The following is a 144,179-nucleotide window of genomic DNA, read 5'->3' as shown; positions in this document are numbered from 1 at the left end:
CGACTTCGCTGATGCTGCTCCGGACTAGGACCTTGCGTCGCGTCCTGGTGACGTCAGCGTCGCTCTCTCTCCCTTCCAGGACCTTGCACAGCGTCGGTGCGTGGGGCGGAGCTTCGGGTCTCGTGCGGTTTGGACGTCCACGCCCCTCTTCTTCCCGCGCGGCGTCCTGAAGATGGCGTCCGATGGCGGGAAAACGGCTGAAGACGGCGGGAACCGACGGAAGATGGCGGGAGACGGCTGGAAATGGCGGGAAACGGCTCTGGATGGCGGGAAACCTCTCTTTCAGGTACGTGTACAGTCTCTTTCAGGCACGCAATACCCGTTTGTGGCGGGTTGGTTACAATCCTGCCGACTACGCCAAAGCTGACTCGCCCCCTGGGCCGTGGGGCACGCGGATCCGGGCAATAGGGAAACGATGGGGGTAGTAGTGGCAGCCCGGTCCCGCGGCACAGGGTGGTCAGACCAGTGGTAGTCTGCTATGCGCTGTTGGTATGTCCGACTACGCCACCCGTGGATTGCGGTCAGTGTGAACCGCCGCTGCCAGGCAGACCGCTGGGGCTGATGATGTATGCAGCTGGGATAGTGACTTCCCACGGGAGAAGTGCGGCCCCAGGGCAGTGTAATGGAAGATGGGGGTGATGGTGTAGGGCGTCCCAGTACCGTTAGTGCTGGAGGAGCAAGGAGCACACAGTCAACAGGTTGCAGTCCAGGGTCTTTACTAGAACAGGTGAACTTACCCACAAACAGTCCCGGCTAGGAGGGGACCTGGATGTCTGAGAGCAAATGGGAAGTTGGCCCTGATCAGGGTGAGGGTGTAGGCCTACCGTGCTCTCTGCGCTCCTTCTGGCTATCTCCTCCTTATAGGGTAACAGCACACGTTCCCGAGCTCACCGTGTCTTCTCGCCCGTATGGTTTGCAACGTGGGTCCCTTTCTACTCTTGGCCTGGTACGGCTTTGCTGGTCCCTTCTGCTGTGGCGGAGCCTCCGGGCTTCTTAGGCCAAGGAACATACAGTCCCCTGCGGACTGGTTATCTGCTGTAGGACGTGGAATCCTCACAGCCTCAGACACCAAAGTCTGGTAAATTTGGTTCTTTGTCTGCCAGGACAGGCGTACTTCACCTCTTGTCCCTGACTTGCAGCTCTCCTACTGCCACACGTCCTCTTAGGCTGCAACACAACTGTTTCTCTCTGCTCTGGGACACCTCTCAGTCCTGAGACAGGTCGTCCAGTTCTCTCTAACCCTGCCCCCAGTTCCAGCTTTTATAGGGGCAGCCTGCTCCCCCTACTGGCCTGAGACAGGAGGTATTGCATGCTAATGTTCCCCTGACTAGAGAACCTCCCCCTTGCTCTCAGACACAGCTTTATTATATTTGTGGCATCCAGGCCAGGGTGACACATAACCTGTTTGAAGTTATAATGTTATTTTTATGTTTACCATGTTTCCTTCCGGTTTCTAGAGACATTTGTCCCTGCGGACTTGCAGTAGGCAGACTCTTGCACTGTATATAGTTTGCATCTCTTTAGGTGCTCCTTATTGGTTTTATGTAAAACCGCGGCTATTTCTACCTCAGACCTCGGAAGAAAAACCTGTATGGAGTGGCTCTCCTGGACGTCCAACTTGGGATCTTCATGCCCTGCAGCCACCCCAGGGCCTACGTTGGGGGTTTGGGACAGGTCCCTTGCGCTTCTGAACTGACTCTTCTTCCTTGCACTTTAACCAGTCTGTCTATGCATAATGTCTCTTGATGGTTTTATATTTTTATACTTTTATAATATGTGCAGTTTGTAACGTTAAAGGAGAAGTGCCTCCCATATTGGGAAGATTGTTAACTGTTATCAAAAATATAAAAAAAGGCTGTACCAGGTTTTACTCTCTTTGCAGCCTGCGGACGTGCTGTGTTTCACTAGGGGGGAATGTGGCGCCCCTGAAGGTCCGACCGCCACAGGGATGCTGAACCTCTTTAATGGGGTGTGGTATCTCTCCTTCGAGGTAAGAACGGTGCAATGGTCAGGACCCCACCTCTACATCCAACACCACACTTCTCCCACCAATGGGGGGGGCTAATAGGCACCAGTGTGCTGCCCCTCCCGGGATAATGGGAGACTGGGGAACCAAAAGATGGGGGGAACCATGTAGAGGGTGAAGGTGGAGGATGCACATTTAGGTTACACTTAATAATTCATATTTAATAAACAGCCATCTTGGGCTCATGGTCTTTTGATTGTGATCTTCATCATCGAACGTGGCTTTCTGTGTGAACCTGCAGTTGATAGAGACACGGTCCTCGCACTCTGGCCTTGAGTCGAGGAGCGGGTTTGAGTTAACGGCTGTCTCATCCCGGTCAAGGTCCCTGCCCAAGAAGGCCTGGAGCTTAGGAGTGTAGCTCCATCGCAAAAGGATCCCACGGGGATGCAGACGGAGCGGTATACGCCACCTGTCCTCGCTATTCTGGCCTAGTCAGAGGGATTCCGGCTGCAAGAGGGGTACCGGCCCCCGAAACCTGACTTTGCTACTCTACGTCCTAGTCAGGGAAGCCCGGCAGGCACAGAGGATCCCACCGGGTAACGGAAGGAGCGGAGTCGCCACCCGTACCCTTGTTCTGAGCGTAGTCCAGAGGGAGACCCGGCCTTTCTACACACACAGACAGGAGAGGACTCAGTCTGAAGTCTAGGAACACTCTGGTGCGGGGTCCTGATTAAGCACTTGAATTACTCGGAGGTTGTCAGACCCCCGTTCCTGGTGACCGCAGAACTCTGTGAGGAGCAGGGAGAAGCCTTGCAGCTGCATGCTTTACCGTGAGTAAAAAACCCTGGAAGTCAACCCCTATGGCCTCTGGACTCTCTATTTCTGCACCGCACCACACAGCACCAGACCTCCTCCACTACGACTCCCTCCATCCTCGTCTCTGCCCTGAGGCCCTGCTCCGCCTACGTCGGCTGCCACAACATCCCGCCTCAGTGGACTGCAGCAGTGCTGGTGGCCTTCACCAGGTACCACAGGTGGCATAGTCGATAGCAACCACTCAACCCTGATAGCCCATACACCCTTTTTAATGTGACGGCCCTGGGCACGGAACGGGTCCAGGCCACGGCTACAACCCCACCAGACATCTGACCCAGCTCCGAGTAACCCCCCCATCTTCCCAGGGTAGGGCTGCGAGCGTCACACATCTTCACCGCAGTTTCTGCCGTCAGATCCTTGACAGGGGTGACCACCAGGAACCAGGAGTAGTGATCCACCATGGTCAGGGCATGGGAATATCCTGACCTGCTGGGTGACAGCTTGACATGATCCAGGGCCACGATCTCCAAACGTCAAGTTGTCTTGATGGGTTGCAGGGGTGCCTTCTGGCTGCTGTAGTCTTTTCTTCTGAGACTACAGGGTCCACAATTCCGGCACCACCTCTCAATGGAACTGCGCATTCCTACCCAATAAAACCGACACTTCAGCAGGGTTTCTAGATTCTTCCAGCCAAAGTGCCCTGCCTGATCGTGGTAGGCCTCCAACACCATCTGGATGTCTGTCTTTGGCACCACTATATGCCATACCATCTCATGGGTTTTGGGATTGACGTTCCTCCGGCACAGCTTCTCTCTATAGATGAACAGCCGTCTTCTCTCATTCCACAGTTGTTTGGCTTGTAGAGACTCTTCCTTCTCTAGGGAGGAACCTTCCTGGGTTATCAGTTCTTTGATATGGCTGACAACTGGGTCGCTGTCCTGGGTCTCCTTCCAGCTGTAGTGAGGCAGGGGGCTTAATGTCTTACCACGTTGCCTCCTGGAGGCTCGTTGCTCGTGGACCACTCCATTCCGATGAAAGGCAGGTAGTTCAATCTCCTCCAGGTCATCCACTTCTTCTTCAGTGTCCGACTGGTGAGGCTTCCTGGACAGGGCATCGGAGTTGGCGTTCTTGCGGTCCGCCCAGTACTTAAAAAAGTGAATGGGTAGTTTGACAGCCTAGCCATCCATCGTTGTTCCATGGCTCCTAACTTGGCTGTTTCTAGATGAGTCAAGGGGTTGTTATCAGTGAAGGCAGTGAATTTAATGGAGGCCAGGTAGTGCTTGAGCCGCTCGGTGATGGCCCAGACTAGGGTCAGGAACTCCAACTTGAAGCTGCTATAGTTCTCTGGGTTCCTCTCAGTCTGGCGGAGCTTCCGGCTTGCATAGGCGATCACCTTCTCTCGGCCATTCTGCTTCTGACTCAGTACAGCTCCTAATCCTTCGTTGCTGGCTTCTGTGTACAGCAGGAACGGTTGGCTGTAGTCAGGGTAGGCTAGGATCTCTTCGCCAGTCAAGATCTCCTTCATCACCTTAAAGGATTCGGCTTGCTCAGTACCCCACTGGAACGGGGGGTTTCTGCCTCTGGGGGACTGTGCTACCAGGAGGTCTTGCAGAGGTGCCTCTTTCTTGGTATAGTCCTTCACAAACCTCCGGTAATACCCGACTAGTCCCAGGAACTGACGTACCTCCTTGAGGCTCTTTGGCTCCGGCCATTTCCGGATGGCAGTGACCTTCTCCGCGTCTGGTGCTACTCCTTCTGGACTAACGATGTGCCCCAGGTACTGTACCTTCTTCTTGAGCAGGTGGCACTTTGAGGGCTTCAGCTTCATCCCATACTGGGACAGCGACTCAAATACCTCTGCCAGATGCTTCAAGTGGTCCTCATACATTTTGGAGTACACTATCACGTCATCCAGGTATAGTAGTACAGTCTCGAAGTTGCGGTGTCCCAGGCAGCACTCCATCAATCTCTGGAACGTTCCGGGGGCGTTGCAGAGTCCAAACGGCATACTATTGAACTCGCAGAGTCCCTTCGGGGTGGTGAAGGCCGTCTTCTCCCGATCCGCCTCAGCAACAGCTACTTGCCAATACCCACTAGTGAGGTCAAGGGTGGAGAAGTAATTTGCAGACTTTAAGGCAGCCAGGGATTCCTCTATACGTGGTAAAGGGTATGCATCTTTATGTGTAATGCGATTCACTTGTCTGTAATCTACACACATTCTCATGCTTCCATCCTTTTTCCTGACTACAACTAGGGGATCTGCCCAGGGACTACAACTATCCCTTACTACCCCTGCCTTCTTCATGTCGTGCAACATCTCCTTCGCCTTCTGGTAGTGTGCTGGTGGTATAGGCCTGTAACGTTCTTCGATGGGTGGCTGGTCACCTGTGGGGATATGGTGTTGAACCCCCTTAATCCTCCCAAAGTCAAGTGGGTGCTTACTGAATACCTGCTCGTATTCCTGAACCACCCAGTGTACACCCTGTCTCTGATGGGCAGGAGTGGTGTCTGTCCCAACATGGAGCTGTTGACACCAATCCTCCACCTGGGTTGCCGGGTCATTATCCTCCACTTCGTCTGGTGAGGTTAAGGACTCCGCCGTGTGTATGGAGTTGTTATTTACTGTGTACAGTTTGGCAACAGTGGCGCAGCGTGGTAATCTAACCTCGTTCTCCCCATAGTTTAGGAGTCGTATGGGCACCCTCCCATTGCGTACATCCACTACCCCTCTGGCAGTCAAGAGTGTAGGCCTATGTTCCGAGCTAAGGGGCTCTACTACTGCTTGGTTGCTCCGTCCTTTGAGACCTATTGCTGCTCTACACCAAATCAGCATTTCACTCATCGGGGGAATCACAATGGGTACCGGGTCTGTCACCCGTATGATACCAATTTCACCGCCTGTTAGCTTTACCTGTTGCTGGTACCTAAGGGCTCGGATTTCTTTCTGCAACGCCCTTCTCTGCCCTGGTCTGGCAGTGTCAGCTTTGTGTTGAAGCAAGAACAACACTTCTCCCAAACAGTTACTAACAATATTAGTGAAAAGTACCATATACAGTACAAGTTTGTATCATCAGGATTAGTCTCTACTACAATTAGTCCCTGGTCCTTCAGTTCCACTCTTCCCACCTTTACTGCCACATCCTTAACCCCGACTAGGTTAAGGGGGAGGCCGCTTGAGGCATAGACGGAAAGATTTGGATCTGGTGGGTGAAGTTCGTCTATAGACCAGAACCTTTTGTAGAGGACATCAGGCATGAAGGTTACCTGAGATCCTATGTCCAGCAGAGCGGGTGTCGCGATGCCGTCCAGCACGATGGACAGGAAATGTCTTCCTCCCACGAACCTGCGGTACCAGTTTGATGGGCCTGGGGGGTCTTCTCCTGGGTGTCGGCCCTCGGCCCCAGGGTTTTCTCGTTTAAAGGACAGCTCCGGACGGCGTGACCAGTCTTGTGGCAGCAGTGCCAGACAGGGTCTTTCGGCGGGCGGCGTTGGTCTCTGGTCCTCCCAGGGGGTGGCGTTGTCCTCCTCTTCCTTCTCAGGCTGCAGGGCACTCAGTACAGTGGTCAGGGCGTTGCTTAACTAACGCACTTCAGAGCGCAGGCTGTCCAGCTCACTAGGGGACGTTGCTGAAACCTTGGCTTCCGTAGCCACCGGGGAAAAGGTGGACGCTGCAGGCACTGGGGTGGCCCCACCCTGGTAACATTGGATAGCAGTTGTTTCCAGGGGCTTCAGTCGTTTTATAGCCATGTCCTTAAGGGTGTCAACGGTGGCATCTGGATGATCCAGGGACCACCAACGCACAGTCCTGCTCTCCTCTTGAGACCTCAGTCTCCCGGGTTAAACTGTTCCTTCAGCATTTTATTTTCATCATTGATGCTGGTTGGACTAACCTGTTTCAGAGCTCGCAGGGCCCCTTGTAAACATCAGGCATAGTCCCGAACACTGTCCTCCGGGTGCTGAGAGCAGTTGTAGAACCTCATCCGGAGGCCTGTCTCAGTACGATTTTCAAAGACAGTCTGTAACTTTTTAAAGATTGCGGACACTGACTCTTGGTCTGCCGCTGACAAGGTTTCTACTTCTCGCTCCGCAGCACCAGCCAATTGTTCCAATACAACAGTGGCTCTTTGCTTGCGTGTCATAGAGTACATATCCAGTATACCGCATATTTTCCTTTTGAATCCAGACAGGGTATCTGGTTTGCCGCTGTACTGGGGGAGCCACTTCGCTTCAGGAATGTACGGTAGGGCCATGGGTATGACAGGGGTTACAAGCCCTGCTAGTGGGGAAGCTGCTTCGGCCTTCGGTTGATCATCAGAGCCGGTAACCGGTACTCCGGCGTTGTGCTGTTCTTCGGACATTCTGGCGCCCCAATAGCGAACCGTGGCCTACCTTCTTTTCTTTTCTTCCTGTAGGCCGCAGCACCGCAGGTGACGGTCTTCCTTCAGGACCTTGCGTCGCTTGCGTCCTACGTCAGAGCGCTCACCGGGGCTCTTTCCAGGACCTGGCGCTTCCTGGTTTGACGTCGAGGCATGGGGCGTGTCCGGGGCTTCACGCGCTTCAGCAGGTACGCCTCTCAGTTTCCCGTGGTTACGCCCTTCTTCCCGCTCGGCGGCACAACAATGGCGGCAATCTTCGCCACAGTCAAATTCACAGCTCTGATTAAAGGCGCACAGTACCCGGTGGCAACGGGCACAACACTCCATCATTGCAGCAGGCACGGAATCCTGTTCGTGACGCCAGGAAGAGATGACGCGCCCAGGGGAAGGGGAACGACTCGGTGCCCGGGCCTTGTTGTTAGATCTGGGGGATGTCGCGGTGGTCAGCTCCCGGGTCCGTACCCTGGGGTCACTCTTAAAAGAAAGTGGGAAAGATATATGAGATAGGGAATGTTCGTGACGCCACCCGTGGTGTCTGGTGAGGACCACCAGCGCTGCTACAATCCTCTGAGGCCGGTGGTCAGGCAGTTTAGTTGATGCGGCTCCCGACAGGGATGCAGGACAGAGGGGACCCAGCCGGGTCAGAAGAAGAATAGGCACACTCACAACAGTTCACTTCAGTACCTTTACTGGTGGTGTTTCAGGCACGATCCAGGGTACGATCAGGGTGAAGGGTGCATTTCAGGACTCTCCCCCAATGAGCGGGTGTGGCGCCTCCTGTTTCTTGCCTTTTCCTGATAATAATAATAATCTTTATTTTTATATAGTGCTAAAATATTCCGCAGCGCTTTACATACATTATCGTCGCTGTCCCCATCGGGGCTCACAATCTAGATTCCCTATCAGTATGTCTTTAAAGTGTGGGAGGAAACCAGAGAACCTGGAGGAAACCCATGCAAACATGGGGAGAACATACAAACTCCTTGCAGGTGTTGTCCTTGGTGGGATTTGAACCCAGGACCCCAGCACTACTAGGCTGCAGTGCTAACCACAGCGCCACTGTGCCGCAAGTTTATGACCTTCCTGAAGCTAGCCCTAACTTGGTCTCTGTCCTGCACCGGCAGACCTGGTGGTAGGGCCTTCTGATGGAGATCACACTCTCTGGTCTCTTGGGCCTCTGTGATTCCTGACCCTGGGATATCGGTCAGCTTCTGGTGTTCCTGGGACATATAGTTCGCCAGGGGTTCCGGTTGTTTCTGCTGGTCCTAGAGATCCTTGCAGACACGGACCCAGTGTCAGGTAAATGTTTTTTGGGGTGAGCCGGTTAAGCTCCTCTGCCCCCTATGTAGCTCGCTTACTCCACTTGCCTTCGGCCGCGCTCGGGGCCCTCACTAGGCTTCACACTGGCAGTAGGCCTCGCTACTCTTCACCGCTCTTATGGCAGTCGGCACGCCGTTGGCTCACTAGTCTAAGCTCACTGAGTCTGGACTGACCTGACAACCTCTCTGGCTGCAGCAGACTGTAGACTGCACACTCCAGGCTGTAGATTCCAGACTGAACTGCCTAGCTCCACCTTCCCTTTCTATATCCCTAACGGGCTCCCTCTGGTGGTCTGAGGTGGAAGGTGGAGGTGTGTGAATGCTATGAGGGCCTCTTGTGGAGGAATCCGTCCATTCACCCCTCAGGGATCTGTGGCACCAATGCACAGCAGGGCGCCACACATGCTTGACAATGCTCGGTACTCACCCGAGCATCTCACTACTCGGGATGTTCAGCGAGCACCGAGCATTTTCGGGTTACTCGGGCGGGAGCTTGGGTCTCCGGCCTGCATGTTTGGCGCTCTTTACAGAGCCAATGAACATGCAGGGATTGCCAGCCAGTCACTGTAATGCCGCAGCCATGTTGGTTGTGGGCATTACAGTGATTGACTGGCCACACAGCGTCACCTCGAGTATTTAAAACCAGGCGCCGCCATCTTGGACACAGTCGCTCCGGATCAGACAGTGTAGCGAGAGTCCTGCTGAGCTAGGGAGAGATTTATACTGCGAAATAGGTAGTGTAGGGTCTCTAAAGCCTGCAAAATCAAACAAACAGTCCTTCTCAGGACTAATAACCATCCCAGATATCAGGCAGGCAGGCAGGCTGTATAGGAGACACAGTGGTTATACCAGCAAACACTGCATTACAGGCCTGTGTGCTGCTGCTGCTCAAATTGCTAGACTTAGCCCCAGGTCTCAGGGGCCAGGAAAAATCCTTTTTTTTCATCTAAATCCTCTTTTTTTTTTGTCCTCATTCAAACTGTACAAATACTTGTCTTATTAACCTTTTGGTATTCCCCCCCCCCCAAAAAATAAAAAAATATTGAGTGTGTCTGTGAATGTTCAGACACAAATATATCTGTTTAAAAGAGTCTGGTTTCGGCCAGATAACTAGAACTGTGGTTTTGCAGTTCCACGGTTCAAATCTCTGTATTATCCACTTTTTTGCATTTTTTCCATAAAAAAAACAGTTTGAGTGTCTCGCTGACTGTTCAGACACAAATATATCTTTTTAAAAGATTCTGGTGTAGGCCAGAGGACTATAACTGTGGTTTTCCTCTTCCACGGTTCAAATCTGGGTGTAATCCACCATTTTGCCTTTTTTACATAAAAAAAAAACAGTTTGAGTGTCTCGCTGACTGTTCAGACTCAAATATATCTGTTTAAAAGATTCTGGTGTAGGCCAGAGAAATAGAACTGTGGTTTTCCTCTTCCACGGTTCAAATCTGGGTGTTATCCACCTTTTTGCCTTTTTTCCATAAAAAAACAGTTTGAGTGTCTCGCTGACTGTTCAGACACAAATATATCTGTTTAAAAGATTCTGGTGCAGGCCAGAGGACTATAACTGTGGTTTTCCTCTTCCACAGTTCAAATCTGGGTGTAATCCACCTATTTGCCTTTTTTACATAAAAAAAACAGTTTGAGCGTCTCGCTGACTGTTCAGACACAAACATAGGCAGATTATAATGAGGGCAATCCGGGCGACCGCCCGGGGCCCCGAGCCTGCAGGGGGCCCGCGGCTCCGGGCGGGGTGTCTAATGCCGGATTGCCCTCATTATATGTGCGGGCCGCCGCGGCACATACCGGTAGCAGTGGCGAGAGGGGGAGCCCCGGACCGCTCCCCCAGCAGCGGCCGCCGCTACTTCTTCATCGGCCGGGCCAGCACTGCAGCAGTTAACTTCCCTGTGCTGGCCCGGCCGCGTCACTACTAGGAGACACGGCCCTGTGCGCGGCCGTGTCTCCTAGCTGTGAAGTCACGCAGTGCGCGCCTGGCCTTTACTGCTACTTACCACCGGAGAGGAGAGAGAGCAGGCAGGAGGAATGGAGCCGGGGGATGCTGAGTGTGTGTGTGTGGGCAGATGTGTGTGTGTGGGCAGATGTGTGTGTGTGGGCAGATGTGTGTGTGTGTGGGCAGATGTGTGTGTGGGCAGATGTGGGCAGGTGTGTCTGTGTGGGCAGGTGTGTGTATGTGTGTGTGGGCAGGTGTGTGTATGTGTGTGTGGGCAGGTGTGTGTATGTGTGTGTGGGCAGATGTGTGTGTGTGTGGGCAGATGTGTGTGTGTGTGGGCAGATGTGTGTGTGTGTGTGTGTGTGTGGGCAGGTGTGTGTGTGTGTGTGTGTGGGCAGGTGTGTGTGGGCAGGTGTGTGTGTGTGAGCAGGTGTGTGTGTGTGTGGAGGCAGGTGTGTGTGTGTGTGTGTGTGTGGGCAGGTGTGTGTGTGTGTGTGTGGGGGCAGGTGTGTGTGTGTGTGGGCAGGTGTGTGTGTGTGTGTGGGCAGATGTGTGTGTGTGTGTGTGTGTGTGGGCAGGTTAGAAAGTCTTGCCCTGTTGAACACTACACCTGACTTGAGGCCACCACCTCTTGGTTGTCCAATGTTCTTGCTTCTCTAGGGCTCTTCTCAGATATTCATTATACCAGCTCCCCAGAATACCAAAGCTAGGGTGGGTGACCGCGAGCCCTGGTGGTGGTCATAACTGCGGCCACCCAGGGGCAATACTCCATAACAACAATACCCTGTGGTGGTGTAGGATGTAAGGACCTATTCACACTACATCCAGCGCTGCATTCAGGTCTTTACACAAGGCTTACAACTGAATCCCTGAAATTCAGGATTGTGCTGTCTGAAATTAGACATCTGAAAGCAGAGCAAATGGAGCCTAAAGATTCAGACTTTAGCCTCGGTTTGCCTTTGTTCAAATCAATGGCTATGTCAAGGCCCATCTGAATGCCATTTTTTAGGGATTTAGATAGAAGCCTGGAAAGAGGAGATGAATGCATTGCAAAATTCAGTGTGAATAGGCCCTTATATCTGGAGTCTTGATATTGATGCCACATGCATTTTACTTGTTTTTAACTTAAAAAAAATACACACACACAATTATACACACACACATACACACACTATACATACACACACACACACACACACACACACACTATACATACACACACACAGATGTGTGTGTGTGTGTGGGGGGGGGGGGCAGGTGTCATTGTGTGATTGTATGTATTTTTGTGTTTCAAATGTGTTTATGCGTGTCTGTATATGTTTGTGTGTGTGCATGACTGCATGCGGCCTCCTGCTGTGTATAGTTGGTGCCGTGCGGCCTCCTGATGTCTCGGCGGGGCGCCGTGCGGCCCCCCGCTGTGTATAGATGGCTACGTGCGGCCCCCACTGTGTATAGATGGCTACATGCGGCCCCCCGCTGTGTATAGACGGTGCCGTGCGGCCCCCCGCTGTGTATAGATGGCTACGTGCGCCCCTCGCTGTGTATAGATGGCTACGTGCGGCCCCCCGCTGAGTATAGATGTCGCCGTGCGGCCTCCCGCTGAATATAGATGGCGCTGTGCGGCCTCCTGCTGTCTCTGGGGGGAACGCCGTGCGGCATCTATTCTCAGCAGGAGGCCGCACGTAGCCATCTATACACGTATACTCAGCAGGAGGCCGCACATAGCCATCTATACGGTGCCATCTATACACAGCGGGAGGCCGCACGGCACCATCTATACACAGCGGGAGTCTCAGTGCTTTGCAAGAGCAGTCAATACATTCTGCGTGACTAATTCTGAGCACCATAAAGTCTGGTTCGCTTCTAACCTGCTGTCTTCATTTTCAGCTTGCTGAATTCTAACTCATTTACTGTCATTCGAGACGATGCCTTTGCTGGTCTCTTTCACCTTGATTACCTGTAAGTGCTCCACTTAATGTCATATTTTTGATTCTGTTCTTCTTCATCTTATGGCATGTGCAATTGTATGAGCATGTATTCATATGAATTTATGACCTACTTAAACCTTCGAGGACCTTAAATTTTATTCAATCAAATTTTTTTCCAGTTTAAAACTATGGGACATATATGTGCCTTGTCCTCAAAGGGTTTTTAACCCCTTCAGGACCCAGCCTATTTTGACCCTAAAGACCTTGGCATTTTTGTCAATTCTGACCAGTGTCCCTTTACAAAGTAAAAACTCTGGAACACTTCAACGGATCCTAGCGATTCTGAGACTGTTTTTTCGTGACATATTGGGCTTCATGTTAGTATTAAATTTAGGTCGATAATATTTGCGTTTATTTGTGAAAAAATCAAAATATGGGAAAAATTTTGAAAATTTTGCAATTTTCAAATTTTGAATTTTTATTCTGCTAAACTAGAGAGTGATGTGACACAAAATAGTTAATAAATAACATTTCCCACATGTCTACTTTACATCAGAACAATTTTGGAAGAAAAAAAATTTTTGGTAGGAAGTTAGAAGGGTTCAAAGTTCATCAGCAAATTTTCATTTTTCCAGCAAAATTTGCAAAGCCATTTTTTTTAGTGACCACATCACATTTGAAGTCCCTTTGAGGGGTGTACATGACAGAAAACACCCAAAAGTGACACCATTCCAAAAACTTCACCCCTCAAGCTACTCAAAACTACATTCAAGAAGATTATTAACCCTTCAGGTGCATCACAGGAACTAAAGCCACATGGAAGAAAAAAATGAACATTTTTATTTTTCTAACAAAAATTTTCTTTTAGCCTAAATTTTTTAATTTTCACATGGGTAACAGGATAAAATGCATCCTAAAATTTGTTGGTCAATTTCTCCTGAGTACACTGATACCTCATATGTGGTCATAAACCACTGTTTGGGCACACGGCAGGGCTCAGAAGGGAAGGAGCGCCATTTTACTTTTTGAATGGAAAATTAGCTCCAAAAGTCAAATTGCGCTCCTTCTCTTCTGAGCCCTGCCATGCGCCCAAACAGTGGTTTATGACCACATATGAGGTATCAGTGTACTCAGGAGAAATTGACCAACACATTTTAGGATGCATTTTATCCTGTTACCCATGTGAAAATTAAAAAATTTAGGCTAAAAGAAAATTTTTGTGAAAAAAAAAGTACTTTTTTGTTTTCACAGATCATTTTGTGAAGCACCTGGGGGTTCCAAGTGCTCACTATGCATCTAGATAGGTGCCTTGGGGGGTCGAGTTTCCAAAATGGGGTCACTTGTGGGGGAGCTCCACTTTTTAGGCACATTAGGGGCTCTCCAAACGCAACATGGTGTCCGCTAACAATTTGAGCCGATTTTCCATTCAATTTGTTTGCGGACACCATGTCCCGTTTGGAGAGCCGCTGTGTGCCCAAACATTGGAGCTCACCTACAAGTGACCCCATTTTGGAAACTATACCCCCCAAGGCACCTATCTAGATGCATAGTGAGCACTTGGAACCCCCAGATCCTTCACAAATTAATCCGTAAAAATCAAAAAAGTGTTTTTTTTTCCACTTTTTCATTTTTATGAATCAATTTGTGAAGCACCTGGGGGTTCCAAGTGCTCACTATGCATCTAGATAAGTGCCTTGGGGGGTCTAGTTTCCAAAATGGGGTCACTTGTGGGGGAGATCCAATGTTTGGGCACACAGCGGCTCTCCAAAAGCAACATGGTGTCCGCTAACAAATTGTCGACTCAAATTGTTAGAAGACACCATGTTGCGTTTGGAGAGCCGCTGTGTGGCCAAACATTGGAGCTCCCCCCCAAGTGACCCCATTTTGGAAACTAGACCCCCCCAAGGCACTTACCTAGATGCATAGTGAGCACTTGAAACCCCCAGGTCCTTCACAAATTAATCCGTAAAAATAAAAAAGTGTTTTTTTTTTCACTTTTTCATTTTTATCAATCAATTTGTGAAGCACCTGGGGGTTCCAAGTGCTCACTATGCATCTATATAGGTGCCTTGGGGGGTCTAGTTTCCAAAATGGGGTCACTTGTGGGGGAGCTCCAATGTTTGGGCACACAGCGGCTCTCCAAACGCAACATGGTGTCTTCTAACAATTTGAGCCGACAATTTGTTAGCGGACACCATGTTGCATTTGGAGAGCCGCTGTGTGCCCAAACATTGGAGCTCCCGCACAATTGACCCCATTTTGGAAACTAGACCCCCCAAGGCACCTATCTAGATGCATAGTGAGCACTTGGGACCCCAAGGTCCTTAGGAAATTAATCCGTAAAAATAAAAAAGTGTTTTTTTTTTCACTTTTTCATTTTTATCAATCAATTTGTGAAGCACCTGGGGGTTCCAAGTGCTCACTATGCATCTATATAGGTGCCTTGGGGGGTCTAGTTTCCAAAATGGGGTCACTTGTTGGTGAGCTCCAATGTTTGGGCACACAGGGACTCTCCAAACGCAAAGGGTTCCAATTTGTTAGCGGACACCATTGTGTAGTGCATGTCAGGTTGGTGTGCGGTGTGGTATATTGTAGTGCATACACCACACACACACACACACACACAATCTCATACACTACAACACACACACACCAACCTGACATAGCCTCCTCAGCTGAGTACGCCCTAGACTGGGATGAGCGGGACGGGCGGGACATTTTGTGTGCTTTGTGCGTGTGTAAAAAAAAAAAAAAAAAAATCAAAACTTTATTATAGTGTGAGTGTACGTGTGTGTGCTTGGTGTAACCTTCTGCAGTCTCGTGTGGGGGCGGTCAGGCGTAGGGGGCGGTCAGGCTTAGGGGGCGGTCAGGCGTAGGGGGCGGTCAGGAGTAGGGGGCGGTCAGGCGTAGGGGGGGTCAGGCGTAGGGGGCGGTCAGGCGTAGGGGGGGGCAGGCGTAGGGGCGGTCAGGCGTAGGGGGTGGTCAGGCGTAGGGGGCGGTCAGACGTAGGGGGCGGTCAGACGTAGGGGGCGGTCAGACGTAGGGGGCGGTCAGACGTAGGAGGGGGCTGAGGAGATGGAGGAGCCAGAAGCAGCAGCAAGGGGGGTGATCACTGGGGCAGGAGCCGGCAGCAGCAAGGGGGGGTAGGAGGCCGGCAGCATCGGGGGGTGATTACTGGGGCAGAAAGGGGAGCAGGAGCTGGCAGGAGCAGGGGGCTGATTACTGGGTTTTCGGGGGGGGGTGATCACTGGGAACAGGGGGGGTGAACACTGGGAACAGGGGGGGTGAACACTGGGGGGGTGAACACTGGGGACAGGGGGGGTGAACACTGGGGGAGGGGGTGATTATTGGGAGGTGGGGGGTGATATCACTGGGACTGGGGGATGGTGGGTTTGATCACAGGAGCAGGGCATTTACACTGAGCCTGTTGCTGCTGTGATCACAGTCCACCGGCTGTCAGAAGGAGAGCAGCAGCCGGTGGATGAAGACGTGGGAGAGGGAGCGGAGGTCGGGGTGCAGGTATGAAAGTGAAGGGGGGGTGGAGAGGGGGGCGGGGGGGTCACGGGGGGGGGAGTGGCGGCAATACTTACCGCTGATCAGCGGTGGCGGCGGCAGACGCGATCCACAGGGTCCACAGCAGGGGGTCCGCAGCAGGGGGTCCGCAGCAGGGGGTCCACAGCAGGGGGTCCACAGCAGGGGGTCCACAGCAGGGGGTCCACAGCAGATGATCTAGGGTTGGGAAGGTGCTGGGAGGTTTCAGCCATCCCTCCATATCTGATTGGGGCTAGTATCCATGTGACGCTAGCCCCCCAATCAGATCTGGGGGGAGGGGGGGAACAGAGGTGACACTCCCCCCAGCCAATGGCTGATGCTGTAAGCATCAGGCAATGCCCAGATTTAAATATTACACCAATTTTCATTGGTGAAATATTTAATTCATACCGATTGGCAGTTTCACTAAAAGTGAAAATGAGACAGCCAATCGGAGGGGTCCCAGGCACGGGGGGGTTAATCCACCCCCCGGGGGGTCGACTTCAGGATGTCCAGTTGCAGTAGCAACTGTGACACCTGAGCGACCCCGCTCGCAGGCGCTGCAGGGGCTCTTTCCCTCCATGTCACAGATGCTGTGACATGGGTCGGGAACGAACTGTTTTCCATGTCACAAACGGTGTGACACGGGTCGGGAAGGGGTTAAAGGGGCTGCAAACATAAATACAAAAAAAATAATTCAATTAGTGCTTTTTGTGTTCATTTAATTTTTATTTGAAGTCCATTTTTTTATATACCTTGAAATTAAGCCCTACCCCATGGAATGAAGCCCTACCTACATGACATCTGGGAGCTACATGGATCCCGCTTGTGAGGTGCCTGTCCGTCACTACTATTCAGTTTTAGGGTCCACTCACTAAGCCATATATTCTCTCATGCAAGAGAATAGGGCCAATTATGCTAATGACACTCGGCTCAAACTCTGTCAGAGCTTCAACTGAGTGTGATCCGATTCTCTCACAGCACAGATATGGAGAAGATGGAGAACTTAATTTCTCCATCTTCTCCATAGTCTCTGTGAGTGTTCATTGGACTGCACTTGGATGACATCCGAGTGCAGTCCAATGTTTTACTTGCACCCATAGACTTGTATGGGTGCACATGGTCCGAATATCGAATGAGATTATTTTCTCATGCCAATAATAGCAGATCTGCACTGTCCCATAGTTTAACATAGGGCCGAGTCCTATCCGATAAAACATCACATAGCATTCGGCCGTGTTATACGACAGTGTGAGCGAGCCCTTAGAGTCAAGGAATATTTACATGCAGATGATGATATTACTCTCCAAGTATATATTTTTTTAAGCGACTTCATAGTAAATGCTTTGCCTTTTTGACATGTGATCAACTAAAGAACAAGAAAGATTTAGGACCTCCCCTATAGAGAAACGGAAAATAGTTTGGAGGACTTGCATGTCCTTTATTATTTATTATGAGAAAATCATAAAAGATCCCGTTTTTTAACCATGCTGTGACTTTCTGCTGAGGGAGAGGGAGAGAGCTGCCCTATTCAGAGTCTGTAATAAGACCTGCTGACAAAAGTGTTGAAGATACAGTCTAATGTGAATTAACAATGAAAAAAAGTTAATTTAACAAATGGCTTGTATTTTTTTAATACAAACTTTTTTTGTGTTTACAGCTCCTTTAAAGGGAATCTGTCTTCAGGTTTTTGCCACCTAATCTGAGAGCAGCATAATGTAGGGTTAGAGGCACTGATTCCAGTAATGTGTCACTTACTGGGCTGCTTAGTGTTGTTTTGATAAAATCATTGATTTGTCAGAAGGTAATTATCACTAGATGATTAGTAAGTTCTGTAGGACCCCACCCCCATCACTGATCAGTAGATTTGTGTACACTGAGCATGGGCAGAAAGCTGCCAATCAGTGATGTGGGTGGGGCTATACAGAGCGCAGCATTCAGAGAGCTGCTAGATCTGCAGCAGATAAAACGGTGATTTTCTCAAAATGACAACAAGCAGCTGAAAAAGTGACACATCGCTGGAATCAGGGTATCTGCCCCAATATTGTGCTGCTCTCAGATGGGGCAGCACAATTAATATTGTGCCAAATTAATTTCCCGTGAACTATCACATGATCTATCACAGGGGATCATGTGACATGTCATGTGATAAATCAGGTGGGGGGGGGGGCCCCCACCTTCTAAACTGCCCGGGGCCCTTCCTACTCTTAATCCACCCCTGGACACAAATATATCTGTTTAAAAGATTCTGGTGTAGGCCAGAGAACTAGAAATGTGGTTTTCCTCTTCCACGGTTCAAATCTGGGTGTAATCCACCTTTTTGCCTTTTTTACATAAAAAAAAGCAGTAAAAGTGTCTCGCTGACTGTTCAGACACAAATATATCTGTTTAAAAGATTCTGGTGTAGGCCAGAGAAATAGAACTGTGGATTTCCTCTTCCACGGTTCTAATCTCCTTTTGGTTACCCTTTTGCCATTGATAGTGCGAGTGTAAGCTATTTTACTCCATTTACAATGGGCAAGGTGCGTGGCAAGGAAAGTGGAACTGTTCTGGTGATGGTGCATGCAAAGGACGGGGCCGTGGCCAAGGTGAAAATGTGCCACAACCAACAGCCACATCTTCTCGCTCCCAGTTCTTGACCGAATTACTAGGGAAGCACACAACAACACCACTATTGGGAACTGATCAGTGTGAACAGGTTATTAATTGGATAGCAGATAATACTTCCAGTCACCTGGGCACCACCACCTTCGGTCTGTCTTCCACACGGTCAAGTCTTAGTAGCCGTGAGTCTCGACCGCATACTCCTCCTCACCCTGATGCTCCTTCCTCCCACCATGCCGAGTGTCGTCAGACAGCAACTGATCCCACAGTTGGACACTCTGAAGAGCTGTTCACTGGTCCATTTCCATATTTGGGCCCCTCGCCTGCTCCGCTTGAAGTGGTGGAAGAGGAGATACCATGTAGCGATGGCCAAATATTTGAACAGCCACGGCCACAGGAAGGCGACGCTGGCAATTTGTCACAGGAGGTGGACGATGAGGAGACACAATTGCCACGAAGTGAGGAGGAGGACCGTGGTGCGGAAGTGGAAGAGGAGGAGGTGGTGGATGATTTAGTAACTGACCCAACGTGGCAGGAGGACACGCAGAGCGAGGCCAGCAGCACACAGGGGGAGGGAGGCAGAGTACCCCAACAGGCAGGAAGAAGCAGTGTGGTGGCCGCAGACAGTAGGTGGGCAACGGTTCCCCAAAACACCAACACGAGGGAAGTTGGCAGTACAATCGGTAGGTCTTCCAGAGTCTGGAATTTTTTAAAGACTCAGCTGATAACCCCAAAAAGGCCACTTGTACCACCTGCCAGGCCAGCATCAGCAGGGGTGACAAAACTACCAGCCTGACTCCACCAGCATGATCAGGCACATGTCAGCAAAGCACCCGACTTTGTGGGGCGAACCCCAGGGTCCACGACCAGTGTCAGCGGGTGTCACCACTGCTTCTTCCGCTGTTGTGCGTGTAAGAGAACCCCCTGTTGTGCGTGCAAGGCAATCCCCTGTCCATACTGCATGCAAAGATGCCCCCTCCTCTCAGTCTTCACTTGTTATGGCAGTTTCTCAAGAAACAGCATCAACGTCCACGTCCACGTCCCACCGCAGCGTTCAATTGTCCATATACCAGACGTTTGAACGAAAGCGCAAATTCGCAGCCAACACCCTACAGGCCACAGTCCTAAATTCGCACATTTCACGACTACTTGCATTGGAAATGCTGCCTTTTACGCTGGTGGAGATGGAATCCTTCCGCAACCTTATGACGGTGGCCGTCCCTCGGTACTCGGTCCCCAGCCAACACTATTTTGCCCCATGTGCCACCCCGCACTACACAAGCACGTGTCCCAAAACATCTGCCATGCCCTCAACAACGCAGTTACTGGGAGAGTCTACCTGACAACGGACACGTGGACAAGTCCTATGTCAGTCAGAGTTGCCCCCACAGTGTACAGCTCCTGCACATCATCCTCCTCCTCCTCCTCATGTTCAGCCTCCATATCAGATATCACCACATCAGTTACAAGCTGGAAGCACAGCAGTACTGCCTCCGCCAAGCGGCAACAGGCTGTGCTGAAACTCATAATCTTAGGTGAGAAACCTCACACTGCTTGTGAGTTGTGGACAGCTGTGAAAGAGCAGGCAGATATGTGGCTGAGACCGCTGAACCAACATCCAGGCATGGTCGTGTGTGACAATGGCCGTAACCTGGTGGCGGCTCTGAGGCGAGGCGAGATCACACACGTACCATGCCTGGCTCATGTGCTAACCTCGCGGTTCAGTGGCTTCTTAAATCGTACCCCGAGTTGCCAGATCTGCTCGTCAAAGTACGCTGCCTGTCAGCTCATTTTCGGAAGTCGGCTACAGCTTCCGCCGCCCTTGCTGTGTTGCAGCAGCATTTGCAGCTTCCGGCACACCGACTGGTGTGTGATGTCCCCACACGTTGTAGCTCTACCATCCATATGTTGCAAAGGATTTGTGTGCAGAAGAGAGCAGTTGTGGAGTACCAGCTGCAACAAGGCCGTCGATATTCAGGTCAGACTCCACACATAAGACCTCAGGAGTGGACCTGGATGTCTGACATATGTACCATCCTGACAAACTTTGAGGAGTCCGCCAAGATGGTGAGTGGCGATGACGCCATTATAAGCGTCAGCATCCCACTTGTCTGTCTTTTGCAACGCTCTCTTTCCACAAGGAGTGGAAAGTTTCAAAAGATGGTGAGGGAGTACCTTGCCGACCGTACCAGCATCCTCTGTGATTCCTTTGTGCCTTTTAATTATTGGGTATCCAAGCTGGACACTTGGAATGAACTCGTTCTGTACGCCTTGGAGGTCCTGCCCTGCTGCTAGCGTGTTATCGGATCGTGTTTTTAGTGCCGCTGGGGGAATTATAACTGATAAGCGCACTCGCCTGTCAACTGACAATGCTGACAAGCTGACCCTTATCAAAATGAACAAGGGCTGGATTGGGCCAGACTTCTCATCACCACCAAATGACAGCAGAGTAACAAAAAGTCAAATCCACTGTGTTATTTCGGGAGGTGTATTCCCATGCACCGCTTCACACCCACACATGGGTATACGCTTCCTCATTTCGGCTGTTTTTTGCTCTTCTCCTTATCCTCAGCCTCCACCACCACTATACCACCAGGGTGACCGTGGTCCGTGTTGCCAGCATTGCAAGTTCCTCCGTCCTAATTTTTGGCAGCTTTTGCTTGGAAGGCATAGGCAAAGACTAGGGGAGACCCACTCCCCAATAATGGGAATAATGTTTTTAATATGCTGTACTGCATGGCTCTTGGAAGGGGCATTGCAAGTTCCTCCATCCTAATTTTTGGCAGCTTTTGCTTGGAAGGCATAGGCAAAGACTATGGGAGACCCACTCCCCAATAATGGGAATAATGTTTTTAATATGCTGTACTGCATGGCTCTTTTAAGGGGCATTGCAAGTTCCTCCGTCCTAATTTTTGGCAGCTTTTGCTTGGAAGGCATAAGCAAAGACTATAGGAGACCCACTTCCCAATAATGGGAATAATGTTTTTAATATGCTGTACTGCATGGCTCTTGTAAGGGGCATTAAAATCGTCTTGTTAAGCTATTGTGACCTCCACGTCTCTTCCACAGGTCATTGATATTGTCTTTTTATTGCACTGGAACCTCCACGTCTCTTCCAAGGGGCATTGATATTGTCTTTTTATTCCACTGTGACCTCCACGTCTCTTCCAAGGGGCATTAAAACAGTTTTGTTAAGCTACTGTGACCTCCAGGTCTCTTCCAAGGGGCATTAAAACCGTCTTGTTAAACCACTCTGAACTCCACGTCTCTTCCAAGGGGCATTACAATCGTCTTGTTAAGCTACTGTGACCTCCACGTCTCTTCCAAGGGTCATTGATATTGTCTTTTTATTCCACAGGGACCTCCACCACTCTTCCAAGGGGCATTGATATTGTCTTTTTATTCCACTGCGACCTCCACCACTCTTCTAAGGGGCATTGATATTGTCTTTTTATTCCACTGTAACCTCCACCACTCTTTCAAGGGGCATTGATATTGTCTTTTTATTCCACTGGGACCTCTACCACTCTTCCAAGCGGCATTGATATTGTCTTTTTATTCCACTGGGACCTCCACGTCTCTTCCAAGGGGCATTAAAACCGTCTTGTTAAACCACTCTGAACTCCACGTCTCTTCCAAGGGGCATTAAAACCGTCTTGTTAAGCTACTGTGACCTCCACGTCTCTTCCAAGGGGCATTAAAACCATCTTGTTAAACCACTCTGAACTCCACAGCTCTTCCAAGGGGCATTGAAATGTTGTTTTTAATTACCACTAACCTCCACGACTCTTCCAACGGGCATTGCATTGCATAGGCGAACACTAAGGGAGACCCAATCCCCAATAATGAGTAGAAGGTTTTTAGTATGCTGTAATCCACGTCTGTTTCAAGGGGCATCGCAGTTCCTCATAATTTTTGGAAAGCCTTCCATTCACTGGTTAGGCCAACAGTGTACAGGAGATCCAGTTGCTATAAATGGAAAAAAAGGTTTAGTTAAGGCCCTCTGACCTCCATGTCACTTCCAAGGGGCATTGGAGTGCCTCAAAATTTTTGGTAGGCATTGCACTCACTGTATGCCCTATAACTGTGTAGCCGAACCACTCCTTTTGGTACAGAAACATATCTTACAAGACGTGTGGTTAACTGGCCTGATATTGATGTGAATGGTCCCTGTTCCTCCTGCTCTTTCTCCTTTGCCACCACCTCATCCATCATTCATCACCTGAAGCTTTGTGTAGCGCCGGCGTCCCTGCCCTCTGCTAGGCAGGGACGCTGTTCCCCTCACCTCCCTGCTCCGTGCCCGGCGTCCTCCTCCCGCTCTGCTGGCAGCGCGCGCTCCTTCCCGGCCACTGTGCTTAGGGCGCGCGCGCGCGCTCTCCCTCCCTCTTAAAGGGGCCGCGCGCCGTCCTAAGGAGTCCCCGGCCAATGGCCGGAGGACTTCACCATATATAAGGCACCTCCTCCAAAATGGAGGTGCCCGAGCAATGTTGTTGCACTGTTTACTACTCTGCTTCAGCCCTCAGGTCCCGTTGCCAGTTACCTGCCAGTTACCTGCCAGTTACCTGCCAGATTCCTGCCTGATTATCTGCTACCTGCCTGCTAGTCTGAGGTCCGACGGTCTGCCTTACTACTCCTGTCAGTCTGTCTAAGGACCAGTCTGCCCGCTCACCTGGGAGCGCACATCAGCCACCTGCCTGCTTGCCCGAGGTCCGACGGTCTGCCTTACTACTCCTGTCAGTCTGTCTAAGGACCAGTCTGCCTGCTCACCTGGGAGCGCACATCAGCCACCTGCCTGCTTGCCCGAGGTCCGACGGTCTGCCTTCCAACTCCTGTCAGTCTGTCTATGGACCAGCTTGCCCGCTCACCTGGGAGCACACACCTGCTACCTGCCTGCTAGTCTACCTGGAGGCTCCGCTGTCACGTGCTGTGACCACCTGCCTGTCCAGTGACTCCTGCTCGCTCACCTGGGAGCGCTCATCTGCTGCCTGTCTGCTAGCCTACCTGGAGGCTCTGCCGTCACGTGCTGTGACCACCCGCCTGTCCAGAGACTTCTGCCCGCTCACCTGGGAGCGCTCATCTGCCGCCTGTCTGTTGGTCTTCCTGGAGGCTCCGCCGTCACATGCTTCATCCAGAGACTCTCGCCTGCTCACCTGGGAGCTCACGTCTATCATCAGCCGCCACAGGTCGTACCAACCCTTTACCTAGAGACTGCCCCGGTCACTTGCCGTGACCATCTGCCCGTTCATTCAGAGACTGCCCCGGTCACTTGCCGTGACCATCAGCCCGTTCATCCAGAGACTGCCCCGGTCACTTGCCGTGACCTCCAGCCCGTTCACTCAGAGACTGTCCCGGTCACCTGCTGTGACCTCCTGCCCGTCTTCCCTGGTCGCCACCCGCTCCCTTACAAGGACTGCCCCCTTGTATAGTAGCTCAGAGGTTCCGCCTCCCAGACCCGTTACAGTTTGCTCGGGCCATGGAACCCGGTGGCACCCAAGCTCCCTCGCTCTCGGACCTGTGTCATGAACTGTCCCGTCAAAGGTCCCAACAGGAGTCCATCCTGGGTCACCTGCGGAATGTCAATACTCGCCTGGACACTCTGACTGCTCCACCAGCAACCTCCGCCAGTGCCATGTCTCGCAATCCGGCAGCTCCGCTGCCCACTAATACCATGGTATCCTACCCCGGACCCCGGCTTTCTGCACCTCCTCGCTTCGGAGGCGACTCCGCCCAGGCTCGGGGCTTCATAAATCAGTGCACCCTGCACTTTGAACTATTGTCCCACCAGTTTAACTCCGACCGGGCCAAAATCGCATTCATCATGTCCCATCTCACCGGGGAGGCCCTGGCCTGGCTAAATCCTCTATGGGAGAGAGGAGACCCCCTGGTGTCCAACTTGCCTGCTTTTCTCACGGCTTTCCGGAAAGTCTTCGACGAACCCGGACGGAAGACCTCATCCGCATCATCACTGCTACGCCTCCGTCAGGGAAGTCTCACCGTGGGCCAATATGCCATACGGTTCCGTACCCTTGCCTCGCAGCTGGCCTGGGATAACGACGCTCTGGTATCCGTCTTCTGGGAGGGTCTGTCCGGCCGTATTAAAGATGTACTTGCCGGTCGGGACATTCCTACCACTCTCGATGACCTAATAACTCTTGCCACCCGGATTGACCTACGGTTCCAGGAGCGTGCCAAAGAGGTCACCCGTGAGAGGAGGTTACCATGTCTAGCTCCTACTTTTCAGAAACCCGTCACTCCCTCCGTCTCTACCCAGGTACACTCTCCTGAGTCTATGCAGGTCGACCAGACCAAGATGGTCAAAACCCGTCAGGACTTACGCCGTGCCGAGGGGAGCTGCTTCTACTGTGGCAGTAAGGAGCACCGGATCCGTGCCTGCCCGGAGAGGTCGGGAAACGCCTGTGTCTAGGTTCGCTCAGAGAGGTCAACCTAGACAAGAATAAATCCTCTCCATCTCTGCTGCTGTCAGTCTCAATCGTCTGCGGGGAGAACCGTTATTTCGAACTAGCCCAACTTGACTCTGGAGCAGCCGGGAATCTTATTTCACAGTCCCTGGTAGAGAAATACCGCATCCCCACCAAACCTCTGGCTGTACCCTTGTCTGTTGCTGCCGTGGATGGGGGCCTCTTACCACGCCCCATCCAACTCATCACCGAATCCATTACTCTGCAGGTGGGAATGCTGCATTCTGAGAGTATCTCCTTTCATGTTCTGCCTGGACTCTCTCACGCCCTCTTGCTAGGCCTACCTTGGCTCCAGAGACATGCACCCGTGCTTGACTGGCAGACCGGAGAAGTCCTTCGCTGGGGACAGGACTGCCATAAGACCTGTCTGGTTCCCGTCCATCCCGTCCGTCCTTCTCCTACCCAAGCTAATCTACCTGGACTTCCGATTCCTTATTGGTCTTATGCTGATGTCTTTAATAAAAAGGAAGCAGAGACACTACCTCCTCATAGACCATACGACTGCCCTATCGACCTGTTACCTGGTACTACTCCTCCCCGTGGGCGTATTTATCCTTTATCCGCTGCTGAGACCCGGTCGATGTCCGAATATATTGAGGAGAATCTGGCCAGGGGATTCATCCGGAAACCTACCTCCCCGGCGGGAGCAGGCTTCTTTTTCGTCAAAAAGAAGGACGGCTCTCTCCGTCCCTGTATAGACTATAGAGGCCTTAACCAGATCACGGTGAAGAATAAGTACCCCCTTCCGCTCATTCCGGAGTTATTTGATCGTCTGAGGGGGGCTAGAATCTTCACCAAACTGGACCTCCGTGGGGCGTACAACCTGGTTCGTATCCGTCAGGGGGATGAATGGAAGACGGCATTCAACACCCGGGACGGCCACTATGAATATCTGGTAATGCCCTTTGGTCTCTGTAACGCTCCTGCCGTCTTTCAAGAGTTGGTCAATGACATCTTCCGGGACCTTCTCTACTCCTGCGTAGTGGTGTACCTGGATGACATCTTGGTCTTCTCTCCGGATCTCCAGACTCACCGGAGGGACGTTCGTCAGGTCCTGCTCAGGCTCAGGCAGAATCACCTCTTCGCTAAATACGAGAAGTGCCTCTTTGAGCAGACCTCGCTTCCGTTTTTGGACTACATTATTTCTCAGACCGGCCTACGAATGGATCCAGAGAAACTGTCTGCCATCGAGAAATGGCCTCGACCGGAGGGGTTGAAGGCCATTCAGCGATTCCTGGGCTTCGCCAACTACTACCGCCTCTTCATACCGCACTTCTCTTCCCGGACTGCCCCAATTTCCGCGCTCACCCGTAAGGGTACTAATCCCAAAGAGTGGCCGCCCGAAGCAGAGGAGGCCTTTCTTTCCCTAAAACAGGCCTTCTCTTCCGCCCCGGTGCTGCATCGCCCGGACGGCAACAAGCAGTTCTTCCTGGAAGTTGATGCCTCCTCCTCTGGAGCCGGAGCGGTACTTACTCAAAAATCATCTTCCGGGAGAATGGTAACTTGTGGCTTCTTCTCCAAACTCTTCTCCTCTTCTGAGCGCAACTATTCCATAGGAGACCGAGAGTTATTGGCCATCAAACTGGCATTGGAGGAGTGGCGTTACCTACTCGAGGGGGCTCTTCACCCGGTAATAATTTACACTGACCACAAGAACTTGGCTTACCTCCAGCATGCCCAGAGACTTAACCCGCGCCAAGCCCGGTGGTCCTTGTTTTTTGCTCGCTTTGATTTTGTTCTTCATTTTCGCCCGGCTGACAAAAACGTCAAAGCAGATGCCTTGTCCCGATCCTTTCTGGTGTCCGATCTCGAGGAAGAACCTAAACATATCATCGATCCCGCCAGAGTAATGCAGGTGGCTCCCGTGAGCCTAAATCGTCTCCCTCCCGGTAAGACGTTCGTATCAGTACCTGATCGGGAGAAGATCCTACACTGGGGTCACTCGTCTAAACTAGCTGGCCATGCCGGTCAGAAAAAGACCCTCCAGATTATTGCCCGGCACTACTGGTGGCCTACCCTGCACAAGGACGTAATAGACTTTGTTTCTGCCTGTGTGTCCTGCGCCCGCAACAAAGTCCCGAGACACCTGCCAGCCGGTCGCCTTCTTCCGCTTCCTGTGCCTGCTGCCCCCTGGCAGCATATTGCTATGGACTTCATAACTGATCTCCCCGTCTCTGCCGGTTGTACGGTCATTTGGGTGGTCGCTGACCGCTTTTCCAAGATGGATCACTTTATTCCCCTGCCTGGCCTCCCGTCTGCACCCGAGCTGGCTAAAGACTTTATCCGCCACATCTTCCGTCTTCATGGCCTGCCCCTCCACATCGTGTCGGATCGTGGGGTACAGTTCACCTCACGTTTCTGGAGAGCCACTTGTAAACTGCTAGACGTCACCCTGGACTTCTCTTCCGCTTACCACCCACAGTCCAATGGTCAAGTGGAGCGGATCAATCAGAACCTGACCAGTTACCTCCGGCACTTCGTTAATGCCCATCATTCTGACTGGGTGGATCTCCTACCATGGGCCGAGTTCTCCTATAACAATCACGAGAGCGAATCCTCCTCCAAATCCACGTTTTTTGTAGTCTTCGGTCAGCATCCTCAGATTCCTTTTCCTGTCTCCACCTCTGTGGACAACCCGGCTGCGGAATCTCTCGTTAGCAAATTTTCCTCCATTTGGGAGAGTACACGATCCGCACTCCTTCAGTCGTCCGAACGGATGAAAAGACACGCTGACAAAAAACGCCTGGATCCTCCACAATTTCGTCCTGGAGATAAAGTCTGGCTCTCGTCTAAATATGTCCGACTCAAGATACCTTCTTACAAGTTAGGGCCTCGGTTCATCGGTCCTCTGGAGGTCATCAGTCAGATCAACCCGGTGGCCTATAAATTAAAACTCCCGGCCAACTTACGGATCCCTAACTCCTTCCATGTATCTCTCCTCAAACCTGTGGTACTTAACTCTTTTTCCAAGTCTACAGGTACGCCTCCTGCTCCGGTTTCTGCTGAGGACGAGTTTGAGGTAGAGAACATTCTTGCCACCAAAAGGGTAAGAGGAAAGACCTTTTTTCTAGTAGATTGGAGGGGGTTTGGTCCTGAGGAGAGAACGTGGGAGCCCCGGGAGAACATCCATGCCCCTCTTATCCTAGCTAAATTTCTGTCTGGCCTAAAAAAGGGGGGGCCTAAAGGGGGGGGTACTGTAGCGCCGGCGTCCCTGCCCTCTGCTAGGCAGGGACGCTGTTCCCCTCACCTCCCTGCTCCGTGCCCGGCGTCCTCCTCCCGCTCTGCTGGCAGCGCGTGCTCCTTCCCGGCCACTGTGCTTAGGGCGCGCGCGCGCGCTCTCCCTCCCTCTTAAAGGGGCCGCGCGCGCCGTCCTAAGGAGTCCCCGGCCAATGGCCGGAGGACTTCACCATATATAAGGCACCTCCTCCAAAATGGAGGTGCCCGAGCAATGTTGTTGCACTGTTTACTACTCTGCTTCAGCCCTCAGGTCCCGTTGCCAGTTACCTGCCAGTTACCTGCCAGTTACCTGCCAGATTCCTGCCTGATTATCTGCTACCTGCCTGCTAGTCTGAGGTCCGACGGTCTGCCTTACTACTCCTGTCAGTCTGTCTAAGGACCAGTCTGCCCGCTCACCTGGGAGCGCACATCAGCCACCTGCCTGCTTGCCCGAGGTCCGACGGTCTGCCTTCCAACTCCTGTCAGTCTGTCTATGGACCAGCTTGCCCGCTCACCTGGGAGCACACACCTGCTACCTGCCTGCTAGTCTACCTGGAGGCTCCGCTGTCACGTGCTGTGACCACCTGCCTGTCCAGTGACTCCTGCTCGCTCACCTGGGAGCGCTCATCTGCTGCCTGTCTGCTAGTGACGCGCCCCTGGGCCTGTGTCGCGCTGCGTTGCGCACGCGGGAGCTTACCCGGAGCCGGATCTCTTGAGGGTTGTAGTCTCGTGGCGGTGACCCGGTCCGTGCCCAGGGAGTCAAACTGAGCGGCGATGTAACAGCGGTAGATGCAGGACGACTACGCCACCCGTTGAATGCAGCTATGGAGCTGCCGCTGCAGGACAGTCCGCTGAGGCCGGTGGATGGATGGTGCAGCGTAGATGGTATAACCCCCAATGGGAGGGGTATGGCCTCAGGGCAGCAGATGTGGATGATAGGGGTAGCAGGAACCACTCAGAGACGGTGCGGTGTAATTCAGGGTCTTTACTGGTAACAACGATAGACCCTCCCGGAGTACTTGCTAGTGAACGGGGCCTGGTCAGTCCTTGAGCAGATGGGATCTCCCCTGGCCAGGCGGAGTTGTAGGCCTCCCAAACTGACTGTACTCTTCTGGCTACCTTGCTAGAAGCGGATATAAGTAGCCCACGTCCCTGAGTGTACCGTGTGGTGCTCACCCGTATGGCCGGTGACTCGGGGCCTTCTAATGGCTTCCGCTCCACGATGGCGGTGCTGGTCCCACGCGTGTGACCGTGCCTTCGGGTTTCTGGGCCTGAGGACCTGAAATCCCCTGCTGGTCGGCTTCTGCTGCTGGGTAGGAGTTAGTCCCCACAGCCTCGGACGCCGGGTCCGGTAAGAAAGCTTCTCAGTCAGGGCGAGCTCTGCAGCTGCCAGCCCCTGACTCGTAGTAGTATTGCTTCTGCTGTTTCTTGTCTCTACTCTCCTTGACTGACTAACCCTGCTTCAGCCCCGGGTTTATATAGGGGAAGGTCTTCCCCTCCCAAGACTGGGCAGGAGGTGTGGCATGCACAGGATCCCTGACCAAAGGACCTCCCACCTGCTCTCAGACATAACATTACATTACTGTGGGAAACCAGACCCCTGGGGTGCCACATTCCCCCCTAGTGAAATTTAGTACTCCGGGACTAAACATATTTTAGAAAAAACATAACAAGATATAACAACAATAATAGTACAATAAGAAGAAACACATAAAGTTGGTCACGGCATGTCCGTAACCGGGTGTAGTCTTTGAAGAAAAGCAAGGTGTCCATTTCACCAAAACAGGGAGACGTAACCAGGTAGGGGTCTGTCCTACCCCGAGTCCTTAACAGTCTCTAGTCCATCCTGGGTTACGCTCCAACTATGTACAAGGATTCCCGGTAAATCCACCAAGGATTCCTAAAAATAACTGGAAACACAAAATTATACACAAGCACCAATACACAGATAAACATAAATAAAACAATTTATACACTTCAAATCTTCCAGCGTGCGGGTAACTGGCCTCTAGTGGCCCTAGTGGACCTACGGAGCTGACTGTCTGGCCCTGAACTACAGGGTGTAGGAGCTGTCAAGGGTAAACTGGGCAGCTGTCTACCGGCTTTTTGTCTCACTAGGGGTACGGCAGGCTCACTATAAGCAGAGGGTTGATCCTCCTGTTCTGCTTGTGTGGAGTCTTCTGCCTCCTGGACCGGCTGTTCTTCCAGCTCTACCTGTTGCTCCGTAGGTGCTTGGGATGCTGGTTGGAGGAAGGTGAGTACGGGTACCACAACTGCACCATTGACTTGAGTCCAAGACCGAGGGAAGTCCCCGAGCACAGTACTAACCATATCTTCCCTTTCCTCTACGGGTCGATGGTCTTCTTGTTCCTCTTCAGGGTTCCTCAGTTGTTCGGGACACTTCTTCAGGTGGTCCCGGGATACAATGGCTGTGGTTTCCCCTCCGTCTTTACTGATGGTACAAACCTTCGGGTTCTCGTGGCTTGAGGGCAGTACGGTGTATGGGTCCTTCTCCCACTGGTCATCCAACTTGTGGAGCCGTCTCTTCCTCTTCAAGACCTGCTCTCCGGGTACCAGGGGAACAGCGGGAGCATACTGGTTGTAAGTTTTCTCTTGTCTTTCCCTAGCCTGACAGAGACTTCGCTCCACGCTCTCCTGTACTCTCCGGTACTGCTGCTGCCTCTCTGTGTCCCAGTCTGTTTCTGGTGAAGTGTCCTCGGGTGTCAGGACTCCCATTTCCAGGTCAACAGGTAACTTACCAGGTCTTGCCCTCATTAGGTAAGCCGGGGTACAGTTGGTGGAACCTACCGGGATGTGGTTGTATAGGTCCACCAGATCGGGCAACTTCTCAGGCCACAGACTGCGTTCTTCCAGGGGCAACGTTTTTAGAAGATCCATTACCACCTGGTTCATTTTCTCACAAAGTCCATTAGTTTGCGGATGGTAGGGTGTCGTCCTTATCTTCCGGCAGCCATACAGATTGCAGAATTCCTGGAAGACCTCCGCTTCAAAGGCAGGTCCCTGGTCCGTCAGCACTTGGTCCGGGTACCCGTGTGGACGGCAAAAGTGCTGCTGGAAGGCTCTAGCTGCTGTTTGAGCCGTTAAGTCCTTGACGGGGACGACAACCAGAAACCGGGAGTAATGATCCACGATGGTTAACGCGTAGACGTAGCCACTTCTGCTTGGGGTCAGTTTTACATGATCCAAGGCTACCAGTTCCAACGGTTGCCGGGTGACGATGGACTGCAGGGGAGTCTTCTGGCTGGCACGGTCCTTCCTTCTCAGGTTGCACGGGCCACAGTCTCTGCACCACTTCTCGATGGTTCCCCTCATGCCTACCCAGTGGAACCGCTCGCGCAGCAGGAACTCCAGCTTCTTCCACCCGAAGTGTCCAGCTCCGTCGTGGTATGCCTCCATCACCATGGCTGCGTCTCTTCGTGGCACCACTACTTGCCAGAGTAATTCATGCATCCGGGAGTTAACCATTCTGCGGCACAACTTCCCTTTGTAAAGGAACAGTCGACTCTTCTCTGCCCATAGTTGTTTGGCTTCCTCCGGAGCGTCTGGTTCAAGGCGAGCCTCCGGCCGAGTCAGCATCTCCTTCACCAGTCGGACGGCAGGGTCGCTGTCTTGCGTTTCCGCCCAGTTGTAGTGGGGTAAGGGGTTCAACGTAGCAGCCTGCTTACTCCTTACCCGGTGGGAATACTGGATAGTCCCATGACGGTGGAATGCAGGGAGTTCAACTTCTTCCAGTCCCTCCGGATCTTCTCCTCCGTCCGGCAGGTTGGGCATCCTGGACAGGGCGTCCGCGTTGGTATTGGAGCGTCCTGCCCGGTATTTGATTGTGAACTCGTAGTTGGACAGACGGGCCATCCACCTCTGCTCCAGGGCACCGAGTCTTGCCGTGTCCAGGTGTGTCAACGGGTTGTTATCCGTGTACACGGTGAACCGGGAAGAAGCGAGGTAATGCTTAAAGCGCTCGGTGACTGCCCAGACTACGGCCAGGAACTCTAACTTAAATGAGCTGTAATTCTCGGGGTTCCTTTCGGTGGGTCGCAGTTTTCGGCTGGCGTAGGCAATTACTCGTTCCTTCCCCTGCTGGATCTGGGACAGTACGGCTCCTAGCCCGATGTTACTGGCGTCGGTGTAGAGGATAAAGGGCTGGCTATAATCCGGGTACGCCAGGATTTCGTCCCCCGTGAGGGCCATCTTCAGCTGGCGGAAGGACTCTTCTTCCAGCTCCTCCCATTTGAAGGGCGGCTTCTGGTTCTTGGCCTTCCGGGACTGGCCTATCAGGAGGTCCTGCATAGGTGCTGCCTTTTTGGTGAAACCGGGAATAAACCTTCGGTAGTAGCCTACCAACCCGAGGAACTGCCGCACTTCTTTTACGCTGGAGGGGCTTGGCCATTCCTTAATTGCGGTGATCTTATCAGGGTCGGGAGCCACTCCGTCAGCGCTTACCACGTGTCCCAGGTACTGCACCTTTGGTTTCAGGAGGTGACACTTGGAGGGTTTCACCTTTAGGCCGTAACTTGCCAGAGCTTCGAACACTTCCGCCAGGTGTTTCAGGTGGTCCTCATACGTCTTGGAATATACGATGACATCGTCCAGGTACAACAGGACCGTCTCGAAGTTTCTGTGGCCCAGACAACACTCCATTAGTCGTTGGAAGGTTCCCGGTGCGTTGCAGAGTCCGAACGGCATGCAGGTGAACTCGCTAAGTCCCATCGGGGTGGTGAATGCGGTCTTCTCCCGGTCCGCCTCTGCTACAGGAACCTGCCAGTACCCGCTAGTGAGATCCAAGGTAGAGAAGAAGTTAGCAGATCTTAAAGCAGCCAATGACTCCTCTATCCTTGGTAAGGGATACGCATCCTTGTGTGTGATACGATTGATTTTCCGGTAATCTACACACATCCTCATGGTGTTGTCTTTCTTTCGGACTAAGACTAGTGGAGCTGCCCAGGGGCTACAGCTATCCCTGATCACCCCAGCCTCCTTCATGTCTCTAAGCATCCCCTTGGCGTGTTGGTAGTGGGCAGGGGGTACGGGTCGATACCTCTCTTTTATAGGAGGATGGTCTCCCGTGGGGATGTGGTGTTCTACCCCCTTGACTCGCCCGAAGTCTAACGGGTGTTTACTGAACACTCTCTCGTACTCCTGAACCACTGACTCCTTGTTTCTGGTGTGCGGGAGTGGAGTCAGTACCCAGATGTAGTTGCTGACACCAGTCCTCCATGTTTTTCTTAGAGCCGTTACCTTCCTCCGGGTGAGATGGAGGCAAGGGTTCCACAGATTGTATAGAATTTTGGTTAATGGTATATAATTTGGCTAGCGTGGCATACCGGGGCAGGTACACTTCCCTCTCCCCGATATTTATTATGCGAACGGGCACCCTCCCATGGCGTACATCAACCACCCCCCGTGCTGTCAAAATGGTGGGCCTACTGTCCGAGTAAACTGGTTCTACCATTGCCTGGTAATCTCTACCTCTCAGACCAATAGCTGCCCGGCACCAAATCATCATTTCACTTTTTGGGGGCATGGCAATAGGAAAAGGGTCACACATTCTTACGCTACCAATCTCATCGCCGGAGAGTTCCACCTGTTGCCGTCGCATCAGTGCCCGGATCTCTTTCTGGAGCACCCGCTGCTCGCCGGAGCTGGCGTTCTTGGCAACCTGCTGTAAAAGGAAAATCACCTCTGCAAGACAATTTTCAATTACATTAGTTCCTAGAGTTATTTTTGGGTGACTCTCATGTTTGTCAATATCTACAATGATCAGTCCCTGTGCTGCCAGTTCGACTCTACCGATTTTGATGGTCACCTCTTTAAATCCGATCTGTGGCACGGGCTGGCCATTGCTGGCGATGATACTCAAGTCGTCGTCAGGGTAGCGGGTAATATCCGAGTCATTCCAGTACTGCTTAAAGAGCACGTACGGGATGGTGGTGACCTGTGACCCGGTGTCCAGTAGGGCACTCATGGGAATGCCATCCAGTACCACAGGCAAGACTGGACGTCCTCCCACATATCTGTCGTGCCAGTTCGATGGGCCTGGTGATCTTTTTCCTGGGGGTTGGCCCTCTACCCCAGGTTGTGCCCGTTTAAAGAACAGTACCTTGCCATATGTCCAGGTTGATTGCAGCGGCGGCAGATGGGTCGTCCGTCCTCGCTGTATCGGTCACTGGGTCTTCCTCTGGCCGGTGGGGTCCTCCTTGGTCGACGCCACGGGATGTCCTCCGGTCCGGATGCCAGCTGGATCTTCCCTGGGGTGGAAGCCTGTAAAGACTGCACAGTTCGGGTTAGCGCAGCAACGCTCTTAGCTAGCTCTTGGACCTGATGGTGTAGGTCTGGAGCCGGGTCATTGTCCAAAGCCTGCGCATCAGCTCCCACAGGCCCTGCCGACAAGGGCGCCGCCTCCTGGTGGTAAGTGATAGCAGGGCGCTTGTGGGTCACAACGCCACCCGGTGCCGGTTCTCGGAGCACCCGGATGGCTCTGTCCTTGAACTGTGCAAAGCCCAGATGGGGATCCTGTAAGGCCATTGCCCGCAACTGGGTTCGGTGGGTATTACAATACAGTCCCTCTATAAACTGTTCGGTCAACAGCCTGTCCTCGTTTCCCACTCCATCAGGGTCGGTCTGCTTAATGGCCCTCAGGGCCTCTTGTAGGTTTAGTGCATAGTCCCTTATACTCTCATGCGCTCGCTGCTTGCACCCGTAGAATCTAAGCTTAATCTCGGCTGAGGTGCGGGTATCAAAGGTGTCCTTCAGCCGGGTTAGTATCCCTGCGACAGTCTTCCTCCCAGGTGGCCAGGATTTTACTTCCCTTTTGGCTGCCCCGGTTAGTTGGGCCACCAGGATGCTCACTTTTTGCTCTTCTGTGAGGGGGTACACCTGGAAGAGGCTATCCAGCTTTTCTCTAAAGTCATGCAGGGTATGTGACTCCCCTGAGTACTGGGGTAGCCAAGCTGCTCCCGGGATATAGGGCATGGTGAAGGGCATAACTGCAGCAGCGGTAGCGCTGGCGGGGGTTGAGGCAGTGAAGCTCTCCTCCGTATCCGACATCTTCCTCCCCCCTAGTGGACTACCTTGCGATGATCCTGTTCCGTAGGCCGCGGCTCCGCAGTAGATCGTCAGGGTTGAGGACCTTCCGTCGCGCTCCGGTGACGTCGGCGTCTGCTGGGCTCCTTCCAGGACCTTACGCAACGTCCGGACGTGAGGCGGGGCTTCAGTTCTCGTGCGCTTTCGGAGTCCACGCCCCTCTTCTTCCCGCGCGGCGTCCTCAAGATGGCGTCCAACGGCGGGAAAACTCCACGGATGGCGGGAAGAAGGCTGAAGATGGCGCTGGATGGCGGGAATCTTCACAGATGGCGGGAAGAAGGCTGAAAATGGCGCCGGATGGCGGGAATCTTCACCGATGGCGGGAAAACTTCACGGATGGTAAGTTTTAAAAGTCTCTTTTTCAGGCACGCAGTACCCGGTGGTTGCGGGCACGAAATCCTGCCGACTACGCCAAAGCTGACGCGCCCCTGGGCCTGTGTCGCGCTGCGTTGCGCACGCGGGAGCTTACCCGGAGCCGGATCTCTTGAGGGTTGTAGTCTCGTGGCGGTGACCCGGTCCGTGCCCAGGGAGTCAAACTGAGCGGCGATGTAACAGCGGTAGATGCAGGACGACTACGCCACCCGTTGAATGCAGCTATGGAGCTGCCGCTGCAGGACAGTCTGCTGAGGCCGGTGGATGGATGGTGCAGCGTAGATGGTATAACCCCCAACGGGAGGGGTATGGCCTCAGGGCAGCAGATGTGGATGATGGGGGTAGCAGGAACCACTCAGAGACGGTGCGGTGTAATTCAGGGTCTTTACTGGTAACAACGATAGACCCTCCCGGAGTACTTGCTAGTGAACGGGGCCTGGTCAGTCCTTGAGCAGATGGGATCTCCCCTGGCCAGGCGGAGTTGTAGGCCTCCCAAACTGACTGTACTCTTCTGGCTACCTTGCTAGAAGCGGATATAAGTAGCCCACGTCCCTGAGTGTACCGTGTGGTGCTCACCCGTATGGCCGGTGACTCGGGGCCTTCTAATGGCTTCCGCTCCACGATGGCGGTGCTGGTCCCACGCGTGTGACCGTGCCTTCGGGTTTCTGGGCCTGAGGACCTGAAATCCCCTGCCGGTCGGCTTCTGCTGCTGGGTAGGAGTTAGTCCCCACAGCCTCGGACGCCGGGTCCGGTAAGAAAGCTTCTCAGTGAGGGCGAGCTCTGCAGCTGCCAGCCCCTGACTCGTAGTAGTATTGCTTCTGCTGTTTCTTGTCTCTACTCTCCTTGACTGACTAACCCTGCTTCAGCCCCGGGTTTATATAGGGGAAGGTCTTCCCCTCCCAAGACTGGGCAGGAGGTGTGGCATGCACAGGATCCCTGACCAAAGGACCTCCCACCTGCTCTCAGACATAACATTACATTACTGTGGGAAACCAGACCCCTGGGGTGCCACATTAGCCTACCTGGAGGCTCTGCCGTCACGTGCTGTGACCACCCGCCTGTCCAGAGACTTCTGCCCGCTCACCTGGGAGCGCTCATCTGCCGCCTGTCTGTTGGTCTTCCTGGAGGCTCCGCCGTCACATGCTGTGACCACCCGTTCATCCAGAGACTCTCGCCTGCTCACCTGGGAGCTCACGTCTATCATCAGCCGCCACAGGTCGTACCAACCCTTTACCTAGAGACTGCCCCGGTCACTTGCCGTGACCATCTGCCCGTTCATCCAGAGACTGCCCCGGTCACTTGCCGTGACCATCAGCCCGTTCATCCAGAGACTGCCCCGGTCACTTGCCGTGACCTCCAGCCCGTTCACTCAGAGACTGTCCCGGTCACCTGCTGTGACCTCCTGCCCGTCTTCCCTGGTCGCCACCCGCTCCCTTACAAGGACTGCCCCCTTGTATAGTAGCTCAGAGGTTCCGCCTCCCAGACCCGTTACACTTTGTTTTAACGGGAGTCATAGAACCGGAATAGTAGCAGGAAAACATCCAGCAATCCTCGGAGGAGGTAGGATATGCGCCAAAACGCTGACCACCTCAGGCCTAGCCGCTACTACATACATGCGCTTGCATTCCAAGGAACAGAAAGCTAGGGAGATGGATAGCCTCAAGATCATGAATAATTTACTCGTTGTGTAGGAGGCCGACCACTGCTGCTGTCTACCTTCTGAACTTTGTGTTGAAGCCTGATTGACCCAGGACCCTCAATCCTCTATGTCTGGAGGACGTGTTGCATCCCAGTGTCCAACTGTGTCCCAGCTTCCACAATATTAACCCAGTGTGAAAGCGTCAGTGAGATGGACTATCCCTGGCCACATTCACTTGTCCACGTGTTTGTGGTTAGGCTGTTCTTCCAACTAAATGCACTGGGGAGGGTACAGGTAATGTTTTGGTATGCACGCTTGTGTATAAGGCGCACTGGGACAAATAGGTGTGGCTGGGGACCGTTTATGGACACCTAGCAACCCCCAGGCGGCTGGGGACCAAGCATGGACACCCGCCCTCCGGGCGGCTGGGTTCTGAGTCTGGATACCAGGCCGCCGACGCAGCCATGACGTGGTGGCCAGATTCCGCCTCCACATGCCTGAAAGGCCTAATTTCAAGTGCAAGCAAGCAAGCAGTATGGTATTGCAGCCTGGGGGTGGGTGGCAGGCTGCATACTTGTGCTTGCATTGCAAGGAATGGGGGAGGTACAATTGAACACTGCCCTGGGACAAGGACTTGAACGGGGATAGTTGCAAGTCTGCAATGACAGGTGCAGGGCGGGAGGCATCTTCGCATGTGCCATGAACAGGGGGTTGGCGTGCACGCACTACAGCGGAATAGGCTTTCCTTCCCACTAAATGTGTGTCACCCTGGCCTGGATGCCACAAAATGTAATAAAGCTGTGTCTGAGAGCAAGGGGGAGGTTCTCTAGTCAGGGGAACATTAGCATGCAGTACCTCCTGTCTCAGGCCAGTAGGGGGAGCAGGCTGCCCCTATAAAAGCTGGTGCTGGGGGCAGGGTTAGGGAGAACTGGATGACCTGTCTCAGCACTGAGACGTGTCCCGGAGCAGAGCAGGGACAGAAAGTTGTATTGCACCTAAGAGGAAGTGTGGCAGGAGAAGAGCCACAAGCCAGAGACAAGAGGCAAAGTAAGCCTGTCTTGGCAGATAAAGGACTTAATTTACCAGACTTTGGTGTCTGAGGCTGGGAGGATTCCACATCCTACAGCAGATAACCAGTCCACAGGGGACTGTATATTCCTTGGCCTAAGAAGCCTGGAGGCTCTGCCACAACAGAAGGGACCAGTAAAGCCGTACCAGGCCGGGAGCAGAAAGGAACCCACGTCGATAGCCATACAGGCAAGAGTACACGGAAAGCTCGGAAACGTGGGCTGTTACCCTATCAGGAGGAGATAGCCAGAAGGAGCGCAGAAAGCACGGTAGGCCTACACCCTCACCCTGACCAGGGCCAATTTCCCCATTGCTCTCAGACATCCAGGTCCCCTCCTAGCCGGCACTGTTTATGGGTCAGTTTACCTGTTTTAGTAAAGACCCAGGACTGCAACCTGCTGTCTGTGTGCTCCTTCGCGCCTCCAGCACTACCGGTACTGGGACTCTCACCACCATCACTCCCACCATCCATTATACTGACCTGGGGCCGCACTCTTCCCGTGGGGAGTCGCACCATCCCAGCTGCATACATCATCAGCCCCAGTGGTCTGCCTTGCAGCGGCGGTTCCTAATAACCGCAATCCACGGGTGGCGTAGTCGGACATCACTTAAAATTTATAAAGAGACAACCACTGGTCTGACCACCCTGAGCCACGGAACCGGGTTGCCACTACTACTCCCATCGTTCCCCTATTGCCCGGATCCGAGTGCCCCACGGCCCAGGGGCCGAGTCAGCTTTGGTGTAGTCGGCAGGATTTCGTGCCCGCAACCACCAGGTACTGCGTGCCTTCAAAAGACTGTCATACCTGCCGTGGTGAAGGTTCCCGCCATCCGGAGCCGTTACCCGCCATCTTCAGTCGGTTCCCGCCATCTTCAGCTGTTTTCCCGCCATCTGAAGTCGTTTTCCCGCCGGACGCCATCTTCAGGACGCCGCGCGGGAGGCGTGGACGCCGAAAGCGCGCGAGACCTGAAGCTCCGCCCCACGCACCGACGCTGCGCAAGGTCCTGGAAGGGAGAGAGAGCGACGCTGATGTCACCAGGACGCGACGTAAGGTCCTCGTCCAGAGCAGCAGCAGCGGAGCCGCGGCCTACAGAAGAGGATCGTCGGAAGGTAGGCCACGCTTAACTAGGGGGGAGGAAGATGTCGGATACAGAGGCGCCCACTACCACCAACGCAGCTGCAGCAGCGGTGATGCCATTTTCCCTGCCCTACATCCCTGGAGCGGCCAGGCTGCCCAAGTACTCAGGGGAGCCCCATGCCCTAACTGACTTTAAGGAAAGGCTGTACAGCTTGTTCCAGGTTTACCCCCTGACAGAGGAACAGAAGGTTAGCATACTAAAAGGGCAGTTAACTGGCACGGCCCAAAGGGAGGTGAAGTCATGGCCCGCTGAGGAGAAAAGGACTGTAAAGGGTATTCTGGCCCGGCTGCGGGGTACCTTTGACACACGTACCTCCGCTGAAATTAAAATGAGGTTCTATGGGTGTAAGCAGCGGGCACAGGACAGCATCAGAGACTATGCCCTAAATCTGCAGGAAGCCTTGAGGGCTATCCAACAAACTGACCCTGGCAGTGTGCAGGAAACGGATAAGTTACTAACAGAACAATTCATAGGAGGACTGCTGTCTAGCGCCCACAGGGCCCAGCTGCGCCTCATGTTCTTTCAGAACCCTGATCTGACCTTTGCCCAATTTAAGGACAGGGCCATAAGGGTGCTCCGTGAACCTGCAACCAGTGGCGCCATAAACCCCCGGCGCCCTGCTCTCACCTACCACCAGGAGGCGGCGCCCTCCTCTATGGACTCCGTGGGGGCTGATGCACAGGCCCTGAATCAAGCCCCATCGAAAGACCTGCACCACCAAGTCCAGGAGCTGACCAGGAGCGTCGCGGCGTTGACCAGGACCGTCCAGGCGTTACAAGTGGACCCGTCAAGACCCATCGAGCCGGCTTCAAATCCGGAGGATGTCCCGTGGCGTCGACAGAGGAGGATCCCGTCGTTACGAGGGAGGCCCACAGACCGCTACGCAGAGGATGGACAGCCCATTTGTCGTCGATGCAACCAGCCCGGACACATTTCCAGGTACTGTAATTTAAACTGGTCCAACCTGGGGCAGAGGGCCGACCCCCAGGCATAAGATCACCAGGCCCTTATAATTGGCGTGATAAGTACGTTGGGGGGCGCCCGGTTTTACTCGTGGTGCTGGACGGTATCCCCAAGAGCGCCTTGCTGGATACTGGGTCGCAAGTAACCACTATCCCTTTTGTACTTTTTAAGCAGTATTGGACTGATGCTGATATCACACGGTATCCAGACAGTAACTTGAGCATCATCGCCAGTAATGGCTTGCCCGTGCCGCAGATGGGGTTCAAGGAGATGACCATTAAGATTGGTAAAGTTGAACTGCCGGCACAGGGAGTAATTATTGTGGACATTGACCGTCGTGAAAGTCACCCTAAAATAACTGTGGCTACTAACGTGGTTGAAAATTGTCTTTCAGAGGTAATTGTAATTCTACAACAGGTATCGGTGAATGCTAGTTCCAGCCAACAGAGAGTCCTCAACAAGGAGATAAAAGCCCTGATGAAACGGCAGCAGGTAGAACTGTCTGGTGGTGAGAACGGTAGCGTAAGAATGAGTGACCCATTCCCCATTTCCATGCCTCCCAAAAGTGAAATGATGATCTGGTGTCGGACTGCAATCGGGTTGAGAGGTAGAGACTACCAAGCCATGGTAGAACCCGTGTACTCAGACAGCAGGCCCACCATTTTGACAGCCCGGGGGGTGGTTGATGTCCGTCATGGGAGGGTGCCCGTCCGCATCCTCAACATTGGGGAGAGGGAAGTACACTTACCCAGGTACGCTACACTCGCCAAACTGTTTGTTGTCGAACACAAAGCTATCAGGGCCGTGGAACCCTTGCCACCATCTCCACAGGCGGAGGGTAATGGCTCCCAGAAACAAAAGGAGGACTGGTGCCAGAAACTCCATGTGGGTGCTGACTCCACTCCCCTGCACCAAAAACAAGGAGTCTACCGGGTGGTACAGGAGTACGAGAGGGTCTTTAGTAAGCACCCGCTAGACTTCGGCAGAGTAAAGGGGATAGAACACCACATCCCCACAGGGAGCCACCCACCGATAAAAGAAAGACACAGACCTGTACCCCCTGCACATTATCAGAACGCAAAGGGCATGCTAAAAGAAATGAAAGAAGCTGGGGTCATTAGAGATAGCTGTAGCCCCTGGGCAGCCCCCTTGGTTCTGGTAAAAAAGAAAGACGGCACCATGAGAATGTGCGTGGACTATAGACAAATCAACCGTATCACCCACAAAGACGCATATCCGCTGCCTAGAATAGAAGAGTCTTTAGCCGCACTAAAATCAGCTAACTTCTTTTCTACTTTGGACCTTACTAGCGGGTACTGGCAGGTTCCTGTGGCAGAGGCTGACAAGGAGAAGACCGCCTTCACCACCCCGATGGGACTGAGTGAGTTCAACTGTATTCCCTTCGGGCTCTGCAACGCACCAGGGACCTTCCAGCGGCTGATGGAATGCTGTCTAGGGCACCGAAACTTCGAGACGGTCCTCCTTTACCTGAACGGCGTGATCGTCTATTCGAAGACCTACGAGGACCACCTAAAGCACCTGGCCAAGGTGTTCGAAGCCCTGGCAGGCTATGGCATGAAGGTAAAACCATCGAAGTGTCACCTGTTGAAACCAAAGGTCCAGTACCTAGGGCACGTGGTAAGTGCGGAAGGAGTAGCCCCCGACCCTGACAAGGTCACGGCAATCAAGAGCTGGCCAAGCCCCTCGAACATCAAAGAGGTGAGACAGTTTCTCGGGTTGGTAGGCTACTACCGAAGGTTCATCCCCGGGTTCACTAAGATGGCAGCTCCTCTGCAGGACCTCCTGATCGGACAGTCTAAGTCCAGAAGTCAAAAGCCACCCTTCAAGTGGGATAAACCGGAAGAGGAGTCCTTCCGCCAGCTAAAGATGGTCCTCACAGGGGACGAGATCCTGGCCTACCCTGATTATGGCCAGCCTTTCATTCTCCACACAGATGCCAGTAAAGTGGGACCGGGAGCCGTACTGTCCCAAAACCAACAGGGCAGAGAAAGGGTGATCGCGTACGCCAGCCGGAAGCTGAGACCCACCGAGAGGAACCCGGAGAATTACAGCTCCTTCAAGCTAGAATTCTTGGCGGTAGTGTGGGCCGTGACGGAACGCTTCAAGCATTACCTGGCCTCCGCAAAGTTCACGGTGTACACGGACAACAACCCGTTAACACACCTAGACAATGCAAGACTTGGTGCCCTGGAACAGCGGTGTTTGGCCCGTCTCTCCAATTATGACTTCGTGATCAAGTACCGGGCAGGCAAAACCAATGCCAACGCAGACGCCCTATCGAGAATGCCTCACTTACCTGAAGGTGACGAAGACCCAGAAGAGCAGGAGGAGGTAGAACTCCCCGCGTTTCACCGGTATGGAGCCGCTCAATACTCCCACCGCGTGAAGGAGGAGGATCTAACAACCGTGATGATCAATCCCCTACCTCACCACAGCTGGGCCGAGACCCAAGATAGTGACCCTGCAGTCCACCTGGTGAAAGATCTGCTGACCCAGGAAGATGCCCGCATAGATCCGGATGCTCCAGAGGAAGCCAAGCAGCTATGGAAAGAGAAGAGCAAGCTGTTCCTCTACGAAGGCAAGCTGTGCAGAAGGATTGTCAATCACCGGACGCACGAGCTGACCTGGAAAGTCGTGGTCCCAAGGCGGGATGCAGCTATGGTCCTGGGGGCTTACCATGACAGAACGGGGCACTTCGGTTGGAAGAAACTGGAGTTCCTGCTAAGAGGACGGTTCTTTTGGGTCGGCATGAGAGGGACTGTAGAGAAGTGGTGCAGAGACTGTGGCCCTTGTCACCTAAGGAGGAAGGACCGTGCCAGCCAGAAGACACCCTTGAGGCACATTATCAGAACGCAAAGGGCATGCTAAAAGAAATGAAAGAAGCTGGGGTCATTAGAGATAGCTGTAGCCCCTGGGCAGCCCCCTTGGTTCTGGTAAAAAAGAAAGACGGCACCATGAGAATGTGCGTGGACTATAGACAAATCAACCGTATCACCCACAAAGACGCATATCCGCTGCCTAGAATAGAAGAGTCTTTAGCCGCACTAAAATCAGCTAACTTCTTTTCTACTTTGGACCTTACTAGCGGGTACTGGCAGGTTCCTGTGGCAGAGGCTGACAAGGAGAAGACCGCCTTCACCACCCCGATGGGACTGAGTGAGTTCAACTGTATTCCCTTCGGGCTCTGCAACGCACCAGGGACCTTCCAGCGGCTGATGGAATGCTGTCTAGGGCACCGAAACTTCGAGACGGTCCTCCTTTACCTGAACGGCGTGATCGTCTATTCGAAGACCTACGAGGACCACCTAAAGCACCTGGCCAAGGTGTTCGAAGCCCTGGCAGGCTATGGCATGAAGGTAAAACCATCGAAGTGTCACCTGTTGAAACCAAAGGTCCAGTACCTAGGGCACGTGGTAAGTGCGGAAGGAGTAGCCCCCGACCCTGACAAGGTCACGGCAATCAAGAGCTGGCCAAGCCCCTCGAACATCAAAGAGGTGAGACAGTTTCTCGGGTTGGTAGGCTACTACCGAAGGTTCATCCCCGGGTTCACTAAGATGGCAGCTCCTCTGCAGGACCTCCTGATCGGACAGTCTAAGTCCAGAAGTCAAAAGCCACCCTTCAAGTGGGATAAACCGGAAGAGGAGTCCTTCCGCCAGCTAAAGATGGTCCTCACAGGGGACGAGATCCTGGCCTACCCTGATTATGGCCAGCCTTTCATTCTCCACACAGATGCCAGTAAAGTGGGACCGGGAGCCGTACTGTCCCAAAACCAACAGGGCAGAGAAAGGGTGATCGCGTACGCCAGCCGGAAGCTGAGACCCACCGAGAGGAACCCGGAGAATTACAGCTCCTTCAAGCTAGAATTCTTGGCGGTAGTGTGGGCCGTGACGGAACGCTTCAAGCATTACCTGACCTCCGCAAAGTTCACGGTGTACACGGACAACAACCCGTTAACACACCTAGACAATGCAAGACTTGGTGCCCTGGAACAGCGGTGTTTGGCCCGTCTCTCCAATTATGACTTCGTGATCAAGTACCGGGCAGGCAAAACCAATGCCAACGCAGACGCCCTATCGAGAATGCCTCACTTACCTGAAGGTGACGAAGACCCAGAAGAGCAGGAGGAGGTAGAACTCCCCGCGTTTCACCGGTATGGAGCCGCTCAATACTCCCACCGCGTGAAGGAGGAGGATCTAACAACCGTGATGATCAATCCCCTACCTCACCACAGCTGGGCCGAGACCCAAGATAGTGACCCTGCAGTCCACCTGGTGAAAGATCTGCTGACCCAGGAAGATGCCCGCATAGATCCGGATGCTCCAGAGGAAGCCAAGCAGCTATGGAAAGAGAAGAGCAAGCTGTTCCTCTACGAAGGCAAGCTGTGCAGAAGGATTGTCAATCACCGGACGCACGAGCTGACCTGGAAAGTCGTGGTCCCAAGGCGGGATGCAGCTATGGTCCTGGGGGCTTACCATGACAGAACGGGGCACTTCGGTTGGAAGAAACTGGAGTTCCTGCTAAGAGGACGGTTCTTTTGGGTCGGCATGAGAGGGACTGTAGAGAAGTGGTGCAGAGACTGTGGCCCTTGTCACCTAAGGAGGAAGGACCGTGCCAGCCAGAAGACACCCTTGAGGCCCATCGTCACTACGCAGCCTCTTGAGCTGGTAGCTCTGGACCACGTCAAATTGGCTCCAAGCCAGTCAGGATACATCTACGCCCTGACAATCGTGGACCACTATTCCCGTTTTCTAGTGGTGGTCCCGGTGAAAGATTTGACAGCCCAAACGGTGGCCAGAGCCTTCCAGCAATACTTCTGCCGTCCACACGGGTATCCGGAACAGGTCCTGACGGACCAGGGTCCAGCGTTCGAGGCTGAAATCTTCCAAGAATTCTGCAACCTCTATGGCTGTAAGAAAATTCGGACAACGCCTTACCACCCACAAACCAACGGGATGTGTGAGAAAATGAACAACATAGTCATTGATCTCCTGAAGACGTTGCCCCTGGAGGAACGCAGCCTGTGGCCAGAAAAACTGCCGGATCTGATAGACTTATACAATCATATCCCGGTGAATGCTACAAACTGCACCCCGGCTTACCTGATGCGAGCCAGACCAGGTAAGCTGCCCGTAGACCTGGAGATGGGAGTCCTAACACCTGAGGACACCTCCCCGGATGCGGACTGGGATACGGAAAGGCAACTGCAGTACAAGAAGGTACAGGAGAGTGTGGAGAAGAGCCTAGCCCAGGTGAGAGAAAGGCAAGAAAGACTCTTCAACCAACATGCCCCTGCTGGTCCCCTAGAACCTGGTGAGCAGGTCCTGAAGCGAAAGAGAATGCTTCACAAGTTGGACGACCAGTGGGAAAGGGAGCCCTACACCGTACTGCAGTCTGATCACGACAACCCGAAGGTGTGCGTGATCACCAAGGACGGAGGAGAAACCACTAGTACCATCTCCAGGGACCACCTCAAAAGGTGCCCCGAGCAACTCCGTAGTGCAGAAGAGGATCAGAGTGACCTTGAACCCGCAGAGGACAAGGAAGAAATGATCAGCACCGTTCTCGGAGAGTTCCCTCAGTCCTGGACTCGCATAAATGATGCCATAGTGGTACCCGTCCTGCATTTCCTGCAACCGGCACAGCAACAACCAACACCAGAGCCGGAAGGTTAAGAGGAGCAAGCAGTTCCAGAGGCAGAAGAGCCTGTACCAGCAGCCCAGGAGAGTCAACCCTCTGCTGACAGTGAGCCTGCCATGCCTGCGGTAAGCCAAAGGACCCGCAGACAGCTGCCTGCTCTACCTGTACACCCAGCTGGTAGCTGTACCCCTAACGATAGTGGGGAAAGCCAGGTCGGTCCACCACCAGACAGTGGGTTAAGGAGATCAACCAGGAGCACAAAAGGGCAGATACCCGCTCGCTGAAAAATATAGAGTGCACTAAAATTGTAAATAACCCTGTTGCCAAATGTTGAAATGTTTGCAAAGTTACATGCATGTTTGGTAATTCTGTGTTTCAGCTTCTTGCAGTTACCGTAAGGTCTCTCAGGTTATGGACTTTTTATAACCGGGACCTTGTATGGACTGCGTTTGGAGCCTAACCAAGGAATGAACTAAGACTGTAAAGGACTTGGGGTAGGACAGACCCCCTCCTGGTTAAGGCTCCCGTTGTTCTGGTGATATGGACACCCGGTCACAGACCACACTGTGACCTAAAGAACTCAATTTGTGCGTCACTTTCCTGATAATGTTTTATGGTTATGCATGTTATTCTTTATTTACTGTTTAGTCCCGGAATACTAAATTTTACTAGGGGGGAATGTGTCACCCTGGCCTGGATGCCACAAAATGTAATAAAGCTGTGTCTGAGAGCAAGGGGGAGGTTCTCTAGTCAGGGGAACATTAGCATGCAGTACCTCCTGTCTCAGGCCAGTAGGGGGAGCAGGCTGCCCCTATAAAAGCTGGTGCTGGGGGCAGGGTTAGGGAGAACTGGATGACCTGTCTCAGCACTGAGACGTGTCCCGGAGCAGAGCAGGGACAGAAAGTTGTATTGCTCCTAAGAGGAAGTGTGGCAGGAGGAGAGCCACAAGCCAGAGACAAGAGGCGAAGTGAGCCTGTCTTGGCAGATAAAGGACTTAATTTACCAGACTTTGGTGTCTGAGGCTGGGAGGATTCCACATCCTACAGCAGATAACCAGTCCACAGGGGACTGTATATTCCTTGGCCTAAGAAGCCTGGAGGCTCTGCCACAACAGAAGGGACCAGTAAAGCCGTACCAGGCCGGGAGCAGAAAGGAACCCACGTCGCAGGCCATACAGGCGAGAGTACACGGAAAGCTCGGAAACGTGGGCTGTTACCCTATCAGGAGGAGATAGCCAGAAGGAGTGCAGAAAGCACGGTAGGCCTACACCCTCACCCTGACCAGGGCCAATTTCCCCATTGCTCTCAGACATCCAGGTCCCCTCCTAGCCGGGACTGTTTATGGGTCAGTTTACCTGTTTTAGTAAAGACCCTGGACCGCAACCTGTTGTCTGTGTGCTCCTTTGCGCCTCCAGCACTACCGGTACTGGGACTCTCACCACCATCACTCCCACCATCCATTATACTGCCCTGGGGCCGCACTCTTCCCGTGGGGAGTCACGCCATCCCAGCTGCATACATCATCAGCCCCAGCGGTCTGCCTTGCAGCGGCGGTTCCTAATAACCGCAATCCACGGGTGGCGTAGTCGGACATCACTTAAAACTTATAAAGAGACTACCACTGGTCTGACCACCCTGAGCCACGGAACCGGGTTGCCACTACTACTCCCATCGTTCCCCTATTGCCCGGATCCGAGTGCCCCACGGCCCAGGGGGCGAGTCAAATGCCCTGGGGAGGGCACAGGTAATGTTTTGGTATGCGCGCTTGTGTATAAGGCGCACCGGGACAAATAGGGGCGGCTGGGGACCGAGTATTGACACCCGGCCGCCCCCTGGCGGCTGGGGACCGAGTGTGGACACCCGGCCGCCGGGCGGCTGGGGACTGAGTATAGATACCAGGCCACCGACGCAGCTATGACATGGTGGCCAGAGTCTGCCTCCACAAGCCTAAAAGGCCTCATTTCAAGTACAAGCAAGCTAGCAGTATGGTATTGCAGCCTTGGGGTAGGTGGGTGGCAGGCTGCACACTTACGCTTGCATTTCAAGAAAAAGCAAATGCTAACTTCTATCATCATCATCATGCTCCTCACCTTGGCACTCTCAACCCCCCTGATGGAGAAGCCAGGGCCCACCGGAGGAGTCTGGTTGTCTGGTGGGCTCGTACAATGCTGCCCTAAAGCAGGCCAGGCTAAGAAAAGTGTGGGGAAGGTTACCGGGACAAATAGAGGCAGCTGGGGACTGAGTATGGAGACCTCGCTGCTGAAGCAGCTATGAGGTAGTGGCCAGCTTTGGCCTCCTCCAAACTCAAAGGCCCAATTTCAAGTGCAAGCTAGCAGTATGGTATTGCAGCCTGGGGGTGGCTGGGTGGCAGGCTGCACACTTACGCTTGCATTCCAAGAAAACAAAGCAGATGCTAACTTCTATCATCATCATCATGCTCCTCACCTTGGCACTCTCAACTCCCCTGATGGAGAAGCCAGGGCCCACTGGAGGAGACTCTGGTTGTCTGGTGGGCTCGTCCAATGCTGCGCTAAAGCAGGCCAGGCTAAGAAAAGTGTGGGGAAGGTTCCCAGGACAAATAGTGGTGGCTGGGGACTGAGTATGGAGACATCGCCGCCGACGCAGCCATGAGGTAGTGGCCAGCTTCGGCCTCCTCCAAACTAAAAGGCCCCATTTCTAGTGCAAGCTAAAAGTATAGTATTGCAGCCTGCGGGTGGGTGGGTGGTTGACTGCATATTTGCGCTTGCATTGAAAGGAATGGGGGAGGTACACTGCCCTGCGACAAGGACTTGCATGGGGATAGTTGCAAGTCTGCATCTTCTGATGCGGCAAGGATCACTTCTGATGGGCACACTTTTAGGCAATGACCTGGGTGTCAGAGATGCTTCCAGGGGTCTTCCCCATGCTGTTCCCATGTCTTTTCATCACTGTATGCATGTGTCACACAGCACATGGCCAGATAAGATTGTAAAATGTTAAAATTACATTTCCCTGTGAATGCATTTGTCACAGTTGAAAGCAATACAAAAGTGCAAAAACGCATAAAAAATGCTACTTGTGAACATAGCCCAAGGTGTGGAGGAGTATTTTTGTTTTTGGTTATTTATTTTACCTTATACACAAGTCTTTACCCTGGAAAGGATGTTCCTTAACATATTTCACAGGAAAACAGTTTCAGTTTCGTTTTTGAACGTTTTATTGTGAGCCCGTAAAAGTGGCTTAATACCTCTGACCACGTTGTTGACAGCAGTGACCTGGGGGTCAGAAATGCTTCCTGGGGTGATCCCCATGCTGTCCCCATGTCATTTGAGCACTGTCACTATCGTTTTGGGCACTTTTTAGGCTTTCTACAGACTGCCGGTGGTGCAGCTGCAAAAATGCTCGGGTCTCCCATAGACTAACATTGGGCTCGTTGCTCGGGTCGAGCACCCGAGTATCACGGTGAGCTCGGCCCGAGCTTCAAGCACCCGAGCATTTTAGTGCTCGCTCAACACTAATGGCCACTCGTTTTTCTTTACTTAACTGCTTTTTTCTTGCCGTAATACAAATTCTAACAGTCTATTCAGTAGGACTATCAGCTATGTATCCACCAAACTTTTGCACAACACAACTGATGGTCCCAACCCTCTTTATAAGGAAAGAAATCCCACTTATTAAACCTAACAGGGCACACCTGTGAAGTGAAAACCATTTCCGGTGACTACCTCTTGAAGCTCATCAAGAGAATGCCAAGAGTGTGCAAAGCAGTCATCAAAGCAAAAGGTGGCTACTTTGAAAAAACTAGAATATAAGACATATTTTCAGTAGTGTTAAGCGAGCATGCTTGACACTGCTCGGTACTCGCCCGTGCATCTCGCTACTCGGGATGTTCGGCGAGCACCGAGCATTTCCGGGTTACTCGGGCGGGAGCTTGGGTCTCCGCCCTGCACGTTTGGTGCTCTTTATAGAGCCAATGAACATGCAGGGATTGCCAGCCAGTCACTGTAATGCCGCAGCCATCTTGGTTGTGGGCATTACAGTGATTGGCTGGCCGCACACCGTCACCTCGAGTATTTAAAACCGGGCACCGCCATCTTGGACACAGTCGCCCGGGATCAGACAGTGTAGGGAGAGTGCTGCTGAGTTAGGGAGAGATATATAGTGCGAAATAGTTAGTGTAGGGTCTCTAAAGGCTGCCAAATCAAACAAACAGTCCTTCTCAGGACTAATATCCATCCCAGACATCAGGCAGGCAGGCAGGCTGTATAGGAGATGCAGTGGTTATACCAACAAACAGTGCATTACAGTCCTGTGTGCTCCTGCTGGTCAAATTGCTAGACTTATCCCCCAGTCTCAGGGGCCAGGAAAAATCCTTTTTTTTTCATCTAAATCCTGTTTTTTTTTTTCCTCAGTCAGACTGTATAAATACACGTCTTATTAACCTTTTGGTATTTCCCCCCCCAAAAAAATAAAATTGAGTGAGTCTAGGACTGTTTAGACACCAATATATCTGTTTAAAAGATTCTGGTGTAGGCCTGATAACTAGAAGTTTGGTTTTGCAGTTCCACGGTTCAAATCTCAGTATTATCCAGCTTTTGGCCTTTTTTACATAAAAAAAAAAAACAGTAATAGTGTCTCCCTGACTATTCAGACACAAATATATCTGTTTAAAATATTCTGGTGTAGGCCAGGTAACTAGAAGTTTGGTTTTGCAGCTCAACAGTTCAAATCTCAGTATTATCCAGCTTTTGGCCTTTTTTACATTAAAAAAAACAGTAATAGTGTCTCGCTGACTGTTCAGACACAAATATATCTGTTTAAAATATTCTGGTGTGGGCCAGATAACTAGAAGTTTGGTTTTGCAGTTCCACGGTTCAAATCTCAGTGTTATCCAGCTTTTGGCCTTTTTTACATAAAAAAAATCAGTAATAGTGTCTCCCTGACTGTTCAGACACAAATATATCTGTTTAAAATATTCTGGTGTAGGCCAGATAACTAGAAGTTTGGTTTTGCAGTTCTACGGTTCAAATCTCAGTATTATCCAGCCTTTGGCCTTTTTTACATAAAAAACACAGCAATCGTGTCTCCCTGACTGTTCAGACACAAATATATCTGTTTAAAATATTCTGGTGTAGGCCAGATAACTATAAGTTTGGTTTTGCAGTTCCACAGTTCAAATCACAGTATTATCCAGCTTTTGGCCTTTTTTACATAAAAAAACAGTAATAGTGTCTCCCTGACTGTTCAGTAGTGTTGAGCCACCCCCGTAGTGTTCGAGTTCGGTTCGGTTCGTCGAACACCCGTATGTTCGCCGAACTGTTCGTCGAACATCTTTGAACACCGTTAAAACCAATGGCAGGCAAACAAAAACACATAGAAACACATAGAAAACACCTTCAAAGGTGTCCAAAAGCTGAAAAACTGCTCAGAAGACATAACTAACACATGGAAAAGTGACAAGTACATATAGTCATGCGAAAAGAAAAGAGGTGGAGGAGTAAAAGGAGGGGGAGACACAGATATAGGCATGTCATGCCCTTCTAAAACCAAAAAAGTGCGAAGCCGACACGGCCAGTCCGTTCCTGCCCGTGCAACCTCCGTGTCGCCGGGTTTGTGCCAGAGCCGCGGTGGACCCTGACGGCCAGCCCCCTCTCCCAATACTGGTGCCTGTCCGCTGGTGGGTCGAGCGAGCCCCCCTGTGGTGGAGGCAGCTCTAAGCTTTTTAATTTAAATTGTCTCTCTAATTTGAATGAATACACTTTAAATCCTTTTACAAGGATCTATTGGAGGGCAAGTCTCATGCCAGCAGCCGCGTAATTACAGCTCCAGTAGCGTCCACTAAAGCTGCTGCAGTTAAAAAGCTTTTATAAGGATCGAGCTCGGCGGTCCACCGCAAGGCGTCCTACCGCCAGTCCCAGCCCCTATGCCTTGGGGTGCCTCCTGATGCTATTCATTGAGTATCCCGGGGTCCCGAAGCATTTCCTTTGAAAAAATTAAGTGTCCAAACTACAGGTTGTGTAGCTTGCTTAACAGCTGGGATTATCCGCTGACTAGCAGACACTGCTACTAGGCACAAAGTATTTCCTGGGCTAGATGCAGTTAAAAATTTGTAATTAGATACTCTCGTTGGATGCTGAGAAAGCATTCCATAGAGTCTCCTGGCACACCATATATTATTCTCTTAAAAAACTTGGGGTAGGGGTCTAGGGGACCCTTTTATAGCCCAAATCACGGCCCTGTATCGCAATACGTCACCTAGGCTGAAGATAAATGGAACTGTAGCACCCCGAGGGCTCGGTTGTTACAGAGGTATTGCACCTCACCCAGAGGTGTGATATCTCACTCTCAGGTAAGGATGGAGTGTGGATCAGGACCCTGACACCTGGATTACACCACATTGCCGTGGGGCAGGGCGACCAATATGCCCCTGAGATGGGCACGACAGTCCCTGTCCCTGGCTGGAGTGGGGGGAGGGAACACCGAGGAAGGGGAACCCTGTAGTGCAGGAGCAGGGAGGAAGCAGTTCCTGGGTGCATTGAGAAGGGAGTATAAAAGGTGGGCACCATCTTAGTTCAGGGCAGAGAAGTCTGAGCAGAAGTGACAGGGAGCAGGGGCTCTGCATGAGCTCTGCTCCGGAGGCGGGCCTAGTAACAGAGGCCCAGGCCTGGAAGAGGGAGAAGGAAGGAAGAGGAGTGGAGAAGGCTCCAGGAACGAGGAACGAAGAGATCCCAGGGGTGCGGACGGGCGAGTCGCCACCACACGCACGAATCCACCTGCGTGGAGGGGTCAGGCCAAAGGGGGAGACCGGTCCCCGAAACTAGTGGAGGCGGGAAACGACCCTCAGCTACAAACCGGAGGCTGTGACATTTTATGTGGCGTAGCCCCTTGCTACACCCGCTAGGAAGGCACCACATAGGGTCAGGGAAACTGGCGCCAAGTTTACCAAGAGGAGGCCCGAGGCAGCCGGACAGAAGCATTGGTGAGAAAGGCCAGACAAAGGACACACAAAGGGGGTCCTGTGAAGTGCTCCAAAGTTATCTGGGAGTTGTCTGAGCCCCTCACCTGGTGAGCACATTACGATGTGGGCAGCCGTTACCTGCAGAAGTGGTCTGGATAATAAGAACTGTGAGTAAAGGCCCTGGACTGCATCACTGACTCCGTGTCGTTACTGCTGCTGCCCTGCACCATCACCCCCATCCTCCGCATACACTGCCTGAGGCTATAATCCTCCATGTGGAGTTATACTACGCTCAGCTGCACCCACAACACCAGCCTCAGCGGTCTGACTTGCAGCGGAGGTTCACTCTGACCGCAATCCACAGGTGGCGTAGTCGGATATTTAAACATCAAAACCACATAAATAGTTCTGCCACTGGTTTGACTGCCTTGAGCCACGGAACTGGGTCGCCGCCACGGAGACTACAACCACCAGCATCCACCAAAAAGGGTCCGGCTCCGGGTGTCCCAAGGCCCAGGGGGCGCGTCAGAACATTTTCATCACCTTTCATAATCACCAATGGGACAAGGCAGGGATGTCCTCTGTCCCCTCTCTTATACATCCTAGTGACGGAGCACCTGCTCTCATCAATTCGCCATAACCCCAATATTAGGTGGATTGAGGTGGGAGGCACCGAGTACAAGTGCTCAGCATTTGCTGATGATGTCCTAGTATATATCACTCAATCACATATATCCATCCATGCTGTTATGGCTGAAATAGATCACTTTGTTACATGGTCAAATTTTAAAATCAATGCAGCGAAGTCTGAGGACCTCGATGTCTCCCTCCCCAAATCCATACAGGATTCCATCCAGTCCAACTTTCCCTTTGCCTGGCCCTCACAGGGTATCAAATACTTAGGAATTCCTATTCATAGAGACCTCTCCAGTCTATGTTATCTTAATTTTGGGCCCTTTATTGAACAACTCCATACAGACCACGGTTGGCAAGTTAGAACTGTAAGATTCACTACGTGAACCACTGGTGTTTTGTGGAAAAGCACATGTACACTGTGTTCCAAATTATTATGCAAAAAGTGTTTAGGAGTGATAAGGGAAGAATTTATTTGTTTGTCAGTTAAACTCATTGATGGTGATGTGTGTCAGGGCTCTTTATATCACTGTAAGCAATTGCAGACAGCTGTGCTAATTAGTTTGGCAGGTGTGTCCAATGAAAGGCAAGACTACTTAAGAAGGCTGTCCCACATTATTAAGCAGCCTACATTTTCTGCCAAAATGGGAAAGAAAAAGGATGTGTCGGCTGCTGAGAAGCAACAAATTGTGGAGTGTTTAGGTCAAAGCATGACTACAATCAACATTGCCAAGACACTTCATCCTGATCATCGCACAATCAAGAAGTATGTAGCTGATTCATAGTACACACGTGTGCGTGCTGATAAGGTAAAATTGAGGACTCTTTCCTACAGGCAATTACGTCACGTTAAAAGAGCAGCAGCAAAAAAGCCTTGTCATAGCAGCAGACAAGTTTTTGAACCTGCTGGTGCCTCCAATGTCCCCCGAACAACAAGATGCAGAGTCCTTCAGAGGTTTGCAGCTGTGCGTAAGCCATCCTGTCGACCTCCTCTATCCACTGCACACAAACAGAAACGGCTCTAGTGGGCCAAACAATACATGAAGACTGACTTCAAAACTGTTTTGTTCACCGATGAGTGCCGTGCAACGCTCGATGGTCCAGATGGATGGAGTGGAGGATGGCTGGTTGATGGACACCCCACGCAAACACGGCTACAGTGCCAACAAGGAGGAGGTGGAGTAATGTTTTGGGCTGGAATCATGGGGAGAGAGATTGTCGGCCCCTTTAGGATCCCTGAAGGGTTAAATATGAACTCCATAATGTATGTGGAGTTTCTCAAACAGCACTTCCTGCCATGGTTCAAGAAGAAGAACCGTGTATTCCACAGCAAGATTATTTTCATGCATGATAATGCACCGTCTCATGCTGCGCATAACACATCTGCATCTCTGGCTGATATGGGCATAAAAGGGGACAAACTTATGGTGTGACCCCCATGCTCCCCTGACCTCAACCCCATTGAGAACCTCTGGAGCATCATCAAAAGGAGTGTCTATGATGGCGGGAGGCAGTTCACATCTAAGCAACAGCTCTGGGAGGGTATTCAGTCCTCATGCAAAACAATTGAAGCAGAAACCATCCAAAACCTGACAAATTCAATGGACGAGACAGTTCAGAAGCTCCTTTCGAACAAGGGGTCCTATGTGCAAATGTAACATCACCTAGAATAAAGTTTTGAGTTGAAAACTGTTTGATTTCAGTTTGTAATAACCTGCTAATGCTTATAATTTCAAAAATGACCATTTTTTTGTTCTTTATTAAAATGAAAAGGTTGATCGAAGAGTGTGGGGGATCTAAGAGTGTGGCAACCCAGTAGTCAGGATTACTTCGAATTCTGACAATCTGAGGGTCATGCTGCAGGTAGTACAGCAAGAAGGCACTCATGTGTCTTGCGCATCTAGAAGCCCCAAAATTATTTTCCGGGCTAGATGCAGCTAAAAATTATTATTAATTTTAAATCTGGTGGAGCTTAGTATAGATGGCCTAATAGAATCAGTACTGCACACTGCTACAAAGCCCAAATTATTTTCCAGCCAAGATACAGATAAACATGATTATTAATTTTAAATCTGGTGGAGCTTAGTATAGATGGCCTAATAGAATCAGTACTGCACACTGCTGCAAAGCCCAAATTATTTTCCAGCCAAGATACAGATAAACATGATTAGTAATTTTAAATCTTAAAACGGTTGGTGAGGTGATTTTAACAAATCATCCATCTTTTACTCTCCCCAGGATGACACAGGGGTAGAAAAGTCGTTTCGGATCCATGATTTGTTCATCTTTATGAACGTGAGTCTGTCTACATTATCAGTGGAGAGCCGCGTGCGCTTATCTGTCAGCACACCACCAGCAGCGCTGAACACACGTTCAGACAGAATGCTGGCTGCGGGGCATGACAAGATCTCCAAGGCGTAAGTGGCAAGCTCCGGCCATTTATCCAGATTGGAAGCCCAAAAAGAGCAAGGGTCCAGTGACACAGTCATGGCTTCAATGTTTACTTGGAGATAATCCTGTACCATCGTCTCTAGGCGTTGACTATGTGTCAGACTTCTTGTCTCCTGTGACCTTGCAAAGGATGGGCTAAAAAAGTGGTGAAATGATTCCGCAAAATTGATGTTACCCGCAGATACTGTGTTTGTGTTACTTTTTGAGTGCTGAACACTCGACGGTCCCACGGTTGGCAAGTTGGAACTGTGAGATTCACTACGTGCACTACTGGTATTTTTTGGAAAAGCACATGTAAGATTCTGCAACAGTCTCTGCTGATACTCCTGCATGCGTGCATCCCTTTCTATGGCAGGAATAATTTCTGAAAATTTACTTTTGTACCGGGGATCTAACAGTGTGGCAACCCAGTAGTCAGGATTATTTCTAATTCTCACAATTTGAGGGTGATGTTGCAGGTAGTGCAGCAAGAAGGCACTCATGTGTCTTGCGCATCCAGGAGCACCAAGTCCCTGTTGTGTTGGTGGCGAGGTAACAATCATGCTTCCTTCCTCTGTCCTCTCCTCCCAACGTCGCACAACAGAAATGTGATCAAGGTCTCCCTCATCTGATGAGTCTTCCATCAGTTCGTCCTCCACTTCTTCCTGGGCTCCTGCACCTTCCGCACTAGTTTGGCTGCTACCATGCGCCCTGGTAAAGCCATCTCCCCACCCTCACATGCTTGCCGCCTTGGTGCTGCCGACCGTCTGGACCTTGCAGATGTTAGCCCTTCCACATACAACTCCTCCTCCTCTACTTCCTCCACCTCCTCTTGTGCCACCACCTGACTCCGAATTCTGTTTAACATGTGCTCCAGCATGTAAATCACCGGAATAGTCATGCTGATAATGGCATCGTCAGCACTAAACATCTTCGTCGTCATTTCAAAACTGTGCAGAAGGGTGCATAGGTCCATGATCTGAGACCACTCCTCCAGCGTGATTTGCCCCACCTCTGTATCTCGTTGGCCCAGGCTATACGTCAGAACGTATTGCACCAGGGCTTGTCGGTGCTGCCACAGTCGCTGCAACATGTGCAGAGTTGAATTTCACTGGGTAGGCACATCGCATTTTAGCCGGTGAAGTGGCAGGCCCAAAGACTTCTGTAGAGATGTAAGTCGCTCAGCTGCGGGATGCGAACGGCGGAAGTGAGCACACAGTGACCGTGCCCTCTGCAGAAGGCCATCTAGTCGGGGATAGTGGGCTAAAAATTGCTAGACAACCAGGTTCAACACGTGAGCCATACAAGGCACGTGTGTGACACTGCCCCGGCGAAGGGCCGCACCCAGGTTTGCAGCATTGTCGCACACGGCCTTCTCTGGTTTCAGGTCCAGTGGAGACAACCATTCATGAAACTGGTTCTCCAGAGCTGACCACAACTCCTCAGTTGTGTGACTCACATTTCCCAGACATTTCAAAGTAAAAACCACCTGATGACGTTGAGACCTGCTGCCAGCATAGTAAGGAGGTGTGCAGGATCCCTTCTGCGCAGTTAGAAAGCTTGTGGCATGACCAGACAGGCTTTGGGTGCAGGTGGAGGACCGAGAGGAGGTTGAGGAGGCAGAAGCAGTGGAGGAACTTTGAGCTAAAGAGGATTGACGCACAACTCGTGGGGACGGCAAGACTTGGACAGCAGCCCCTTGTCCTGCTGTCACCATAGTTACCCAGTGCCCAGTCAGCGACATGTAACGCCCCTGTCCATGCCTACTCGTCCAAGTGTCTGGGGTGAAATGCACCCTGTCACACACAGAGTTTCTTAAAGAAGCGGTGATGTTGTGTGCGATATGCTGGTGGAGCGCAGGCACACCTTTCTTTGAGAAGCAGTGCCGACTGGGCATCTGGTACTGGGGCACTGCGACGGACATAAGGTCTCGAAAATCCTCTGTGTCCACCAGGCGGAAAGGAAGCATTTCTGTAGCCAAGAGCTTGCAGATGGTGAAATTCAACCTCTTAGCTTTCTCATGGCTAGGAGGAAATGGTCTTTTACTTGTCCACATCTGAGGGACCGAGGGCTGGCTGTTGTGCTTAGACGGGGTTGAGAAGGGTGTCCCCGGCAAACTGCCGGTATGTGAGGAAGATGCAGGCGGACATGTTAGGTTGCCTTGATCCAAAGGTGGTGCTATCGATGTCGGACAGCGCTCAACACCAGCTGGTGTTACCACCTCCAAAGAAAATGATGACCTGCCAATCACGCTGGCTGTTGTGGGTAAAGAGGTGGCAGGTCTGCGTCCCAAAACAGGTGTGACTGCTGTCCCCCCAGTCACAGAGGATGAAGAGGCCGCGGATGCACAAGATGTGGCAGATGGTGGTTAAGAAAAGTGTGGGGAAGATTACCGGGACAAATAGGAGTTGCTGGGGACCGAGTATGGACACCCGGCCGCCCCCTGGAGGCTGGGGACCAAGCATGGACACCCGGCCGCCGGGCGGCTGGGGACTGAGTATGGATACCAGGCCACCGACGCAACCATGACGTGGTGCCCATATTCTGCCTCCACATGCCTAAAAGGTCCAATTTCAAGTGCAAGCAAGCTAGCAGTATGGTATTGCAGCCTGGGGGTGGATGGGTGGCAGGCTGCACACTTACGCTTGCATTCCAAAAAAACAAAGCAGATGCTAACTTCTATCATCATCATCATGCTCCTCACCTTGGCACTCTCAACTCCCCTGATGGATAAGCCAAGGCCCTCCGGAGGAGTCTGGCTGTCTGGTGGGCTCGGCCAATGCTGCCCTAAAGCAGGCCAGGCTAAGAAAAGTGTGGGGAAGATTACCGGGACAAATAGGAGTGGCTGGGGACCGTTTATGGACACCCGGCTGCCCCCTGGCAGCTGAGGACCAAGCATGGACACCCAGCCGCCGGGCGGCTAGGGACTGAGTATGGATACCAGGCCGCCGACGCACCCATGACGTGGTAGCCAGATTCCGCCTCCACATGCCTAAAAGGCCCAATTTCAAATGCAAGCAAGTTAGCAGTATGGTATTGCAGCCTTGGGGTGGGTGGGTTGCAGGCTGCACACTTACGCTTGCATTCCAAGAAAACAAAGCAGATGCTAACTTCTATCATCATCATCATGCTCCTCACCTTGGCACTCTCAACTCCCCTGATGGAGAAGCCAGGGCCCACTGGAGGAGTCTGGTTGTCTGGTGGGCTCGGCCAATGCTGCCTTAAAGCAGGCCAGGCTAAGAAAAGTGTGGGGAAGGTTACCGGGACAAATAGTGGTGGCTGGGGACCGTTTATGGACACCCGGCCGCCCCCTGGCGGTTGGGGACCAAGCGTGGACACCCGGCCACCGGGCGGCTGTGGACTGAGTTTGGATACCGGGCCGCCGATGCAGCCATGACGTGGTGGCCAGATTCCGCCTCCACATGCCTAAAAGGCCCAATTTCTAGTGCAAGCAAGCAAGCTGTATGGTTTTGCAGCCTGGGGCTGGGTGGGTGCGCAGGCTGCATACTTGCACTTGTGTGGCACCCCAGGGGTCTGGTTGCCACAGTAATAGAAATATTATGTCTGAGAGCAAGTGGGAGGTTTCTCTGGTCAGGAGCCCTAAGCATGCAACACCGCCCGCCCAGGCCTGGGAGGGGAGGAATCTGCCTTTAAAAACTGGGTCTGGGGCGGGATTAGGGAGTGAAGTCCCAGACAGAGACGTAGTCGGGTCTGGAGGACAGCAGACACAGGGAAAGGAAGACCTAGGAGCTCTGTAGGAGCAGGAGCGAGTGCCAGGGGCTGGAAGCTAGATAGCTCGCCTTGGCTGAAGACACTAAACCGGACACGGAGTCCGAGGCTGTGGGGACATCCAGGTCCAGCAGCAGAATCCAACCGGCAGGGGATTCCAGGTCCTCTGGCCAAAGAAGCCCGGAGGCACGGTCACAAGCAATGGACCAGCACCGCCATTGTGGAGCGGAGGCTAACAGGAGGCCCCAAGTCACTGGCCATACAGGTGAGCACCACACGGCATAGTCAGGGACGTGGGCTTCTTCTACCCGCACAATGCAATGTAGCCAGGAAAGAGTACAGATAGACGGGGAGGCCTACAACTCTACCTGGCCAGGGGGAGATCCTGCTTGCTCACAGACTGACCAGGCCCCTACTGCTAACCAGTACTCCCGGGAGGGTCTGCTTTATAATACCAGTAAAGACCCTGAACTGCACTGCACGGACTCTGAGTTATTACTGCTGCGCTCGTACACCATCAATCCCATCATCCACACTAACTGCCCTGAGGCTATACTCCTCCCGTGGGGAGTCATCCCATTCTAAGCTGCACACATAATACCAGCCTCAGCGGTCTGCCCTGCAGCGGCGGTCCCCACTGACCGCAATCCACGGGTGGCGTAGTCGGACAATTATCATAATACTAAAATAGCCACTGGTTTGACTGCCCTGGGCACGGACCGGGTCACCGCCACGGAAGACTACAACCCCCAGCGATCCGGCTCCGGGTACTCCCGCACACGTGCATCCACAACACAGGCCCAGGGGGCGCGTCACTTGTATTGCAAGGATTGGGGGAGATACAATTGAACACTGCCCTGGGACAAGGACTTGCAAGTCTGATGCGGCAAGAATCACTACTGATGGGCACACTTTTAGGCAGTGACCTGGGTGTCAGAGATGCTTCCAGGGGTCTTCCCCATGCTGTTCCCATGTCTTTTCAGCACTGTATGCATGTGTCACACAGCACATGGGCAGATAAGGTTGTAAAATGTTAAAATGACATTTCCCGGTGAATGCATTTGTCACGGTTGAAAGCAATACAAAAGTGCAAAAATGCATAAAAAATGGTACTTGTGAACATAGCCCAAGGTGTGGAGGAGTATTTTTGTTTTTGGTTATTTATTTTACCTTATACACAAGTCTTTGCCCTGGAAAGGAAGTTCCTTAACATATTTCACAGGAAAGCACTTTCAGTTTCGTTTTTGAACGTTTTATTATGAGCCTGTAAAAGTGGCTTAAAACTTCTGACCACGTTGTTGACAGCAGTGACCTGGGGGTCAGAAATGCTTCCTGGGGCAATCCCCATGCTGTCCCCATGTCATTTCAGCACTGTCACTATCGTTTTGGGCACTTTTTAGGCTTTCTACAGACTGCCGGGGGGTGCCGCCGCAAAAAATGCTCTGGCCTCCCATAGACTAACATTGGCTCGTTGCTCGGGTCGAGCACCTGAGTATCACGGTGAGCTCAGCCAGAGCTTCGAGCACCTGAGCATTTTAGTGCTCTCTGAACACTAATTTTCAGTTGTTTCACACTTTTTTGTTAACTATTTAATTCCACATGTGTTAATTCATAGTTTTGATGCCTTCAGTGTGAATGTACAATTTTCATAGTCATGAAAATACAGAAAAATCTTTAAATGAGAAGGTGTGTCCAAACTTTTGGTCTGTACTGTGCATGCAGTCACATGCCGACTAGACATGCGTAGCCTCACTCAATGAAAATGAATTGAGTGAGGCTGGACACATCTAGTCGGAATGTGGCCAGAAGTATACAAATCACATACTTGTGTAAGGGAGACTCCTAAAAGTGTGCAGTGCATGCGCTGTGAGAATTCAGAAGCCTACAGTCACATAGAGTGATTGCAGACTTTCATCTCAAACCTGGACGAGCCCTTTAGTTGTAAAATGAAACCCTGTAGCCAATCCTAACAGCGTATAATGTACTCACTGTCAGGATTTAGCTCAGCTTGCTGTTTCCATCAGTCATCACACGGCCACTTCACTCATATGCAATTTTCATACTGACACTCACCTGACAACGAGTTTTTTTCCACTGAATATTGAGAGAATAGGGAGAGCAGCTCGTCAGCTCGTGACTGCCACGGTCCCACTATCAGTATTTGGTCAGTATTCGGTCAGTATTTTTTCTCAGGAGTGGGGGCCAAAACCAGAAGTGGGTGATAAATGCAGAATTGGTGACTTGTTTCTATGATACCTTTTCTCTGATTGTTCCTCACCTGGATTTGGCTCCCACTCCTGAGGAAAAAATACTGACTGAATACTGATAATTGGGGCCGTGGCCTTAGTGTGCAAATTACATATGTGCTTGGAGGTGGGGGGGCCAAACTGAATTCTTGCCCCGGGTACCAGAAGACCTAGATACACCTCTGTTTACGTCCATCGAGTTCAACCTATAATCTAACATGTTGATCCAGAGGAAGACAAAAACCTCATGGGGCAGACACTAATAGACCCATATTAGGGGAAAAATTCCTTCCCGACTCCATAAGGCAATCAGACCAGCTCCCGGGATTAACTCCTCATCACGGAATTTTGTACCCATAACCTCTAATACATTTCTCAAGAAAGGCATCCATACCCTTCTTAAATTTTAGTAGTGAATCAACCCTTACGACATCATTCGACAAAGAGTTCCATAGTCTCACTGCTCTTACAGTAAAGAATCTGGATATGTGATTATGATTAAACTTTTGAGAATATCCCAACCAGCTCAAAATCAATCTTTAAAAAAAAACTTTCAGCCACCAAAAAATGGCAATATTGAGAGAAAAGGATACCTTCCTCTGTGTAGTGCAGGAATAGTAGAAAGTCATTTCTGTTGCATTGGTATACAGCATTGATACTGCAACATAATCGTGAATCAGCGTTGTTACAACCACTCATTTCACAATTATCTTGTCATGTAAACTGGCTGCCGATCACCTGATAAACGAGCAAAGTACTTGTTCATCGGCGGAAATGGTCTTTTTTGCAGCACAAAAAAAAATCATTATTCTCTGCGGTGCGTCATCCTGTGTAAACAGGATTCTAACAGCCAAGAACCATGGCAGCCTATGCGCACTGAGCGATCTAGAATTGATCGCTCAGTGTGCATCGATTACTTTGGTCTGCCTGTGTAAAAGGGCAGTAAAACGACCTCCAATCGGTATGGTGCTACCTGTCGTTTTGTGTAAAACATACAAGCCAAACTCGCGCCAATGGGCCAAATCTGGTCTGCAAGGTGATTATATTTGGCCAATTTTGTGGGGCCAATCATTCTGTGTGGAGGACTGTGTGAGGCCAATAATATTATAAGGAGGGTGTAAAGATCTGAGGTTGCGGGTTGTAAGTAACTGGGATCAGTCCCCTCCCAGGTCAGAAGTGATCACTAGTGTTGAGCCACCCCCGTAGTGTTCGAGTTCGGTTCGGTTCGTCGAACACCCGTGTGTTCGCCGAACTGTTCGTCGAACTGTTCGTCGAACACCTTCGAACACCGTTAAAACCAATGGCAGGCAAACATACATAAAAAAACAGTAATAGTGTCTCCCTGACTGTTCAGTAGTGTTGAGCCACCCCCGTAGTGTTCGAGTTCGGTTCGGTTCGTCGAACACCCGTATGTTCGCCGAACTGTTCGTCGAACATCTTTGAACACCATTAAAACCAATGGCAGGCAAACAAAAACACATAGAAACACATAGAAAACACCTTCTAAGGTGTCCAAAAGCTGACAAACTGCTCTGAAGACACAGCTAACACATGGAAAAGTGACAAGTACATATAGTCATGCGAAAAGAAAAGAGGTGGAGGAGTAAAAGGAGGGGGAGACAGATATAGGCATGTCATGCCCTTCTTAAATCCAAAAAGTGAGAAGCCGACACGTTCAGTCCGCTCCTGCCCGTGCCACCTCCGTGTCGCCGGGTTTGTGCCAGAGCCGCGGTGAACCCTGACGGCCAGCCCCCCTCTCCCAATACTGGTGCCTGTCCGCTGGTGGGTCGAGCGAGCCCCCCTGTGGTGGAGGCAGCTCTAAGCTTTTTAATTTAAATTGTCTCTCTAATTTGAATGAATATACTTTAAATCCATTTACAAGGATCTATTGGAGGGCAAGTCTCATGCCAGCAGCCGCGTAATTCCAGCTCCAGTAGCGTCCACTAAAGCTGCTTCGGTTAAAAAGCTTTTATAAGGATCGAGCTCGGCTGTCCACCGCAAGGCATCCTACTGCCAGTCCCAGCCCCTATGCCTTGGGGTGCCTCCTGATGCTCTTCACTGAGTATCCCGTGGTCCCGAAGCATTTCCTTTGAAAAAATTAAGTGTCAAAACTACAGGTGGTGTAGCTTGCTTAACAGCCGGGATAATCCGCTGACTAGCAGACACTGCTACTAGGCACAAAGTATTTCCTGGGCTAGATGCAGTTAAAAATTTGTAATTAGATACTCTCGTTGGATGCTGAGAAAGCATTCCATAGAGTCTCCTGGCACGCCATATATGATTCTCTTAAAAAGCTTGGGGTAGGGGTCTAGGGGACCCTTTTATAGCCCAAATCACGGCCCTGTATCGCAATACGTCACCTAGGCTGAAGATAAATGGAACTGTATTACCCTGAGGGCCCGGTTGCTACAGAGGTATTGCACCTCACCCAGAGGTGTGATATCTCACTCTCAGGTAAGGATGGAGTGTGGATCAGGACCCGACACCTGCATGCATTACACCACATTGCCGTGGGGCAGGGCGACCAATATGCCCCTGAGATGGGCACGACAGTCTCTGTCCCTGGCTGGAGTGGGGGGAGGGAACACTGAGGAAGGGGAACCCTGTAGTGCAGGAGCAGGGAGGAAGCAGTTCCTGGGTGCATTGAGAAGGGAGTATAAAAGGTGGGCACCATCTTAGTTCAGGGCAGAGAAGTCTGAGCAGAAGTGGCAGGGAGCAGGGGCTCTGCATGAGATCTGCTCCAGAGGCGGGCCTAGTAACAGAGGCCCAGGCCTGGAAGAGGGAGAAGGAAGGAAGAGGAGCGGAGAAGGCTCCAGGAACGAGGAATGAAGGGATCCCAGGGGTGCGGACGGGCGAGTCGCCACCGCAAGCCCGAATCCACCTGCGTGGAGGGGTCAGGCCAAAGGGGGAGACCGGTCCCCGAAACTAGTGGAGGCAGGAAACGACCCTCAGCTAGAAACCGGAGGCTGTGACATTTTATGTGGCGCAGCCCCTCGCTACACCCGCTAGGAAGGCACCACATAGGGTCAGGGAAACTGGCGCCAAGTTTACAAAGAGGAGGCCCGAGGCAGCCGGACAGAAGGGTTGGTAAGAAAGGCCAGACAAAGGACACACAAAGGGGGTCCTGTGAAGCGCTCCAAAGTTATCTGGGAGTTGTCTGAGCCCCTCACCTGGTGAGCACATTACGACGTGGGCAGCCGTTACCTGCAGACGTGGTCTGGATAATAAGAACTGTGAGTAAAGGCCCTGGACTGCATCACTGACTCCGTGTCGTTACTGCTGCTGCCCTGCACCATCACCCCCATCCTCCGCATACACTGCCCTGAGGCTATACTCCTCCCGTGGGGAGTTATGCTACGCTCTGCTGCACCCACAACACCAGCCTCAGCGGTCTGCCCTGGAGCGGCGGTTCACTCTGACCGCAATCCACGGGTGGCGTAGTCGGACATTTAAACATCAAAACCACATAAATAGTTCCGCCACTGGTTTGACCGCCCTGAGCCACGGAACCGGAGACTACAACCACCAGCATCCACCAAAAAGGGTCCGGCTCCGGGTGTCCCAAGGCCCAGGGGGCGCGTCAGAACATTTTCATCACCTTTCACAATCACCAATGGGACAAGGCAGGGATGTTCTCTGTCCCCTCTCTTATACATCCTAGTTACGGAGCACCTGCTCTCATCAATTCGCCATAACCCCAATATTAGGTGGATTGAGGTGGGAGGCACCGAGTACAAGTGCTCTCTATTTGCTGATGATGTCCTAGTATATATCACTCAATCACATATATCCATCCATGCTGTTATGGCTGAAATAGATCACTTTGTTACATGGTCAAATTTTAAAATCAATGCAGCGAAGTCTGAGGCCCTCGATGTCTCCCTCCCCAAATCCATATAGGATTCCATCCAGTCCAACTTTCCCTTTGCCTGGCCCTCACAGGGTATCAAATACTTAGGAATTCCTATTCATAGAGACCTCTCCCATCTATGTTATCTTAATTTTGGGCCCTTTATTGAACAACTCCATACAGACCACGGTTGGCAAGTTAAAATTGTAAGATTCACTACGTGAACCACTGGTGTTTTGTGGAAAAGCACATGTACACTGTGTTCCAAATTATTATGCAAAAAGTGTTTAGGAGTGATAAGGGAAGAATTTGTTTGTTTGTCAGTTAAACTCATTGATGGTGATGTGTGTCAGGGCTCTTTATATCACTGTAAGCAATTGCAGACACCTGTGCTAATTAGTTTGGCAGGTGTGTCCAATGAAAGGCAAGACTACTTAAGAAGGCTGTCTCACATTATTAAGCAGCCTACATTTTCTGCCAAAATGGGAAAGAAAAAGGATGTGTCGGCTGCTGAGAAGCAACAAATTGTAGAGTGTTTAGGTCAAGGCATGACTACAATCAACATTGTGCGATGATCAGGATGAAGTGTCTTGGCAATCAAGAAGTATGTAGCTGATTCACAGTACACACGTGTGCGTGCTGATAAGGGCAAATTGAGGACTCTTTCCTACAAGCAATTAAGTCAGGTTAAAAGAGCAGCGGCAAAAAAGCCTTGTCATAGCAGCAGACAAGTTTTTGAAGGTGCTGGTGCCTCCAACGTCCCCCGAACAACAAGATGCAGGGTCCTTCAGAGGTTTGCAGCTGTGCATACGCCATCCTGTCGACCTCCTCTATCCATTTCACACAAGCAGAAACGGCTCCAGTGGGCCAAACATTACATGAAGACTGATTTCAAAACTGTTTTGTTCACGGATGAGTGCCGTGCAGCGCTCGATGGTCCAGATGGATGGAGTGGAGGATGGCTGGTTGATGGACACCCCACGCAAACACGGCTACAGCGCCAACAAGGAGGAGGTGGAGTAATGTTTTGGGCTGGAATCATGGGGAGAGAGATTGTCGGCCCCTTTAGGATCCCTGAAGGCGCTAAAGATGAACTCCATAATGTATGTGGATTTTCTCAAACAGCACTTCCTGCCATGGTTCAAGAAGAAGAACCGTGTATTTCACAGCAAGATCATTTTTTTGCATGATAATGCACCATCTCATGCTGCACATAAAACATCTGCATCTCTGGCTGATATGGGCATAAAAGGGGACAAACTTATGGTGTGACCCCCATGCTCCCCTGACCTCTACCCCATTCAGAACCTCTGGAGCATCATCAAAAGGAGTGTCTATGATGGCGGGAGGCAGTTCACATCTAAGCAACAGCTCTGGGAGGGTATTCTGTCCTCATGCAAAACAATTGAAGCAGAAACCATCCAAAACCTGACAAATTCAATGGACGAGAGAGTTCAGAAGCTCCTTTCGAACAAGGGGTCCTATGTGAAAATGTAACATCACCTAGAATAAAGTTTTGAGTTGAAAACTGTTTGATTTCAGTTTCTAATAACCTGCTAATGCTTATAATTTCAAAAATGACCATTTTTTTGGTCTTTATTAAAATGAAAAGGTTGATCGAAAAGTTTGGCGGATCTAAGAGTGTGGCAACCCAGTAGTCATGATTACTTCGAATTCTGACAATATGAGGGTCATGTTGCAGGTAGTGCAGCAAGAAGCACTTATGTGTCTTGCGCATCTCGGAGCCCCAAAATTATTTTCCGGGCTAGATGCAGCTAAAAATAATTATTAATTTTAAATCTGGTGGAGCTTAGTATAGATGGCCTAATAGGATCAATGCTGCACACTGCTACAAAGCCCAAATTATTTTCCAGCCAAGATACAGATAAACATGATTAGTAATTTTAAATCTGGTGGAGCTTGTTATAGATGGCCTAATAGAATCAGTGCTGCACACTGCTACAAAGCCCAAATTATTTTCCAGCCAAGATACAGATAAACATGATTAGTAATTTGAAAGCTTAAAACGGTTGGTAGGGTGATTTTAACCAATCATCCATCTTTTACTCTCCCCAGGATGACACAGGGGTAGAAAAGTCGTTTCGGATCCATGATTTGTTCATCTTTATGAACGTGAGTCTGTCTACATTATCAGTGGAGAGCCGCGTGCGCTTATCTGTCAGCACACCACCAGCAGCGCTGAACACACGTTCAGACAGAACGCTGGCTGCGGGGCATGACAAGATCTCCAAGGCGTAAGTGGCTAGCTCCGGCCATTTATCCAGATTGGAAGCCCAAAAAGAGCAAGGGTCCAGTGACACAGTCATGGCTTCAATGTTTACTTGGAGATACTCCTGTACCATCGTCTCTAGGCGTTGACTATGTGTCAGACTTCTTGTCTCCTGTGGCCTTGCAAAGGATGGGCTAAAAAAGTGGTGAAATGATTGCGCAAAATTGATGTTACCAGCAGATACAGTGGTTCTGTTATGGTTTGAGTGCTGAACACTTGACGGTCCCACTTTTGGCAAGTTGGAACTGTGAGATTCACTACGTGCACCACTGGTGTTTTGTGGAAAAGCACATGTAAGATTCTGCAACAGTCTCTGCTGATACTCCTGCATGCGTGCATCCCTTTCTATGGCAGGAATAATTTCTGCAAATTTACTTTTGTACTGGGGATCTAACAGTGTGGCAACCCAGTAGTCAGGATTATTTCTAATTCTCCCAATTCGAGGGTCATGTTGCAGGTAGTGCAGCAAGAAGGCACTCATGTGTGTTGCGCATCCAGGAGCACCAAGTCCCTGTTGTGTTGGTGGCGAGGTAACAATCATGCTTCCTTCCTTTGTCCTCTCCCCCCAACCTCGCACAACAGAAATGTGATCAAGGTCTCCCTCATCTGATGAGTCTTCCATCAGTTCGTCCTCCACTTCTTCCTGGGCTCCTGCACCTTCCTCACTAGTTTGGCTGCTACCTTGCGCCCTGGTAAAACCATCTCCCCCACCCTCACATGCCTGCCGCCTTGGTGCTGCCGACCGTCTGGACCTTGCAGATGTTAGCCCTTCCGCATACAACTCCTCCTCCTCTACTTCCTCCACCTCCTCTTGTGCCACCACCTGACTCCGAATTCTGTTTAACATGTGCTCCAGCATGTAAATCACCGGAATAGTCATGCTGATAATGGCATCGTCAGCACTAAACATCTTCGTCGCCATTTCAAAACTGTGCAGAAGGGTGCATAGGTCCCTGATCTGAGACCACTCCTCCAGCGTGATTTGCCCCACGTCTGGATCTCGTTGGCCCAGTCTATACGTCAGAACGTATTGCACCAGGGCTTGTCGGTGCTGCCACAGTCGCTGCAACATGTGCAGAGTTGAATTCCACCGGGTAGGCACATCGCATTTTAGCCGGTGAAGTGGCAGGCCCAACGACTTCTGTAGAGATGTAATTCGCTGAGCTGCGGGATGCGAACGGCGGAAGTGAGCACACAGCGACCGTGCCCTCTGCAGAAGGCCATCTAGTCTGGGATAGTGGGCTAAAAATTGCTGGACAACCAGGTTCAACACGTGAGCCATACAAGGCACGTGTGTGACATTGCCCCGGCGAAGGGCCGCATCCAGGTTTGCAGCATTGTCGCACACGGCCTTCCCTGGTTTCAAGTCCAGTGGAGACAACCATTCATGAAATTGGTTCTCCAGAGCTGACCACAACTCCTCAGCTGTGTGACTCACATTTCCCAGACATTTCAAAGTAAAAACCGCCTGATGACGTTGAGCCCTACTGCCAGCATAGTAAGGAGGTGTGCAGGATCCCTTTTGCGCAGTTAGAAAGCTTGTGGCATGACCAGACAGGCTTTGGGTGCAGGTGGAAGACCGAGAGGAGGTTGAGGAGGCAGAAGCAGTGGAGGAACTTTGACATAAAGAGGATTGACGCACAACTCGTGGGGACGGCAAGACTTGGACAGCAGCCCCTTGTCCTGCTGTCACCATAGTTACCCAGTGCCCAGTCAGCGACATGTAACGCCCCTGTCCATGCCTACTTGTCCAAGTGTCTGTGGTGAAATGCACCCTGTCACACACAGAGTTTCTCAAAGAAGCGGTGATGTTGTGTGCGACATGCTGATGGAGCGCAGGCACACCTTTCTTTGAGAAGTAGTGCCGACTGGGCATCTGGTACTGGGGCACTGCGACGGACATAAGGTCTCGAAAATCCTCTGTGTCCACCAGGCGGAAAGGCAGCATTTCTGTAGCCAAGAGCTTGCAGATGGTGAAATTCAACCTCTTAGCTTTCTCATGGCTAGGAGGAAATGGTCTTTTACTTGTCCACATCTGAGGGACCGAGGGCTGGCTATTGTGCTTAGACGGGGTTGATAAGGGTGTCCCCGGCAAACTGCCGGTCTGTGAGGAAGATGCAGGCGGACATGTTAGGTTGCCTTGATCCAAAGGTGGTGCTATCGATGTCGGACAGAGCTCAACACCAGCTGGTGTTACCACCTCCAAAGAAAATGATGACCTGCCAATCACGCTGGCTGTTGCGGGTAAAGAGGTGGCAGGTCTGCGCCCCAAAACAGGTGTGACTGCTGTCCCCCCAGTCACAGAGGATGAAGAGGCCGCGGATGCACAAGATATGGCAGACGGTGGTTGGCCCGGCCGGCTAGGCCGCATTGTAGCACACTGAGCTTCCCACTGCAACTTATGCTTCATGTCCATGTGCCGGTTCATGCATGAAGTACTCAAACTATGTATTTTTTGGCCACTACTTAGCTTTTGCTGACAAATGTTACAGATAACACGAGTTGGGTCATCTTTATCGATCTGAAAAAATGCCCAGGCTATGCAAGGCTTAGCACCCATGCGACCTGAAGAGCCACCACGACTTGTGGTGAGAGGCAGAGTTGTGTTTGAGGATGCAGTTGTTGACGTGCTTCCAGTACTACGTCTCTGTCCAGGAAGGCGCAACCTGACCTCGTCGTCACTAGCATCTTCCTCCACCTCCTCTGCTGACCTCATCTCTTGGCTGACTGTGGGTTGACAGTAAGTGGGATCTCCAACCTCATCATCATCACCCTGTGCGTTATCACACCCGTCGTCCTCAGAGCCAACCTGTTCCTGCCCTGACAAAAAACTAAAGTTGTCGCTCCAATCAGGTATTTGAGTCTCATCATCGTCTTCCTCATTGTCTCCACCAACAGGAGTTACAGTTTGGGAATGAGGGTCTACATTATGGTCAGAACCTTCTGCGTCTGGTCCTGGATCCGACTCATAAAGATTCTGGGCATCAGTGCTGATCATTTCCTCGTCTGGATTCACAGAAGCGCTGGAGTCGACCTCTGATTCCCAGGCTATAGTATGAGAAAACAGCTCTGCAGACTCAACCATCTGTTATACCTCATACTCAGACGGGCAGCTGGAGATTTGGGAGCTGTGAGGAAGCAAGTGCGATTGGGGTGACACCTTTGAGGACTGGAGTATTTGTGATGTTGAAGTTGATGTGGAGGAGAGCCCACTTAAAGGAGCACTTGATATCCGTTGAAGCACCTGCTGTTTTTGTGCCTCATCTGGAATTTGTAGCGATTGGCGTGGCCGTAAGAAAGGGATCTTATCACATTGTCCGCTAAAAGAAGTAGACATTTTAGTTTGGCTGGAAGATGGTCTTTCTTCTGCAGATGTTACTGTTGCTTTAACACCTACCCCACGGACACAACCTTTTTTCCCCTTCCCAACACGCCTATTCCCCTTTCCACCAGCAGCAGGCCTTTTTCCACTCATTTTGGTGGTTAACTAATTCACAACTCTGGAGTTGTTTGCACAAAAAAATAATGGATGGGAACCGAGCAGAGCTGAGTGGCCAAACTGTGGTATTAGGCCAAAACTATTGGCTGGGTTAGATGCAGAAAAAAATTATATTCAATTTGCAACCTGATGGAGGTCAGTATAGATGGACTAATAGAACAAGTCCCACACACAGCTAGAAGCCCAAATATTTTTTCAGAGGTAGATGCAGAAAAAAAAATATTCAGTTTGCAACCTGATGGAGGTCAGTATAGATGGACTAATAGAGAAAGTCGCACACACTGCTAGAAGGCCACATATTTTTTCAGAGCTAGATGCAGACAAAAAATTATTTTGAATTTGCAACCTGATGGAGGTCAGTATAGGTGGACTAATAGAACAAGTCCCACACACTGCTAGAAGGCCAAATATTTTTTCAGAGCTAGATGCAGAAAAAAATTATATTCAGTTTGCAACCTGATGGAGGTCAGTATAGATGGACTAATAGAGAAAGTCCCACACACAGCTAGAAGGCCAAATATTTTTTCAGAGCTAGATGCAGAAAAAAATTATATTCAATTTGCAACCTGATGGAGGTCTGTATAGATGGATTAATAGAACAAGTCCCACACACAGCTAGAAGCCCAATATTTTTTCAGAGGTAGATGCAGAAAAAAATATATTCAGTTTGCAACCTGATGGAGGTCAGTATAGATGGACTAATACAACAAGTCCCACACACAGCTAGAAGCCCAATATTTTTTCAGAGCTAGATGCAGAAAAAAATTATATTCAATTTGCAACCTGATGGAGGTCAGTATAGATGGAGTAATAGAACAAGTCCCACACACAGCTAGAAGCCCAAATATTTTTTAGAGCTAGATGCAGAAAAAAAATATTTTTAATTTGCAACCTGATGGAGGTCAGTATAGATGGACTAATAGAGAAAGTCCCACACACTGCTAGAAGGCCAAATATTTTTTCAGAGCTAGATGCAGAAAAAAATTATATTCAGTTTGCAACCTGATGGAGGTCTGTATAGATGGATTAATAGAACAAGTCCCACACACAGCTAGAAGCCCAATATTTTTTCAGAGGTAGATGCAGAAAAAAATATATTCAGTTTGCAACCTGATGGAGGTCAGTATAGATGGACTAATACAACAAGTCCCACACACAGCTAGAAGCCCAATATTTTTTCAGAGGTAGATGCAGAAAAAAATATATTCAGTTTGCAACCTGATGGAGGTCAGTATAGATGGACTAATACAACAAGTCCCACACACAGCTAGAAGCCCAATATTTTTTCAGAGCTAGATGCAGAAAAAAATTATATTCAATTTGCAACCTGATGGAGGTCAGTATAGATGGAGTAATAGAACAAGTCCCACACACAGCTAGAAGCCCAAATATTTTTTCAGAGGTAGATGCAGATAAAAATTATTTTTAGTTTGCAACCTGATGGAGGTCAGTATAGATGGACTAATAGAGAAAGTCCCACACACTGCTAGAAGGCCAAATATTTTTTCAGAGCTAGATGCAGAAAAAAATTATATTCAGTTTGCAACCTGATGGAGGTCTGTATAGATGGATTAATAGAACAAGTCCCACACACAGCTAGAAGCCCAATATTTTTTCAGAGGTAGATGCAGAAAAAAATATATTCAGTTTGCAACCTGATGGAGGTCAGTATAGATGGACTAATACAACAAGTCTCACACACAGCTAGAAGCCCAATATTTTTTCAGAGCTAGATGCAGAAAAAAATTATATTCAATTTGCAACCTGATGGAGGTCAGTATAGATGGAGTAATAGAACAAGTCCCACACACAGCTAGAAGCCCAAATATTTTTTCAGAGCTAGATGCAGATAAAAATTATTTTTAATTTGCAACCTGATGGAGGTCAGTATAGATGGACTAATAGAGAAAGTCCCACACACTGCTAGAAGGCCAAATATTTTTTCAGAGCTAGATGCAGAAAAAAATTATATTCAGTTTGCAACCTGATGGAGGTCAGTATAGATGGACTAATAGAGAAAGTCCCACACACTGCTAGAAGGCCAAATATTTTTTCAGAGCTAGATGCAGAAAAAAATTATATTCAGTTTGCAACCTGATGGAGGTCAGTATAGATGGACTAATAGAGAAAGTCTCACACACTGCTAGAAGGCCAAATATTTTTTCAGAGCTAGATGCAGAAAAAAATTATATTCAGTTTGCAACCTGATGGAGGTCTGTATAGATGGATTAATAGAACAAGTCCCACACACAGCTAGAAGCCCAATATTTTTTCAGAGGTAGATGCAGAAAAAAATATATTCAGTTTGCAACCTGATGGAGGTCAGTATAGATGGACTAATACAACAAGTCCCACACACAGCTAGAAGCCCAATATTTTTTCAGAGCTAGATGCAGAAAAAAATTATATTCAATTTGCAACCTGATGGAGGTCAGTATAGATGGAGTAATAGAACAAGTCCCACACACAGCTAGAAGCCCAAATATTTTTTCAGAGCTAGATGCAGATAAAAATTATTTTTAATTTGCAACCTGATGGAGGTCAGTATAGATGGACTAATAGAGAAAGTCCCACACACTGCTAGAAGGCCAAATATTTTTTCAGAGCTAGATGCAGAAAAAAATTATATTCAGTTTGCAACCTGATGGAGGTCAGTATAGATGGACTAATAGAGAAAGTCCCACACACTGCTAGAAGGCCAAATATTTTTTCAGAGCTAGATGCAGAAAAAAATTATATTCAGTTTGCAACCTGATGGAGGTCAGTATAGATGGACTAATAGAGAAAGTCTCACACACTGCTAGAAGGCCAAATATTTTTTCAGAGCTAGATGCAGAAAAAAATTATATTCACTTTGCAACCTGATGGAGGTCTGTATAGATGGATTAATAGAACAAGTCCCACACACAGCTAGAAGCCCAATATTTTTTCAGAGGTAGATGCAGAAAAAAATATATTCAGTTTGCAACCTGATGGAGGTCAGTATAGATGGACTAATAGAGAAAGTCCCACACACTGCTAGAAGGCCAAATATTTTTTCAGAGGTAGATGCAGAAAAAATTATATTCAATTTGCAACCTGATGGAGGTCAGTATAGATGGACTAATAGAATGATGCTATGCCCAAAAGATTTTACTTCACTAGGTGCAGTAAAAAAATTGGTATTCTATACACAGGTGGTATATCTTGCAACACAGATAGGCTACTCCACTGACTAACACACTCTGCAATAGGCCAAAAAGGATTAGCTTTGCTAGATTCAGCCAAATGCTGTGAAAAAAACTTGCACAGCACTGGCACAGACCTGCCTGGCAAAAACTGATAGGAACTGATGTAACCTAGTCCTGAAAAGGACTCCAATTACAATTAGTCTTTACTCCCACAACCTATCTATTTAAGAGCACAGACCTGCCTGATAAATGTCGTAGGAAATGCTGTAGCCTAGTCCTTAAAAGGACTGCAATCACAACTATTCCCTACTCCCAAGCTATCTGTAGATTTGTGCGAAAATTGGCTTGAAATTAACAAGGTATAGCGCACACAGCAACAGCGGTGCCGTCTAACACGCAGCTGCAGCAGTGAGAAAATGGTGGCGACGGGGAAAATGGCTTGGTCTTATAGGGCAAGGACATGTGACATACACTGCCAATGACACATGCCCTTGCTTGTGTGAAAAAAAGCACTTCGCTCCGTGTGTGCGCTGCTGATAGGCTGACAGATTGCACCTCCCCACTGTAAATGCGGGAAAGAGAAAAAAAAATGGAGATCTTCATTATTCCTGCAGAGATCCATCCCCTGCCCCTCCCCCCACCCCGCTGTACACTCAAACTGCGTATTAACATTAATTTTCATCATTACTGAGAAAAAATCCAGTTATGATTTTGGTGCACGAACAGTTATCGAACATAACCTCGAACAGCCGAATTTTTCTCAAATCGTACGTGTTCGCCGAACGGCTCGAACACCGCCCAAAACAGCTCGAATTTGAGATTGGCGAACAGGTCGAGTAGAACAACGCTCATCTCTAGTGATCACCCTCCCCCTTAAACATTCACTGTTTGCTAAAACAATGAAGAATATTCTAGAAGCCTTCATCTGAGACTGCATGTAAGACCCCCTGTGGTGACGGCTCCACTGTGTCTACAATCTACACAGACATAATGAGATTATTGACTGCTGGAACAATGGTTCGATACTCCTGAGATACAGATATCCTGAGATACAGAGTTGTGGAATGCTGGACATTTTACAAGTGAATCAAGTGCACATACTGACAAGTTAGCAGAACTATATAAAACATAACAAGTAAATCACTAATAAAACACAATAATAATATTGACAAAAATGGTGGTCCGTTGCTGGAAAAGAATCATAGTCTTTAGTAAGTGGGCAGCTCCTCACAGAGGGCTATATGGGGCCCATAATACTGTATGGAGGGCTATGTGGGGCCCATAATACTGTATGGAAGGCTATGTGGGGCCCATAATACTGTATGGAGGGCTATGTGGGGCCCATAATACTGTATGGAGGGCTATGTGGGGTCCATAATACTGTATGGAGGGCCATGTGGGGCCCATAATACTATGTGTTGAAAAATAAGAGTCAACACAGTAAATACTGAGTCTTTCTATAAACTTGACGAATTTTGTTAAAAGTTTCAAAACTTATGAAATTCTTATAATTGTACTAAAGTTCTGAAAACGCTGAAGCAGCAAACTGTGGAATCCAACATTTGTGCAGTCTCAAAACTTTTGGCCATGGCTGTATACATTGTTCCTACTTGAATCTGTAAGAACTGTCTGTTCACTTGCTGCCTAATATATCCCACCCTTTGACAACTGCCAAAAATAAATAATAATATTCATTTTATCTTCCAGTGTCCAGTGGTGTTAATGTGACACCCCAGGGGTCTGGTTGCCACAGTAACGTAATGTTATGTCTGAGAGCAGGTGGGAGGTCCTTTAGTCAGGGATCCTGTGCATGCCACACCTCCTGCCCAGTCTTGGGAGGGGAAGAACTTCCCCTATATAAACCTGGGGCTGAGGCAGGGTGAGTGAGTAGAAGAAGAGAAGAAGTAGAGACAGCATAGGAAGAAACAGCAGTTACAAGGAGTCAGGGGCTGGCAGCTGCAGAGTTCGCCCTGACTAAGAAGACTTTTTACCGGACCCGGAGTCCGAGGCTGTGGGGACTAATTCCTGCCCAGCAGCAGAATCCGTCAGGCAGGGGATTTCAGGTCCTCTGGCCCAGAAGCCCGAAGGCACGGTCACACGCGTGGGACCAGCACCGCCATCGTGGAGCGGAAGCCATTAGAAGGCCCCGAGTCACCGGCTATACGGGTGAGCACCACACGGTACACTCAGGGACGTGGGCTACTTACATCAGCTCCTAGCAAGGTAGCCAGAAGAGTACAGTCAGTTTGGGAGGCCTACAACTACGCCTGGCCAGGGGAGATCCCATCTGCTCAAGGACTGACCAGGCCCCATCCGCTAGCAAGTACTCCGGGAGGGTCTTTTGTTGTTACCAGTAAAGACCCTGAAGTACACCGTACCGTCTCTGAGTGGTTCCTGCTACCCCCATCATCCACGTCGGCTGCCCTGAGGCCATACCCCTCCCGTTGGGGGTTATACTATCACGCTGCACAATCCCACCATCGGCCTCAGCGGTCTGCCCTGCAGCAGCAGCCCCCTGGCTGCACTCAATGGGTGGCGTAGTCATCAACCATTTACTACTAATGGACTGCCGTCTAGTTTGACTCCCTGGGCACGGACCGGGTCACCGCCACGAGACTACAACCCTCCACAGATCCGGCTCCGGGTAAGCTCCCGCATGCGCAGCGCAGCGCGACACAGGCCCAGGGGCGCGTCAACTTTGGCGTAGTCGGCAGGATTTCGTGCCCGCAACCACCGGGTACTGCGTGCCTGAAAAGCAAAGACTGTTCAAACTTACCAGTGGTGAAGATTCCCGCTATCCGTGGAGGTTTCCCGCCATCCGGCGCCATCTTCTACCTTCTTCCCGCCATCCGCGAAGTTTTCCCGCCATCCGGCGCCATCTTCGACCTTCTTCCCGCCATCCGTGGAGTTTTCCCGCCATTGGACGCCATCTTGAGGACGCCGCGCGGGAAGAAGAGGGGCGTGGACTCCGAAAGCGCGCGAGAACTGAAGCCCCGCCTCACGTCCGGACGTTGCGTAAGGTCCTGGAAGGAGCCCAGCAGACGCCGACGTCACAGGAGCGCGACGGAAGGTCCTCAACCCTGACGATCCACTGCGGAGCCGCGGCCTACGGAAGAGGATCATCGCAAGGTAGGCCACGGTCCACTAGGGGGGAGGAAGATGTCGGATACGGAGGAGAGCTTCACTGCCTCAACCCCCGCCAGCGCTACCGCTGCTGCAGTTATGCCCTTCACCATGCCCTATATCCCGGGAGCAGCTTGGCTACCCCAGTACTCAGGGGAGTCACATACCCTGCATGACTTTAGAGAAAAGCTGGATAGCCTCTTCCAGGTGTACCCCCTCACAGAAGAGCAAAAAGTGAGCATCCTGGTGGCCCAACTAACCGGGGCAGCCAAAAGAGAAGTAAAATCTTGGCCACCTGGGAGGAGGACTGTCGCAGAGATACTAACCCGGCTGAGGGACACCTTCGATACCCGCACCTCAGCCGAGATCAAGCTTAGATTCTACGGGTGCAAGCAGCGAGCGCATGAGAGTATAAGGGACTATGCACTAAACCTACAAGAGGCCCTGAGGGCCATAAAGCAGACCGACCCTGATGGGGTGGGAAACGAGGACAGGCTGTTGACTGAACAATTTATAGAGGGTTTATATTGCAATGCCCACCGAACCCAGTTGCGGGCAATGGCCTTACAGGATCCCCATCTGGACTTTGCACAGTTCAAGGATAGAGCTATCCGGGTGCTCCGAGAACCAGCACCGGGTGGCGTTGTGACCCACAGGCGCCCAGCTATCACTTACCACCAGGAGGCGGCGCCCTTGTCGACAGGGCCTGTGGGAGCTCATGCGCAGGCTTTAGACAATGACCCGGCTCCAGACCTACACCATCAGGTCCAAGAGCTAGTTAAGAGCGTTGCTGCGCTAACCCGAACTGTGCAGTCTTTACAGGTTTCCACCCCAGGGAAGATCCAGCTGGCATCCGGACCGGAGGACATCCCGTGGCGTCGACCAAGGAGGACCCCACCGGCCAGAGGAAGACCCAGTGACCGATACAGCGAGGACGGACGACCCATCTGCCGCCGCTGCAATCAACCCGGACATATGGAAAGGTACTGTTCTTTAAACGGGCACAACCTGGGGTAGAGGGCCAACCCCCAGGAAAAAGATCACCAGGCCCATCGAACTGGCGCGACAGATATGTGGGAGGACGTCCAGTCTTGCCTGTGGTACTGGATGGCATTCCCATGAGTGCCCTACTGGATACCGGGTCACAGGTCACCACCATCCCGTACGTGCTCTTCAAGCAGTACTGGAATGACTCGGATATTACCCGCTACCCTGACGACGACTTGAGTATCATCGCCAGCAATGGCCAGCCCGTGCCACAGATCGGATTTAAAGAGGTGACCCTCAAAATTGGTAGAGTCGAACTGGCCGCACAGGGACTGATCATTGTAGATATTGATAAACATGAGAGTCACCCAAAAATAACTCTAGGAACTAACGTAATTGAAAATTGTCTTGCAGAGGTGATTTTCCTTTTACAGCAGGTTGCCAAGAACGCCAGCTCCGGCGAGCAGCGGGTGCTCCAGAAAGAGATCCGGGCACTGATGCAACGGCAACAAGTGGAACTCTCCGGCGGTGAGATTGGTAGCGTAAGAATGTGTGACCCTTTTCCTATTGCCATGCCCCCAAAAAGTGAAATGATGATTTGGTGCCGGGCAGCTATTGGTCTGAGAGGTAGAGATTACCAGGCAATGGTAGAACCAGTTTACTCAGACAGTAGGCCCACCATTTTGACAGCACGGGGGGTGGTCAATGTACGCCATGGGAGGGTGCCCGTTCGCATAATAAATATCGGGGAGAGGGAAGTGTACCTGCCCCGGTATGCCACGCTAGCCAAATTATATACCACTAATCAAAATTCTATACAATCTGTGGAACCCTTGCCTCCATCTCACCCGGAGGAAGGTAACGGCTCTAAGAAAGACATGGAGGACTGGTGTCAGCAACTACATCTGGGTACTGACTCCACTCCCTCACATCAGAAACAAGGAGTCTATCGGGTGGTTCAAGAGTATGAGAGAGTGTTTAGTAAACACCCGTTAGACTTCGGGCGAGTCAAGGGGGTAGAACACCGCATCCCCACGGGAGATCATCCTCCCATAAAAGAGAGGTATCGACCCGTACCCCCTGCACATTACCAACACGCCAAGGGGATGCTTAGAGACATGAAGGAGGCTGGGGTAATCCGGGATAGCTGTAGCCCCTGGGCAGCCCCACTAGTTTTAGTCAAAAAGAAAGACAACACCATGAGGATGTGTGTAGATTACCGGAAAATCAACCGTATCACACACAAGGATGCGTACCCCTTACCAAGGATAGAGGAGTCATTGGCTGCTTTAAGATCTGCTAACTTCTTCTCTACCTTGGATCTCACTAGCGGGTACTGGCAGGTTCCTGTAGCAGAGGCGGACCGGGAGAAGACCGCATTCACCACCCCGATGGGACTTAGCGAGTTCACCTGCATGCCGTTCGGACTCTGCAACGCCCCAGGAACCTTCCAACGATTAATGGAGTGCTGTCTGGGCCACAGAAACTTCGAGACGGTCCTGTTGTACCTGGACGATGTCATCGTATACTCCAAAACTTATGAGGACCACCTGAAACACCTGGCGGAGGTGTTCGAAGCTCTGGCGAGTTACGGCCTAAAGGTGAAACCCTCCAAGTGTCACCTCCTGAAACCAAAGGTGCAATACCTGGGACACGTGGTGAGCGCTGACGGAGTGGCTCCCGACCCCGATAAGATCACCGCAATTAAGGGATGGCCAAGCCCCTCCAGCGTAAAAGAAGTGCGGCAGTTCCTAGGGTTGGTAGGCTACTACCGAAGGTTTATTCCCGGTTTCACCAAAAAGGCAGCACCTATGCAGGACCTCCTGATAGGCCAGTCCCGGAAGGCCAAGAACCAGAAGCCGCCCTTCAAATGGGAAAAGCTAGAAGAAGAGTCCTTCCGCCAGCTGAAGATGGCCCTCACGGGGGATGAAATCTTGGCGTACCCGGACTATAGCCAGCCCTTTATCCTCTACACCGACGCCAGTAACATCGGGCTAGGAGCCGTACTGTCCCAGATTCAGCAGGGGAGAGAACGAGTAATCTCCTATGCCAGCCGAAAACTGCGACCCACCGAAAGGAACCCCGAAAATTACAGCTCATTTAAGCTAGAGTTCCTGGCCGTGGTATGGGCAGTCACCGAGCGCTTTAGGCATTACCTCGCTTCTTCCCGGTTCACCGTATACACGGATAACAACCCGTTGACACACCTGGACACGGCAAGACTCGGTGCCCTGGAGCAGAGTTGGATGGCCCGTCTGTCCAACTACGAGTTCACAATCAAATACCGGGCAGGACGCTCCAATACTAACGCGGACGCCCTGTCCAGGATGCCCAACCTGCCGGACGAAGGAGAAGATCCGGAGGGACTGGAAGAAGTTGAACTCCCTGCGTTCCACCGTCATGGGACTATCCAGTATTCCCACCGGGTAAGGGGTAAGCAGGCTGCTACGTTGAACCCCTTACCCCACTACAACTGGGCGGAAACGCAAGACAGCGACCCTGCCGTCCGACTGGTGAAGGAGATGCTGACTCGGCCGGAGGCTCGCCTTGAACCAGACGCTCCGGAGGAAGCCAAACAACTATGGGCGGAGAAGAGTCGACTATTCCTTTACAAGGGGAAGTTGTGCCGCAGAATGGTCAACTCCCGGACGCATGAACTACTCTGGCAAGTAGTGGTGCCCCGAAGAGACGCAGCCATGGTGATGGAGGCATACCACGACGGAGCTGGACACTTCGGGTGGAAAAAGCTGGAGTTCCTGCTGCGCGAGCGGTTCCACTGGGTAGGCATGAGGGGAACCATCGAGAAGTGGTGCAGAGACTGTGGCCCGTGCAATCTGAGAAGGAAGGACCGGGCCAGCCAGAAGACTCCCCTGCAGTCCATCGTCACCCGGCAACCGTTGGAACTGGTAGCCTTGGATCATGTAAAACTGACCCCAAGCAGAAGTGGCTACGTCTACGCGTTAACCATCGTGGATCATTACTCCCGGTTCTTGGTTGTCGTCCCCGTCAAGGACTTAACGGCTCAAACAGCAGCTAGGGCCTTCCAGCAGCACTTCTGCCGTCCACACGGGTACCCGGACCAAGTGCTGACGGACCAGGGACCTGCCTTTGAAGCGGAGGTCTTCCAGGAATTCTGCAATCTGTATGGCTGCCGGAAGATAAGGACGACACCCTACCATCCGCAAACTAATGGACTTTGTGAAAAAATGAACCAGGTGGTAATGGATCTTCTAAAAACATTGCCCCTGGAAGAACGCAGTCTGTGGCCTGAGAAGTTGCCCGATCTGGTGGACCTATACAACCACATCCCGGTAGGTTCCACCAACTGTACCCCGGCTTACCTAATGAGGGCGAGACCTGGTAAGTTACCTGTTGACCTGGAAATGGGAGTCCTGACACCTGAGGACACTTCACCAGAAACAGACTGGGACACAGAGAGGCAGCAGCAGTACCGGAGAGTACAGGAGAGCGTGGAGCGAAGTCTCTGTCAGGCTAGGGAAAGACAAGAGAAGACTTACAACCAGTATGCTCCCGCTGTTCCCCTGGTACCCGGAGAGCAGGTCTTGAAGAGGAAAAGACGGCTCCACAAGTTGGATGACCAGTGGGAGAAGGACCCGTACACCGTACTGCCCTCAAGCCACGAGAACCCGAAGGTCTGTACCATCAGTAAAGACGGAGGGGAAACCACAGCCATTGTATCCCGGGACCACCTGAAGAAGTGTCCCGAACAACTGAGGAACCCTGAAGAGGAACAAGAAGACCATCGACCCGTGGGAGAAAGGGAAGATATGGTTAGTACCGTGCTCGGGGACTTCCCTCGGTCTTGGACTCAAGTCAATGGTGCAGTTGTGGTACCCGTACTCACCTTCCTCCAACCATCATCCCAAGAACCTACGGAGCAACGGGTAGAGCTGGAAGAACAGCCGGTCCAGGAGGCAGAAGACTCCACACAAGTAGAACAGGAGAATCAACCCTCTGCTTATAGTGAGCCTGCCGTACCCCTAGTGAGACAAAGAGCCGGTAGACAGCTGCCCAGTTTACCCTTGACAGCTCCTACACCCTGTAGTTCAGGGCCAGACAGTCAGCTCCGTAGGTCCACTAGGGCCACTAGAGGCCAGTTACCCGCACGTTGGAGGATCTAAATGTTTAAGCTATTTTATAATGTTTACCTGTCTATAGTTGCTTGTGTGTAATTTTGTATTTCTAGTTGTTTTTAGGAATCCTTGGTGGATTTACCGGGAATCCTTGTATATAGTTGGAGCGTAACCCAGGATGGACTAAAGACTGTCAAGGACTCGGGGTAGAACAGACCCCTACCTGGTTACGTCTCCCTGTGTTGGTGAAATGGACACCTTGCTTTCTTCAGAGACTGCACCCGGTTGCGGACACGCCGTAACCATCTTTATGTGTTTTCTTATTGTATTATTAATGTTTTGCCTTGTTATGTTTTCTAAATGTGTTTAGTCCCGGAGTACTAAATTTTACTAGGGGGGAATGTGACACCCCAGGGGTCTGGTTGCCACAGTAACGTAATGTTATGTCTGAGAGCAGGTGGGAGGTCCTTTAGTCAGGGATCCTGTGCATGCCACACCTCCTGCCCAGTCTTGGGAGGGGAAGAACTTCCCCTATATAAACCTGGGGCTGAGGCAGGGTGAGTGAGTAGAAGAAGAGAAGAAGTAGAGACAGCATAGGAAGAAACAGCAGTTACAAGGAGTCAGGGGCTGGCAGCTGCAGAGTTCGCCCTGACTAAGAAGACTTTTTACCGGACCCGGAGTCCGAGGCTGTGGGGACTAATTCCTGCCCAGCAGCAGAATCCGTCAGGCAGGGGATTTCAGGTCCTCTGGCCCAGAAGCCCGAAGGCACGGTCACACGCGTGGGACCAGCACCGCCATCGTGGAGCGGAAGCCATTAGAAGGCCCCGAGTCACCGGCTATACGGGTGAGCACCACACGGTACACTCAGGGACGTGGGCTACTTACATCAGCTCCTAGCAAGGTAGCCAGAAGAGTACAGTCAGTTTGGGAGGCCTACAACTACGCCTGGCCAGGGGAGATCCCATCTGCTCAAGGACTGACCAGGCCCCATCCGCTAGCAAGTACTCCGGGAGGGTCTTTTGTTGTTACCAGTAAAGACCCTGAAGTACACCGTACCGTCTCTGAGTGGTTCCTGCTACCCCCATCATCCACGTCGGCTGCCCTGAGGCCATACCCCTCCCGTTGGGGGTTATACTATCACGCTGCACAATCCCACCATCGGCCTCAGCGGTCTGCCCTGCAGCAGCAGCCCCCTGGCTGCACTCAATGGGTGGCGTAGTCATCAACCATTTACTACTAATGGACTGCCGTCTAGTTTGACTCCCTGGGCACGGACCGGGTCACCGCCACGAGACTACAACCCTCCACAGATCCGGCTCCGGGTAAGCTCCCGCATGCGCAGCGCAGCGCGACACAGGCCCAGGGGCGCGTCATTAATATAATGGTTATATCAGTGTTTATCTATTTTTGTGCCTCACATAATGCAAAATATATTCAGAACAATCTAAAACAGGTATTGGGAAAAAAACAACCTGAAAACGAACCATCCAATGGCACTAGCCATGTAGCTGTGTGATCCATTTTACTGTAATGTCAGCAGAGTCATTATACAGCATAAAACCACGTGTATCACTTTTGTACAAGCAGTTTGTGTGGGTGTGCTAGTAGTTCTGATCCAAGTATTATGCTATGTGTTAACAGTGCAATGCTTAAAAAGAGATATTATCATTCTGGGTGGTCTCTGTCCTAGTTATTACAAAGCAAGCATTGTCAGTGTGTTGGAAAACTATTTCACTAATGAACGAAATTAGAAACAGAGAACGCTTTTTCTATTCTTTGGGTGTATACAGTGATTTAGGACTAATGTGGCTGTATGCAATAGCACACAGAATACAACCCTCAACAAAACCATAGTCTGCAGCCTGTTTTTTCTGATATATTTCAGCACCTATTCTTCTTTCTTTTGAGGGGGGTAACACAGTCTGATATTGCATATGCACAATGGAGTAGGCGTATTTTAATTTTTTTTTAAATTTTGCATCTAAAAAGGAACCTGTCATTTTTGGTCATGCTCCATGGGCAGAACGAAAAACAAGGGCCAGCACATGCTGCATTAAGTACTGTAAATAAATAGTAATGCATGTAAAAAACATAGGGTGCTTTGTTCACACTTTTTTTTTATCAAAAAAGTTTAAGAGCCATCCCACTGTGACAAGGTGTACCCAGTCTGGATGGTCACTAACTCTAGTAACGCACCTCAACACATGCCATCCAGGCCTCCAAACAGACGGGGACTGAGATGGACCAGCGGAGGAGATAAAGGTGCAATGGAGGAATTCACACCACCAAATGTACTGAATACAAGAAAATGAAGTGTGAAGATCTGATGTTGTGGGTTGCAATAATCACCTAGGCAGCTTAACGATGCAACTAATTTTTATTCCTTACATCCATGGTTTTACAACAGCTCCGGGTAAATGGCCAAAATACATTGCCCCCAGTCCACAAGATCGCCTCCCCGGGGTTGGTAGTCCCATTGCCCCTATACCAGGCGATACTCACTGTCTCCCAACTTTTGGTCGGCCCACAGATTTCGTATCTCCTGCCAGTATAGTCTGTAACCACAGTCCATGCTCCTCCAGATGACAGATAACATGACCGAAGCCCATGTAACAGTCCTTAAGAAAGTTCCTCAAATCCAGACAACAGATCCCACAACTGTAACATGTGCATCCAGCCCATCCAGCAACCGATTTCCAAACTCCATAGGCCATCCATCCATGGACTCCAGGACCTCAGCCATAGATCCTAGTCCCTCGACATCACTGCACCCACTCAATGACTAAACATGTGGCTTCTTGTCCTCCCTCCCCTGGGATCAGCCCCTGGATGGGCAGAGGTGTTCACACCCTCCCCCTTAAACATTTGCTTTTAGCTCAAAGAATGAAGAATATTCCAGAAGTCCATCACCTGGGACTGCATGTGAGACCCCCTGTGGTGATGGCTCAGTTGGGTCTACTATCCCCATCCACACAATGGGACTAGTGGCTGGGAGAACAATGGCTTGATTGCTTTCATTGGTAATCAATCTTGGGTCTGGCCTTATGTATGCATAAGATACAACCTGCGTCTCCCTTTGCTTACTGTTACTGAATGGAAGCATTGATTCCTGAGGCTGAACTGACCAGCAAGCCAATCTCTAATAAAGCACAGCAAGGAAATCTCTAATAGAACACAACAATAAGATTGACGTAACCGGTGCTATGTGCTGGAAAAAGTCTGCATCCCTCAGAGCCGCGGATTCCGCTCTACGTCTATCGTCCATTGGTCCAATAGTCTTTAGAACAAGGCTAGCTCGTCACATGAAGTAAAACCAAAAACAATGGCCAGCACAATTGTTAGTATAAGTGTAATATGTAGGTGCACTGGTATGGGCAGCATGAGTCAGTCAATTAGGAGGAGGAGGCGCTGGGCAGGGAATAGAGCTGGAGTGACAGAGGCTTCATAGTCACCAGAGTCATTTGCTTATCACACGCCAGGTGTGAGTGCAACATAGAGGTGAAAGGGAACCCAGACACTAGGGAAAGGGGGAAGAGGTGACCTCCTAATCTGGACTAGCATCACTCTGTATCCCCCTAACGTCCCTATACAGCCTCCGCAGCTGTCGCCGATCACGTGCCTCGCGCTAATATCCCTGGCGTAAGGTTATAGCTGGGGGTGGAAGGAGATGAGCACTAGTCAACCTCTGCTAGCACTCTAAAGACAAAAGGGGAAGACAACACAAGGGAATAACAACTTAGCTTAAGAAGAAACTCCAACAGGGCACACGGCCTCAAGACTCCAGAGAGGACGTGATGCTGCTTCAGCCAAGTTCCAAGTAGAAATGAGTATAACCGGCAACGCCCACCTGGAGAGTTCAGGTATATATACACCCAGGCCAGAGGGAGGTAGTTGCTGGGTCCTAAAGACAGCCTCCTATCTAGGCAGCTGTCTGCATTTCCAAGCGTGGAGATCTCCGGCAAACCACTGCAGATTGACTGTCTGTCACCTCCGACACACCAGTGAAAATGTGCATATAAAGAGTTTGGGGGTGAAATCCTGCTGACAGATTCCTATTAAGGGCATTGATTAGAAATTAGGGAATATAGATACTGTAATGTTCAAAATAATAGACCAATATGACTAACCTGATTAATCACTGTTTTTGGTATAAATTATATTACCACATGTCAAACATTTTACCAGTTGGTGCAGTAGATCCTAAGAAAACCAACACACTCAGCATTCATGATCAGCATGTTTTTGAATCTGTGTATTCGAATAATTAATTGAAAGGGGGTGTGTTCAAAATAATAGCAGTGTGGAGTTCAATTAGTGAGGTCAATCATTCTGTGAAGAAATAGGTGGGAATCAGGTGGCCAGCACATGTTGTACATGCATTTCTCCTTGAAAGCTTGAGAAATATGTGTCATTCTTTTTGGGTCCAAGGGCCGCAGACAGTTCGTCAGATGACCCTTAGACTCTGCATTCAAGCCACAGTACATTCTGAAGACAGTGAAGCATGGTGGTGCAAGCATCATGATATGGGCATGTTTCTCTTACTATGGTGCTGGACCAATTTACCACATACCAGGGATCATGGACCAGTTTTCATATATTAAAATACTTGAAGAGGTCATGTTGCCTTACACTGAAGAGGATATGCCTTTGAAATGGGTGTTTGAACAAGACAACAACCCTAAACACACCAGTAAACAAGCCAATTCTCGGTTCCAGTGCAACAAAATTGAGGTTATGGAGTGACTAGCCCAATCCCTGGACCTTAATCCGATAGAACACTTGTGGGGTAACATCAAAAATGCCATTTCTGAGGCAAAGCCAACAAGTGCCAAAAAAATTGGGATGTAGTCAAAGAATCCTGGGCTAGAATAACAGTCGACAGGTGCCAGAAGTTGGCTGACTCTATGCAACATACAGTTATATGAAAAAGTTTTAGCACCCCTATTAATCTTAAGCTTAATGCTTTTTAAAAATTGGTGTTTTTGCAACAGCTATTTCAGTTTGATATATGTAATAACTGTTGGACGCAGTAATGTTTCTGCATTGAAATGAGGTTTATGGTACTAACAGAAAATGTGCAATCTGCATTCAAACAAAATTTGACAGGTGCATAAGTATGGGCACCTCACCAGAAAAGTGACATTAATATTTAGTAGATTCTCCTTTTGCAAAAATAACAGCCTCTAGTCGCTTCCTGTAGCTTTTAATGAGTTCCTGGATCCTGGATGAAGGTATTTTTGACCATTCGTCTTTACAAAACAATTCCAGTTCAGATAAGCTTGATGGTCGCCGAGCATGGACAGCCCTCTTCAAATGATCCCACAGATGTTCAATGATATTCAGGTCTGGGGACTGGGATGGCCATTCCAGAACATTGTAATTGTTTCTCTGCATGAATGCCTGAGTAGATTTGGAGCGGTGTTTTGGATCATTGTCTTGCTGAAAGATCCATCGCCTGCGTAACTTCAACTTTATCACTGATTCTTGAACATTATTGTCAAGAATCTGCTGATACTGAGTGGAATCCATGCGTCCCTCAACTTTAACAATATTCCCGGTGCCGGAATTGGCCACACAGCCCCAAAGCATGATGGAACCTCCACCAAATTTTACTGTGGGTAGCAAGTGTTTTTCTTGGAATGCTGTGTTTTTTTGCTGCCATGCATAACGCCTTTTTGTATGACCAACCAACTCAATCTTGGTTTCATCAGTCCACAGGACCTTCTTCCAAAAAGAAATTGGCTTCTCCAAATGTGCTTTTGCATACCTCAGCCAACTCTGTTTGTGGCGTGCTTGCAGAAACGGCTTCTTTCGCATCACTCTCCCATACAGCTTTTCCTTGTGCAAAGTGCGTTGTATAGTTGACAGATGCACAGTGACACCATCTGCAGCAAGTTGATGCTGCAGCTCTCTGGAGGTGGTCTGAGGATTGTCCTTGACTGATCTCATCATTCTTCTTCTCTGCCTTTCTGATGTTTTTCTTGGCCTGCCACTTCTGGCCTTAACAAGAACTGTCCATTTCCTTACTATGTTCCTCACAGTGGAAACTGACAGGTTAAATCTCTGAGACAGCTTTTTGTATCCTTCCCCTGAACAACTATGTTGAATAATCTTTGTTTTCAGATCATTTGACAGTTGTTTTGAGGAGCCCATGGTGCCACTCTTCAGAGGAGATTCAAACAGGAGAACAACTTGCAAGTGGCCACTTTAAGTAGCTTTTCTCATGATTGCATACACCTGGCTATGAAGTTCAAAGCTCAATTAGGTTACAAAACCAAAAAAAGTGCTTTAGTACGTCAGTAAAAAGTAGGTAGGAGTATTTAAAACAAGAAAATGATAAGGGTGCCCATACTTATGCACCTGTCAAATTTTGTTTGAATGCAGATTGCACATTTTCTGTTAGTACAATAAACCTCATTTCAAGGCAGAAACATTACTGTGCCCAACAGTTATTACATATATCAAACTGAAATAGCTGTTGCAAAAACACCAGTTTTTAAAAAACATTAAGCTTAAGATTAATAGGGGTGCCCAAACTTTTTCTTATAACTGTAGATGTGAAGCAGTTCTAAAAAACTGTGGGTATACAACTAAATATTCAGTTAGTGATTCACAGGAATTCTAAATCCTCATAAAGAGAGTACATATTGTGAGTTTGTAAAGACAAATGCAGACACTGCTATTTTTTTTTGAACAACCCAATGTTCATTTTTTGTTATTTTCTGTAAAGTAGTTAAAAAATTATATATATTTCTCTTCATGTTTTGAATTAGAAAACAGTGTGCAATGTTCCTAATGCATGGAAATAAAAACTAGTATAAAGATTTTGTGCTTAACTCATGTTTTTGAACACACTGCTATTATTTTGAACACTACTGTATCATCAAGAGGAGAGATGACCTAAACACTTCCCTCCATTTCTTATTAAAGAGCCATTGCAAGACAAACTTATTTGTGGAGGAAATGGCATGACCCACTATTACATTATTATTATTTATTATTATTATAGTGCCATTTATTCCATGGCGCTTTACATGTGAAAAGGGGTATAAATAGCAAATACACTTACAATAATCTTGAACAAAATGAGTCAGCGACTGGTACAGGAGGAGAGAGGACCCTGCCCGCGAGGGCTCAAAATCTACATTACGTGCTTATTTGTGTAATACTGTATAATAGTACATTAGGCCGCTGCAGAGGGAATGTGCCGCAACTAAAGCTTCACATGGCGATAATACGTGGGGGGCGCTATATCAACTAGACCTGAGATGATCAGATAATCGCTAGTGGTTCTTCAGTTGTAAACATGATATGTACAGTATGTAAGTCTGTTCTCATTCTACTGTATTATTGTATTACTAGAAAAATGTCACAACGGGACAGTGTTTTGCATCTTTTTATTGTTTGCGCAATTGTTTGCGTTATGTTTATCTTCACATTTGCGCCTTATTTGAAACCAATTTTTTATGTCTTTGCGTGTCTTTTTATGTTTGCTTTTGTGGGCAGAGTTTAAAGTTCCAGTTTTTGCCTGATACATCATTTGCCTCCTTTCGAATTGGGCCACTGAATCTATGAATGACAATTGTACACTGTGTTCCAAATTAATATGCAAATAATATTTTCTCAGATTTTCCCAAATTACCTATATGAATTGCAGTCATTGTAATTTTCCAGTAAAATAACTATTAGAGTACAATTGAAAGGTTTTTGTACAAACTGCTTATAACAGTATATTTTTTAAAAAATAAAAAACTCAAACAGCACTCAAAATGCATGTTCCAAATTATTATGCACAGCAGAGTTTTCAACCTTTTCATTTTAGTAAAGAACAAAAAAATGGTCATTTTTGAAATTATAAGCATTAGCAGGTTATTACAAACTGAAATCAAACAGTTTTCAACTCAAAACTTTATTCTAGGTGATGTTACATTTGCACATAGGACCGCTTGTTCGAAAGGAGCTTCTGAGCTCTCTCGTCCATTGAATTTGTCAGATTTTGGATGGTTTCTGCTTCAATTGTTTTGCATGAGGACAGAATACCCTCCCAGAGCTGTTGCTTAGATGCGAACTGCCTCCCGCCATCATAGACATTCCTTTTGATAATGCTCCAGAGGTTCTCAATGGGGTTGAGGTCAGGGGAGCATGGGTGCCACACCATAAGTTTGTCCCCTTTTATGCCCATAGCAGCCAGAGATGCAGATGTGTTATGGGCAGCATGAGACGGGGCATTATCATGCATGAAAATGATCTTGCTGCGGAATTAACGGTTTTTCTTCTTGAACCATGGAAGGAAGTGCTGTTTGAGAAACTCAACATACATTATGGAGTTCATCTTTACCCCTTCAGGGATCCTAAAAGGGCCGACAATCTCTCTCCCCAAGATTCCAGCCCAAAACATTACTCCACCTCCTCCTTGTTAGCACCGTAGCCGTGTTTGCATAGGGTGTCCATCAACCAGTCATCCTCCACTCCATCTATCTGGACCATCGAGATCATTTCATGCATGATAATGCCCCGTCTCAGAGAACAAAATGACCGCCATACACAACACAGTCCACTATACCAACACCAATAATACCACATACAAAAGGGGAAAATATCGCCACACCATGACCAAATCACATATTACCACCACATAGTGACCGAATAATACCACATACAAGGAGCAAATACTGCCTCACCATGACCAGACCACATATTACCACTACATAGTGACCAAATACTACAATACATCATGAATACAAACCACAATATTAACAATACTGTTATTACCACCAGCGACATTATACACAGGAGCTCTGTATATAGTATCAATGTAAAGGTAACACAGTGATCACCAGTGACATTATAAACAGGAGCTCTATATATAGAGTACAGGTAATACAGTGATCACCGGTGACATTATACACAGGAGCTGTGTATATAATGTATAGGTAATACAGTGGTCACCAGTGACATACGCAGGAGCTCTGTATATACTATATACACACGTGGTCAAAATTGTTGGTACCCCTCATTTAATGAAAGAAAAACCCAGAATGGTCACAGAAATAACTTGAATCTGACAAAAATAATAATAAATTAAAAATCTATGAAAATTAACAAATGAAAGTCAAACATTGGTTTTCAACCCTGCTTCCACAGAATTTTAAAAAAAATTAAACTCATGAAATACACCTGGACAGAAATGATGGCACCCCTGAAAATAATGTGACAAAAGGGACATGTTAAATCAAGTTGTGTCCACTAATTAGCATCACAGGTGTCTACAATCTTGTAATCAGTCAGTCAGCCTGTATATAGGGCTACAGATACTCACTGTGCTGTTTGGTGACATGGTGTGTACCACACTCATCATGTACCAGAAGAAGCAAAGGAAAGAATTGTCTCAGGAGATTAGAAAGAAAATTATTGACAAGCATGTTAAAGGTAATGGTTATAAGACCATCTCCAAGCAGCTTGATGTTCCTGTGATACAGTTGCACATATTATTCAGAAATTTAAGATCCATGGGACTGTAGTCATCCTCCCTGGACGCGGCCGCAGGAGGAAAATTTATGACAAATCAAAGAGACGGATAATACAAATGGTTACAAAATAGCCCAGGATAACTTCTAAAGAGATTAAAGGTGAACTTCAAGCTCAAGGAACATCAGTGTCAGATCACACCATCCGTCGTTCTTTCATCCAAAGAGGATATATTGGGGCTGTTCACAACATCCTCTCCCACACAAACAGGAGTGAAAATTTTATATCGTTTGTGTGTGAATCAATAGGATTTATTTTGAGTCACAACTCATTCAAATTTATGGACCAGTGGAACGTTCAGTGCACTGGGACAGCAATGGGGACCCCAGCGGCTTGCGTTCTGGCTAATTTGTTCCTGGCTTCCTTTGAAGAAAAATTCATCTTCTCCAGTAGTAACCATTTCTCCCAATTCCTTAAATTCTATGTCCGATTTGTGGACGACTTTTTCATTATCTGGTCAGGCAATAGGAGTGATTTTGACTCCTTTGTGAAGTATTTGAATGATGACAATGACGTGAACATGTCGTTCACCTCAGTGTTTGGAAACACGGAATTGAATTTTTTAGATGTAAAACTTAAAATTGTGGATGGCAATCTATCCACGGAATCTTTTTCAAAACCCACATCCTGTAATTCACTGCTTCACTATCAGAGTGCGCATCCTTTACACACGAAGCAATCTTTACCCTACAGTCAATTTTTACGCTTGAGAAAAATTAATAACAATACTGCCTCCTTTGTAAAAGAAGCACGAAATCTGAAAATGAAGCTCAAACAAAGAGGATATCCAGATGATATCATAGATAATGCCTATCAAAGGGTATGCCAATTTCCTCAGACCTCGTTATTAAATCCCCCAAAAAATGAGGACAATACAGATAAGTTTAAGAGATTCATTTTCAATTTCAAGGTTCGTCCTATGGATAAAAAAATTGGATCAGCAATTCTGAAAAACTGGCTTCTTGTCACTGCTGACAGGGATTTCCAGGTGGGAGTGGGAAATCCATTGATTACTTACCGCCGGGGACCAAATTTGAAAGACAAGCTTGTAAAGAATCGCATAGAGGATAATTCAGCGAGAAATTGGTTAAATAAATCAGCAATCACGGGTAATCACAAATGTGGTACGTGTAATTTTTGCAGTTTTCATGAGAATGCCCGGCAAATAGAACTTGGAGGGGTGCACCATGTGATCAGGGATCTGATTACATGTAGAACCAAATTCACGGTTTATGTAATTTTTTGCCCGTGTAGAAGCTTCTATATAGGCAAAACAATTAGACCCCTGTTCACACGATTCAGAGAGCATTTCAATTCAATCCTTTCAGGGAAGGGCTCTAAAAGGTTAATAGAGCATATTCGCACTGAGCATAGGGGTAATCCTGAAGTCATGCGCTTCATAGGATTAGAAAAAGTGGAATTGCCACGCAAGGGAGGAAACCACAAAAGGATCCTCTTACAGAGGGAGGCGAAATGGATCCTCCGAACTAATGCCCAGGGACCCCTCGGCTTAAACGTATTTTTATGATGGTTCCATGAATATTTTGTATAAAAAAAATTTTTTTTTAAAACAATTGTTTTTAATTTTGTATTTGTTGTTGTAACATTTTGTATGGCTGTTTGGTCTAGGGGGTGGGGTCAGGAGTATTTTAACCCCTGCACACCCCCATGACCATATGCCTGGACCCGTAGAAGCGTGATAGACACGCAAAACGTCCGTCATCCGCAAAAGGCGCCGCTTCCCTGCATTTTTAATGGAAATGGAATAAAAGGAGATTTTATTACATCGGTGTGCCACCTCGCTTTTTTCATGTATGAATTGTGACTTACTTTGTTTCTGGAGGGAGTTGCACTCGATGGTAAATTGATTGCTCCAGCTGATGAGGTCGAGCTTCTGGAGTCTCTGCAGAAGGACTGAGTCGCTGCAGTGCTGGTTGCCTGTGCATTTGTATATGTCTCAGGAGATTAGAAAGAAAATTATTGACAAGCATGTTAAAGGTAATGGTTATAAGACCATCTCCAAGCAGCTTGATGTTCCTGTGATACAGTTGCACATATTATTCATAAATTTAAGATCCATGGGACTGTAGCCATCCTCCCTGGACATGGCCGCAGGAGGAAAATTGATGACAAATCAAAGAGACGGATGATGCAAATGGTTACAAAAGAGCCCAGGATAACTTCTAAAGAGATTAAAGGTGAACTTCAAGCTCAAGGAACATCAGTGTCAGATCACACCATCCGTCGTTGTTTCATCCAAAGTGGACTTCATAGGAGACGACCAAGGAGAACACCATTGTTGAAAAAAAATCATAAAAAAGCCAGACTGGAATTTGCCAAACTACATGTTGACAAGCCACAAAGCTTCTGGGAGAATGTCCTATGGACATATTAGACAAAAATGGAAGTTTTTGGCAAGGCACATCAGCTCTATGTTCACAGACGGAAAAATGAAGCATATCAGGAAAAGAACACTGTCCCTACTGTGAAACATGGAGGAGGCTCTGTTATGTTCTGGGGCTGCTTTGCAGCATATGGCACAGGGTGTCTTGAATCTGTGCAGGGTACAATGAAATTTCAAGACTATCAAGGGACTCTAGAGAGAAATGTGCTGCCCAGTGTCAGAAAGTTTGGTCTCAGTCACAGGTGATGGGTCTTGCAACAGGATAATGACCTAAAACACACAGCTAAAAACACCCAAGAATGGTTAAGAGGAAAACATTGGACTATTCTGAAGTGGCCTTCTATGATCCCTGATCTAAATCCTATTGAGCATCTTTGGAAAGAGCTGAAACATGCCGTCTGGAAAAGGCAACCTTCAAACACGAGACAACTGGAGCAGTTTGCTCATGAGGAGTGGGGCAAAATACCTGTCGAGAGATGCAGAAGTCTCATTGACAGTTACAGGAATTGTTCGAGGGGTACCAACAATTATGACCACGTGTGTAGTGTAAGTGTACATGTAATACACTGACTCACCAGTGACATCTCTAGGTGAAGTCCTTCATCTTTGCTTCTCTTCTTCATCTGGCACAGACTGCCATCACTTCTTCCAGCCAGGAATCATCTCTGCAGAAAATAACACACAGTTATCAATAACTGATCTCTTCTAGAGCACATTCCCACTTTTTCCCCCCCGACTTCTACACTACACTTCTACACTACAGTTGAAGGAAAAAAAGCGACATAGTGCCTCCCTGCACAGTAACAGGACCCCCATCTTTTGTCCCAGCCCATGGAAAACAGTTTCCTAAAAAGTAAATTATATTACAGAAGTAATAATGTCTCTAATTGGACTCTAAAGTAATAATGTTCCCCACTCACCACCATAAACTAATAAAGTATGTTCCTCAATCTTGCCCCCAAACAGTAATTAAGTCCCTTGTCCAGCCTGGCACCCCCATATATCCCTTCTGGCACCCATATGTCCAGGGTGGCCCTGCCATATATTTATCCTAGCCCACGTGTATCGAGCCTGCCTCCTCCCATATATCCATCCTAGCCCCCCATGGGTCCAACCTGCCCCCCCATATATCCATCCTGGCCACTCCCCCCGCATATATACATACTGACACCCCCCCATATCCCTTCTGGCCCCCATATTTCCAGTGTGAACCCTCCATATATTTATCCTAGCCCGCGTGTATTGAGCCTGCCCCTTCCCATATACCCATCCTAGCCCCTCATGTGGCCAGCCTGCCTCCCCCCACATATCCATCCTGGCGTCCATGTGTACAACAAACCCTCCCATATATCTGTCCTGGCCTCCATGTGTCCAGCCTGCCCCCTCCCATATATCCGTCCTAGCCCCCCATGTGTTAAGCCTGCCCCCCCCATATATCCATCCTTGGATATGAATAGCGGTACTAGAGCGCCAATAACAGGGCAAAAATATTAAAAGGACTAATTTATTAATACACACACACAACGCGTTTCGGTGGACACAGCCACCTTCATCAGGTGTGACAAGCAGCAAACAATTGATCCTTATATACATTTGACTAGGTATACAATTACTTAAAAGGGGCGGGGCCAGATACAGAGTAATACCTCTATATTAACCCCTTGAGTTCATATATGCTCAATAGAGTAAAAAGGATTGCTATAAATTAATGCCTAATGAAGCATAAAGGGTTCTTATAAAAAGGATTCACTGTATAAAAAACTTGTGAATCCTATAATCATAAATAATAATTTTTACATACAACATAAAACAATATATAAATATAAAGTTATACAATTACAATCAGTTTCTATCATTATAAGTAGGGAAAAGTAGACAAAGAAAGGAAAGGGAAAAAAAAAAATAAAAATAAAAATAAATAAATAAATAAATCAAAAAAAAAAAAAAACACAGAACAAAGTGAAATTATTAAATGGGACAGCTGGACAGAAAGACAATCATCGACCTAACAAGGATTGTTCAGCTTCAGATAGCACATAGCTAGAAATATTAAAAATACCCCCACAACCGATAGGGGTTTCTATCTGCAGGGAATTTGTATTCTGGTTCATTGGCAAGATTTCATTTTCTTTATATTTGGATTGTGTCTCAATTTCGGCATTTGAACTATTTTTGTTATTGAGGCCTCGGGTTTTTCCACTTTTTTTTTTTTTATTTATTTATTTATTTATTTATTTATTTTTTTTTCCCTTTCCTTTCTTTGTCTACTTTTATTTATGTATTGTTTTATGTTGTATGTAAAAATTATTATTTATGATTATAGGATTCACAAGTTTTTTATACAGTGAATTCTTTTTATAAGAACCCTTTATGCTTCATTAGGCATTAATTTATAGCAATCCTTTTTACTCTATTGAGCATATATGAACTCAAGGGGTTAATATAGAGGTATTACTCTGTATCTGGCCCCGCCCCTTTTAAGTAATTGTATACCTAGTCAAATGTATATAAGGATCAATTGTTTGCTGCTTATCACACCTGATGAAGGTGGCTGTGTCCACCGAAACGCGTTGTGTGTATATTAATAAATCAGTCCTTTTAATATTTTTGCCCTGTTATTGGCGCTCTGGTACCGCTATTCATATCCATTGATTGTCCTTTTCCCCCTGTTGGGGTGCGGTAGAGCTGCCTTTAACCTATTGTTTCTTCACCTGTGGGAGCAATTTAATTAGAATCACTACCCTGGTTTTCCAAGCTGCGCTGCTTTAACCCCTCCGGAATGCTGCCGGGGGTGTTGGTGAAGCTGGGTGTCTATCTCGGCATTACATGCCACTAACCTGACCACGTGATATACCATCAAGAGATCAGGATCTGTGAACGCCGCTGGAAATAGATGACAGCCACCAACAGAGCGGAGCTTGTGGAGCTTTACACTGGGGTTGTGCAGAGGTGCACAACTTCATAAGGTTAGTAGCCATTCCCACACCCCTCTACAATTGCAATACTGAGTCACCCATTGCGCCTTGCTCTCTCCTCTCTTTACATATTGAGTCTGCTATTGCTGGGGGCTTAGCCTCAAGACCAGGAGCTGCAAATTGGGCGACCCAGATTATTCAACACATCGAGAGACGGAAAAACCTTGCAGAATCGTCAACAGATAAGAACTGTGTTTAAGACTTTAAAATCTAAATTGCTGGATCATTATGGACTTTTATGTGACCAATAGAGAGAAATTTAGATTATCTCTGATCAATACAGTCCTTAGTAAAGACTTTAAAGATGGCGACAGATGCATATATAATAATCCAACTATGCTGAATGATATAGATCAAAAAAAGTTACGTGGACTGTTTTTGAACTTAGAAAATAATAGCAAAATAGAAATAACTAATCACATAGACACGATGTTTTCAGAACATTACATTAAGGATAACATAATACCTAAGGGATTGAGAATGAATCTCAATTCATCCTTTCCTCAGGATATTGTTTTTACTGAAAGATGGGACAGGTGTATTTCTGATTGCTCAACAACACTGATCAGATTGTTGATTGATAAAAGGAATACTCTGGCTATGCATGCTGTAGAAACAATAGCTAAAATTAAAGGGGATTTGGAGTTCTTTTCTTCATCTACGGAATATTTTGCCACAGATAATGAGGTAAAACTAAGACTGGCTAAGTTTGAAAATGATTTAATAAATAAAAAAGCAAAAAAATTTGAAAGAGATATAAAAGACTCTAAAAAAGAAAAAATCCAATCACCACTTCAAATTTCACCTGTTCCCATCATCCCTATGCGGAGAACAACTAGGGATAATCCATCATCCCCTATTCTAAGTAATGATACTGATAACCATACAAAACAAGTGAATAGTTTTCAAAAACAGTTTTTTATGAATAAAAAACAACAAGCAATATATGAGACTCATAAAAAGAAGTTATCCATTAACAATAATTACAAGAAAAATACTGCATTTAATTCTAATTTGGAAAAAAATAATGACCTTATAATAGAGGGAATGTGTATGGAAATTACTCCTCACTCCATACTGATTACTGATCCACCTATTTTATCCACAAAAGCAGCAGATGTAGAATTTATTGCTAATCCGTCTACTATTTCCACACAAGTAGCAGATATTGATGAACTGAACTTCACATTACATATTAACACACAGGAGATATCCCATAGTGGATCTAATATCTCAGAGCTTTCTAGTGCAATACAGACTCCTATTGCTGGGGAGTCATCTGGACAGATCCCGTTAGCGGATACACTGAATATTTTTAATCAAGGGAGACCCTCTGATAAAATAAGTGGTATAAACCACATAAAACCCCCTATAAACAAAATGACATCCTTGGAATTATCTCCGATTTTGAATGAGAATAGTATCTTGATAAATTCTCAAACACAGAATGCAGTTGCATCTCAAACTAATAAAACGAAAATTACACATTTTTTCCACGTGGTCCCCGGACGTTGTCCAAAACGAAAAAGAAATTTAGGGGATGTAGAGGGAGTGGAAAAACCCGAGGCCTCAATAACAAAAATAGTTCAAATGCCGAAACTGAGACACAATCCAAATATAAAGAAAATGAAATCTTGCCAATGAACCAGAATACAAATTCCCTGCAGATAGAAACCCCTATCGGTTGTGGGGGCATTTTTAATATTTCTAGCTATGTGCTATCTGAAGCTGAACAATCCTTGTTAGGTCGATGATTGTCTTTCTGTCCAGCTGTCCAATTTAATAATTTCACTTTGTTCTGTTTTTTTTTTTTTTTTTTTTTTTTCAAAAATATTTATTTATTTATTTTTATTTATTTATTTATTTATTTATTTTTTTTTTTTTTTTTCCCTTTCCTTTCTTTGTCTACTTTTCCCTACTTATAATGATAGAAACTGATTGTAATTTTATAACTTTATATTTATATATTGTTTTATGTTGTATGTAAAAATTATTATTTATGATTATAGGATTCACAAGTTTTTTATACAGTGAATCCTTTTTATAAGAACCCTTTATGCTTCATTAGGCATTAATTTATAGCAATCCTTTTTACTCTATTGAGCATATATGAACTCAAGGGGTTAATATAGAGGTATTACTCTGTATCTGGCCCCGCCCCTTTTAAGTAATTGTATACCTAGTCAAATGTATATAAGGATCAATTGTTTGCTGCTTGTCACACCTGATGAAGGTGGCTGTGTCCACCGAAACGCGTTGTGTGTGTGTATTAATAAATTAGTCCTTTTAATATTTTTGCCCTGTTATTGGCGCTCTGGTACCGCTATTCATATCCATTGATTGTCCTTTTCCCCCTGTTGGGGTGCGGTAGAGCTGCCTTTAACCTATTGTTTCTTCACCTGTGGGAGCAATTTAATTAGAATCACTACCCTGGTTTTCCAAGCTGCGCTGCTTTAACCCCTCCGGAATGCTGCCGGGGGTGTTGGTGAAGCTGGGCGTCTATCTCGGCATTACATGCCACTAACCTGACCACGTGATATACCATCAAGAGATCAGGATCTGTGAACGCCGCTGGAAATAGATGACAGCCACCAACAGAGCGGAGCTTGTGGAGCTTTACACTGGGGTTGTGCAGAGGTGCACAACTTCATAAGGTTAGTAGCCATTCCCACACCCCTCTACAATTGCAATACTGAGTCACCCATTGCGCCTTGTTCTCTCCTTTCTTTACATATATCCATCCTGGCCTCCATGTGTCCAGCCTGCCCCACCACATATCCATCCTGGCCTCCATGTGTCCAGCCTGCTCCCCCATATATCTGTCCTGGCCTCCATGTGTCCAGCCTGCTCCCCCATATATCTGTCCTGGCCTCCATGTGTCTGGCCTACCCCCTCCCATATATCCGTTCTAGTCCCCCCATGTGTTCAGCCTGCCCCCCCATATATCCGTCCTGGCCTCAATGTATCCAGTCTGTCCCCTACCATATATCCGTCCTAGCCCCCCCATGTGTCCAGCCTGCCCCCCCCCCATATATCCATCCTGGCCTCCATGTGTCCAGCCTGCCCCACCATATATCCTTCCTGGCCTCCATGTGTCCAGGCTGACCCCTATATATCCATCCTGGCCTCCATGTGTCCAGCCAGGCTCATCCCCCCTAATGTGTCCAGCCAGATGCCCCCCTTAATGTATCCAGCCAGCCCCCCCCTTATGTGTCCATCCGAGCTCCCCCCTTGTGTGTCCAGCCAGGCCCCCCATCGTGTGTCCATCCGGACCCCCCCTCATGTGTCCAGCCGGGCCCCCCCTCGTGTGTCCAGCCGGGCCTCCCTCTTGTGTGTCCAGCCGGGCCTCCCTCTTGTGTGTCCAGCCGGGCCTCCCTCTTGTGTGTCCAGCCAGGGTTCCCCCTTGTGTGTCCATACAGGGCCCCCCTTGTGTGTGCAGCCAGGTTCCCCCCTTATGTGTCCAGCCAGGGTTCCCCCTTGTGTGTCCAATCAGGGCCCCATCCCATTCTGCATCCATTCATATACACATATACACACACCCACACACAAAGATACATCTTACCTTCCTGCACTCCTGTGCAGTGTCATCCTCCTCCTACGGCTGAGTTGCGTGCCTCCTTCACAGCAGGCGCATGACGAGGACGTCATACGCTGGCCGGTGAAGGGAGATGAGCAGCTTCAGCTGCTTCACTGGGACGTGCGCCGCGGTGGTTAAGGTAATGAGCGCCACGTGCGCGTGTCCCTGCATACACTGTGCCTGCGCTTTTAAAGGGCCCGTGCCCTTAAATCCCCAGGTTTATTTTGTTTTTTTTCTCGTTCTCTTCTCCCCCCTCTCCTCTGCAGCAGGGGGCGGGGCCCACCCGGAAAATTCCGGGTACCCCGCCAGCCCAGTCTGACCCTGTTTGTGCTGCCATTTTATTCTCCAATTTTAGACAACAGGTGACTAGACAGGTGTCTTCAATGCTGACCAAATAAAAGCCCCCCTTCCCCACATGTCTAAAAGAGAAATTAGCCATTCCATAGTTTAGTTGCAATCGCATCCTAAGGGGCCCAAAAAGTTCCTTTGACCCATATGAAAATGCCAATACTATTAAAGACTTGCAATAATTGGGGCCCAATTGGGACCCATGAGCTTGAAGTCACGTCACTGGAAGAACGTATTGTTTCGCCAACCATTCTTTGTAGTATATTTGTATCTTTCTACACTGGCATCGAGCCAATACAACAATGCATGTAGCTTCTTTGGTTTTGTACAATAAGACTTTGTATAAGGAGAAATTCACCTCTTAAAGCAACGCAAAGCCATTATTTGGCTGTTTTCAGCTGCTTTACGCTGTTCTAGGGACATCGGTGTAAGCTGGGTATCCTATGCACTGTGTTGTGGACAGCTTAAAGGGGTATTTCCATCTCAGGCTTTTTCCATAACTCCCATTCACTTATATAAGAATTACAGGAACATTGTAGCTCTGCTTGATTTGATGTTTCATAGTCCTAAGTAGTGTTGAGCATTCCGATACTGAAATATCGGGTATCGGCTGATATTCGCGGTATCGGAATTCCGATACTTAATTCCGATACTTTTGCAATATCATATACCGGAATCGGAAGTTCCCATAATGCAATGAGCCATTTTCATTTTATTCAGCCAATGAGGATCCTAAGAAGTGTGGGCACATCCTGTTAGGCATGTAGGCATGTTAACTAATGGCATGGCTGTGATTGGCTGCTGAAATGATGTCATGATGCACTATAAAAGCTGCCGCCGCCATTTTGAGCTCACTCTGCTGTGAATTCAGTTAGGGATAGGACGCTGTTGTTCTGAGGGACAGTTTTAGCTACCTATTTGCTCTATTCTGCTTTACCCAAGCTACTTTATAAATCGCTGTGCCTTGCAGTGCTAGTGCACAGTTCTCTGTGCTGTTCACCGCTGTCTGCAAGATCTGTGTGTGTGAGTGCTGCTCACCCTGTAGTGTGTACTTCAGCCACGTCTTGTTGTAGTGCACTCAGTGTGTGTCACTGCCTCATACATTGTCCTTTTTTGCCAATTCATAATTTTTCCTGATATCTCCTATTAGTGTGGTGGTTCCTTCCGTATTCAGCTAAATTGGTTCCAAACACACTATATAGGAGTAGATAGAGAAATTTTTTTGGTTTTGCAGCGCTAGTGCACAGTGCTCTGCATCTGCACTGTTCACGCCTGTCTGCAAGGTCTGTGTGTGTGAGTGCAGCTCACCCTGTAGTGTGTGCTTCAGCCACGTCTGGTTGTAGTGCACTCAGTGTGTGTCACTGCCTCATACATTGTCCTTTTTTGCCAATTCATAATTTTTCCTGATTTCTCCTATTAGTGTGGTGGTTCCATCCGTATTCAGCTAAATTGGTTCCAAACACACTATATAGGAGTAGTTAGAGGAGCCTTTCTGCAGCATTGGGCCCTGCAGCCCCAGCCAGATTAGCATTAGCCTATTTTTTGTAGCCTCATCTATTGCATTGTAGGTTACCTTCCTACATTGTAATAGCTACAAAATGTTTAAAAGTTTGTGATACTATCGGTATTACATCTTTAGGCACATCCAGTGTCTTTTTGTGACAAAAAAAACTAAATAAAGTTCACCAAACACTCCACTTTACAGTTGTGTAGGCCACATTAGCTCATATTAAAGTCTAGTCCACACTTTATAAAATTAGTGTTTCTTATACCTGTTAGCAGCTGTTCAGGAATAAGCACACTAAGCCCTTAGTACTTTTCTGCCTATCTTTATCAGTCTACCAAGATGAAGAAGGCAGGGAGTAAGGCATGTGGTCGTGGGCGTGGGCGTGGAGTTTCTGCAGGGAGAGGACGTGAGGATTCTGTGCCTGCAGGGAGAGGACGTGGGGATTCTGTGCCTGCTGCGGGCACCAGTGACTCAGCATCCCCCAGTTTTACCAGGGAACAGTCCTTTATGCGCAGCTTTGTAGGAACTAGCCGTACCCCACTGCTGCGGGAGGACCAAATTGAAGCCGTTGTCGGATGGATGGCAGCTAACGCATCGACTTCAATTAGTTCCAGATCCTCTCAGGTCCTGAGCACTGAAGAGCACCCATCTATCTCTTCACCACCTGCCAAATTGCCCAGGCAGTCAGAGAGCCCTGGACAGGAGCCATCTCTACTTCTGTTCTCTGAATCTCTTGGCTTGGAAAGAGGGGGCCAGCCAAGCAGAATTCGAGAATTTGAAGAAGAGGTAGTATGCAGTGATGCGCAACCGTTTTGTCTCTCTGAACCTGAAGAGGCGGGTGGGCCAGTGCCTATGGTCAGCAGCACACCTCAGTACGCATCTGATGATGAGACTCAGGTGCCACTTTCTGGTGCGTACTGTGCTGTCGAGACTACCCAGGAGAAGCAGTTGTTTGAAGAGGGTGGTGTAGATGATGAGGTCCTTGACCCATCATGACGTGAGGGACAGGAAGGTGGTGGGAGCAGCTCTGAGGAAGAGATTCCCCGAACAGCCCAAAAAGGAGGGAGAGGGAGGGGGCAGACTTGGTTGCCTGTAGCCTCCACTTCGGCACCCATTAGGAGCATGGCTCCAAAATCCAAAGCGGGCGCTCCCAAGACTTGCAGTGCCTGGTCCTTTTTTGACACAGTTGCAGATGACATTTGCTTTGTCAAATGCAAGCTGTGTAATCAGAAGGTGAAAAGAGGGAAAAGTGTCAGCAACCTCAATACCACAAATATGTGGAAACATGTGTGGACCAAGCACGTGGTGGAGTTACAAAAACACACTGAAGACCTAGGCCAACCTACAGCGCCACCTACCACCTCTTCAGCTCGTGTTGTAGCCTCTTCCTCCAGCTCACACACAGCTGGTTCGGCTTCCTCACAGGATCGCCATGGAAGAATCTCTGGCACTGTTGTACAGAGACACGGTGTAATTCCACCCACAGCACCACTTTCCCAGTCATCCTCACACTCCCAGGCCAATCTACAGCCATTGTTAGCACAGGCATGGGAGAAAAGGCGCCCATACTCGGCAAACCACCCCCGAGCACAGGCTCTGAATGCTGGCATTGCTAAACTACTGGCCCTTGAAATGCTATCATTCAGGCTGGTGGAGACTGACACCTTCCGTAACTTTATGGCATTGGCAGTCCCACAATACAACGTGCCCAGCCACTTTTATTTCAGCAGGCAAGCCGTCCCTGCCCTGCAACATCATGTGGAGGGAAAAATTAAACATGCGCTACAAAACGCCGTCAGTAGCAAGGTACACCTGACCACCGATGCGTGGACCAGTAAGCATGGACAGGGACGATACCTTTCCCTCACTGCCCATTGGGGAAATGTTGTGGAGCCGGGTACAGATCTTGAGAGTGGCGCTGTACGTGTTCTGCCAACTCCAAGGATTGCAAGAATCCAGTCTGTACACATTGACTCCTCCTCATACTCCAGTTCCTCTGAATCAGCGCTGCAGGAGCCGTCACGGTCTACCTCCACATCGACCCGTGAACGGTTACCTGTTATGATGACCGATATGAGCACAGCCGTGGCCAAACGTCAACAGGCAGTATTAAAATTATTTTATTTGGGGAATCGAAGCCACACAGCGCAGGAGCTCTGGAATGCCATCAAGCAGAAGAGCGACGTGTGGTTTGTGCCAGCGAATCTCCAGCCAGGCATGGTAGTGTGTGACAATGGCCGAAATCTGGTGGCAGCTCTGGGCCTAGGCAACCTCACTCACATCCCATGTCTGGCACATGTGCTCAACTTGGTCGTGCAGAGTTTTTTGAGGGACTATCCAGACCTTGATGCACTGCTTCACAAGGTCCGCATAGAGTGCGCTCACTTGCGGCGTTCCAGCAACGCAAGATCACGCATTGCAGCTCTGCAGCGCCGATTACGTCTTCCGGAACATCGCATCATATGTGACCTACCCACCAGGTGGAATTCAACGTTACATATGTTGGAGAGGTTGTGTGAGCAGCAGGCAGCAGTAATGGAGTACCAGCTGCAGCAGGCGCAAACAAGTCGCAGTGCGCACCGTTCACACTTCACCACCACTGAGTGGGCCTCCATGAAGGACATTTGCCACGTTTTGCGTGCCTTCGATTATTCCACGCGGATGGCGAGTGCAGATGATGCACTAGTCAGCATGACTATCCCCCTTATCTGCCTGCTTGAAAAAACACTGCAAGCACTAAGGGACGAGGTTTTGGAAGAGGTGGAGGATGAGGAGTCACAAATGCCATCTGCTTCTCTACAGTCTGCGCAACGTGGTTCCTCACAAAGGCCTAGGCTGGGGACTGTTATGTTCTGCTACCAAAGCTAAGGAAAGAGAGGAGATCTGTCCCTACTATGAGACTCAGCTGAATCCCTACGATGTAACAGGGAACCTGATCCTGCGATCAGACCTGCTAAAGTCCTAATCTAGTCTGTACGATGACCTATAGATGTGGGGAGGGAATCCCTACAAGTACTAAGGACTGGGAGGAATATGGGACACCTCCTAACAGAAATAGTAGCAGACAGACGAACAAACAAAATAGATAGAACATAGAGGTCCGTAGACCAAGCAAACTAACAGAGTTAGATACAGAGCACAGGCTAGCTAGAAAGTAGATATACAATGAAGTCCAGCAAAGCCAGAAGGGCGGAGCAGGACTAAATAGGCCAACAAGGTCATGTGACCAGCAAAGGAAAAAAAACCTAACAGCAAGGTTCTAACAGTACCCCCCCTTCTAAGAGGATCCTCCGGATCCCCTAGGACCAGGCTTATCAGGAAATCTCCTGTGAAACGCTCTGATAAGTCTGGACGCGGAAACATCATCTGACCTCACCCAAGAGTTATCCTCGGGTCCGAAACCTTTCCAGGCCACAAGATACTGCAAACTACCTCTATACCGTCTAGAGTCAAGGATGCGAGAAATTTCATATTCCCCGTCCTCCACCACCGGAGGAACAGAGGCAGAGGCGTCACCATCCGACACAACAGCTTTTTTTAACAGAGAGACATGAAAGACCGGATTAATTCTCCAGGAGGTAGGAACCTCCAACCTAACAGCAGATTGGTTGACAACCTGAAGCACCTTAAAGGGCCCTACAAACTTGGGACCCAATTTCTTAGAAGGAATCCTCAACCGCAGATTCCTAGAGGACAACCAAACCATGTCACCAACAGCGAACAAAACCTCCTGTCGTTTCCTATCAAAGTAGTCTTTAGATTTTCTGTTGGCCTCCTGAAGATTACCACGCACACCCGTCCAAACTCTTTCCAAATCACCGGAAAAATTCTCCTCCTCAGGCACGGCAGATCCCAACTTGGAGAACGACCCAAACGACGGATGTCTCCCAGAACAACAAAAAAAAGGCGAACAACCAGCAGAAGAAGATGTATGATTGTTCAGAGCAAATTCGGCAAGTGGCAGAAACTCAGACCACCCCTCTTGATTGTCTGCCACAAAACAACGCAAGAACTGCTCAACATCCTGGTTTTTCCTTTCTGTCTGGCCATTAGATTCAGGATGATATCCGGACGAAAACGACAAATGAATTCCCAACCTGTCACAAAAGGCACGCCAAAAATGAGCCACGAACTGAGGACCCCTATCAGAAACAATGTCAGTAGGAACGCCATGAAGTCTGACAATTTCCTTGACAAAGGCCTTAGCGAGAGTTTTAGCGCAGGGCAGTTTGACGAAGGGAACCAAGTGACACATCTTGCTAAAGCGGTCCACGACCACCCAGATGACAGTAAAACCCTCAGAGGGGGGAAGGTCAGTTATAAAGTCCATAGCCAAATGTGTCCAAGGAGCACTGGGGACCTCCAAAGGACAAAGCAACCCCGCAGCAGGAGTATGTGAGGACTTAGATCTAGCACATATAGTACATTGGCGCACCCACTTAATGACTTCCTTCTGCCATCCAGGCCACCAAAAACTGCGACCCACCAGTCTCTTGGTCTCAGAGATTCCGGGATGACCTGCCAACCGAGATTCGTGACACTCAAACAAATCTCTCCTAAAGGTCTCAGGCACAAACAACCTCCCATGAGGAGTGTTAGATGGGGCATTCTCCTGAGCCTTAAGAATCTCATCTTCCAAAACGGAGTCTAAAGCAGCTATCACAACACCTTCTTGTAAAATGTTTTCCTCTTTCTCAGCACCGACTATGGGAGAAAAACTGCGAGACAAGGCATCCGCCTTAACATTCTTAGTACCAGGGATGTAAGTAACGGAGAAATTAAACCGCGAGAAAAACAGTGCCCACCTAGCCTGACGGGCATTCAGGCGCTTGGCAGCATCAAGATATATCAGATTTTTATGATCCGTAAGAACCTGAACGGGAAATTCCGCACCTTCCAAGAAGTGGCGCCAGTGTTCAAATGCGAGTTTAATAGCCAATAATTCCCGATTACCAATATCGTAATTCAATTCAGTCTCCGAAAATTTTTTTGAAAAAAAGGCACAGGGATGTAATCCATCCCCGTTATCCTGAGACAATACTGCGCCAACCCCCACAGAGGAAGCATCAACCTCAACCAAAAACGGCCTAGTAACATCAGGCTGCATAAGGATGGGAGCAGAGGTGAACCTCTCCTTGAGATACACAAAAGCTTCAATGGCCTCAGAAGACCACTGAACCGCATCAGCACCTTTCCTGGTGAGATCAGTCAGAGGTTTGACAATACTAGAAAAATTTTTTATGAACTTTCTATAGTAATTGGCGAAACCCAAAAACCTCTGTATCGATTTCAAACCAATAGGCCTAGGCCATTCCTGCACAGCCTGAACCTTAACTGGATCCATCTCAAAACCTTTGCTGGAGATAATGTAGCCCAAAAAACTAATTCTCTGTACAGCGAACTCACATTTCTCCAGCTTAGCAAAAAGCGAATTGTCCATTAATAACTGTAATACCTCACGCACGCTCCGCCAATGAGACTCCAGATCTGGCGAATAAATCAAAATGTCATCCAAATACACAACCACATTTTTACCGATCAAAGGTCTAAGGATGTCATTAATCAGATTCTGAAAAAATGCAGGAGCATTAGTGAGACCAAAAGGCATAACCAGATTCTCAAAATGACCCACAGGAGTGTTAAAAGCAGTCTTCCATTCATCACCCTCCTTCATGCGCAACAGATTGTATGCCCCCTTAAGGTCAATTTTAGAGAACCACTTGGCCCCCAATAACTGGTTAAACAGATCAGGAATCAATGGCAGTGGGTAAGGATTGCGTACCGTAATTTTGTTAATCTCACGAAAATCCAGACAAGGACGTAAACCGCCGTCCTTTTTTTTTACAAAAAAAAATCCAACCGCCACAGGAGACTTAGAGGGCCTAATGTGACCGGCGGCCAAACTTGTCTGTATGTATTCCTCCAAAGCCTTCCTCTCAGGAATAGTAAGGTTAAATAAACGACTCTTAGGAAGAGTCGCTCCAGGGACAAATTCAATAGAACAATCATAGTCTCTATGGGGAGGCAAAACCTGCGATTCCTTCTCAGAAAAAACTCTCCAAAGGCAATTCTCCCCTATCCAAAGCTGCAATACGCCCGTTACAACACTTGTCATAACATTTATGGCTCCAGGATTTAATTTCACTGGTAGACCAATCCAGTACAGGATTGTGAAATTTTAACCAGGGCAAACCCAATATTACTGGAGAAGGCAAGTTATTCAACACTACCAAATCCAATTTCTCATGGTGAACACCATTAATAGTGAGAGGAAATTCACTGACCTTGAGAGTAATATTCTTCAAAGGGGAACCATCCACAGAAACCACAGCAATGGGGGATGACAAAGGTTCAGGTTTTAAATTGAGTTTTTCCACGAATCCCCCATCAATTACATTCAGTGTAGACCCGCAATCAACAAACACCCGAAATTCCATTAATTTTTCCTGAGCAATCGTGGAAGCAGCTAAAAATATACCCTTGGAATTTAAACAGGCAATACGGGCGTGACTGACCATTTTTTTTTCTTTCTTCATACGAAGCTCACAGCCTTTAATCAAATGACCAGATTTTCCGCAGTAGAAACACAAGCCCTGCGAAAAACGACGGTCTTTTTCTTGAGAGCGAGGTGCCACCGATCCAATCTCCATCGGTTCACCACTGTTAGTACACACATTATCATAACCAGAAACTGACATAGCAGAGGATTTGCTCTCATTAACCCTAGCACGCAGTCTTCTATCCACCCGTATAGCTAATTGCATAGCCTGTTGCAAATCTTCAGGTGTAGGATAAGCAATTAGCAGGTCTTTAACCCTTTCACTGAGCCCAGCAAGAAATAGACTTTTCAGAGCAGAATCGTTCCACCCTGTTTGAGTGGACCAACGACGAAAATGTGTACAATATTTTTCCACATTACCCGATCCTTGTTTTAGACGTCTCAACTCAGTCTCAGCTGATGCGACACGGTCAGGATCATCATATAATAGTCCCAAAGCAGAAAAAAAACTATCCACTGATCTGAAGCATGAATCACTAGGTTGCAAAGAAAAGGCCCACTCCTGAGGCTCTTTGCGCAAAAGTGACATTATGAACCCTACGCGCTGGGATTCATCCCCAGAGGACTTAGGTCTCAAACGAAAATACAATAAGCAAGCATTTTTAAATGAAAAAAATTCTCGGTGTTCACCAAAAAACAAATCCGGCAAACATACCTTAGGCTCCAAGAAATGTGCTCCAGGACAGTTACTCACGTGCTGACGGAGCTCGGCCACCTCCAGAGAGAGTCCCTGCAGGCGATGAGCCAAATCCTGAACCGACACCATGATGGAACAGAAAAATCTTTCCTTAGAGAATTTGCTGGCTGGACTTACTGATATGTTCTGCTACCAAAGCTAAGGAAAGAGAGGAGATCTGTCCCTACTATGAGACTCAGCTGAATCCCTACGATGTAACAGGGAACCTGATCTTGCGATCAGACCTGCTAAAGTCCTAATCTAGTCTGTACGATGACCTATAGATGTGGGGAGGGAATCCCTACAAGTACTAAGGACTGGGAGGAATATGGGACACCTCCTAACAGAAATAGTAGCAGACAGACGAACAAACAAAATAGATAGAACATAGAGGTCCGTAGACCAAGCAAACTAACAGAGTTAGATACAGAGCACAGGCTAGCTAGAAAGTAGATATACAATGAAGTCCAGCAAAGCCAGAAGGGCGGAGCAGGACTAAATAGGCCAACAAGGTCATGTGACCAGCAAAGGAAAAAAAACCTAACAGCAAGGTTCTAACAGGGACACTTTGTGAGGAGGATGAGGAGGAGTCAATGGATGAGGAAGACATCTGTCCAGAGGAGGGAGGTACACAATGCTCTAGTAGTCAGTAGTCAGTAGTAGGCAGAGATCACGCCTCAAGCAGGGGACAGCGTTTCTTGGCCAGTAGGCAGTCTGCAGCACATGGTTGATTTCATGCAGCAGTGCCTGAGAAACGACCGCCGCATCGCCCACATTCTCAACATGGCTGATTATTGGGTGTCCACCCTCCTAGATCCTCGCTTCCGGGACAACTTACAAAGCCTCATAACACCGTTGAACCGGGAGCGTAAAATGCGGGAGTACCAAGACGCACTGGTGCATTCCATCATGTTCTCCATTCCAACCGAGAGCAGTGTTGCTAGTGCTTTACAAAGCAGCTCAGTACGTCGAGGCAGTGGAGGAAGCTCTGCACAAAGAGGGAGCAGAAGCAGCACCTCAGCACAAGGCAAGACCAGTATGGCCGAAATGTGGCAAAGTTTTGTGTCCCCGCCGCCACAAATGTCTACACCATCACAGACGGCTCCAGTCAGCAGGAGGCAACGTTTCCGTCAGATGGTGACAGACTACATGTCTTGCCCTCTTAGTGTACTCCCAGACGGCTCTTCTCCCTTCAAGTTTTGGGTCTGTAAGCTGGATACATGGCCAGAGCTTAGTCAGTATGCATTGGATGTGCTAGCTTGCCCTGCTGCTTATCGGAACGCGTCTTTAGTGCCGCAGGTGGTGTACTAACAGACCGTCGCATGCTACTATCCTCCGATAACGTTGACCCGCTTACTTTTCTCAAAATGAACAAGGCCTGGATCTCTCATGAATTTGCCAGTCCACTTCCAGAATAAATAATTGATTGGCAACAGTATCCAGGTCTCCTGTTGTGTTCATGTTTCTACCACCTGAACTGTAATCCCTGAGCTCCAACACCGCCAGTTGGCGCTCGGAAGTGCCGTCTGCACAGTCAATACTTGCTGCCGTGTTATTGGGGTTCAGTAACGTCAGCTGTTCCCCTGCTGTGCGGACGGCAATTTCTCCTGCTCTGTCCACCTTCTCACTACTACAGATTTTAAAGTTGCTCCAATTACACCTCTGGCTCCTCTGTTTTCAGTATTATCCCTGAGCTTCAACACCGCCAGTTGGCGCTCGGAAGTGCCGTCTGCACAGTCAACACTTGCTGCCGTGTTACTGGGGTTCAGTAACGTCAGCTGTTCCCCTGCTGTGCGGACGGCAATTTCTCCTGCTCTGTCCACATTCTCACTACTACAGATTTTAAAGTTGCTCCAATTACACCTCTGGCTCCTCTGTTTTCAGTATTATCCCTGAGCTCCAACACCGCCAGTTGGCACTCGGAAGTGCCGTCTGCACAGTCAACGTTTGCTCCAGTGTTATTGGGGTTCAGTAACGTCAGCTGATCCCCAGCCGTGTGTCCGGCAAATTCTCCTGCTTTGTCCACATCCACTGTACTACTGATTTAAAACCTCCTCCAAATACACCTCTGGCTCCTCTGTTTTTAGTATTTACCCTGGGCTCCAATACCGCTAGTTGTTGCTCAGAAGTGCCGTCTGCACAGTCAACGCTTGCTCCAGTGTTATTGGGGTTCAGTAACGTCAGCTGATCCCCAGCTGTGTGTCCGGCAAATTCTCCTGCTTTGTCCACATCCACTGTACTACTGATTTAAAACCTCCTCCAAATACACCTCTGGCTCCACTCTGTTTTTAGTATTTACCCTGGGTTCCAGCACCGCCAGCTGTTTCCCAGCAGTGTCTTTGGCACGGGTACTCCCTCCTGCCCAGCCTGGTTCCAGCACGCCAGCTGTTTCCGGGTAGTGTCAACGTCACTTTGCCTCCAATGCGTTGTCCTGTCGTGTTGCGGTCGGGTTAGCTGACTCTATGGTGCCTGCAGTTTAGGTGATTCCTATGTGGGCTGCAGGATCTGGCAATGAAGGCTGGTTCCATGGTGCCAATAGGACAAGCACCCCCTGTAGGACTGTGGGTTTTGGTAACTGCGGCCGGCTCGTGGCCTTGAAACTTTTTTTTACATGGGTACCTTCTGCTACCCATCCGGGTTCCAGTACCGTCAGCTGGTTCTCGGCAGTGCCTTTGGATTAGGTGCCTCCTTCTCGGTATCCAAGTTCCACCAACGTCTGCTGGTCCTTGGTAGTGCTTTCTGGCACAGGTACCTCCTGCTTAGTAACTGAGTTCCAGTACCATCAGCTGGTCCTCGGTAGTTCCATTGGCTCTTGTACCTTCTGCTACCCATCCGGGTTCCAGTACCGTCAGCTGGTTCTCGGCAGTGCCTTTGGATTAGGTGCCTCCTTCTCGGTATCCAAATTCCACCAACGTCTGCTGGTCCTTGGTAGTGCTTTCTGGCACAGGTGCCTCTTGCTTAGTAACCAAGTTCCAGTACCGTCAACTGGTCCTCGGTAGTTCCATTGTCTCTTCTACCTTCTGATACCCATTCAGGTTCCAGTACCGTCAGCTGGTTCTCGGCAGTGCCTTTGGATTAGGTGCCTCCTTCTCGGTATCCAAGTTCCACCAACGTCTGCTGGTCCTTGGTAGTGCTTTCTGGCACAGGTACCTCCTGCTTAGTAACCGAGTTCCAGTACCGTCAGCTGGTCCTCGGAAGTTCCATTGGCTCTTGTACCTTCTGCTACCCATCCGGGTTCCAGTACCGTCAGCTGGTTCTCGGCAGTGCCTTTGGATTAGGTGCCTCCTTCTCGGTATCCAAGTTCCACCAACGTCTGCTGGTCCTTGGTAGTGCTTTCTGACACAGGTACCTCCTGCTTAGTAACCGAGTTCCAGTACTGTCAGCTGGTCCTCGGTAGTTCCATTGGCTCTTGTACCTTCTGCTACCCATCCGGGTTCCAGTACCGTCAGCTGGTTCTCGGCAGTGCCTTTGGATTAGGTGCCTCCTTCTCGGTATCCAAGTTCCACCAACGTCTGCTGGTCCTTGGTAGTGCTTTCTGGCACAGGTACCTCCTGCTTAGTAACCGAGTTCCAGTACCGTCAGCTGGTCCTCGGTAGTTCCATTGGCTCTTGTACCTTCTGCTACCCATCCGGGTTCCAGTACCGTCAGCTGGTCCTCGGTAGTTCCATTTGCTCTTGTACCTTCTACTACCCATCCGGGTTCCAATACCATCAGCTGGTTCTCGGCAGTGTCTTTGGCACGGGTACTCTCTCCTGACCAGCCTGGTTCCAGCACGCCAGCTGTTTCCAGGTAGTGTCAACGTCACTTTGCCTCCAATGCGTTGTCCTGTCGTGTTGCGGTCGGGTTAGCCGACTCTATGGTGCCTGCAGTTTAGGTGACTCCTATGTGGGCTGCGGGATCTGGCAATGAAGGCTGGTTCCATAGTGCCAATAGGACAAGCACCCCCTGTAGGACTGTGGGTTTTGGTAACTGCGGCCAGCTCACGGCCTTGAAACTTTTTTTTACATGGGTACCTTCTGCTACCCATCCGGGTTCCAGTACCGTCAGCTGGTTCTCGGCAGTGCCTTTGGATTAGGTGCCTCCTTCTCTGTATCCAAGTACCACCAACGTCTGCTGGTCCTTGGTAGTGCTTTCTGGCACAGGTACCTCCTGCTTAGTAACCGAGTTCCAGTACCGTCAGCTGGTCCTCGGTAGTTCCATTGGCTCTTGTACCTTCTGCTACCCATCCGGATTCCAGTACCGTCAGCTGGTTCTCGGCAGTGCCTTTGGATTAGGTGCCTCCTTCTCTGTTTCCAAGTTTCACCAACGTCTGCTGGTCCTTGGTAGTGCTTTCTGGCACAGGTACCTCCTGCTTAGTAACCGAGTTCCAGTACCGTCAGCTGGTCCTCGGTAGTTCCATTGGCTCTTGTACCTTCTGCTACCCATCCGGGTTCCAGTACCGTCAGCTGGTTCTCGCCAGTGCCTTTGGATTAGGTGCCTCCTTCTCGGTATCCAAGTTCCACCAACGTCTGCTGGTCCTTGGTAGTGCTTTCTGGCACAGGTACCTCCTGCTTAGTAACCGAGTTCCAGTACCATCAGCTGGTCCTCGGTAGTTCCATTGGCTCTTGTACCTTCTGCTACCCATCCGGGTTCCAGTACCGTCAGCTGGTTCTCGCCAGTGCCTTTGGATTAGGTGCCTCCTTCTCGGTATCCAAGTTCCACCAACGTCTGCTGGTCCTTGGTAGTGCTTTCTGGCACAGGTACCTCCTGCTTAGTAACCGAGTTCCAGTACCATCAGCTGGTCCTCGGTAGTTCCATTGGCTCTTGTACCTTCTGCTACCCATTCGGGTTCCAGTACCGTCAGCTGGTTCTCGGCAGTGCCTTTGGATTAGGTGCCTCCTTCTCGGTATCCAACTTCCACCAACGTCTGCTGGTCCTTGGTAGTGCTTTCTGGCACAGGTACCTCCTGCTTAGTAACCAAGTACCAGTACCGTCAGCTGGTCCTCGGTAGTTCCATTGGCTCTTGTACCTTCTGCTACCCATCCGGGTTCAGTACCGTCAGCTGGTTCTCGGCAGTGCCTTTGGATTAGGTGCCTCCTTCTCAGTATCCAAGTTCCACCAACGTCTGCTGGTCCTTGGTAGTGCTTTCTGACACAGGTACCTCCTGCTTAGTAACAGAGTTCCAGTACCGTCAGCTGGTCCTCGGTAGTTCCATTGGCTCTGGTACCTTCTGCTACCCATCCGGGTTCCAGTACCGTCAGCTGGTCCTCGGTAGTTCCATTTGCTCTTGTACCTTCTACTACCCATCCGGGTTCCAATACCGTCAGCTGGTTCTCGGCAGTGTCTTTGGCATGGGTACTCCCTCCTGCCCAGCCTGGTTCCAGCACGCCAGCTGTTTCCGGGTAGTGTCAACGTCACTTTGCCTCCAATGCGTTGTCCTGTCGTGTTGCGGTCGGGTTAGCCGACTCTATGGTGCCTGCAGTTTAGGTGACTCCTATGTGGGCTGCGGGATCTGGCAATGAAGGCTGGTTCCATAGTGCCAATAGGACAAGCACCCCCTGTAGGACTGTGGGTTTTGGTAACTGCGGCCGGCTCGCGGCCTTGAAATTTTTTTTACATGGGTACCTTCTGCTACCCATCCGGGTTCCAGTACCGTCAGCTGGTTCTCGGCAGTGCCTTTGGATTAGGTGCCTCCTTCTCGGTATCCAAGTTCCACCAACGTCTGCTGGTCCTTGGTAGTGCTTTCTGGCACAGGTACCTCCTGCTTAGTAACCGAGTTACAGTACCGTCAGCTGGTCCTCGGTAGTTCCATTGGCTCTTGTACCTTCTGCTACCCATTCGGGTTCAGTACCGTCAGCTGGTTCTCGGCAGTGCGTTTGGATTAGGTGCCTCCTTCTCGGTATCCAAGTTCCACCAACGTCTGCTGGTCCTTGGTAGTGCTTTCTGACACAGGTACCTCCTGCTTAGTAACCGAGTTCCAGTACCGTCAGCTGGTCCTCGGTAGTTCCATTGGCTCTTGTACCTTCTGCTACCCATCCGGGTTCCAGTACCGTCAGCTGGTTCTCGGCAGTGCCTTTGGATTAGGTGCCTCCTTCTCGGTATCCAAGTTCCACCAACGTCTGCTGGTCCTTGGTAGTGCTTTCTGACACAGTTACCTCCTGCTTAGTAACCGAGTTCCAGTACCGTCAGCTGGTCCTCGGTAGTTCCATTGGCTCTTGTACCTTCTGCTACCCATCCGGGTTTCAGTACCGTTAGCTGGTCCTCGGTAGTTCCATTGGCTCTTGTACCTTCTACTACTCATCAGGGTTCCAGTGCCGTCAGCTGGTTCTCAGCAGTGTCTTTGGCACGGGTACTCCCTCCTGCCCAGCCTGGTTCCAGCACGCCAGCTGTTTCCGGGTAGTGTCAACGTCACTTTGCCTCCAATGCGTTGTCCTGTCGTGTTGCGGTCGGGTTAGCCGACTCTATGGTGCCTGCAGTTTAGGTGACTCCTATGTGGGCTGCGGGATCTGGCAATGAAGGCTGGTTCCATAGTGCCAATAGGACAAGCACCCCCTGTAGGACTGTGGGTTTTCGTAACTGCGGCCGGCTCGCGGCCTTGAAATTTTTTTTACATGGGTACCTTCTGCTACCCATCCGGGTTCCAGTACCGTCAGCTGGTTCTCGGCAGTGCCTTTGGATTAGGTGCCTCCTTCTCGGTATCAAAGTTCCACCAACGTCTGCTGGTCCTTGGTAGTGCTTTCTGGCACAGGTACCTCCTCCTTAGTAACCGAGTTCCAGTACCATCAGCTGGTCCTCGGTAGTTCCATTGGCTCTTGTACCTTCTGCTACCCATCCGGTTTCCAGTACCGTCAGCTGGTTCTCGGCAGTGCCTTTGGATTAGGTGCCTCCTTCTCGGTATCCAAGTTCCACCAACGTCTGCTGGTCCTTGGTAGTGCTTTCTGACACAGGTACCTCCTGCTTAGTAACCGAGTTCCAGTACCGTTAGCTGGTCCTCGGTAGTTCCATTTGCTCTTGTACCTTTTGCTACTCATCCGGGTTCCAGTGCCGTCAGCTGGTTCTCGGCAGTGCCTTTGGATTAGGTGCCTCCTTCTCGGTATCCAAGTTCCACCAACGTCTGCTGGTCCTTGGTAGTGCTTTCTGACACAGGTACCTCCTGCTTAGTAACCGAGTTCCAGTACCGTCAGCTGGTCCTCGGTAGTTCCATTGGCTCTTGTACTTTCTGCTACCCATCCGGGTTCCAGTACCGTCAGCTGGTTCTCGGCAGTGCCTTTGGATTAGGTGCCTCCTTCTCGGTATCCAAGTTCCACCAACGTCTGCTGGTCCTTGGTAGTGCTTTCTGACAAAGGTACCTCCTGCTTAGTAACCGAGTTCCAGTACCGTCAGCTGGTCCTCGGTAGTTCCATTGGCTCTTGTACCTTCTGCTACCCATCCGGGTTCCAGTACCGTCAGCTGGTTCTCGGCAGTGTCTTTGGCACGGGTACTCCCTCCTGCCCAGCCTGGTTCCAGCACGCCAGCTGTTTCCGGGTAGTGTCAACGTCACTTTGCCTCCAATGCGTTGTCCTGTCGTGTTGCGGTCGGGTTAGCCGACTCTATGGTGCCTGCAGTTTAGGTGACTCCTATGTGGGTTGCGGGATCTGGCAATGAAGGCTGGTTCCATAGTGCCAATAGGACAAGCACCCCCTGTAGGATTGTGGGTTTTGGTAACTGCGGCCGGCTCGCGGCCTTGAAACTTTTTTTTACATGGGTACCTTCTGCTACCCATCCGGGTTCCAGTACCGTCAGCTGGTTCTCGGCATTGCCTTTGGATTAGGTGCCTCCTTCTCGGTATCCAGGTTCCACCAATGTCTGCTGGTCCTTGGTAATGCTTTCTGGCACAGGTACCTCCTGCTTAGTAACCGAGTTCCAGTACCGTCAGCTGGTCCTCGGTAGTTCCATTGGCTCTTGTACCTTCTGCTACCCATCCTGGTTCCAGTACCGTCAGCTGGTTCTCGGCAGTGCCTTTGGATTAGGTGCCTCCTTCTCGGTATCCAAGTTCCACCAACGTCTGCTGGTCCTTGGTAGTGCTTTCTGGCACAGGTACCTCCTGCTTAGTAACCGAGTTCCAGTACCATCAGCTGGTCCTCGGTAGTTCCATTGGCTCTTGTACCTTCTGCTACCCATCCGGGTTCCAGTACCGTCAGCTGGTTCTCGGCAGTGCCTTTGGATTAGGTGCCTCCTTCTCGGTATCCAAGTTCCACCAACATCTGCTGGTCCTTGGTAGTGCTTTCTGGCACAGGTACCTCTTGCTTAGTAACCGAGTTCCAGTACTGTCAACTGGTCCTCGGTAGTTCCATTGGCTCTTCTACCTTCTGCTACCCATCCGGGTTCCAGTACCATCAGCTGGTTCTCGGCAGTGCCTTTGGATTAGGTGCCTCCTCCTCGGTATCCAAGTTCCACCAACGTCTGCTGGTCCTTGGTAGTGATTTCTGGCACAGGTACCTCCTGCTTAGTAACCGAGTTCCAGTACCGTCAGCTGGTCCTCGGTAGTTCCATTGGCTCTTGTACCTTCTGCTACCCATCCGGGTTCCAGTACCGTCAGCTGGTTCTCGGTAGTTTCTTTGGCACGGGTACTCCCTCTTGCCCAGCCTGGTTCCAGCACGCCAGCTGTTTCCGGGTAGTGTCAACGTCACTTTACCGTCAGCTGGTCCTCAGTAGTTCCTCAGCCTTCTTGTACCTTCTGCTACATTTCCACGTTCAAGCTTTTTAAAATGGTTCTTGGTAATCACTCTGGATCTCCCTGACGAGGACCCTGAAGACGAGGATCCTGAAGACCAACCCGAAGAAGACGAGGACCCCGAAGACGAGGACCCCCGAAGACGACGACCCTGAAGACCACCCCGAAGAAGACCAAGAAGATGACCCTGAAGAAGTTGACCAAGAGGACAAAGAAGAGAAGACAACCACCAAGATACAGAAGAACAAGAGACAGAAAACCAAGAAGCAGAAGTACAAGAAGCTGCAGAACAAAAAGCGGAAGAACATTAAGCATAAGACTAAAAATCAGAGCAAAAGATAATATCTAAATTATAAGCAGAAGATGACTAAGCAGTGTATGGGGGTGAGTCCGTTCCTCCTCGTGGTGCCCCTGGAAAAGACCTGCTGCTGCAGGCCAAACTGAACGCGGACAAATCCTGTTGTAAATCTTTTTGTGACGGGCAGAACGAAAGGTGTAATGTCCAAACTTTTAAAGATAACAACTACAGGAATGCCTGTCACAAATAAGAATATGATGAAGAAGAAGAAGATGAAGAAGTAGAATATGAAGAATGTAAAAAAAAAAATAATACGAAGAAGGTGAAGAAGAAGAAGATGAAGAAGGTGAAGAAGAAGTGGATGAAAAAGATGCTGATGCTGAGGATGATGAAGGAAAAAGTGTGGGAGAAGTAAAAAAGAAGGTGAAGAGCATGGAAGTAGTGAAACATAAATATCTGACAAAATATAAAAATACTTAACATAGTCAATATTTCCGTAACTCAGAACGTCTTAAAAAAAATATTAATTCCTGCTATTCCATTTGATTGGGCTAAACCTCTATGCCTTTATTGTCTCCCCCACCTCCCCCAATACATTCTACATTATTCTTAGTTGTTTTCCTTCATGTAGAATTAACCTACAAGGAAAGAAAGGGTTTATTTTCATTCCGATATTTCTGTCCCATTGACTTGCATTGGTTTCCGGTATCGGAATCGGCGATATCCGATACTTTTTCGGTATCGGTCCGATCCAATCCGATCCGATATTTCCCGATATCGGAAGGTATCGCTCAACACTAGTCCGAAGTGCTTTTAGCCATAGAGACAGACATTGCCATCTCAGATATAAATACTGGCTTGCAAAGCTGAGTTTTTAATTTTTCTGGACATCTTATCAAAAATTCACAGACAGGCAACATTTGTAACGGACCCCCTGAAAAACTAGAATAAATCATTGAGTTTTTAATTGATACATGTCTACAGCCCATAATTCTGATGCACAGACATTAGCTGCATTCACAGTGAATAAAATGCTGATGACTACTCTCAATCATCTTGAGAAATGCAAGGTGAAGGTTGTCACTGCCTAGAGTGTACTTAGTTCTTCATCACATGTAAATATTTGTGAACTTTTGCTAAATACATTATTTCGATGTCAGTTTCTTAGTGTCTTTTATTTAATTACCTAATTTCTATATACTGTTTAATTAAAGCACAACAGATTTTACAATCCTGTTTGTCATAATAAACCTAGACCTGATCAGGATGGAGTACTTACTTTGAAAATCCATGTCAGAATGACTTTATAATTGCTAAATTTTTGAGTCCTGCTCTAACTAAAATGCTTATCTGAAAATCAGGATTACAGAGGCATTCTGACATGGATTTTCAAAGTAAGGGCATCAACCTCTTCAGGTATATGAGCTCCAATTGAAAAGTTATTTTCAAGTTGTCTCTTGAGCAGCTTAAAACTCTCCTTACTTCCTGGTTTCAGGCAGGGCGGAGTCTCTTCCTTGAGTGACAGTGCTAGTGAGTAGCAGAGTTGTAGTATTAGTAGAACTATAAAGCTCAGCACAAGTTCTGCTGTAACACATTCAGCCACTAGTGGTTTGTTCTGAGTTTATACTGCTATCACTGTATTTGCATATAGCAATAACAGGGAATTTGAACAAGCATAGGGCTTAGGACAGTGAGAGCCATGATGCTGGGTGCCAGGGTTTGTGATTCTACAGGACAGATAAGAGCAGCTCATCACCAGCTGAGAGGGAGCTTCAGGGTGGTGAGCAGCTAACTGCTTTATAGATATCAATGGAATGTAACTAATATGCACACTTGTCCAAAGTGTCCTGGTCGAAAACTCTATAGAAACACACTGTACACTATGCAAGATAAAAGTTCTTTCAGCAGGAGAATGACAATAGATAGAAAAAGCTATTCACTTGCAAACTAGCTTATTTCCATGCTGTCTAAATCACTAAAGTAATTTAATAACTTGAGAATACGCCTTCAATATTGTATACTGTTTGTATTATGAAATCTGGTGATAGATCCCCTTTAAAATAAATAAATTGTATGTGATGCCCCTCTGTTGAGCCTTAAACAGTGAGATGTGCAGTCACTACTGATGAGCGAGCATGCTCGCTACTGCTCGGTGCTCGCCCGAGCATCTCACTGCTCTAAATGCTCGGAGCTCGCCGAGTATTTCCAGGGTTGTTCGGCGGGAGCTCGGGTCCCCTCCCTGCATGTTTGGCACTCTTTAGAGAGACAATGAACATGCAGGGATTGTCTGCCACACACTGTAATGCAGCAGCCATGTTGGTTGTGGCATTACAGTGGTTAACAGGCCGCACAGCGTCATCAGGTCTATATTAGACCTGGCGCTGCCATGCTCGTCAGTCTGCTCTGGAATCAGGCCGTGTAGGGAGACATGCTGCTGAGCTAGGGAGAGATTTGCCTGTTTCTTAGTTAGTGTAGGTATACCACAACATATTCTACACATATCCATCTCAACTAACAGTCCTTCTGAGGCCTAATCCAGCTGCATAGATATCAGTGCTAGGCAGGCAATATATGTAGCAGACTGCAGTACATATAGCAAGAGGGCCCATTCCAGTTCTGTCTGCTGCTGGTGTTTTTACAGATATTTCCAGGGTCCAGGAATAATTTTTCTTGGATCTTAATCCTGATTATTTGCTTAAAAAGCATTTCAGAGAACACCGTTTTTCTGCTCCATTTGCTTGTTGGCATTGCAGAATACAGCCAGATCCTTTCCATATTACAGCGCTAAAAATCCATCTATTTAAAACTGTGGTTTGTCCGTCACACAGATCACAAATAAGTGCACTGAAAATTCTGCCATTTCTGGCGTCCATTGAAATTTTGTTGCAGTGTGTTAGCAAAGTACCAGTTAGCTGTTAAAATAGTTACCTACAGGCCAGCTATTTAAAACTGTGGTTTGTCCGTCACACGGATCACATATAAGTGCGCTGAAAATTCTGCCATTTCTGGCCTCCATTGAAATTTTGTTGCAGTGTGTCAGTGAAGTTATTGACACGAGGTCGCTGTTAAAAATAATTACCTACAGGCCAGCTATATAAAACTGTGGTTTTCTGTTGTACGTATCACATATCACTGCAGTTCAAATCCAGCCATTTGTAGTGAACGTGGAAAATATTGTCCTCCATTTAAAATGGGCAAGGTGCGTGGCAAGAGATGGGGAAGTGGACGTGATGGTGATGATGGTGCATGCAGAGGACGAGGCCGTGGACTAGCTGAAATTGTGCCACAACAAGCACCCACATCTTCTCTCTCAACCTTCCTGTCCAAATTAATAGGGGACTGCAGAACACCACTATTGAACACAGAGCAGTGTGAAAAGGTTATTGGTTGGATAGCAGATAATGCTTCCAGTCACTTAGCCACCACCACCCTGTCTTCCACACGGTCAAGTCTCAGTAGTCGTGATCCCACACTTGGACACTCCCAAGAGCTGTTCACTTTTCCATTTATAGATTCGGGCCTCTCACCCGGTCCACTTGAAGCGGGGCAAGAAGAGATCGCATGTAGCGATGCTCAAATATTTGAGCAGCCACGGTCACACGAAGGTGTTGGTGGGAAACTGTCATAAGAGGTGGACGATGATGAGGCACAATTGCCAGAAAGTCAGGAGGAGGACCAGGGTGCGGAAGTGGAAGACGAGGTGGTGGATGATATAGTAACTGACCCAACCTGGCAGGGGAACATACAGAGTGAGGACAGCAGCACACGGGGGGGGGAGGTGTAGCACCCCGAGTGCTCGGCTGCTACAGGGGTATTGCACCTCAAACCAGAGGTGTGATATTCCACTCCCGGGTAAGGATGGATTGTGGACCAGGACTCGGTAGGCTGCATGCACCACACACACCCCATTTCCGAGGGACAGCTCAACGGTGCTCCCACTAGACAGAAGTGCAGGCACGACAGCATCTGTCCCTGGCTGGAGTGGGGAGGGGAAGGAAAGCCCAGTGGTGTAGGAGCAGATAGGGGTGGGTCTCTGGGCATAGGTAGGAGCCCATTGGTTGCTAGTCACCTGGGCTCACGCATAGAGGGAGGTATATAAGGTGGGGGCACCATCTTAGAACAGTGTTCAGTCCGGGGAGTCTGTTCTGTTCAGTAGTTCAGTCAGAGGAGAGGAGCGAGAGAAGGAGTTCAGCCAGAGAGGGCTGACAGGGAGCTGTGGCTCAGTCTGGGCCCAGCTCCACGAGGCAGGCCTAGGGTGAAGGCCGGAGCCAGAGAGAACGGAAACAGAAAGGAACAGAAAGGAAAGAAGAAAAGGAACTTTAAGAGAGGCCCAGAGACACGAGAGAAGAAGGAACCCCATAGGCCTAGGAGATTGCGGGTGACGGGTTGGCAGAACAGGGTACCGGATCCCAAATTGGTGGAGGCGACTAATCCTCAGCCAAAGACCGGCGGTCGTGACTATATCTTGGTGCGACCCCTCACTATACCTACCAGGAAGGCACACCACATAGGGTCAGGGACGCAGAGATCAGCGTACCAAGAGAAGGCCCGAGGCAGCTGGACAAACGTAGAGTCACTGGTGGGGCACGGCCAGAGAATGGAAGAGAAGGGAGCCCTGTGCCACGCTCTGGAATTGCCTGGAAGTTGGTCGAGCCCCTTGCCTGGTGGACGCAGCACGGCTTGGGCAGTCACCGTCGGTACCGAGGTGACTAGGACCAGTAAAGAACTGTGAGTAAAGCATTGGAAACTGCAACCACACGTCTCTGTGCTTCTTCGCCACACCAGCACTACCAGTGCTGGGACGCCCGTGCACCATCACTCCCACCATCGCACTAACTGCCCTGAGGCTATACTTCTCCCGTGGGGAGTCATCCCATACTTGGCTGCGCATACAACATCAGCCTCAGTGGTCTGCATCGCAGCGGCGGTCCCCACTGACCGCAATCCACGGGTGGCGTAGTCGGACAATCATAATTCTATTAAGACTGCCACTGAATTGACCACCCTGGGCACGGACCGTGTCAGCGCCACGGAGACTACAACCCCCAGCGATCCGGCTCCGGGTATTCCCCGCACACACGTGCACGCACAACACAGGCCCAGGGGGCGAGTCAGAGGCATAGCACCACAACAGGCAGGAAGAAGCAGTGTGGTGGCCACAGACAGAAGGCGGGCAACCGTTCCCTGTAACATCAACATGAAGGAAGTTGCCAGTACAACTGTTAGGGCTTCCCGAGTCTTCTTGTAGTTTAAAACTCAGCCAATAACCCCAAAAAGGCCATTTTCACCACATGCCAGGCCAGCAACCTTATTCAGGGGTAGCAAAACTACCAGCCTGACCACCACCAACATGATCAGGCACATGGCAGCAAAGCACCCGACTTTGTGGGCCGAACCCCAGGGTCCAGGAACAGTGTCTGCGGGTGGCACCACTGCTTCTTCCGCTCTTGTGCGTGCAAGCTAATCCTCTGTCCATGGTGCATGCGAAGATGCTTCCTGCCCTGCACCTGTCGTTGCACACTCTCAACTAGCACCATCAGCAAGCATGTCCACGTCCTTGTCCCAGCGCAGCGTTCAGTTGTCCCTACCCCAGTCCTTGGAACGCAAGCACAAATACGCAGCTAATGCCCCACAGGCCACACTACTAAATTCACACATTTCACTACTGCTTCCGCTTGAAATGTTGCCTTTTAGGCTTGTGGAGACAAAAGCTTGTCGCAACCTGATGGTGGCGGCCGTCCCTCGGTACTTGGTCCCCAGCTGCCACTATTTCTCCCGGTGTGCCATCCCCACATTACACGAGCATGTGTCCCACAACATTAGCCGTGCCCTCAACAATGCAGTTACTGGGAAAATCCACCTAACCATGGACACGTGGACAAGTGCTCGTGGACAGGGACGGTACATCTCGCTGACTGCACACTGGGTTAACATAGTGGAAGCCGTCACTCAGTCAGACCTTGGGATGGAACACATCCTTCCTACGCCAAGGATTGTGGGCCCTGGGTCAATCAGGGTTGCCCCCACATTCTATAGCTCCTTCACCTCCTCTTCCTCCTCTTCAGCATCCATCTTTGAAATGACCACATCAGTCGCAAGCTGGAAGCACTGCAGCACTGCCTCGGCCAAGCGGCAACAGGCTGTGCTGAAGTTAATATGCTTAGGTGACAAACCAAACAATGCTGAAGAGTTGTGGACAGCTCTGAAAGAGCAGGCAGATCTGTGGCTGACACCACTGAACCTACAGCTGGGCATGGTCGTGTGTGACAATGGCCGGAACCTGGTGGCAGCTCTGAGGCGAGCTCACACGCGTACCATGCCTGGCCCATGTGCTTAACCTCGTGGTTCAGTGGTTTCTCAAAACCTACCCAGAGCTGCCGAATCTGCTTGTCAAAGTACGCCGCCTGTGTGCCCAATTTAGAAAGTCAGCTACAGCTTCCGTCGCCCTTGCCGTGTTTCAGCAGCGTTTGCAGCCTCCAGCTCACCAACTAGTGTGTGATGTCCCCACGCGTTGGAAGTCTACATTGCAGATGTTTGGAAGGATTTGTGAGCAGAAGAGGGCAGTTGTTGACTACCAGCATCAATAAGACCATCGGTATTCAGTTCAGACTCCACACATAAGACCTCAGGAGTGGACATGGATGTCAGACATATGTACCATCCTCCAAAACTTTGAGGACTCCACCAAGATGGTGAGCGGTGATGACGCCATAATTAGCATCACCATCCCGCTTCTCTGTCTTCTGAAACACTCTCTACTCACAATCAAAGAGGATGCATTTCAGGCGGAGCACCATGAGATGGAGCAAGGAACCATAGAGAGTGATTACACACAGCCCAGCCTCATCTCATCCCAATGTGGATTGGGTGACAATTATGAAGAGGAGGAGGAGGAGCTAGTTTCATGCGCCATAGAGGGTACTACCTGCACAACTGTCATACCATCTGTTCAGCGTGGACAAGGAGGATGAGGAGGAGGAAAGTATGGTCAGTCGTCCTCTTGGTGAGTCCTGCCTGTTAGCAGTCTGGCACGCATGGCTGAGTTTATTTTACGCTGTCTTTCCCATTACCCTCGCGTTCTCCAAATTTTGGGTGGCAGTCATTATTGGTTGGTGTCACTTCTAGACCCATGCTACAAGGAGAACTTTCTATCTTTTATTCCCGAGGCGGACAGGTCTACTAAAATGGGTCTGTACCAAAAGGCCCTTGTTGCGGGATTATTAAAAAATTCCTATCTGAAAACGCTGGCGGCAGAGGTCACAGTTCGTTGGAGAACCAAGGAGTACAGGCAAGAGAGACAAAACTCCTATCCAGCAGAGGCAGGGGAACACTGTCAAAGTTCTGGTACAGTTTTCTTAGCCCCTCCCATCTTACAGGGCCTGAGGGGCGGGGTACTCTCACAAGGAGTGCAAAGTTTGGGAAGATAGTGAGGGAGTACCTTGCCGACCATACCAACATCCTCCGTGATTCCTCTGTGCCTTATAATTATTGGGTATCCAAGCTGGACACGTGGCATGAACTGGCTCTCTAAGCCTTGGAGGTCCTGGCCTGCCCTGCTGCTAGCGTTTTGTCAGAGCAGGTTTTTAGTGCAACTGGTGGAATTATAACTGATAAGCGCATCCGCCTGTCAACTGAAAATGCTGACAGGCTGACTCTTATAAAATTGAACAAGGGCTGGATTGGGCCAGACTTCTCAACACCAACGAATGATAGCAGCGTAACATAAACTCAAATCCCTTTTTTTGGGAGGTCTATTCCCATGCACCTCTTCACACCTACACATGGGTATACCCTTCCTGATTTTGTCTATTTGCTCTTGTCCTCCTCTTTCTCTTCATCCTCCATCACCATATCATTCACCATCATATCTACCATATCTCCTCCTCTACTTGTCTTGCAAGGGGCATTGGAGTGCCTCCAAATTTTTGGCAGCTTTTGCATTCACTGCATAGGCAAAGACTATAGGAGACCCACTTCCTAATAATGGGAACATTTTTTCATGAGGCACTCTACGTCTCTTCCAAGGGGCATTGGAGTGCCTCCAAATTTTTGGCAGCTTTTGCATTCACTGCATAGGCAAACACTATGGGAGACCCACTTCCTAATAATGGATACATTGTTTTTAGGAGGCTCTCTGACCTCTATGTCTCTTGCAGGGGCATTGGAGTTCCTCCAAATTTTTGACAGCTTTTGCATTCACTGCATAGGCAAAGACTATGGGAGACCCACTTCCTTATAATGGGAACATTTTTTCATGAGGCACTCTACGTCTCTTCCAAGGGGCATTGGAGTGCCTTCAAATTTTTGGCAGCTTTTGCATTCACTGCATAGGCAAACACTATGGGACACCCACTTCCTAATAATGGGAACATTGTTTTTAGAAGGCTCTCTGACCTCTATGTCTCTTGCAAGGGGCATTGGAGTTCCTCCAAATTTTTGGCAGCCCTTGCAGTCACAGCATACGCAATAACAGTATAGGAGACCCACTCGTTAATAATGGGAACAACAAAGCATAGCCGGCTGTAAAATATTAAAATGACATTTGTCGGTGAATGCATTTGTCTTGGTTGAAAGCAATGCAAAAATGCAAAAACGCATCTAAAATGCTACATGTGAACATAGGCCAGGGTGTGGAGGAGCATTTTTGTTTTTGGTTATTTATTTCACCTTATATACAAGTCATTACCCTGGAAAGGATGTTCCTTAACATATTTCCCCGGAAAATCCATTTTGGTTTCGTTTTTGTATGTTTTATTGTGAGTCCGTAAAAGTGGCGTAATACCTCTGACAACGTTGTTGACAGCAGTGACCTGGGAGTCAGAAATGCTTCCAGGGGTCTTCCCCATGCTGTTCCCATGTCATTTGAGCACTGTTCCCATCGATTTGGGCAATTTTTAGGCCCTCTGCAGACCGCCGGGGGGAGCCGCCTGAAAAATGCTCGAGTTTCCCATAGACTTATGTAGCGCCCCGAGGATTCGGTCGCTACAGAGGTATTGCACCTCAACCAGAGGTGTGATATCCCACTCCCGGGTAAGGATGGTGTGTGGACCAGGGCTCGGTTAGCTGCATGCATCACACACACCCCATTTCCGGGGGACAGCTCAACGGTGCTCCCATTAGTACAGTAATGCAAGCACAACAGAATCGGTCCCTGGCTGGAGTGGGGAGGGGGGAGGAAAACACAGTGATGTAGGAGCAGGAGGGGAGGGTTTCTGGGCATAGGTAGGAGCCCATTGGTTGCAAGTCACCTGGGCTCATACACAGAGGGGAAGGTATATAAGGTGGGCACCATCTTAGTTCAGTGGAGTTCAGGGGAGAGTTCAGTGAGAGAGGGAGTTCAGCCAGAGAGGGCTGACAGGGAGCTGTGGCTCAGTCTGGGCCCAGCTCCACGAGGCAGGCCTAGGAGGAAGGCCAGAGCCTGAAGAAAGGAACAGAAACAGAAAGGAACAGAAACAGAAAGGAACAGAACACCAAGAGAGGCCCAGAGACACGAAGGCAGAAGGAACCCTAAGGACCCAGGAGATTGCGGGTGACGGGTTGGCAGAACAGGGTACCGGATCCCAAGTTGGTGGAGGAGACTAATCCTCAGCCAAGGACCGGCGGTCGTGATCATTTACTGGTGCGACCCCTCACTACACCTACTAGAAAGGCACACCACATAGGGTCAGGGAAGTGGACACCCAGCCTCCCAAGAGAAGACCTGAGGCTGCTGGACAGAAGTAGTGTCACTGGTGGGGCACGGCTGACGAAAGGATAGAAGGGAATCCTGTGCCACACTCCGGAATTGCCTGGGGGTTGATCGAGCCCCCTGCCTGGTGGACGCAGCACGGCTCAGGCGGTCCTACCTGTGCACAAGTGACCTGGATGAGAACTGTGAGTAAAGAACCTGAACTGCAACACCTTGTCTCTGTGCTTTCTCACCGCGTCAGCACTACTAGTACTGGGACTCCCCGCACCACAACCACCATCATCACTCTACACTGCCCTGAGGCTATACTCCTCCCGTGGGGAGTTGTACTACACTCTGCTGCACCCACAACACCAGCCTCAGCGGTCTGCCCTGCAGCGGCGGTTCATCCTGACCGCAATCCACGGGTGGCGTAGTCGGACATTTAATCATAAAAACCCCTATAAAAGACTGCCATTGGTTTGACCACCCTGAACCACGGGACCGGGTCACCACCACGGAGACTACAAACCCCAGCATCCCACAAAAGGGCCCGGTTCCGGGTTCCCCACATGGCCCCGGGGGCCACGTCACTTACATTGGGCTCATTGCTCGGGTCGAGCACCCGAGTATTCCAATGTGCTCGACCCGAGCAACAAGTACCCGAGAATTTTAGTGCTCGCCCATCACTAGCACTCACTTCATCACATGCCTTCATTTTGTAATGATGTGTCTAGCCCTGGGACATAAGAAGGCAAAACTTACTAGCATCAAGTTATGAGTCAAGGCAAAGGCATCTGTCACTGACAAAAGCAGTTGAACACTGATAGCAGCTGCATTGTGTACTCTATTCATAATCATTCATGACTCATTATAATGTTTGGCTTACATTGATTTTAACACTTTTTTTTACTCTTAAGGTGCTAGAAACATTCTCCAGACAATTCATTTTACTGGAGAACCCCTTTAACCAGGGGTGAACACAGACCGAAGAGGGCCCCTGTGCATAAATAGTATATCGGCCCTCTGGTTGACATAGATAGAAGAGGGCCCCTGTGCATAAATAGTATACGGGCCCTATGGTGGACACAGACAGAAGAGGGCCCCTGTGCATAAACAGTATATGGGCCCTATGGTGGACACAGACAGAAGAGGGTCCCTGTGCATAAACAGCATATGGGCCCTTTGTAGACCAATAATGTGTCTGTGACAGAAGTGATTTGCTGTTTCGGAGATGGAAGTGGCCCCCTTACCACTTGACCCCAATGCTGTGTTTGCCCCGGCCTTTAACGTTACTGATATATTATAAATGCAGCAGTAATTACTATAGAGGCTTCAATCTGCTAGCTAGAGGGGTATCATGAGAATTGGAGAGGAGGATCTCTTGCCTAAGGCCACGGCCCGACGATCTGTATTCGGTCAGTATTTTTTCTCAGGAGTGGGAGACCGAATACTGACAAAATACTGATAGTGGAGCCGTGGCCTTAACCTGATGTCAGGAAATATTGTTGAACGAACCAGAAGATTTTATGATGCATATTACGAGTTCAGTTTTATACTGTACGGCGCTAAAAATAATTTTAAATTACGGGAATCTGCTCCACTGATGGAAAACATAATTTATGGGTCCAATTTTTTCTTACTTGTTAATGATTAATGATGTAGTTGAATTGCTTCACTATCCAATGCAAAGGTATGTTTTATTTTTATATTAGAGTAATTTTCTGACCTTGAAAGACAACTAATGGATCTGACACAGATACAAGTAGAATAAGGAGAGTTATAATAAGGAAATTCATCTACAAGTGGGTGCTTGATCCAGCTCATTAACGCAACACCATACTTTACTGGCAAAAAGAAGTGGTTGTAGACATCCCACTAAGGCTTAGTTCACACCTGTTCTGTTTTTAAGATCAGACAAATGTACCATAATTAATGTGAAAAAGACATATCTGTTGCATAACTGATGCAAATAGAAGCAGAGGAATACTGATTATTATGGGGTCCGTCTGGGTTCCGTTATTTGTCGGTTTTTGGAATGGAAGAAAAGCGCATCATGCAAAAGATTATCTTCAATTCTAAAACTGGGCACATAACGGAAGCCAGATGAACCTTTTAATATTCAATGTGATCCCTCTGTTTCCATTTGTGTTAGTTTTGCAACAGATCAGTTTTTGACATCAATTCTGTTTATTATCTTCTAAAAAATGGAACAAACAAATGGAATGACCAAACGCAAGTGTGAACATAGTTTGCCCTCCTTCTCCAAGTCACCCGCCCTGTTTTATACCTGGTTGCACTAGCACAGGCCAGCTGAGTCCATGTTACGGATCTGGGTGGTGGAACCTCTGTGCTGTTGTAGTGAGCTGGCCGGCTCTGGCTGTTCTGTGATAATTGATATAGAGCCTGTTACAGAAGTGATTACACAGGATGATGTTGCCACCTTGTGGCCAGAGGTTGCACCTGCGCAGGGTGTGATGACAGAGAAAAAAACTGAGCCTCCTGTGTCCCGCCCTAGAGAGTCACGTGACCAAAGTGGGAAGCAGGAAAAAGCGCGCGAAGAGTCTGCTGTGGTCCGTGAAAAGAGCCAGGACGGTGTGCAGGCCCTCGTGTGTGGCGCAGGAGAGACTCTCAACGTGATTTCCTCTATCTGACACCATATCCTCGGAGCCTTCCCCAGCTTCTGCACTGCTGAAGGATACAGCTATTACACTCCCTGCTACTGGAGTGTGGACTACATAAGGGGACCCACCAGAGCTTCTATCCGGATCAGAGAGACTGTAAGCGGGACCTCTGGCGAGAGGCCGAAGTATCCCTTCCTTTCTTTCCGCAAATTCTGCTGTTCCTGTTTTTTTTTCCGTCTGGGACGCCCTCCTGCAAAGACAGACAGGCCTGCGACGGGGGACACATCCTTCTGGAGTAAAGGACTGGTAACGTATGAGTAGGGACAGTGAGGGTCAGCTTATCAGTACACGTTATTACTGTGCATATTTACGGTTGTCATTTATTGTTTTTCTTTGCTGTGTTAAAAATGTATACGAGTAAAGATACGGTTATCAAGATAGAGTCTGTGTGTGGGGATCTTGCTGGGCCAGATCATAGATACCAATGCGCGGCCTTGCCCGCGGTCACTTCATCTGGCGTAGTCGGCAGGATCTGTGACCAACAGGATTCCCACCCAGGCCATGTGTACAGTCAGAAAGCCCCGCCGGTGTCTATTGTGAATCAGGTCAGGAAATTTGGTGGACGAAACTACCCTGTACCAGAGTGGGCGGAACAAGTCCGGATACTGGGGGAAATGTATAATATTGACCCTAAGACCTTGGCAGAAATGGCAGTACTGACGCTAGAGGGGGAGGCATGGACGACAGTCAGACTGGAGACGGTCAGGGGCCAGCGTACAGTAGGTGATTTGGTGCGGGTGCTGGAGAACACCTATGGGCCAACCACATACCAGGGAACACTGCGACACATGTTCTTTAGACGGACGCAGCTTGAATGGGAGGATATTCCCCAATATGTGAACGCCTTTCAGGTACTCCTTGAACAAACCTGTGGAAAAGGGGAGCAACTAGCTGGTATGGCTTCTCGTGACCTGGTACTGAGAGACCAATTTGTAATAGGACTGAGAGACCAGTATCTTAACCGCACGTTACAGGACTTGATCCGGATGATGCCGGCTCTTACTTTTGCTGAAGTCAAACAGGAAGCCATAGAACGTTCAAGGGGACCCGTCATGGATGTGGGGATTCAAGGTGCTGCGTGCACATCCATATCTGACATTAAAAATCCGAACAGTGACACGGAAGACCTGAAACAGATGGTAGCAGACTTACAGAGACAGATATTACAGTTAACATTAGACCGACAGGGAGACCAGCGAAGACAGCCTAGTCGTCCCGTGAGACTGTGTTGGTCATGCGGTGATCCCCGCCATAGGGCAAATCGTTGTCCTCAACACTTCCCTCCGCAACAACCTCCGTCGCACCAACGAACAAACCCTCAGTCACTCCAGCGAAGGGAATTTCGATCAGACCAGCGAATGGAACCCCAGCCATATCCACAAGCAGAGCTACCACGCCGGGCCTCACCACAATGGCCGCCTTTAAACTAGACACCCCTGCAGCTGAGGCTCGCGCAGCAGGGGAGGCCAAGGAGAGGGGTGTGGAAAAACAGAGCCGATGGCGGAGTGCTCTTGCCTCGAATAGCCCGACACTTGAAGTTGTCCTGGAAGGATTTGCCGTACAGGGACTGATGGACACCGGGTCACAAGTGACCACGATCTCTGAACAGTTTTACGAAAATTACCTCAAACCAAGAACTGCTCGTGACCCAGACACCGCCATTAAGATTATTGCGGCTAATAATCTACCCATTCCAGTGACCGGAGTTGCTTGGATGGACACAAAGGCCTGCGGACAGGACTTAGGGAAACGAGGGATCGTCATCGTCAAGGAAGGTTTCGGCTTCGAGACCCCAGTGATAGTTGGAATGAACATCTTGAAAGACCTGGATCTTATGCTGTTGACAAGAAAAGGACCCAAATACTGGCAGAAAGTCACCAAACATAAGCCGACTCGTCTGGCGTTCCAGCGCGTAATCCGGACTGTTGGACTTCAACAGATGGCAGAGGAACAACTACCCCTAGCCGCCATTACGGTGCCACGCCGTACCCGGATTACTTTGCCCGCTGAAAAAGAGACAGTCATTTCCTTACCCCTTAACACCCACCGACAACTTGAGGGGGTTGAAGTGTTGATCGAGCCGAGGACCCCAAGTGGGGGTAAGCTAAACACACTAGTTGCTCGCACTCTAGCCGTCGTGAGGAACGGGAGAGTCCCTGTCAGGCTAAACAACACCGCAGACATAGGCCTAGCCCTTGAAGCCGGCACTCAACTTGCCAGGGTATATACTCTACCCACGGAAGTGAATCCCATTGGGCCCCTAGAATTCACCCCGTCTACAGAAGGCGACTGGACGGTAACCGTCTCAGCCATAAACGCTCAAGTAGACGATGAAGACATTGGGCGAAAACTACGGGAAAAAGTGCAGCTAGACACGTCTCAGTACACCAAACAAGAAGTGTCTCAAGTGGAGGAACTCCTGCGGGAACACCAAGACTCCTTTGCAAAGCATGACACAGACTTTGGGTGTACCACCAGTATCCAGCACGAGATACCCACGGGCGATACCCACGGGCGATACCCCCCCTATCCGCGAGAGGTACCGGCAGATACCACCTCAGCAATACCAGGAGGTGAAAAGCCTGTTAGAATCTATGCTACACGCTGGAGTGGTACGTGAAAGCCAGAGCCCGTGGGCTGCACCCGTGGTGATAGTCAAAAAGAAAGATGGTTCCCTAAGGTTTTGCGTGGACTACCGTAGGCTGAACGCTTGCACTATCCGGGACTCATATCCACTTCCTCGGATCGAAGAGTCACTGACCGCCCTGAAGAAGGCCAAATATTTTTCGTCCCTAGACCTGGCCAGTGGATATTGGCAGGTTCCAATGAGTGAGAAGGACAGGGAAAAGACCGCCTTCATCTTTCCCATGGGCCTGTATGAGTTCGACCGGATGCCGTTCGGCTTGAATAACGCACCGGGGACCTTTCAGAGACTAATGGAACGCTGTCTGGGGGACTTCAACTTTGAGTTTACGCTGATATACCTTGACGACATCGTGGTATACTCCGCCACCTTTGAAGATCATCTTCACAAGCTTGGCCAAGTGTTCCAGCGCTTGAGGCGACACGGCTTGAAGTTGAAGCCCAGCAAGTGCCGTCTGTTCCAGCAGGAAATCGACTACTTGGGTCACCGGATCTCGGCCGAAGGCGTCCAGCCCTCTCCGGAGAAGATAGCAGCCGTTCAAGAGTGGCCGCAGCCAACTACCGTCAAAGAAGTCCGGGCTTTTCTGGGGCTAGCAGGCTACTACCGTCGGTTTGTCAAGGACTTTGCTCGGCTTGCTGAACCACTGCATGAGGTTCTCCGAGGGACCGCGAACAGCCCCAGAGGACGACGCATCAGTTGGGGGCCTGACCGAGAAAAATCCTTTCAGGCACTTAAGGCTGCTCTAACATCACCCCCTGTTCTGGCATATGCAGACTACACATTACCGTTTCAGTTGCACACCGACGCCAGCCTTCAAGGTCTAGGGGCGGTCCTCTCTCAAGTTCAAGATAATAAAGAACGCGTGATAGCCTATGCCAGTAGGTCTCTCCGTGACACCGAAAAGAATCCCGTCAACTACAGCTCCTTCCGCTTGGAACTCTTGGCTCTGACTTGGGCTATGACGGAGAAATTTGCCGGCTATCTGACAGGAGCGGAGGTGCTGGTCATGACGGACAACAATCCTCTTGCCCACCTAGAGAATGCTAAACTAGGGGCAATGGAACAGCGCTGGATGGCCAGGCTCTCTAGATTCCAGTACAAAATTAAATACAGAGCGGGGAACGAGAATCAGAATGCTGACAGCCTGTCTAGAGTGACATCATCCCCGCCAGTGGGGGACCGAGATGAAGAGTTGGAGGAAGATGAGATGCCTGACTTTGCCCGGCTCGCAAAGCAAATAGAAGATAGCCGCCAGTATGCGGTAGGAGGGATTGAAGCCGTAGTGGGATCTCCCCTGTCCCAGCAAGAATGGGCCAAGCTTCAAGATCGAGATCCCGAGCACGTCTTACTGAAACAGTATGTGAATAAACAAGAGAAACCGCCCTCCGAAGTGAGAGCCCGACTATCGACCGGAGCCTTGGCTCTGCTTGCCCAGTGGGATCGGCTGATCGTGAAAGATGGAGTCCTGTGTCGCAGGGCCATTTTATCCCATATGCTGGAGGAGTGTTTGCAGATTGTCGTCCCGGTGCAGTTGGCCCATGAGATGGTGGGCGAAGCTCACAGGAGGAACGGCCACTTCGGCATAGACAAGACCCTCCGGTGGACCCAGCAGTTCATTTTTTGTCCGGGGCTCCGTAAGTTGGTTGAAAACGTCTGTCAAGCATGCCGTACCTGTGAATTCCACAAGTCCGCGGAGCAGCGTGCCCCCGTCCAGACTATTAAGACGTCGAGGCCCCTCGAGCTGTTGATGGTGGACTATCTGATCGGAACGGCGAATAGTGGCTACCAGTACTGTCTGGTGATGGTGGACCACTTCACGAAATTCGCTGTCGCTGTTGCTACCAAGGATCAGACCGCTGAATCAGCTGCACAGGCTATCTGTCAGCAATTCGTTCGGGTCTACGGGTGTCTGGAGCGGCTACACTCTGATCAGGGGGCTTGTTTCGAAGGGCAAGTCATTGAAGAACTCCAACGGATGTATGGAATCAAGAAGTCCAGGACCACCCCTTACCATCCACAAGGGAATGGCGCGCGTGAACGCTTTAACCGGACCCTCTTACAACTGATCCGGACTTTGGCTGAAGACAAAAAGCCCGACTGGCCTCGATTCCTCCCGGAACTGCTGTGGGCCTATAATAATCAGGTCCATTCCGTCACCGGATACACCCCATACACCCTTCTCTTTGGCCGTCCAGGCAAAGACATCCATGAGTTGCAACTGTCTAGCTCCGAAGAAGATACCTGTGGTACCTATCCTTCCTGGCTACAAACACACCGCCAGAGAATGGAGACTGTCTACCGGCTAGTAGGCCGACAAATTCAGGATCAAGTGCACGCTGACCCACTTCCGGTACAAGAAGACCCACTGAATGTAGGTCAACTGGTCCTAGTCCGAATAAAGAAGCCGCAAGGGAAACTCCGGCCCAAGTTGGAGACCGAAGTCTATCGAGTAATTGGACTGCCGTACCCCGGTGGCCCCGTCTATCGAGTGCAGGGTGAAGACAGCGGCAGCATCCGAACTTTGCACCGTAATATGTTGCGCCCGTGCCGTTCCCAGCCTGACTCCCCTACTGTGATACCTAGAGAGATGGATATCACTAATACTGTCGGAGACACTGACCCCGGGGATGTAGAGACTGAATGCATGCCTACCCCTGTCCGTCCGACTGACGCACTTGAACCGATTACCTCCTCTACTGACATGTCGACTGGGAAAGAGAGTGGGGTGACTGATAGGAGAGAGGGGATCCAACCTGTTAGGCGGACAACGAGGACCACTGCAGGGGTACCTCCAGGACAGTCCTACAGAGACCAATATGTGTGGCCCTCTTCCCAGCCGCCCCCTGTCACATCCACAGCCATCGCCGCCCTGGAGCCGGTCGTTGGCAGGGACTGCCAACCTTTGAGTGGGGGGGCGTGTAGTGAGCTGGCCGGCTCTGGCTGTTCTGTGATAATTGATATAGAGCCTGTTACAGAAGTGATTACACAGGATGATGTTGCCACCTTGTGGCCAGAGGTTGCACCTGCGCAGGGTGTGATGACAGAGAAAAAGACTGAGCCTCCTGTGTCCCACCCTAGAGAGTCACGTGACCAAAGTGGGAAGCAGGAAAAAGCGCGCAAAGAGTCTGCTGTGGTCTGTGAAAAGAGCCAGGACGGTGTGCAGGCCCTCGTGTGTGGCGCAGGAGAGACTCTTAACGTGATTTCTTCTATCTGACACCATATCCTCGGAGCCTTCCCCAGCTTCTGCACTGCTGAAGGATACAGCTATTACACTCCCTGCTACTGGAGTGTGGACTACATAAGGGGACCCACCAGAGCTTCTATCCGGATCAGAGAGACTGTAAGCGGGACCTCTGGCGAGAGGCCGAAGTATCCCTTCCTTTCTTTCCGCAAATTCTGCTGTTCCTGTTTTTTTTTCCGTCTGGGACGCCCTCCTGCAAAGACAGACAGGCCTGCGACGGGGGACACATCCTTCTGGAGTAAAGGACTAGTAACGTGTGAGTAGGGACAGTGAGGGTCAGCTTATCAGTACACGTTATTACTGTGCATATTTACGGTTGTCATTTATTGTTTTTCTTTGCTGTGTTAAAAATGTATACGAGTAAAGATACGGTTATCAAGATAGAGTCTGTGTGTGGGGATCTTGCTGGGCCAGATCATAGATACCAATGCGCGGCCTTGCCCACGGTCACTTCACTGTGATACAAGGAGGGACCAGAGGGGCATAACTAAGTGCCTACCCGGACTGACCCTGGCCACACGGCGGCTTAGTCGACTCCGTGAACCAAGGAGGGACCGGGAAGGTGAACTAGGTGCCACTCTGGGACCGACCTTGTTTGAGAGAATGCGACTCCCACGGGACTGATGGCCGAAGCCGACAGGTATAGCTGATGAGCACGGCTGGTAGGCAGGCAGGTGATGCGGGTAGACAAGCAGGCGGGCATGGCTGATAGACAGGCAGGTGATACGGGTAGACAAGCAAGTGGGCTCAGCTGATAGACAGGCAGGCAGGCTCGCCTGACAGACAGGCTGGCGGGCATGGGAACCTGAGGGCTGGAGAGAGTGTTAGCACACAAACAACAACTTTGGACAGGCACCTCCATTATGGAGGAGGTGCCTTAAGTAGGGGCAGTCCTCCCTTCCTCTTAAAGGGGATGCACGTGTGCTCTAAGTGCAGTGACCGGGGATCTACGCGCGGTGCGCACCCCGGACAGACACTGCGATGAGGCCAGGGGGAGGAGAGGGGAATGCCGGGCCGGAGCAGCGGTGGTGAGTAGATCGGCGTCTCTGTCAGGCAGGAGGCAGAGACGCTGATGCTACAGTACCCCCCCTTTACTCCCCCTTCTCTTCAAGTCCACAAGAAACTTTTCAAGAAGAAGAGGAGCATGTATGTGTGGCACCTCTGCGGGTTCAGTCACCACAGAGGTACTGCATCTCACCCAGAGGTATGGTACACCACTCTCAGGTAAGGAGGGAGTACTACCCGAGACCCACACACCCACATCCAATACACTCCACTTCAGTAGGGAAGGGCGAGATTGCTCCTAAGGGAGAGCACAGTCCCTGGTCCCTAGCTGCAGGGTGGAACTAAGTAGAGGAGGTGGGTGGAGGAAGAAGTTCAGTGGAGCACAGAGGGTAGCAGTATAAAAGAGAGGGAGGAAGGTTATGGAAGTGTTCAGTCAGAGGAGAGAGAGCTGGGAGCAGGAGCTCAAGAAGAGCTCTGCTCAGGAGATGTGGAGAAAGAAGCAGGGCCCAGTGAGAGAGGCCCAGGAGGAGAGAGGAGCAGTGAGAAGGGCTCCAGGAGGAACAGAGGGGATCCCAGGGGCACGGTGAGTGCGGATGCCACCCGTGCGCCCGAATCCATGCTGACGTGGAAGGATCAGGCTGCAGAGAGGGGACCGGCCCCTAAACTAGTGGAGAACAATCAGGCTCAGCTAGACAACCGGAGGCTGCTGAATTTTCAAGGTGCTGCAGCCAACAGCCACAATTACATCGCCAAAAAGGTGGCTGCATAGGGTCCAGGGGACTGCAGGTCGCCCAACAAGACCCGAGACTACTGGCTTGGGACACTGATTGTGAGGCGCAGGGCAAGAGGGTGAGAGCTAGAACAGTGAAACGACTGGGAAAGGTACATAGAACGGGGTCCCGTGCAAGTGCTCCTGAAATACTTGAGAGTTTGCTGGATCACTACCCCAGAGGACACAGGACGACGTGGGCGGTTATAATACGGAAAGTGTAACCTGAGGAATTTAACAACTGTGAGTAAAATCTGAAGACTGCACCCCTCTGTGTCCTTGAATAATTGCTGCGCCATTACCAGCCCTGCACTACACGGCATCAACAACATCTACCTCATAAAACCACCATCTACTGCCCTGGAGCTAAGCTCTGCCTGTGGAGAGCTGAACCAACTCTGCTGCATCACCATCAGCTCCAGAGGATCTGCACTGCAGCGGCAGCCTCATATAGCCGCTTACCGCAGGTGGCATCACAAACATTATCTATAAAAACTTTATTCCCCTTTCACCTTTCCCTTTATTTGACCGCCCTGGGTCACAGCCTGCCACCGTGACATCCCCCAGCATCGACCGGCCCGGCTACCGAGTACCCCAAGGAAAAGGGGGCACGTCATATGTTCTTCCTGGGCTCCCATGACCTCTCCTCAGGACCAAACCCCTTTCAATCCACAAGAAAATAGCTTTTTCCTCTTACCCTCTTGGTAGCCAGAATGTTCTCGACCTCAAAAACGTCCTCAGCGCTGGCTGGAACTGGAGCAGTACCCGGATCATCAGAGAAAGGATTGAGGACAACCGGCTTGAGGAGTGATACATGGAAGGAGTTGGGGATCCGCAATGAGGCAGGAAGTTTCAACTTGTACGCCACCGGACTAATTTGGCTCAGAATCTCGAACGGACCAATTAATCGAGGACCCAACTTGTAAGAAGGGATCTTGAGGCGAACATACTTAGATGAAAGCGAGACCTTGTCTTCCAGGCGGAAAAGAGAAGGATCCAGACGTCTCTTATCAGTGTGTCTCTTCTTCCGCTCAGAGGAATGTAGAAGTGCAGATCTAGTGTCTTCCCAAATCATCAAAAAGTCACTGATGAGAGACTCTGTGGCAGGATTGTCCACTGAAGACGAAACGCGAAACGGAATTCGGGGGCGTTAAATGTAAGCCACAAAAAATGGAGACTTAGCAGAGGACTCACTCACATGGTTGTTATAAGAAAACTCGGCCCAAGGCAGAAGTTCTACCCAATCGCTATGGTGCGCGTTGACAAAATGCCGAAGAAAACTGGTGAGTATCTGATTAATACATTCTACCTGTCCATTGGACTGAGGATGATAGGCTGAAGAAAAGTCCAAAGTGACATCTAGCAGCTTGCACATGGCTCTCCAGAAGTGAACTGAACTGCTCTGTCTGAGACAACATGGAGGTGTAGGCCGTGGAGACGAAAGATGTGACGAATGAAGTCCTTAGCCAGCACAGGTGCGGATGGAAGACAAGGCAAAGGAATGAAGTGAGCCATCATGGAGAAGCGGTCAGCGACCACCCATATGACGGTAGAACTGGGAGATACAGGAAGATCAGTGATGAAGTCGAGGAGAGGAAGAAGACGACCAGCTGGGAGGTGCCTAGGTATCTTGTTACGGGCACAGGAGGAAAAAGCCGCAACAAAATCTGCCACATCCTTGCGCAGGGTGGGCCACCAATAATGTCAGGCAATATGCAGAAGCATCTTCCTCTGGCCGGCATGACCAGCCAGTTTGGACGAGTGTCCCCAAAGCAAGACCCTCTTCCGATCCTGAGCCGCCACAAAGGTCATACCAGGAGGAAGATGAGACAGGTCAAACGGAGCAACAGACATTATTCTGGATGGATCAATGATGTGTAGAGGCTCCTCCTCTTGGTTGGTAGACAGGAAGGAGCAGGATAGAACGTCAGCTTTAATATTCTTGTTTGCCGGGCGGTAATGGAGAGTAAAGCTGAAACGAGCAAAGAACAGAGACCATCTGGCCTGACGCGGATTTAGTCTTTGAGCGGTCTGCAAGTAAGCGAGGTTTTTATGGTCAGTGTAGATGACCACCGAATGAAGGGCCCCTTCAAGCAAGTAGCCCCATTCCTCCAGCGCTAATTTGATGGACAGCAGTTCTCGATCTCCTATGGAGTAGTTTGGAGAAGAAGCCGCAGGTCACCATACGCCCGGACGAGGATTTCTGGGTGAGCACTGCTCCGGAGAAAGAGGCATCAACCTCCAAGAAGTATTGTTTATTGCAATCTGGACAATGTAGCACTGGAGCAGAGGAGAAGGCTTGCTTAAGAGAGACAAAGGCACTTTCCGCCTCGAAAGTCCATTCCCTGGGATTTGCCCCTTTACGGGTGAGAGCAGAGATGGGAGCAGTCCGAAAGGAGAAATGAGGAATGAAGAGGCGGTAATAGTTAACGAATCCCAGAAACCGCTGAATAGCTTTCAACTCCTCAGGTTGGGGCCACTTTAAGACACCTTCTCGGGATCCATCGGCAGTCCGGTCTCAGAGATGATATACCTCAAAAATGGTAGAAAGGTCTGCTCAAAGACGCATCTCTTGTACTTAGCATACAGGATATTCTTCCGGAGCCTCAGCAGTACCTGACAAACATCCCTTCAATAAGAGCGCAGATCAGGAGAGAACACCAAGATATCATCCAGGTACACCACCACGCAGGAATACAGGAGATCTCGAAAGATGTCATTCACTAACTCCTGGAAGACGGCTGGAGCATTACAGAGACCAAAGGGCATCACGCGGTACTCGTAGTGACCATCCCGAGTGTTGAATGCCATCTTCCACTCGTCTCCCTGGTGAATCCGGACCAGATTGTATGCCCCACGAAGATCGAGCTGATTGAAGGTCTTCGAGCCTTTTAGGCGGTCAAACAGCTCCAAGATGAGAGGCAGGGGATACTTATTTTTGATGGTAATCTGGTTTAGGCCCCTATAGTCGATACATTGAGCGAAGAACACCGTCTTTCTTTTTGACGAAGAAGAATCCTGCTCCAGCTGTAGAGGTGGATTTCTGGATAAATCCCCTAGCAAGATTCCCTTCTATGTACTCAGACATAGCACGGGTCTCGGCCAGCGACAAGGGGTAAATTCGCCCGTGAGGAGGTGAAGCACCAGGTATTAGGTGGATGGGGCAATCATACGGCTTATGAGGTGGTAGTGTCTCCGCCTCCTTTTTATCAAAGACATCCGCATATGACCAATAGGGTGCCGGCAGGCCAGGTAGGTTAGCTGGAGTAGACGGAGGTTGAGCAGGACGAACAGGAACCAGACAGGACTTATGACATTCCTGACTCCATCAGAGCACCTCACCTGAGCTCCAATTCAGGATGGGCTCGTGTCTCTGTAACCAAGGCAGGCCAAACAAGAGGGGATGAGAGAGACCGGACAGCACGTAGAAGGAGATGTTCTCCTAATGTATCATTCAAGATGGTCTGAGAGAGAAGCTTTCCATCCACGAAGGAAACCGCTAAAGGATCAGCCAGACATATGGTAGAAATCTGATATCGCTCCACAATGACCTGTTGAATGAGGTTCCCAGCGGCTCCGGAATCCAGATAGGAAGTCTCGAAGAAGCGGGTCTTATCACTGGTAACCGAAATGGACAGAGTCAAGGGCAGAGAGGAAGAACTTTTGCCTAGTACGACCTCTCCGAGCGGTCCTAGACACTGAAGTTTCCTGATCTCACTGGACAGGAGCGGATTAGATGCTCTATACTGCCACAGTAGAAGCAACTCCCCTCGGTGCGGCGGGCCTCCTGGGGAGACTTGACCATCTTAGCTTGCATAAACTCTGGAGAAGAAACCGGAGGGGATGTTGGTTGCGAGACTGGCCTTTGGAAGGTTGGTGCGAGGCGCAGGGGTCTTCTCTCATGGGTCGCCTCCTTAGAATGCTCCTGAAAACGGATGTCGATCCGTGTAGCTAATGACACCAGGTCGTCCAGAGTGGGAGGTATGTGACGACCTGCTAGCTCATCCTTGATCCATCCGGAAAGGCCTTCCCAAAAGGTGGACACCAGAGCCTCATTGTTCGAGGGAAGTTCAGATGCGAGGGTGCAGAAACGCACAGCATGCTGACCCACAGAGAGACTCCCTTGGTGGAGTCGGAGAAGAGAGGAGGCAGTCGAAGATTTTCATCCGGGCTCATCAAACACCTTCCGGAAAGCCGTGAGGAAAGCCTGGCGGTCGGACACCAGAGGATCCCCTCTCTCCCACAGAGGGTTAAGCCTCGCCAATGCCTATCCAGTGAGATGAGACATGATGAATGCCACCTTGGCCCGGTCGGAGGCGAACTGGTGCGCCAGGAGCTCAAAGTGCAGCATGCACTGATTAATGAAGCCCTGACATAGGGTAGGATCACCACTAAAACATGGAGAAGCAGATAGCCGGGGTCTTAAGCCGGGGGCCACAGCGCCACTGGGTTGAGGTGCCGCCGGAGCGAGTGCCGCTTGGTTAGAGGCGGACA

This window comes from Phyllobates terribilis, unplaced genomic scaffold (genome assembly GCF_046119375.1).
Source record: "Phyllobates terribilis strain yellow unplaced genomic scaffold, ASM4611937v1 Scaffold_4__5_contigs__length_816908805, whole genome shotgun sequence".
NCBI lineage: Eukaryota > Metazoa > Chordata > Amphibia > Anura > Dendrobatidae > Phyllobates > Phyllobates terribilis.
The sequence above is the reverse complement of the archived record's forward strand: the minus strand, read 5'-3'. Positions refer to the sequence as shown.